Here is a 112,034-nt window from a genome sequence, read left to right on the forward strand (position 1 = left end):
TGCCAAGGCTCTGGGCACCAAAGGCAAGATTTAGCCCCTCCTGGGCCCTTCCACTCTTCACTTTTCAGTCCCCTTAACACTGCTCTCTCCCACCAGCTGTGATTGTATGTTACTGGCAAAAAGGTAAGTGGAAAGCAAATGTCAGAGGCATACATAAAGAGGAAATTTATACTCACAAATGTGACATTTGTTCTTCTAAGTTCACCCAGTCAGGAGCAGAAACCATGTCACGTGAATTATCTGACCACTCAGCCACAACGAGCAACTTTGGAAAACCCATTGCTTAGCAGTGAATACATTCAAAGAAGCTGTTATATGCTCTTGAGTAATCTACCTGAAGCCACGTTCATGAATAAAATACTGCTTTGGAATTAGTCACTGGGTCTCCTGGAGGCTGACATATATTTATATGTGATGCTGACAGAGGTGTTCGCTTCTTGCCCTCTGGAAGATGGGCATCCTTGAGCCCCTCCCAGACCCTTTTATACTGGGGTCTTCCTTCCCTCCTGGGGGCAATGTGCTCTCCCATGAGAGCCCAGGAGGGGGTGGGGAGGGTCGGCAGATTCTGAAGTTGCTATTCTGAGTCTGTAAAGAGCTGTGACAAAGTGCTGGAGATGCTGTGCTGTTTTTGTAGTCAGTCGGAAGAGGCCATGGAGGATTGTGTTCATGGCCACTTGCTCTCCTACACTATTAAATCATTCATTTTCACTCCTCTCTTGTTGTGTGCTGCAAGATTCACACACTGACCTCTCTTTTTATCCTGTAGCCACTGCTGACTCTAAGTCACACTGTGAAAGTGCTGTGCAAAAAGCCTCTACAGATCACGGCTTACAGTCTTCAACCAAAAGACAGTGCATGTTCCTTTTTATTTTCTTCTTTTTCTCCTTTTAAAATTTTTTTTCTGCACTGTGTCCAACAGTTGAGCACTTACTGGATATTCTTCTGTGTGCTATCTCCATCTTTGGGTTCACAGCACTGGAGAGAGGATCAGTGGTGTCTTGAAAGGTTTGCATGAGTGAAGCATTGCGGCAGTGATTTAGCAATAACAGGGAAAGAGAGGGAGGCTGATATTTTCCAACACTCCAACATGCTTTAGACCTCTTCTCCAAGCATGCAAATATATTCAGCAAATGGATTCTGGGTAGATATTTCAGTAGAAAGTATCCAACCTTAGGAAATACCACCCATAATTAGAATGAGCACTAGGGAGCATCGAAAATACAACTCCACCAGTACCACTTAGTTGTGTCAAAAAATCTTCCTGGACTCCTCTTCCTGCTGGCAGAATGGCTGGCTCTTCTGTCAAGGCACAATTCCCAGCAGAAGATGGTTGCTCCTCTATAGCTGAAAAGGGACCAGAGGAGAAAAAAGAAAGCAAAATTAACCAGACACTAAACCAGAAGTGCAAATGTAATAGAAACTCTGCAGGAAGGGAGAAAAGATTCAGCCTCAGAGCTGACATTCCTGTGTGCAAGGTGGAAAACACCTTTAAAATAAATTAAAAACTCATGAGGTAGAAACAGAAAAGATCAAAGACAAGGGAAGCTTTCCCACCTGGTGTGACACACAGCCTCTCTCTCCTGCTGCAGTTGTATCCAGGACTGAACCCCCCTTTCTAATTGCTGCTCGAGGTTCCAGCAGGAGAGCTCTACCCTGAAGCTGTCCTGCAGAACAAATTTTCCATCAGCAATTACAGGGCCACCTAATTCCTCTCAGGCATTGGCAAGAGATGACTACAAGTCACCAACCTTGTGTACTGATGGAGCAGGCAGCCAATAGTAACTGCTTGAACAGCTGACACTGTCATTTCAGCATCTCTGTGTCCTCTAACTCATAAATCACTCTTAATGTATGAGCCCAGCAGACCCTCTGCTTGGACACCATATGCTAGATATATATATTCCTGAAAAAAAAAAAAATCCCAAAGGCATACTCTGTATAGAGGGTTCCCCATCTTTGCCTAGGTAAAGCTTCTTCATCACTTTGCAAGATACTGCAGACTTCTCCTGAGTAAGATGAATTGTTGACCATTTTTAGGAACCATGAAGGGCTGAACTGGTGAGCAGAGTTTTGCATGCAGTTGTGTATCTCCTTTGTGTTCGAATCTGTTTAATTAAAGGATGGAAAATATAGATGGAAGTGAGAAAAGATTGTCCATGGAGATCTGTTCCTGAACCGGTTCCCATTTGAGGAGCCTTGATTCTCTTTGTGAAGCCCCAGGTGACTTTTTTTCTGAAAGGTTTGCAAAGTGTCAAAGGCTCTTGCCTTTTGCCTACTATATTAAAATGTCCTACTGATGAGGTGTACTGTTTTAACAGATTCTTTTTGTAGTTGTTTATCTTTGCCTATCTATTGATGTCTGCTTTATCTATGTTTGTTCTTGTGCCAGACTTGCCTTCCAGCAGAAGTAGTCCTCTGTCCCTAGAGGAATTTCTGTCAAATTTATATAAAGCCATTGTATTTCCTATTAGTTTTGCTCTATGAAGTTAAGTTATTCTATGGTCCTTTTGATTGACAGGTTCTTCAATTTTTAAACACCTACATAGCCTGCTGCCATACCTTTTTGTTTATATCTGTATTCCTTTTTATGTTAACGAAACCAGAACTGTCCATAATGCTTTTCATTTAATCTCTCCAGTGCCTGTATTATTTCTTTTCTGTCTGCTAGGATTTGATTTTTCCTGGGTTCTGCCACACTCTTGGTTCATTAACCTGTGATTAATTGATAAACCTGATTTTGTATCTGTGTAATAATTTACCTATCACCTATACCAAACCTGATTTTAGAGCAGAAATTCCTCTTCTGAAACCTGGGTGCCAGAATGATGATCCTATTCTCTCTTCCTGTTCCTGACTTGAATCTTTTGTGAATATGGAGTGCCTTGATAATGTTGCTATATGAGCACCATATGGGAACCAAATATGCTCATGACAGGTTTTCTGCATATTTGTGACTCTCTCATATTTGTGATCTTTCTATGATTTGTATGATTCCACTCAGATTGAGGTGCCCCTCTGGACTTTCAGCTCAGAGCAGAGCTGAAAGAGAGATTATAAAACAGCATTCAAAGTTTCCAAGATTGAATGCAGAAGAGACAACTCTGCTCTTTTTTTCACCATAAATTCCTCTTTCTACTCTTCAGGTGGGAAACTAAGGCAGCTTAATCACCTGCCTACAATGCACAGTTCCAGTTCCACTGCCTCCTTTTTAATTATTAGTCTTTTCTTTGCATATTTTGAAATGCAGGAATCTGTATGATGACATTTGATTTTAAAAGGAAATAAGAAAAGACAGTAAGAAAGAAATGGTTTCCCTGAGATGATGGCTTAAATTGAGAGCCAGGAGGCTGTCTGTCCAGGGGAAGTTCTGTGAGAGACCAGGAACCCAGGAAACTGCAGGCAAATGCAGTGGACTTGTGCAGTCAGAAAGGCAAAGGTTAGGGGTTTTTTTGAGTCTTTCAGTCACTGGGATATTTCAGCTCATTGATGATTTCATGGAGGTTTTTAATATGTAGTTCTGATTCAGGATGAAAATTTAACACTTCTGGTGATCAGATACACAAAATACTTCAGTAAGGTGCCATATCTGTGTACTGGAGAAAGCTCTGATTTTGTTCTGGGCTACAGAGTCTGGAAATTGTTATTTATGAGGGGAGTGCAAAACTGGGTGGAAATTCTCCGGTGGTGCCAGGTGGCACCAATCCCAATGATTGTTCCCTCCAAAGAGATACACAACAAGTTGCCTTGCTTGAGGGAAGGAACTGTGTCCCAGTGCCTGTAGAGCATTCAGCACAGCTCTGTAGGCAGGGTCATGGACACTACAACAGCACAAAGTCCTGCACTATAGCACTGCCAGCCTCTGGTTTTCCAGTGTCACACCATGCCAGGATGATGCTCTGCTCAGACACTTCTCTGGAGCAGACCAGGAATTATATCATAGGATCATAGAATAGGCTGGGTTGGAAGGGACCTCAGAGATCATCAAGTCCAACCCTTGAACCACCGTTGTGGTTCCCAGCCCATGGCACTGAGTGCCACATCCAGTCTCTTTTTAAATATCTCCAGGGATGGAGAATCCACTACTTCCCTGGGCAGCCCGTTCCAATGCTTGATCACTCTCTCCATAAAGAAATTCTTTCTAATATCCAACCTAAACTTCCCCTGGCACAACTTGAGACCCTGCCCTCTTGTCTTGTTGAAAGTTGTCTGGGAAAAGAGCCCAACCCCCCCCTGGCTCCAACCTCCTTTCAGGGAGCTGTAGAGAGTGATGAGGTCTCCCCTGAGCCTCCTCTTCTCCAGGCTAAACACCCCCAGCCCCCTCAGCCTCTCCTCATAGGGCCTGTGCTCGAGTCCCTTCCCCAGGCCAGTTGCCTCCTTTGGACCCGCTCCAGGACCTCAATCTCCTTCCTGAGCTGAGGGGCCCAGAACTGGACACAGGACTCGAGATGTGGCCTCACCAGCACTGAGTACAGGGGCAAAGAGGTGCAAAGAGGGGCAAAGAGATGCTGGATCAAGAGGCCCCCAGTGGTATTGGAAGTGCCCCATTGCCAGTTGGGAGGTCTCTGACTTCCCTGAGTTTGTGTCTCTTAATTTTAACTGGACACCTGAGCCAACTAACAGGCGTGTTTCTGTGATGGAGACACAGACTGTGTTAATTTTTCAGTGTGGAAATGAAGGAGGGCATCTCTGGACAGTGCTTTCTGAAGACACATGCTGCTCTGGGAAAAGTGGCATTCTTCTAGGACTCCTCCTGCCTGGGATGAGTTATTGTGCTCCTTGTTAACTCAGCATTTTATGTGAGAAAATATTGATGTATGTTTTCCTCATGGTGTTTAACCACTTCACAAGGTGCTTTGGCTGACAGCTCTAAAAGAGGTGGATAAGAGCTGAATGACTTTCATGACTTGAAGTGGTGATAATTGTGCCAAAATTTGCTTTCAGGAATGTTATATGGCTGTCATGAAATGCAAGTTGTACATTACAGGATGGTAGACAGTGAGACGTGTCTTGGTCCTGAAACAGGTCTGGCAGCCCATCAGTCTGCTGACAGCAAGCTCAGGTCATGCTTCAGCCTCTGAAGTCGTTTTAGTGTTCACTCTGTAGATGTGAAACCAAGACTCCTATGTCTGTGTGCAGAGTATCAACTTAAAGCCTGCAGCCTGACTGTCCTGTGCAGAAAGAAGGTGAGGTACCTGTTTAACAAATCCCTGTGGGAGACAACAACCATGGCAGTGTTTCCTACAACTTTCCAGAGTCTGGCTTCCAGCCTCCTGTAGGGCTATGCCTGGAGGAAGCCATGGCCTTCTAGCAAAACTCAGTGTGGGACTCCCCAGGTGCAAAACTGGCAGATGGGAAGGTAAAGGAAGGAGTTGTGTGATAAGAGAGAAAACAGGCAAGATGGGCTCTGTGTTGCCTCTTCCACTGATAAGAGGCTGCCTTTATCTGAAACAATTTAACAGAAAAAACATCACTGGTCCTGAAGGATGTCAGAAGTGTTACTGGACTGCAGAGTGTGAGGTAGATGTGAAATATGAGCAAGATCTACAGAGGGTACAAGGAAACCATGGCTGGTCCTAGCAGGAGTTATAGATGTCTCTTCTCCACCTTCACCACAACACTCTATCCCAGCTTTCCAGCTTCAGGCAGAGCAGCACCAGAAGCCAGCACTGACTGCTGGAGACTCCTCATCATCTCAGACCTGCCAGTCCCCATGTCTATGAAGTCCCTCTTTGGAGGAACAGGAGGAAAATCTCCTGTACATACACTTTTTTTGGAGCTTGAAAGTGAAATACATGTGATGCTGTGTTGCCTGGCAACAGGCTGGGAGTAGTGGAGCACAGAGCAAGTCTTCTCCAAGGTTGTGCTTGAAGGGAGCATACGTGTTCAGCTCTGAAGCTCCTCTCCTATAAAGCATCTTTCCCATGAAGACAGTTGGGGTTGTTCATCCTGGAGAAGAGAAGGTTTGGAGAGATGTTATTGCATCCTTCAGTGCTTAAAGGAGGCTTCTAAGAAAGATGGAGAGAAATTTGTTATTCTGGCTTATAGAAATAGAACAGGGGATAATGGTTTTAAACCAAAGAGAGAAGATTCTGACTAGATATAAGAAAAATTTTTTACAATTACAGTAGTGAGACATGGGCACAGCTTGCCCAAGGAATCTGAATATGCCCCTTCCCTGGAAGTGTTCATGGCCAGATTGGATGGGGCTTGGAGCAACCTAGTGGAAGGGGTCCCTGCCCGTGACAGGGGGGTTGGAACTAGATAATCTTTAACTTCCCTTTCAACCCAAACTATTCAATGATTCTGTGATAATCAGCTGCTGTGTCTGGGCCTGTGTGCATGCAGCAGAGAGTACTGTGCTCCAGCAGAGAGGGTCTTGTCTTGGAGCAAAGGTACAGACACAGAAACATGAGAACCAAGAAGTAGATCAAAGTCTAATTGATGGTAGGGGAAAAGAAAGAACTAAGAGATGAAGAGATGGAGTAGGAGCCCAGGGAAAAATCTGGGCACCCATTGATCTGCAAGGTCACTTGGCTCTCACTTCCAACAAACAGCTTCCGTCTCTCTTCAGATGTGACCTAACTTTGACCCTAATAACTGCAGGAAAATGCAGTTTTCCTGACTATCCATAGTGTTTCTTCACCTCCAAGGGCTTTACATCCCACTGCTCACACAGCTCCAAGAAACTTCAGACAAGTTTCAAAGTTTTTTGTACCAATTTGTGGTAAAGGACTTTTTTTCTGAGCAAAGAGCATCCACATGAGGCTTCACTGGGAATAAAACCACCTTCCACACAAATCCCCAACCTCCAGTGCAGCTGTTCCAGAGAGACCATCATTTGGTCTGAGAGGCAGGAAGGAAGGAATTTATTTTCATTCATAATAAATGCATTTGGCCTGTTTAATCCATCTCAAAGCCACAGATCTTCCTGCACCTCTGTCCTCCCATGTGAATCCATAACAACTTTTGGGGACATTCAGACTGGATAGGACTCTCTGCCTGGAGCTGATTTATGGCTCAAGGAGGGGGTACAGCCAGCCCCCAGGGATGATCCACGGGGAAGGCCACTGTAACAAATGAAGTTACACACAGTCTTTTCTCACCAGGAAATCCCATCTTGTTGGTAGGTCACTCATTCACCTCTGCTGATCCCTCCCCATGGAATGTCTCTAATCCCCTTTACCTTGAGTATGGTACCATGAGTCTTGGCTGCAGACCTCCAATCCAGACATCCCAAGTTTTTGACCTTCGTTTGCAAACCAAAAGGCTGTAGGAGGTGACCTGAGGCTCAGCTGAAAACGAGGTATGGAATAGTTGCCCATTTGACTGGTGGTGATTTCCTAAAGCCAGCAGCTAGCCCTCCTGGGTTTGCAGATATCAATCAGTGATGCATTTTGTTTTGTTTCTTTAACTGAATAAAAGAAAATCCTTCTGCTGCCATCCCTGAGGACCCCAGAGAGAGTGTAAGTGTACTGACAAGTCTAAATAACCCACAGCTCAAGCTAAATGCAGACCTTCACATCTTCTTGCATCCTCTTCAAAGGAGGACACAGCACAACACTGCTCATGAAATGAGGTGACCTGTATTTCTGCTATCCCTTTCCTCCAGTCTCTGTTACCAAGATCAGGGGCTGCTTTTCTTCCACAGCTGAAGTGGAAAAAGCACTTTGTAGACATAATCATAAGCAATAGCCTCCAGTGGCAAGCTCGAAACAGAGATGGATGCATGTGTCCCCAGGGAAGCTGCACTTAGGATGCTTCAGCCAGCAACTTCCCAGGAGAAGTAGCAGCTTCCCAGGCCACTGTCCCAGCTACTGGCTGTGAAGTTGTTTTCCAGATAACCAACATAACAATTCTTTCTGAATTGTCTCCCTGGTTCTGCAAAGAAAACTGAACAAACAACTTGGTGATGCCCAGAGATTTGATCATAGAAACACCAGTTACAAGAGAGGCTTTGGAGATCATTTGGTCCAACCTCCCGTCCCACTGTAAGCCATTCACACCCTGTAACCAGCAGGACAAACAGGAGAAACTCCTGATCCAAGAGGATTCTTGTTTTTCTGGTCTCAGATAAGTGCTTGTTGGCATGCCATTGCTTTCTTTTCCAGTGCAAGCCCTGTACCCCTTCCCTACATTGCCATGCTGACACTTTTTTCCCTACCAGGGACAGAAAGGGGTATGGCCAGGTGTGATCTTGGTGGCATAAAGAAGCAGAGCTCATCAAAATTTCTCTGCTTTGTTTCCTGACTACCCCTACAGGACATCTCCCTGGTATGCTGCTGCTTCTTTAAACATGGTCTAAAAGAAACTATGCTGGCAGTGGGTTGAGAAGCCTTCCTGCATGGTGCCTCTGCTCCCCATTCCTGTGGAGGAGGAGTGGAAAGCACAGATAAAAGCAGACCCTGACCTGATCCTCTAAAGCCCTGCACAATCCTCTGCAGTGGCAGGAGGGCAGCAAGGCATTGTGTGGAGTGGAAGAGCTGTTTGCTGTATTATTTCTAATTTGCAGTGAAAGCACAGGGGTCAGGAGAAGGCTGGTTTTCCTGCCAAGGTGTCCTGATTAAGTCAAGCACTGATAATGACATCTTAAAGGAGCTGATGAGAGGTAAATAATCTCCTAGTACTGGAAGGTTGGGGAAAAAACATTACCAAAACATACCCTGGTGAGGGGTCATCATCAGCCAGCCACATGCATTTCTCTCCATCACCAGCCTGCTGCCCCCAGGAAAGCTGAACATTCCCTCACGACATGGAATGACCGCTTCTGTTGGCATGGCAACGCAGGATGCTGTGGCAGAGATGGCCAGGCAGGAGTTTGCAATCGGCAGAACAGGGAAATGTTTGATAGATTAAAAAAAAACCAACCGCATGCACTCCTTCTCACTCACTCCACCTTGTGCTGCCGAGTTGAATAACAATGTTATTGTGGTGGGAGAAAAACTGCAGCATCAGTTCCCTGGCTGTCAGAAGAGGAGCAAGAGAAGGTTTAACCACTTTTCCTCTTGATGTCCCCTCATTTTCTACCCAACATATCTTCCTGAGGAGGCAAAGATGAGTGGTCAAACTGGGGTGCAAGAAGGAGACCCAGGATCTGATTCTCTCTCTTTTGTTCACCCTGGCCATGACAACTGATAAATCTCATTACCACTCTGGATTGCTTTACCTTCCTCATTACTGGATAGAGAGGGCAACTCTGAATCACATTTTTTTTAAAATGTTTGAAGATTCTGGTTCACTAGTAGAAGTCATGCAAAGTGTTCCTTAAGGAACAGAGAGGAGTGAAGAGGTAGAGGGGTTCAAAAAGTAGCTGTGTCTGCATTGCCTAAACCTTCACTGCTTCCACACAGGATCTCTGAGATGCTGAAGAAGACACCAAGCAAATGGCAGCTGCAGCAGTGCCTGTTACCACTCAGGAGGTGACCTCCCAAGCCAAAGGGCTTTGTCCATGCACTCACAGCAGACAGGCACGTGTTACCCACACTTGGAGACAGTGCAACACACCATAGTGTCACACAGTTTTAGATAATATCAGGCTAAATATTCTGCTTGGTTTTGTCTGGGTATGTCAAGGGGATATTTCAGTCTTCAATCAAAGTTCTGGGATCTCTCTGGCCAGGACTGAAAATTAGTTCAGGTTGCACTTCAGATCTCTTGCACGGGTTCACTGAGATTTTCTTCCAGCCTCTGAGCAGCACACAGGTCTGTAACAGCTCTCAGAGTACTTTGTGTGCTGCTCCTTGTCAAACCACAAACATCATAAAGCAAGATGTGATGGGAAGAAAAGTCACCTGTGACACCTAAAAATGCCCAACTATCAGGTCACCCACCACTAGAGGAATTTCCCTTATGAGGTTTGCAGTGTGCCCAGGTAGCCAAGAAGACCAGCAACATCCTTGACTCAGAAACAGCACAGAAAGCAGGAACAGGGATAAGATTCTTCCCCTGTACTTGGCACTGGTGAGGCCACACCACAAATACTGTGTTCAGTTTGGGGCCACTCACTACAAGGAAGACATTGAGGTGCTGGAGCAAGTCCAAAGAAGAGCCAAAAAGCTGGTGAAGGGCCAAGAGGGTAAGTCTTATGAGAAGGGGCCAAAAGAGGTGGTGGTGTTAAGTCCAGAGAAAAGGACACTCAGGGGATTCTGTATCACTCTCTACAACTGCTGGCAAGAAGGTTGTAGCAAGGTGGCTGTCAGTCTCTTCTTCCAAGAAACAAGCAATAGGACAAAAAGGAGCATCAAGTCCTGCCAGGGAAGGTTTAGGTTGGATATTAGGAAAAATTTTTCACTGAAATAGCTGTTAGACACTGGAACAGGCAGCCCAGGAAAGTGGTTGAGTCACCATCCCTGTAGGTACTTTAAGAGACATGTAGGTGTGGCACTTCAAGATGTAGTTTAGGGATGGAATGAAAGCATTAGCTTTAAAGTTGGACTTGAGGATCTATCTTGAAGGTCTTTTCCAACCTAAACAATTTTTATGATTCTATGATGTTACACCTGTGTCACAGCCTTGAGTGCCTCAGGCCCCAATTGCCACAGTCTTTGGAAGTCCACCAACAGCCTCCCATCCATTGGGCTACAATTCCATTTAAGCTCAGGCCCATGGAGTTACTCCTTGCTTGGGCCATGGTGCAGCTGCCTCTAGATATGTCTCTTAGGGAACCCTCATACATATTTTGCAGCTGGCTCCTGGTTTGCTACTCCCTTTGGAGCAGCCCTGTTCTTTCTGTTTTCCCAGCAGTCAGTGGGATCAACGCTCTGAGGATTCTTCTGTAGCTCATCTCTAATAAGAAAGGCAGAAAGCAGATCTCATCCTTTACCAGTTGAGTCCTCTACACTGCAATACTTCCCAGCTGGGCAAAAACCTTCCAAGGGACTGTGCAAAGAAGGAGTAAGTTCCTGCTCTTAAGTAGTTCTCAAGTGAAGATCTTTCCTTTGGCAAGAAGGGGGGCAAGAAAAGAGTGTTCCAAGGTCATCCAGCAGGTCTGTGTTGAAGATCAGTGTTTTGTCACTAAAATACAACTTGAACTTAAGGTAGCATTTTAGGCTGTATTATTTTGCACTCAGAGGTGGATGGACATGACCCTGAATAAGTGAGCAGACATTTTTCACAGCTGGGAAAAGGCAGAAGGCTTGTCCAGAGGGAAGCATGCAGCCCAGGTCCCACATCTTCAGATCTGTTTTGCTTGTACCTTCTGCACATGCAGGAGCACAATAGCTTTGCAAGACTAGCTGATGTCTGTGTTTGCTTCTGTGTGGACAGACAGGACCCCAGCATGGCTGTGGGGTGGAGGATGTCTCAATGCTAGCAGCAGATAGAGATGTGTTGGCTGTCATCATGGACCGAGCCTTTGAATCCTTTCCCAGTGATCTGCTGGCACAGCAGCCTCTGCATCTTATGGACAGGATGAGCTCAAACCCCAGCTGATTTTCCTTGAAGACCAGTTGTGAGGTTTTGTGCAAGTGCTAAGCCCTGTAGCAGAGCATCCAGCAATTGCAGAGAAAGGAATACCACTTCTCTGAACAGGAGAGGAGTGGTATGTGGCTGCTCTTTTCCTATAGCTCTATCACATACATGGGGAAGACAAATCCACTCCAGCAGCTCATCACTGCTCCAGAACCAATAGCAAGAAGCAGAGAGAATCCCTGTGCAGGGGAAACCATTGCTGAGCCCAGCCAGCTACTGGCAGGGGTCTTGTATAGAGCTCCAGGGAGCAGCACCCTACCCAACCCCCCCCTCTCTCTCAACAGAGGACCCTTTTGCATCCTCACTCTCTTTTGTCTCCCCCAGCACAGCTACCTCCATATCTTGCCTTTCTTCTGCCTTACTCCACGCTGCTCTGCAGCTTTCTCTGCTCAAAATACATTCTGCTTAGGGAATTTTTTTCTCTCCCTCTCCACTCTCCTGCAATATTTCTCCCTGGCCTTTGCCCTAAGAGATGAAGTTGAGCATTAGCCCAAACATCATCTCTCACTGATGAGCTGTAGCAGACTAGATTAACTTAAAGTCCTCCTGTAAAAACATCTGGTTACAAAAACAGGACATTAGAGAGGACAACTTTGCTCTCCAGGTGGATTATTTGACAAATTATTCTAAGCACTGATTATTTAGCAAAATGCTGAATTCACTCAGAACACTCCCAGCCCAAGCAGGAACAAAGTCATGCCCCTGGTAGCAGCAGCCTTGGCATTGCTGCCACCCACCCTCTCTCCAGCCACAGGGAGGTGCCAGGCTCCACCAACAAACCCTGCCCTCCTGGGAGGCTTTCAGTAGCCACTATATCTACCCTACAAACAGCAGTAAAATCATCTGCAATTAAGCACCTGCTGATCACAATTAGTATATATGTTGATTGAGAGGTGCTGTGTTTCTGTAGGAGGTTTCACAAGGTAGGCTGGGTTCATTCTCACAGCAGAGCTCTCAAGAGTTTGGTGAGGGCTCCAATATCAACAGAGCAACCAGTTGCCCTCAGAGGTAGGTGCCTAAAGCACTGCAGAGCCTGGATAGTTTTGTTTGTTTGTTTTCAATCTCTGCTCTAAATGGATGCTATTTCTTGTGTCTTCCTTTTATTTTAGTCTTCTTGTGCAATGAGTTGCTGAGTCTGGTGATTCCTCTGTGAAGGAGACCTGAGCCCCCCTCCCCCCCCCCCCCCCACACACACACACTCTTTTTAGGGAACCTGAGAAATTACAGTGCCATAGCAAATGTGTGTTGCCTATTGCCCTGTACCTAATCCTTCATGACCCCTAAAGGCAGAATGGTTGCCAGGGTGCTGTGTGTGCTGTACTGTGTGTGTATGTGCTATGGCTGCTGACCAGAAGTTTGGTGAGATAAGAGAAGAAAGCCACATGTGTAATGTCTCTTAAAATACTGTAACAGCCTAACACAAGTTGGTGATGGGGCTATGGCACCTTGTTTTAGCAAGAGGCTTCACATGAGTTGAAACTTCCCCCTTTGCTGCCTGTGTCTTCAAAGCACCTCTTTCAGCCTGAAGAAGAAAAGCTAATAAGCATGTTTTCTGGTAGTGAGTCTGCAGTCTCTTAGATGCCACTGCAAATTTGGGCACCATGTTCCAGCTGCAGCCTGCACTGCTCTGTGTCCCAATGCTAAATAGTAAAATGAAGTGATACAAAATGATCAGGGATGTTAGAAAGTTAACAGTAGTGTTGGTCTGTCCTTGAGAATGGCGTGGGTTGTATAGGTAGGCACTCTTCAGGGTTTCTATGAAGAATGGCTTGGACTAGTTTAATATATAGGAAAGGAAGTTGGTGCTAAAGTTGTAGCCACCATGATGATGCTGAGCTGTGGCAGGGGAGATAGAAGGGTGATAGCCTTGTGCCTTTGGTTGTGATATGGCAAGGATAATGCAAAGAGGGGTATGTGGGTTCCTTCCAGCTAGCTAATGCTCCTAACTGAGGAGGAATACTGGGCAGGAAAAGGACCATGAGCTTAAACAGCTTGAGTAATACTGAGCATTATTTTTTCTTTAAAAGATACTTCCCTCTAGGTGACTGGCAGAGTGCTCTCCCTAGGGAGAGCAGGCTTGTCTAACTCGGTTTTATACCACGCACTTAATGCAACAAACCTCCTCACTTTTCTTGCAGATCTTCACTTACAACAAGATCCCTTGGCACCCTTTTTTTTTTTAAAAAAAAAAAAAGCTATGCCAACGTGTCTTCATTGGGCTGCTCTTAAACCTGGCACAAATCAACAGCACAGATAAGAGCTGTTCTGCAGTTTGCATTCAGTTAGTAAATATTAATGCTGACCTTTTTAAGGTGAGTGGTATGTTCCTATGTGGCTGTCAGCTAGCTGGTCTGGTATAAGAAATGGCTTCTAGTGTCTCAACTTTTGCTAGGGTTTCAAGAAGTTTTGAGCTCTTGCAGCTTGAGGGCAGAAGGGGTAATTTGATGCATTTTTTTTATCTAGAGTGTCCTACAGTTTCAGCTGATAATCCACCTGTAGCTGAATAAAGGCCGTTGGTGTTTGGCAAGGCCAACTTGTTACGCTTCTAGTTTGATTTGCAGACCTCTTGTAAACAGAAGCTTCTCTGCAACCAGGTAAGAATGCAGTTGCAGAGAATGAAATGTTTAAGATACTCTTTCCATTTAACCTGTTGGGTTTGTGACTTCTTTTCTTTGCTAATTTCACTACCTGAAGCTCACTCTTTCAGATAAAACTGAGACAAGCAGTTTCTCACCCTCTTCCCACCTGCCCTTGGCTAGACTAAATCATCTTTGTGCTGAATTTAGTGTTTTGTTTTTAATGATGGTGAGCAACTGTGGGCTCCTAGCATGTGTACAAGGTGTGGGAGTTTCTTAGCTGGCAGAACAGGTCTGTAGCTTATGGGAGTGTTTATTTGACATTTAAGCTCTCCTTATTGGTGGCTGATATGTATGTCCTGTGTTGGACTCAAGCCCAAGGGATTATAAATGATCCTGTGGAAGACTTAGGATGAATGCCAAGTAGTCTGTACTGTCAGTCTGATGGGATATTACAAATGCAGCTTATCCTCACTCTAAGACACTGTCTGAATCACAGAATCATCCAGGTTGGAAAGGACCTCTGAGATCATCAAGTCCAACCCTTGATCCACTACCACTGTGGTTCCCAGACCATGGCACTGAGTGCCACATTCAGTCTCTTCTTAAAAAACTCCAGGAATGGAGAATCCACCACTTCCCTGGGCAGCCCATTCCACTGTCTAGCAAAGACACTGTAGCAACTATGTGTTAAGGGCTGTATAAAAGGGATGGGGAGGACAAGAAGAAAGCCTTCAGAAGCCAGGACTGTGTCCATCTAACTAGAGAGCCCAGATTTTGCTGGAGTCCAGGCAGTGTTTCTTGAGTCAGTCAGAAACCAGGTACTGGTGTTGCACCAAAATTCCCAGGGAGCTTCCTGCCTGCTGTTTGATCACTTATCTGCAGGAATAAATAGGCATAAATAAAACAGGCTGTATCTCTCTCCACCCAGTTCACTGCTGCTTCTGCTCTATGTTGCTCATCTAGCACTCTGGTATCACCAGTGGAAGTGCAGAGGCTTGTGTCTCACAGGTGTTTTGGTATGAAAACTGGATGAGTGTTTTGTGGCCTGGCTGAGGTACGGTTCTCTGTGAGCTCTGGCACTCACCCAGTGGATGAGGAGGGCAGAGCTCTCCCTCCCTGCCGGATTCTGCTTTGAGAGTCTGTTCTTATTTAACAGGGGCCCATCGCAGCCCCAGTGCCTGTATCCCGAAGGACCCTCTCCCTTCCCTGCCCGGCCGCGGCACCCGCGCTTCCCCGCCGTGGATGCCAGAGGGCAGCAGAAGCCGCCGAACCAACAGCGGAGCCCGGATCGGACAAGGGAGGGGAGGTGGAACGATGCCCCCCGAGTTCTGACCCAGCTCGGGGCTGCACCGGGGACACCGCTTTTCGGCAAGGGTGTGGGGACTGATGAGAGCTGTGGAGATGGGAACGTCTGTTGCGATTATTCCGAGCTGTTCGATGACAGATTGAAGCGCTGGGCCGAGGCCAGCTCATTGTACGAGGCTCAACAAGTGCCCGCATTTGGGCGCAAAAACCCTGGTAATGCCACGGGATTGGGGAAGAGCGGCCAGAAAAGTGCCCGATGGAAGAGGACCTGATTGGGGATGTTGCTCTTCAGCCGGCTGAATGTGAGCCAGCAGCGTGCCCAGGTGGCCAGGAAGGCCAACAGCATCCTGGCTTGTATCAGAAATAGTGTGACCAACAGGACCGGCGCAGTGACTGTACCCCTGTACCCATCACTGGTGAGGCCACACCTCGAATTCTGTGTAAAGTTCTGGGCCCCTCACTACAGAAAGGACATGGAGTTGCTGGATCACGTCCGAAGAAGAGCAACAAAGCTGGTGTAGGATCTGGAGCACAAGTCTCATGAGGAGCAACTGGGAAGAAGAAGAGGAGGCTGAGGTGAGACCTCAGTGCTCTCTACAGCTTCCTGAAAGGAGGTTGCAGCAAGGGGGTGGTCAGTCTCTTCTCACTAGTAGCCAGCAATATGACAGGGTGAAATGGCTTGAAGTTACAGGAGGGAAGGTTTAGGTTGGATGTAAGGAAAAACATCTGTACATAAAGGGTTATTAAGACCGGGAATGGACTACCCAGGGAAGAGGTTGAATCGCCATCCCTGAATGTGTTTAAAACCATATAGATATGGTGCTTAGACATGGTTTAGCAGTGGGCTAGTAGAGCTAGGTTAGTAGAGTGAGGTTAAAGGTTGGACTAGATGATCTTACAGGTCTTTTCCAACCTGGAAAACTGCTGTGGTTCTATGAGGCCCCCCAGTGGCTTCAGGCTCCCTTCAGGCTCCTTCTTTGGGTAAGCCTGCAGGCTGATGCTGTTGTTGCCAGCAATACCTCTTGCCCTGATATCTGTGCCTGCTGAGATTGTCTGTGCTATCTGCAATGGGCTTTCTGCAGGAATTTAGGCACAGAAAGCAGTAGGATCTCAGATGGAGCAAACGCCAGTACAAAAAAAACCCCAAAAAAACCCAGTGTAATTCCCTAGTAGAGCTCTGGCCTGGCTGGCCCTTCAAGTGTGTTTGTTACTGCCATGGTTCTGTATACAGCTGCAATTTAGAAAGCTTTCCTTGCAATAAAAGTAATTTTCCCTTCCAGCCTTGTCAGGGAACTGGGAGGGAAATAGATGATTTTAACTAAACAAATTTCCAAGATCCTGGTCAGTCTGCACAACGGTGCCCAGGAGCTCTGCTGCAAGGGCAGGCAGCATGGTAGCTTGCTGGGCTAAGGCTGTTCTGGGACCAAGGCACAGTCCTGCCCCAGGCATAGGAATGGGAGTGTGACCAGCAAGGGCTGTGAGCAGAGCCTGAGACAATAAAGAGGAAATGCAGAAGGGAGGTAAGCAGGAGGAAAAAATCTCGGTGCTCTTGGAAACATGGTGCAACCCCCCGGGATCCCCTTGGTGTGCCATTCCCTCACCACAAGCTAGGCAGGGGGGCTGGGATATTGCCTCTTACTGCCAGGGCAGCACAAAGAAGCTAGCCTGGGCTTGGCTCTGGATGGAGATTTCTCTCTCCAGAGTAGTTGGTTACAGCCTCACATTGATTTGCATTTGAGTCAGACACTTCTCAAAAATCACAGAGGGATCTTGCACAGCATCTGTATCTGCAGTTTCCAGAGCATCTTGCCAAGTATCTTGGTGTGTCAATAGTTGAGGGAATCCCTCAGTAGCTTCCTTTGTGTGGATGCTTTTTTCTAGGTCTCCTGAAGCAGGGTAATCTTATGCTAATCATTGGTCAAAGGACAACAGTCTCTTTTGGAAAGAGATATTCACAGTGCCACCCCAGATGTGGCTTTCCCTCCCTCAGTGTTCTAGAAAGTGTGCAACTGTTCTCATGAATGAGACAATATCCCAAAATCTGAATAACTTTCATGGGTGTTTACTCCCAGTGTAAAACACCATTGGGTGTAAACACAACAGACTGGGGTAGTGTTCCTTGGCCCTGTCCTAACGGTCAGGACCAGGTCTGAGCCTCTTCCTTACTGTGCAGCAACTGGTGCACCTTTCTGTGACATCACAGGGTTATTTTTTGCAAACTAGTTGATATTATCAGGCTAGGTTAACAGCAAGAACTAAATTGGTTGGTTGGTTAGTTTGTTGGTTTTTTTTTAGAACAAAATATTAAGTTTGCTCAAATGGCTGGTTTCTTGGTATGAAAGGGCTTGCTCTTTCTTTGAATTTTCTTGTCCATTTTCACCTAACAAAGCTTTTTTGTTCTGGTTTAATTATTTTCTAATATGAAGACTTATCAGGCCTTCCCACCTTCCTCCAACTGATGGAAACCCCTCATTGCTTTTCTAGTTGGTAAAATAGGAGTGAAGAAAGAGACTAGGGCAGTAGCCACTCACTCAAATATTCTAACTTTTTTGTAGCTCAGGTGAAGGATAATAAGGAGAAAGAAATGGAAGAGCTTGTTCTGTTTCCTCTGAAAAATTCATCTTTCCTACTGCTGTTCTGGTTGGTAGAGACCTTAAAGTGGAAATGTAAGGCCTCAAAGAAAAACACAGTTTGTCAAAAGCTTTCTTTTACATTTTTAAAGTTGTTTAAAAAAAAAAATCAAAATCCAGCAGAGACTACTTTAAAATGAAAAAGCTACCAGCATCACATCCTTGCAACTGTGGATCTTACAAGAAGGGCAGTGCTGAAGCCTGGTGCAGCTGATGTGGAGGTCTGTGTGGTTCTTGGCAGCAGCTTCTCTACTCCATGGCATCTTTACACCATGTCCTTTCTTCCTAACTCCCCTTTATCTCCTCTCAAGAGATTCAGAGCATCCTCACCTGCTGGCCTTCTCTCTACGTGCCAAAAGCAACAGAAGAGCTGACCATCTTCTTCAGTGCCATGACCTGGAGTGATTCTTTGGAGGTGGAGTCAGGACAAAATGAAAATCAGCCCAGAAAATCATCTGAGCTTTGGTGTGGAGACATTGTGGGAGGGTTGGGAAAATAGGTTAACTGTACCTCCCTTCATCAGGCAGGAAAGAGGCCTCAGATAATCTTGTTTCTAAATGTGTTAACCAGCATCCTGAGTGCAAGCTTGAGTTCCATCATGCTAATGGATAGCAGGTGAGACTGCAGCAAAGAGCTTTTGCCAGGGACAGCTGTAGGTTGTACTACCATTTTATAAATGTGAATGAGGATCAGGCTGCTATCAGTTTCCATAGAATGAACTTTGTATAGGACACCCAACACTGGAAAAGAAAGTGGAGTCATGGGCAAGATCCTCTGAAGGTGGGACATAAACTCAAAGAGCTGAAGTTTGCATCAAATCAAACCAGCTGACAAATGATTGTGATGGAAAGCAGTCTGAGTTTACCTGCAGAAGTCTCAGGTGGGAAAGGTGAAATTCACTGAAGAAACCAAGAGCTGCAAGTGGACCAGCACAGTGTGCTGCAGTTGGTCAGAGACTCCCAGGCACAGGAGTGCAATGCCCAGAACAGAGTCCAAGTAGCTGCCAGACCACAAGTGTGCACACTTGTCCTACATTTCCAATCCAAAACATCATATGGAAGGCAGTAAAGTCAAACCACATGATTAATCCTTTCTTAGCAAACAGCAATTTACCATCCCCATCCCAGGTGTGTTGGCTGTTGGCTGAGAACAGCTGTCTGGGGCTCCAGACACAGCAGCAAAACGCAAGTTGGGTGAAGTCATCAGACAACTGAAAATGACTCCCCAGAGTCTGTGGTGAGACTTTCTGGGTGCTGCAATCAGAGGAGGTGTTAGCAGTGCTTGCTCTGTGCTTTGCATCACTTTTGGGATGCCTGAAGTCACCCTGCTAGCCCTGCATTCATGTGTGTGAAAGAGATCCACCAAGACGTGCAAGCCTTTGCACTTGCCCACCTTCCTCTTACCCTGACATCTACACTCCATATATCTTTTATAGCTATGTTTTTTAGAGTAAAAGAAGTACTGGTTCTTAGAACAGCTTTTTCAAGATGTCATGCTTTCTTGCAAGTAGCCACACTTTTTTTGTGAACCTGGAATTCTTTACCTTGATTTTATTAGTCTTTTTGGCACAACCTTTTCTCTTCTGGGGGGGTTTGCTTATTCGTTTTTTCTTTTTTACTGACTTCATTTTTAACCTCATGTGCTTCACCAAGCTTCTCTGCATTATGTATGCTGATGTTACTGAAATGTTCAGTCAGTGAAGCCTGATGTTTAGGATCTGGGGGATGAAAATTGAAACTGCTTCTTTTACCTTACACTACTGCATGCCCTGCATGTCCATCAAAGCAGCCCAATTACTTGATTCACGTGGATCTTCTCTGAAGCACCTCTGCAAGCACAGGATACCCAGTGCTTGTATTCAATGTGGCTCTTAGCCTTTTTCTTTTGCCTATTGTAGGATCTGCTTCTTTGCTGCACAGTAGTACTCATCACTATTGTATCAGACTGCTTCACACATGGTAATGAATTTAATTTCACACTGCCACTACTGGAAGCCAGGCTATTTTTATCCTCTTTAACTTTGTGAGAATTGACAAGCAGAGTTTAAAGCAGAAAAGCAGTGAATGCTTTTGGCTGTCAAGCTGAAGATACCTAGGCATCATGATTTTGGGATTCTTAACCCCAGAGGCATCTCTGCAATGCAACTCCTCCTGGGTAACATAAGTGGGTGCCTGGCACATCTATAAGGCAGACCTGGGAGATCTCATAAACCTCTGGGAACAAAAGCAAGTGTCTCCCTATGGAAGCTTAGGTTTGAATGATTCTGTTGGTACTCTGTAAGAGCCAGAGGCAGTGCCTGCTCCCCCAGTATGCCTTGATAAGTACCCTCTGTCTTCCTGCATCTTTATAGCTACCTTCTATTTGTTCCCTATGCATCTGCAATGAATTGTAGTTTCCTATAAACAGGAATGGTGCTACTTCATTGTAGCACCTGGCTGAGAAGGTTGAAGTTCCTGTAATGAAGTAATTGGGTTATATAGTTATATAATAACTATAACAACTATATATCATAGATGTAATTATAATAATTCTATAATCAGGATCATAATTTGATGCTCTTATATCTGTATGTAAGGGCATTAGGGCTGCTCTGAATTCTGGCAGTCCTGATATGAGTGTCTGACTCTCCAACCTTACAGGTATTGCTTCCAGAGAAGCTTCACAGACTATAGCAGCAGACATTTGAGGCCATACCAGTGCTTATGGATTTTGGTTCTCTCTCCACATCCTTTGGCTGTTGTTTATAATTCAGGGTCTCCTATGTCTTCAGCCCAGCGTTTGACCAGCAGTGCCTTGTTTCAGTTGTTCCTACCTCTCCAGTCTCAACATCCCTGACCTGACAGGTAGATCTGGCAGCCACTGAACTCCCTCTTGTCCCTTTTAAGCTGGAATTCCTACTGTGCATGTTCAGGATGTGCTTACACCCTTGCTATTTTAAGGACATTTAGAAATGTTGCTTGGAGTCTGAGCAGAGTCCAACTCTCTGCAGCAACATGGGATATATATGGAGTTTGCATTTCTGTTTAAGGTAATACTGATGGTGGCCAACACTATCAGGGATGATGATGAGCAAGACAAGTATGTTAAGCAATGCAGTGTGATCATTTTCCCTGTGAATGCTTGGGTTGGCTCAGGAACACAGCTACAGATCACCTCTGTGGGCAAGAAATGGAAAAAGAACACAAGAGAAAAGGAATGTGACTAATTAATTGCTGTGCTTTGAATTTAGGGGTTTTGAAAAATGCCCAGGACAGTGACTGTTTCATTAGTGATGTCGTTCTGTTAGCAACTCCAGGAAAAGCCAGCTGAAATATCACCTCTGGATGTAGATACACTCTTCAATAAAGTAATGTGCAGTAAAGATGTCTATAATGTGTATCAATTATAAGATCAGCCATAGCAAAGCTGGAAATGCCACTGTCAGGCTTTTTTTATTTTTTTTTTCCAACTTTTATTTGCAACTTAAGAGAGTGGATGGGGGGATTGGGGATTGCCTCTGAGAGGCAATCACTTGGACTTTCTGAGCATATGTCTGTCCTGGAGAGGTTGGAACTTCATTCAGTTATTCTGCAGTTACCCAGTTATAAAGCTTTACTGCAGCATGCCATTCCCTGACTTGTTTGGTATCTGAAGACTGCTTTACTGAAAGGAAGGGGTGAATTTTTGCAAGTATCTTGTGTTGAGCTTTGTGCAGAACTCTGATGCTGTACTTCATTGCCATGCCCTGCAGCAAGAGTCTTGAATTTGGCTGAATCTTTGCAAGTTCCCAAAATGGGCCTTTGCTAAAAGTGGGCAAAAGTTTCACATCTTCTCTGGAGACAGAGCTTCTATCATTCTCTCCTCAGTGCACTGAAGTCAAAAACTGTGAGGACTGGTGTCCATTCCTGTAATGGTTTGCCAAAGCCCTTTCTGCCTGGGGGCTGCTTTGGCAGGTAGAGATGAGCAAGGAACTTCTGGGGCTATTGGCATGAGATAGGGTTGAACCTCCTCCTCTCCCTCCTGCTTCTCTCTAGGTTCTCTAGGGTTTTTTTGGCTTTTTTTTGCTGATGGATTCTACCTTCTTCTCATCTGATTTCCCCCCCTGTTCTTTATATGCTTTTTTATTTATTGGCAGTTCCTCTGTTTTAGATCATCTTCAAGCTTTAATGTGCTGCTTGTTCCCTCTTCCATATTAATAATTATTATATTTAATAAGACCAGATCTAGTCCTGATCTATTCATTACCTCCTGCTCTCTCAACACTTTTCAGTTTGCCATGATTTTACAGCATACAGTAGTGCAGTAGCACACCAGCCCATGGGAAAAGGTCCCTACCAATCTGATCAGGGAGACTTTATTTAAAAGTTAAGAAAAAAAAATATAGCAGACCTAGGAAAAGAGACCTCTGTGCTGTTAAACAGAAAGTGGGAAAAGAAGCTGCTAGAGTGGTACTTTTCTTGTAGCAGTTCAAGGTCCCTTGGATGGCTCTAGATCTGCAGCCCACAGCAAGGTCCACTCTACTGCTCCTGGAAAAAAAGCATTACCCTCCTTCTTCTGTGAAAGCTGAATGAGGGCTCTTGGAATCAAGCAAAGCTCCTTACTTTCTTTCTGCCTTCTTAATTATTATCCGAACCTGCAAACTGCCAAGTTTTCATCAAGATCTTGGGGGCTTGTGTTTGGAAAAATTTCCATTTACGAAGAAGAAAATTTTCCTATTGAAAACCTCTGGCTGGGGACCTTTCAGATTTGCTCCAGGACATGTGGCCTACAAAACACCACCCCCACAACCTCCCCTCAGCCAAGGGAAGCTACCTGGTGGTTGCATAGCTAATGCCTAATGCTTTCCACTGATCACTTACCCTTTTATATAAGAAATGTAACAAAGTAGCCTGATTAACTGGGATTGAAGGAATTAAGCCTGTGTTTGTGGAGATAATGATCAGTGAGGTCTCTTTTAACACACTTGTTATTCTGGGTTTCCTTTGATTGGCATATCAGCAGCATCATAAATTACCTTGATGGATTCCCCTGTGCATCTGAATTTAAAATAGATGAGGCAGAGGGTTATTTTAGTTAACATTCCAGTGTGTGATTTGCCTGGTGCTGTGCAGAGCTCCTGTCTCAGCTTGTAAACTCTCTGCTTTCATTTCTAAAGTCCTGTTCATGGAAAGAGCACTGCAGCTGTCCTTGAACCTGCTTCCAGACTTTCTGTACCTCCCATATTCCTTCACCCAAGAGTCCTTTCTGCCTGGACCACTGGAGTTTATGCTCACCATGCCTTGAGGGGGGAGCAAGTGCTGTGAGACTGAGGCAGTTTAATTACTGACACAACCTCTTGGCAAGAACTTGCAGGTTCTCCCAGGTGAGCAGCTGGGTCTGTTGGCATGGATCCTAGAGAGAATTATCTGAAGTATTTCTGGATGCATGTGGGTCCAGAGCATAAATTTTGGTACTCCCCACTGCAGTCCACTGGCAATGAAGTGAAAGGCTTCCTCGGATTAGAAAGCACTTGAGGAATGTCATTTCCATGGGCAGATTTCCCAGCTGACTGAGCATTCTTATTCCACTAATTAAAAATCAAGAGGGTAGTGTGTGCAGTGGTGCAATGGCTTCCAGACAGAAGGAGCTCTCATCCCTAATGGTGGGGCTTGCTAGACTGGGAAAGGTGGAGAGGATCCTGCCAGTAATCATCAGTTGGAATAAAGTAAAGCTTGCTCTGGTAAATCCTGCAAAGTTTGATGCTCAGATGCTGCAGCTGGTGCTCTTTAATGGCTGGGGCCCAAGTCTAACCCTGCAGAAGTGTATGGATCATCACTGGGTGTAATTCAGAGCCAGGATCCTGGCTCAGCCTGTCTGCTGCTTTGGAGTAGCCTGAACAGCCCACAGTCTGGGACCAGGGAGGCATATCAAATAAATAATTAATCTGAGCCTTTGGTAGGTGTTTGACCAAGCCATTGTAAGACTGTCCTGTTCTGACTGTTTTTAGCTGGTGTGAGAGGGAGAAGAATCGGGAAATTTGCTGTTTCAGATTTCCCCCTATTGATGTCTTGTGTGCTTTGGGATATGAGGCTCGGTGGAAGCAGTCCATCCAGCCAAGGCTGCAAAGTTGTTCTGGGTCACACAACATGGCCTGACACAAGTATTGCTGGCTTGGGATCAGTTACAGCATCTCTTTTTTCTCATCTTGAGTGTTCTTTGATTACCTAGGTCTGTCTTTTCCTATATGGCTGATGCTGGCTGCATTTCCAAGAGGTTCCATGTCCCATTGCTACCTGCTGATAGCAGCATCAGAACATCTGCCTGGCTCTGTGCCCTGGGGCTCTTCCTCCTGTGAATAGCTGCTTTGCACTGCTGTGTACCTTCCTATCATCAAATGCACAACTCCTCTTGTTTGTCTCTGATCCATTTACTCTGAAAACCTTCCTGAAACAGACAGGCCCTGGGAGAGCATCGACTACCAGTGATACATCTGTAGTCACTTGAGCTGGATTTGTCAAAGCTCTGTGGCAGAAATGAGTCCCAGCTGCCTGCCCTGGGACCTGTAGCTTAATGTCTCTCTGCCTCAGCGTTGGCCCAATTCTGGGTGGCAACTGGTCATTTTCAATTCACTTGTATGAAGGTGTTTCTAAGAGTGGGGGTCACCATCAATCCTAATTAAGTTAGAGATGGAGGGGACCTGGACTGATAGATAAATCAGCCCTCCAGCATCCTTCCTCTCCTGGTATTCACTGTGCAACTGGCATGAGAAGGCATGAGAAGCTACGTGAGTGACAGGGAGACAGCTCTTGGGATTTGAACTGCCCCCTTTGTTGTGCTGCACCACATGCAAGGATGAGGCTAACACATAAACCACTTGTGATCAGTCCCTCCTTCCTTTAACCACTGAGCCTCAGCTTTCCAAGTGAGTGCCTCCAGGAGCCAGCAGCTGGAATGTCCTTCCTCCCACTGCCATTGCCCACCTTAACAGCATACAGAGATCTTCTTACCCATGCCTCTGCTGTTCTCCTTCACCTGATTAGAGTTGAGAAGATCTACTCAGTCTTAGACAGTTGCCTGACCCTCAGTTTGTCCCTATAAAGTTTATGACAAGATATTAATCCTTTTAGGGACCATATCACACAGGTGATGTGGTGGTGTTTAGGGCTCTTGTCTGAGTAGCAGGTTCAGCTGTAGTCTTTAGAAAACTTCTGCTGTCCTGCTGATTGCCTCTATCTACAACCATCTGGTGTGGCTAATTATCTTGCTTGGTGGTGAGGACCCTGAAATAGCTGTTTTGATCAAAGTACAGGCAGTGTCCAGATGTGATAGGTTCCTGAGTTCCTACTTCCTTTGGGATTTAGTCTAACAGCCTTTGCAGCTGGAGCTTTGCATCATCTTTGTACCACGAGGCTGTTTGGTGTGTAACTGTAAACTGAACTCAGTTTATCAAGCTACTTGAGACCAGTGTCTCCTCTGAATTGATAAAGAAAGGTATTTGGAGAGAAGGGAAGACCTGGAAGAACATATTCCACTTCATTTGAACATAGGACATTTTCCAAACAAGTGTTACCAACTTCTTCAATTTTTAGTGTGAAGCTCTTTCTATCTGGTCCTGTTTCGTGTTCATGCCACTCTCAATTTCTTTTTGAAACAAAGCATGAGCTCATAGCTTTGTGGTTGAAGAGACAAACCCAGAAGAACCCAGGATCAGAAAAGCAACCAAGCAGGACTATTAAAGCCAGCCTGCCTAAGCACTGAATTTAGATGAGCATTAGGTACCTAAATTACTTAAGCATATTTGGACTTGACAGGCATACACAATGTTAGAAATAGAAATGCTGAGGCATCCAAAACTGTATGGCTCCACAGGGGGATTTTTGAACTGATGCTGCTATTGTAACTGTAGAAGAGGAAAAAAAAATAAAATAAATTTTAAAAAAAGAGTATGTGAACAGGTCTTTCTCTCCAGGTTTATTTTTGTCCTTGTCAAGGAACTGCAGGACAAATGCAGTCTCTTTCAGGCCCATTAGCTTTTATGAATTTGTTCCAGTGCCAGCATGTAGTTTTTGAAATTCAAGGCAGCTATCCCTGCTAAAATAGATCTGGTACTTCTCCATGTAGTTGGACCTGGCTTCTCGAGATTGGGATGGACATGTTTTGTCTTAGAAACAACACTCCAGGTCTTTGCTTTGCCAGGATCTGCTGAGACACAGACCTCAAGCTCTGAAGTATCCTGCAAGAAGAGCTTTTTAGTTATTTTCTGTGGTTATATGTTCTGTTGTGTGGTTATATGTGCTGAGTATCTATGTAAAATGAAGATACACAGCTATCCCATTGCCTACTTTGGGATTTCCTTGCATACATCTAAGCTATGGGTAAAACTCCAGATATAATGGACCCCTTATCTAAAGCAGCAAGGATGATGTGAATTTGTATAGTAAAACTGTGTTGTGCTTCAAGCATCCCTTGGGATTATATGTGTAGATTGGTACCTCTTGAGGAATGTGGAAAGCTGAGGAATAATTATCACCATTTCCACTCGTGCACATTAGACCTGGCTGTTTTGTCATGGATTGTGTCTGTGGTCTGTGTCCTAAAGTGAGCCATTTGAAGGCTCTGCCTTAGCCCATTCTTTTCTTCCCACCAGCACAGACCTGCAATGCCCCAACAGCTTCCAAAGATGATATTTCTTTTCTCATTTATTTTACCAGGTTTCTGTGTGCTAATCTTCTGGTAGAGGGAGCCAACTTTTCATTTGTGTTGCCAAAATTTAGCCCCAGTGTTATCAGGTGCTTAAAATGTATGCATGAAGCGACAAACTGCATAACATGTGGGACACAAAAACCTCTCTCCATATCCTAAGTCTAAGGTTGGAGAGCTTCAGCAGCAAAAACACATTTTTGCTGTATGTTTGAGAGGGAAATAAGAGCAGCATATCCTACAGCCCTTCCAAGTCCCACAGGGAAAAAGTGTATGAGAAAGTGTAGTGAAATGAGGCAACCAGGTGCCACTAATTGCCAGGTAGTGGGAGTGAGCCTGTGTTAAGCCCACCTGTGCCTGATTAGGGCGGGCCCCCACTGCGTATGAGCAGGACCAGGGGGCCAATAAATGCCCTAATCAGGCACAGGTGGGCTTAATACAAGCTCATGCCCACTACCTGGCAATTAGTGGCACCTGGTTGCCTCATTTCACTACAAGAAAGTCTACCCTTCTGGGTACCAGCAGATTCTTAGCAGTCACCTACTTTTAACTTGCCAGTACATGAGGTAACAGCCAGTGGGTTTACTGGTAAGGTGGTGCCCAAAGGACAGTCCTGATGAGAGAACACTTGGAAGGGCAGCATTGCCTTAGAACTGTGTTAGGGGAAGGTTGTTCTTGAGCTATTTCTGGATACCAGGGAGAACACAGCACATCATTGCAGGTGCTCTTTGTTCTGTCCTGCTTTGAGGGCTTCCCCATGGACAAGGAAGGGAGGCAGCTGCCTCACCATGAGGGAAGGAGCTGCTGCCTTTCTGCCTCAATCCAATGTTGTATTTGTTGTCTATGGGCTGACCCAGGACTCTGCTCCCTGCCCAAAGGAGGAGGAGCACTAGCTCAGTACTGCTTTGTATGTGTGCCTTCAGTTCACCAGCAAACTGGGAAAACCAACAGCTTTTTCATACTATTAGACTGTGCTCAAGGGGGGCAAACATGGTGCCACAGATGGCAAAGCACAGCTCTTCCCTGACTGCTGCCTGCATGGGACAGCCCCAGCAGGGAGGCTGGGACAGCAGCAGGGACTCCCAGCAGCATGCAGGGTGAGCAGTGACCCTCATTTCCTTACATGCAGGAGAGTGGCTGATTTATGGCAAAGGCGAGCTCGGGGTGTGTCTGAGGGAAGCTGTAACCGAGTTGCCATGGAGATGGGATAATAAAGCACCAGGCAGCAGCCGGCTCTGCTGCTGCTACTGTTGCAAGGAATGGGCAGGTGGGGAGAAGTGGTACCTGGCCTGGTAGGGATGGAGAGTGAGAACAGGGGAATCAGGAGAGCAGGGCAGGAGCTGGGTCTGTAGGGCTTTTGAGATTGCCCAGGGTGCTTTGAGGAAGGGTTGATGGAAGGAAAGAGCCTCCTTCTCGCAGCACTTTGGGAGAGGGTATCAGCACAGTGCATCTTAGTGACAAGTGGGACTGGCAGCTTTCAGGGAAATGGTTGGACCCCCATGCAACCAGTGTATCTTTTGTTCTGGTCTCAGAGTGCAGTGAGATATATTACTCCTGGGGAAGTTTGTATGACTGTTGCTCATGGATGAACAGGCCTCAAGGAAAACATGGTTTCCATTGCCTGGCACAGTTGTTAGTACTGCTTAAATCTGTATCTATTGAATGTTCTTCATTGTGAGCCATTTACAATCCTGATGCATTTCTGTCTCTGGATATGCTTCTCTTGCTGATTCTGTTTCATGCCTGTTCTCATATCCAAGGAAGTTCATGCCAGCAACCGAGTCAGTATGGAAAGAAGGAAGAAAGGAGGAAGAAGTATTAGAGCCTCTTCTGCTCTCAGCCTCTCTTGAGTGAGACAGATGTCATGTCTGGTTCCACCTCTGGGAATGGTCATCCTGGTGACATTATCCAACAGTGTCCAGTGGGAAGACAGTGGAACAAATCCTTGGGGCTTTTAGCCAAGTGAATGGCTGTGCCTTGGGAGTCCCTCTGAGCTCTTTCCTATTCCCTTGCCAACGATGATATGTTCACAAGCATATAAATCAGGAACTGAAGATGTGCCTTGGATCAAACTTAGCTGTAAGCAGAAATTCAGTGTTAATAAGTATGGCTCAGGGTTCTCTTCCTTAGCTGACATCCTGTGGGTAGAAGGTTGGACTAGATTATGTCCTGAAATCTGTTCCAAGGTGAATTTTCCTGTGATCTTCTGAGTTACCTCAGTTGCAGAGACCATCAAAAAAGCTCCTCTACTGGCATGCACACACAACTCTCTTCTTAAGTGATGCTTTATACTATGACAGGAAGAATTCAATGCAGAAATAGAGTTTTGAAAATGGAAACAGCCCCACACAATGTAATGGTTGCAGTCATTCAGGTATGAGCAGTCTAAGGACAATTACATGAGATATCAAAACTAAGGTACCTTCAGTTCAGCCAAAATATCTTTCAGAGATCAGAAAATAATTTGAATGCCTGGTTACTGAAGCTTCAAAATTGTCCTGTGGGTATTTAATCTCCATCAGCTAGGTTGGATGTCTTGTTGAGGGCTAGAGGAATTTACCTTGATTACATATGGTTTGTTATAGCCTCAAAGTTCTGTAACACAGCCAAGTGTTGCAGTAACACTAAGGACTCTTCCTCCTCTGAGATACCAGATTTGATTGTGAGGACTCTGTATTGTAATAAGCTTGATTTTTGCTCAAGATTTCAGTCTTCAGATGTTGTGAGGCTCATCAGGTCTTTTCCTATGGCCAGTCCAGCAGAGGAAAGCAGAACTCTACTGGCATTTGAGCTGCTGCTAACAGACATAAGCCTGGATATCTGGATTAGTAAAGACCATGCTTAAATCATGCTTTGACAGTGAGCCCATGTTCTCTTCCTGCCATCCAGACACAAGTGACAATGAATGATCCTATCTCACCAAACTCAGGGGGGTTGTGATCTGTAGGGATGAGGTAGAACAGTGGTTGGACCTAACTTTCTCCTGGGTCATTTTCTGCAGACCTTGAATCTAGTTAATCTGGATTTAATCACTCGAGTTTTGAGGACCCTTGCCCTGAAGCATGTTTGTATTTTATTTTAAGTACTCAAACCCGAGAGTATTTCAGAGGCATTTTGGGGTGGTCAGTAATGCCTGCAGTTATGAACCTTCATCTTATCCCCACATCCTCACAGCTGCGGCTGAGGCTTGCAGTGTGTGTTTAACAAGGAGAGCTCTGCAGGGACAATATATTTTGAGTGTGCCTTACTGTCAGCTTCTGCCTTCCCAGTTTCAGTATCGTGTTGCTCTGCAAAGCCTACAAGGCCCAGCCAGCTCTGCCCAGCACATCTCGCATTGCCCCTCCTCTGGGATCCCTGCACCACCACACTAAATCTGTCCTTGTTTTCACTTCCATACCCCTTGGTGCATTTAACCTTTCTTCCTTCCCTCCTCTTCTCTACATTTGCGTTCCTCTGCGTGCCGTTTTATTCCAAGTTGCAGCCCGAACTTCCCTGCCCCGCCGACATAGCAGCGAGGAGGCAAAACCGACAGGGAGGAGCTGGGGTGCAGCGCACACCTTAGGGTGCTGGCTACCTCCTTGCAAAGCACCAGCGTCTGGAGGAGCTCCCACCTTCAACAGGTAGACGTCGGGAGCAGCCAGCCTTGCTCTTCTCATCCTCCTGCGCGGAAAGGATGGCGGGGGCTGGTGCGGTGCTGTGAGGCCGGCGTTTGGCTGAGGGCCCCGGGGCATCTCTTGCCGTGGTGGCCCCAGCCCGAGGCGGGACGGGCGGCAGCGCCCCGTCCCCACCGCCCGCGCTGCGGGGAGGACAGCTCCGCACAAAGCGGGTGGGTAAACCCTCCTCCGGGGAGCGGGGAGGAGGGAGGAGGAAGGCGGGGGGATGCTCTTCCCTCCTACCCTCTCTCCCTCCCTCGCCGCGGCCGAAGGAGCGCGCAGGCGGCGGCTGGCAGCCCCGGCAGGTTCGGTGGAGCGCAGCTCGGTGGAGCGTTGCGGAGCGGGCTCCGGCCTCGGCCCCCGCCCCCCGCCGGGGCAGCCGGTGCAGCGGTGAGTGCGTGCGGGGCGCAGCGGCGGTTGCGTGTCCCGGCTCCCCCCGGTCTCGTCTCCTTGCTCCGCGCCTCCCTGGCGGCTGCACCGGGCGGAGAATGACCGCTCCTCCGGGGGCTGGGGGAGGGGGGCTTGCGGACCCCCCGGTCGGGGACGGGGCTCCCGGGTGCCGCGCCGTCCCCCCAGCTATTGTCTACGGGCCGGCCTGGTGAACAATAGGGGGAGTGGAGGGGGGAGGGGGGTCTGCCCTGCTCGCATCGCTCCGGTAGTGGGCTCGGGAGAGCGGCTGCGAGGTCGGAGCATCTCCGTACCAGCAGCAACTCTGGAGCGTGTTGCTCCGGAGCACAGCGGCCGCCCGAGCCCTGCCGGGGTCTCACCCGCTGGGGACCCCCGGGGCTTCAGCCCGCCTGCCTGGCACTGCCGATTGGAGAACAGGGAGACACGTAAAAAGCTGCAATGGAAAATGTCTGGATGAGGATAATACTGAGCCCTGTTCCTAGAGCCGGATGGTGAATGCAAAGAAACGGGTGAGCGGGGAGAATGATGTAGTAAAGCGAAATCAAATTTCCCCCTGAATCCTGCAGCAAGGCCTAATGGGCACTGATGTTTTTGTTAGGATGGGGAGGGAAGAGAGGGGGGGGGGAGAGATTTTGGGGGGCTGCAGTCTCTGATGCTGGTATGGGGTGGAAAGGGAAAAGAGCTCCAGTTCTTTCCTCCTCCCTCCAGAGTTACCAGGACGGGGATATGGATAATTAAAAAGGAGTAGTGTAATGCAATTAAACCTTAGACAGCCCCTACTGCAATGCTTATCCATTGTTCCTTGCTCTGCCTTCTGTCAGAATGATTCTTGTCTGGACAAGAGAAGTGTAATTGAACAAATACTTCATTTCCCTGGCCAGTTGCATTGGTAGTCTCTCCCCTGAATCTGCTGCTGGCTGGCTGCAAACACAGCAACATCCTTGGATAGAAACAGGGAAGCAGGACCCTCTGGTGAGACTCCCACTGTTGAGGGCTAGGTGGCAAGAGGAGCTCTGCGCAGCTGCTCACCTGAGCTGTTCTGACAGCAGCAGCAGAACCACCTCTTGGTCCTCTTAGCTTCCTTGTGAGTAGTGTGAAGAAGAAAAATAACAGGTGGTGAGTCAAATCAAATATTCTTTGTGTTTCAGGCAAGTCCTTTCTGTAGTGTGCCTCTTAATTTTATCCTTACCCTGGAAGATACAGAATTTCAGGCCGTTTTGAGGTGATGCCGTTTTGGTAGAGTTTGAAGGGCAGGCTGGCAGACTTTACCTGTGATGGTTGGGTGCCCTACAGCATGTGCACCCACACACACACAGAGACAGGAGCACACGGGAGCCTGACACTCCTGTTCTTTTCTGAGAGAGCTCTGAGCAGCTGGAGGGGTTGCAGCTGCACCTGGACCCCATGGCACATGCTTGGCTGGAAGATTCATCCTTTCCTCTGGAATGTCCTCCTGGTTTGCAGTACATAGCCAGGGCATGTACAAATGCACTCTCTGCACTGCTGCAAGACGTGCTCAGCACTGGGAGGTTGCTGGTTTTCCTTGCTTTTGGAACTTATCTCAAGTATGCATCATGCAGCTTTCCTCCTTTATCTTTTCCTCTTTCTTCCTTTTCTTTAGACTGCTGCCTGTCCCAATTCACTCTTAGTTTCTCCTTCACCTCTTCGTGCTTATTGCATTCTTTCAACTCATTTTCTTTTTTTCTAAATAGACGTTGCTGTCTTCAGCCTGCTGATCTCAACACTGGAGAAGCAGCCCAGCCTCTCCTGTCAGGAGGTGTATTCCTGCCAACTGTTTACAAAAAGTAGCACAATACCCAGGCTGAACACTTGACATAATTACACACCCAGCCACAAAGTGTAGTAAATAATCTTGTCTTTCACACTTCTGCCCAGTGCTGAGTCTTTTGCCATCTCCTTTGCCTATGGGCTAAATGTATTATACTTGCTTGCACTTACTTATATTCTGGGAACACTAAGTCAGTGCAGTCAGAGGTGTCAGAGTGGATGTATGTTGATGTTTTGCACCATGGACACTTACTGTGCCTCTATGGCTCATGTTTCTGAATATGTCTCATGCAGCTCTGCTGGGTTCAAGCTGTGGTAGTCCTGTGTGAGGGTTCATCAGGGAAGGAACAATTGCTGAAGTGTGGATATCACTCCATTGGTAAAGGAAAGATGGCTGTGGAGTGAAAGTCAAGAGTGCTAGAAAGAAGCACAGGGCTCTCATTGTTTGCACTGCTTAAGGTGCTGGCTAGTTTTTCAAGGATTTGTGTTTACATGACTGGAGTCTGAGGCTGTTGTCAGCACAGCTGTATTTCCAGTTGTGCTTGTGAACCTGAATCTGTATGCAGTTGCTTTGATTGTGAGTCGGTCTTGTCTGCAGTTGCAGTAGCTGTGAATCAGTGTCTGTCTGTAATTGTATGGGTGAATCAGTGTTGGCTTGTTGCACTTTGAGTGCAAACAATTTCCTGTAGCGGTTGTGGGTATGAATCACTCCACAATCCCTCTGGATGTGTTTTTGAGTGGAGGGATGCAATACTGGAATTAATTTTGCTTTGATGAGGAAAAACTATCAAGTAGCTTCTTGTTTTGAAAAATTAAAGCTGGGCTGGGAGTTGGGTACAGAGTTGGGTTTCTCTCTTCTGCCAAAGAGATCCATTTTAAGGCTTGTTCCCAAGATTTCCATGTTGATCTGAACCTTTAATATCTTTGCCTGGTGCCCCTCGTTCTAAGCATCCTCTTCTGCTGGCAGCTGTTGCAGATCCGCAGGCAATGCATTCAGTAACCACCACGTGTGCCTTGTACCTTATGTGTGCAGCAGATACAGGGAAAAGTTGTTTATGGCTTGTGCAGTGTATGTGTTTGTGGGTACAAGCCAATGTGTGTCTTTCAGGTAGGTAAGCACAAACATCTTCATGCTTGCAAGTTGAGAAAGTGTGGTTCCTCTGCCATGTGCCTCTTGCTGTGAGCCAGTCCTTTTTCTGTAAGTAGGTGATAAACAGCAAGTTTCAAGTAGGTGGAGGTACTTCTGCCTGTTTCTTGTTCTCCAGTTCCTATAGAACACTGTAGTAGCTTCTGTCCTTCAGCAGCATCTGTACAGCACAAAGCAGTGCTAAACGGAGAGGGAAGTTGGAGAAATTCGGGCTATCTCAGGTGATGGAAGCAGAGCACTCCCCTCAGTCCTGGCTAACAAACTGAGCCTTCCCCTGCACTGGCTGGTGCAAGTAGAGTGCAATGCTGGCAGAGCTGGACTGCTTCCAGTATGCGCTGGCTTTGGTGTCTCTCCCTGCATTGTGCAGTGTATGTGTACATCCCAGTTAGCTCATCTCAGAACAAAGGGATGCAAACAACCAGTGGGACAAGGATCTTGTTAAAAACAACGTTGTCTTATTCCATCATTTCCATGCTCCCAGAACCATGATGAACCATGTCTCTTCATTGCTGCACCTGCCCTCAAATAAAAAGATAGTTTTATTCCAAGGGACTCTCATTTTTAGCTGATACGATTGAGAACTGAAGCAAAACCTCCCCAGCAGGGACACAGGGCAGCATGTGCATTGCCTGTATTTATTGCTGCTGCTGCTGCACTAAGCACTTGCTGGCTGCCCATCTCTGCAGAGAGAGCTTGGAACTTTACCTGAAGAATAGCTGAAGAGTACAAGGCTGATGTGCTCACAGACTGTTGGAAACGGGTAGGCAGACCACAGCCCGTGCAGTTTGGACAATTTTGAAAGCCATGAGAGGTGTCTAAAGACCTGATGCCTGGAACCTGTTTTGAAGAGGCTCCAGTGCAATGAAGAAGAGCTTTAAGGATCTTCCTGTGCTGCACAAGTGCATCTGACTTTGAGGGTAAATATGTAGGTGTTGTGAGGTCACCTGTAGTGTTGTGCTTGGCTGTGCTATGTTGCTGGTGGGTGGATGTGCTTGGCAACCATTGGGTCTAGATCTCCCTCTTCTCCCTTCATTGAAGTGCTTGTGTCTGGTCTTTTGGACTGAGGCTGTCTCTGTTTCCCAGTTTGTTTTCCATCTTTCTTCCCAGCATTAACTCCTCATTGCACATCCCTCCCTGAGATACCTGATTTAGCAAAGACGTGTAGCAGCTGCAGATCCTGGGGACTGTAAGCTGAGTGAGAACTGTAAATGTTCATCTCTCTTTCAGATGATGCCAGTAGTGCAGGTGCACAGCACGTGGGGGTGCTGACCCTAATGACACTGCAGGCACACAGAATCTCTGGGTGCAGGTTTGGGGCATATATATGCTTTGGGCTGCTTCATATATACTGCCTGAACGACAAGACTACTGCTAAGTGAATCAGGTTGTTCCCTTGGCTGTGCATGTTCCAAGGAGGAAATACTTTCGGAGAAATACTGATGTGAGTCTCACAAATGTACCCAGGTGGGTTTATGGGCTTCTTCTGTCTTCATTCCTTTTCTGATGCACGCAGTCTACCCCATTTCTGGGCTGTTCTCTCAGATTTCTTTGCAAGCTTTGCCTTTCAGTTTCCACCTTCAGAGCTCTATCTGTCTTTCCCCTGTCAGCAGTAAGCCTGTGCTAATCAGTCTTTCATAGGAAGGCATTTCAGAATAAATAATAATTTCTGGAACAAGCGTTTCTGGAAAGATCCAGCTCAGGAGATATCCAATGTTAACATAGCTATCACTGGAAGGTACCAGCACTTTTTTTGGTTCCTGAACCTACCTCAGTAGGAACAGGAGGTGGACTATGTTGCTGTCTTGGGAAGAAGGAAGTTTTTTCCAGTTCCTCATTCCAAAACTGTACATCCAACAGGAAGGCTGTATTTCTTAGGAGTGGTGTTATGCCATCATGCTCTGGAGAAGGAAAGACTGAATGTGTTGAAGAGGAGCAGGTATGTTTATGATACCTTTAGGTATGTGGTTATAAAGGGACCTGCCAACATTCAGAGTGCTCAGAGTTGTAAACTTCAATAGCCAGATTCCAGCTGCAAAGTGTTAGTAGGGGTCCTTAGAAAAATCTGCATTTGATTCAGCTGTGGAGGTTACCAGCAACTGCAGAATTAGTGATGAATAATACATTTGCTAACTGTGCCATTAAGAAATGAGCAATGGACAGGTGGAAGAAGAAAGTGCAGAGCTGCTTTGAACATGTATGTGCCATCCCTATAGCCTGTGTCTTGCATAAGTACAGACAAGAACCAGAAGCTACAGGGTGGTGTTCTTCCACTCATGTGACAAAAGGGTCAGTGTAAGAAGTTGTACCACTCTTTCCTGAGCTTAGAAATCTTTGCATTCTGCTTTTTTTCTTCACAGAGGTTTCCTTTCAGTGAGACTTAGTATGAGATTTGAGGGATTTGGGTTTTGTGGGGGGGGGTTGTGGTTTTTGATTTGTTTGTTGTTTTGGTTTGGTTTTGGTGGGGTTTTTTTGAGACTTACTATTCAATTAACATTCCTAAACCTTCACTCAATTACACACAGTTAAATGCATGTTGCCTGCATTCTCTGTCCTGTTCCCAGAGGATCAAGGATCCCTGCAGGTATTCAGATCATGAGGCTTGCTGTTGAAGAGCCTTCCTGAGTGGGAGGTGACAGCTGAATAGCATTTTGTTTAAACCTTCTGCAAGGACAGCACCAGTTCAAGCCCAGTGCTACTTTTCCCCAGGCACACCCGTGGGTGTTTCCATTCCTTTCTCCTATTCTTGAGACGCTGATTGATCACCAAGTGACCCCTTTCTGCCTGCTCTGCTACTGCTGCTATGGGGCAGCCACTCATCTCCAAGAGCAGCTCTTTTGTACTAAAATCTGAAGAGGTCAGTTACCAGGCTGCTGAAACTAGGGCTGGTTTTACAAACCTGCCAGGTCAGAAACCTTAGAGAGGCTGTGTGGCCAGTAGCTATTTGGCTTATAAAGCACTTACATGGGCTGAGATTTTGTGTGTCCCTTTGGTTGGTGCTGGGCCTGGACTAGCAAAAGCCCCAGGAAGGGGGAGAGGTAATGTTGAGAGCTGCTGCATCAGGGGCATCACATCAGTTTCTGGCTATGGGGAGCTTTGGAAGATCCCTTAAACTGTGTGAAGGGTGAAACCTCCTGCTCTGCAGAAACCTCCAGAGTCATGTTTCCTGGTGAAGTGATGAGCACCAGAGATTGTTTCTTCTTCTGGTCCTCCAACAGTGCCTTGCCAGCCCTAGTTCAATGCCATAAGGCTGCTAGGGTTCACACCAACAATTATAGCCCCTGTGCTAATTGGGAATGTTAACCACAATTGTCAGGACCAGGGAGGGAAGCCAGCAATGTTTTTTTTTTTGGGTTTTCTGTTGATTTTGCCTAGTGTTTGAAACTGCCCTAGGAAAAAAAATCAATTAAAACCTATTGTGTAATGTGCAAGTTTGAGTGAAACAAAAGGGTAAAGTTGAAAGAAAATCTGTTGAGAGGCTGCTAATTGAAGGAGTTTTGAATATGCCTTGTAAGCAACATCAACATTTCAGCTGTCCTTGTGATTGGGAACAAGTCTTTCCTACCTGTTGGGATTTCCCACAGAACAGATGTTCAGCCTCTTAATTTGTGCTTCATCCGCAAATACTTGACTTTCCAAGACTTCATGTCCCTTTTCAGCTGGATGGTGAGAGGAGCTGTCCTGAATCCAGGCTTGTCTCACCAGAGATGTGGGTGTTCCCAGGCCAGGAGACTCGTGCAGCCTCCAGTAAGCACGTGCTCCCTTGGTGTGAAGGCTGTGTACTTCCCTAGGCAGCACAAATGCTCACATGCACAAAATAAATCCATGCACTGATACCTGCAGGGATTTTAAGGAAGTGATGGGGAGGAAGATAAAGGTAACAAATGTCTGAAATACACTCTATGAAAGGCAATGCTGGGGCCCAATGGTATTTTTTTTTTCCTGTGCCTGCCATTAATGAATATCCTGCCAGAACAAAAGCTGAGGTGGGTGGATAAGTACTTGTAGTGTCTGGCTCTTCTGCCTGCATGGCAGCTCATGTCCTCTTAGAGCTGTACTGAGCTAAACAGCAAGGTTCATGCACATCAGCCAGGAAGATGGTAGGGCCAAAGTCCCTGGGGATAGCAGGGGAAGCTCAGTGCAGAGTTGCACATAACACCTGAGCCAGCCTGACCTTGTGTGCCTTCTCCTCAAGGGATCTGTGGCAGGGTTAGCCAGATACATGTTGCTGTGCATGCATGATATACATGATATCCAGGTGTTTCCATCCTGCTGGGCTGAGCTCCCTGCTCTCTCTAGGAATTCTGCTGGGGGTCCCCATCCCCAGTGTCAGCTCCCTGATGGAATTTGCATAGCTCACCTGCCCCCTCATCCTGGGGCACCCTCCACTATCTGAATGCATCATCTCTTTCATTGCTGGAAGCAGCTGCCTGAGACTGTGCAATGTTAGTGCCTATTGAGTGGGGAAATGTGGAGGGCATGTTTGGTTGGCAACAGCATCTTGCCCTGTTTTCTGCAGTCTGCCATTAAAGTGAACCTTCATTTACAGCTTTGGGAGCTCCTACTGGCCAGATTTGCCCGGCTGCCATTGCATTGAGCCTCTTCTAGGCAAATCCTGTGTCTGCTAGGCATGACACGGTGTGCTGGGGAGGCATCATGACAAGCTATATTAATACAGGCTGTTGCTTGGCAGTGCTGTTCCAAGGTGCATCAACATAATGATATACATAAAAGGGGGAAGGCAGTTAAATGTGCAATAACATCACAATAAAAGTAAAACTGAGCATTAATGAAAAATCTGAGCTCGCTAAGTGCAGTACAGTTGAGCACTCCCACCACCTTGGGCCTCAGTGCCCAAACTTAACAATTTCTGTCAGTGTCATTATGAGAATTAAATTAGGGCCTAACTGTTCAGCAAATGATGTTTGGAAAAAATGGGTCTTGAGACTTTGCAAGTGGTTCTGCTGTATGGGTGTCTCCAAGGCAGCACAGGCAGGGGGGGAGCTGGGAGCTGCTGCCAGGGAAGGCAGTGACTGAGAGTATGGGGTAAAGAGGAGAAAAAAGATGGGTGAGAAAAGAACCAGTGCAGTAATTTTGGAAGCAGAGCTACGCACTTGCTTGAAAGGTGCTGGAGCACCTGGGGGACTGCTTCATGTGCTGTGATGAGGGCTTGTATGTGGATGTACATGGCTGGCACTGACATCCTCTGCTGCCTTTGGTCCCTAGAGAGGTCTCTGGGACTTCAAACACAGGACAACAGAAATACAGACCGATAGCCAACATGTATGAACTGCCAGGAAATACTGAGCTAAGTGCATTGCTTTCCCCCTAGTAAATAAAATCTCTTTTCTTTCCTTCCCCTCTGTGCCTACCCTGGCAGGTTTTGGAGGCTTGCTTGCTGGTCACCACATGCTGAGGCCATGGCACTGAGGCTCCAGGGAACCGGGTCGCCCTCTCTTGTTAGCGTTGGAGTCCTAGTCCTGGTTTTGGCTCTCCCTGCTGATGCTGGGTAAGGTGGTAAGCACTGAAGCTGTTGGCCAAGGTTGCCATCCTCTTGCTGTTCTTAAATATCCTGGGGCCAGTACTTGTGTGGAGTAGTCCAAGGCAAAACACTAAAAAGTGTCTCTTGCTGTGTTTGACCCTGCCCTTGCACCCCTTCTCCTGACCTTCACCCAGGAACTATTCAGTCCCTTGTGGCTAAGCTGACTGACTGCACTGCTCTTGTTAAGGCCAGCTGTCAGCATTTTTTTGTAAGAAACTGATTTTTGGATTTGGCCTCTTCACAATTCACTATGGGCAAGGACTTGGCCTGAAGGAGTTTTCACTTGGAATTCTGAGATTCCCCTCCCCTTTAATTTTTTAATACTCTTTTCAAGGAAAGAAAATTAAACTGTTTCAGTTTTTTGGCTGCTTATGGTAGAACAACCCACGAGCAGCACACCTGATCTGATGTAGAAGGGGGAACCAGCCATGGCTGGCATGCTGCTAACCCCCTGGCTGGATTTGGTGTTTCCAGGAGGGCTGTCTTGGCAAAAAACACTGCCACCAGCCTTGCTGTCCCAGCCTCTGGAAGCTGTTGGAACAAAATGAGAGCCTGATAGTCGGTGACAGGCTCTGCAGCCCTCCTCTGTATCCCAGTGGAGTCTCTGCTAAGGTTTGGTGAGCTGGGAGGGATGGGCAGGATGGAGTTCTGTGCAGAGGGAGAGGAATGCAAATAATACATGACCTCTATAAAAAATTTAGAAAAACCTTTAGAGTGCCAGGTACGGACACAGAAATGCTGTCTGCCAAGTTACAAGTCCAACAGTGATCAAGGATTTTCATGCATGAAAAAATCTCAGTGCTGCCACTCCTGCTTTACCCACCCGTTCCTTTGGGTGCAGCTCTTCATCCAGCTGCACACCCCTACACTGTCCTTCCTACACCACTTCACCTGCTTGGATCTAATTTGACATCAGGAAATGCACCCTGAGCACCCACAAGTAGATGCTCACCTTCGTATTGATGGCTGCCTGCCCCTTCCTGGTCCTGCCTGCCCCTTCCTGGTCCTGCCTGCCCCTTCCTGGTCCTGCCTGCTCCTTCCTGTGCATTTCTGCCCCTTCCTGTGCATTTCTGCCCCTTCCTGCCCATTCCTGGTCCTGCCTGCCCCATTCCTGCAGAAAGCATCCCCAGGCACTGTCCCTCGCCCTCCTCCCCAGTGCCTAGGGCAGGGTTCCCATCCCAGCGCTGGCTCCCGGGGGCTGTCAGCATTCCCTGTACTCCAGTCTCTGCTTTCCCCAGCCCTGCCTCTGCTTTTCCCACCGCTGCCCTTTCCCTTCCCCTCACACACCCACGGCCACGCGGATCTGGGTCTGGGCCGTGGGAGGAGTTGTTTCCCAAATCGCAGCTGTAGTTACGTGGCAGCCGGGTCTCCAGGGAGCAAGTGCACCGGGAGGCTTGGCGAGGTAATGACGTTTCCTCAAGCCCATCCTAATTAAATTTGCTGTAAACCTCTGCCTTCCCTGCCTAAAGGCTTTTAATTATTTTAAAACCATGATCCCCATACCTCTTTGCAGTTACTTAGAGTTCTTCCCCGGGGCTTTGAGAGAGATAAATGAGACCTGTTTTTACACAGTCCTAAAGGGCAGATTTCTCTTTTTTTAAGGCTACTTAGCTGGCCCAGAGCACAGCTGGACTGGGAATTAGCCCAGATCAGGTGCCAGGGAGAGGTGCTACTGGCTCTGTCCTGCCTGCACATTTCCCTATCCCTGCCTTCATTTCTTTTTTTCCCTGGTGGCTCCTGAGTGAATCCTACACTGCTCACAAACCTCAAATGTCAGGCTAAGTAAAATGGCTTTGAAATTTGTAAACTCGTTTTTCCCATCCCCGCTGAGCCTCTGCTAGGAGTTCCTTCACAAAAATCTGTCCTCTTGCTCTTTGTGTTACAGGTAATTTTTAAAGATAGCTTATAAAACATTAATGAATGAGCTTTCATGAACATGCCAGCTATTCATAAGTTATAGGTGGTTATATACCCATCAGCAGCCACTGGTACAGATTGCTTTTAACCATCTCTTGAAAGCTGGTACAAATGAAACCTCACTAATTACAGGGTGCATTTGTAAAATTCCTCAACATTGCAGGGAGTTCAGCTATTTCAAATATTTCCTAAGTCCAGATGAAACGCCACAGCCAGTGTTTTGATTTGAATGGGAAGTCTTGAAGGTTGTGATGCAGCTTTTAATATCTGTGGTGTTTTGATGCTTTGGATCTGACAGCTTGCATTAGGACTGGGATAGGTGTTTTCCCAACCATACCCTATGGGAACTGCAGTTTTATCACTTTATTACCCTCATTGTACTCTTCAAGGCTGAGCTCTCTAGCTTGACCACTTCTCCCATGATAAGCAAGTATTGGTTTGCTAAAAACCAGAGGCCAAGTGGCCTTGAGAGAAACAGGATGTGGTCCCTGGAGAAGCAAACCTCAAACACTTGAAATGTGATTTCCTGGAGTGTTTGGTCATTGATGCCAATGCAAATTCATGTCAGAATTGCCCACATTGAATATTTCAGTAGCACTGAATAGAAGTGATTCAGCCTGGCTCTAGAAATACCTACATGCTGCTCTTAATCTTTCCTCTTTTGCTAGAAAATAATTTTTGCTCTTCTTTTATCCTACAGAAGCCAGGGCTTTTGTTGAGAGAACATTCTGGTAGAAATCTCCAAACCAACTCTGTTACTTGTCATCCTACTGACCTTTCAGAGAGTATTTACAAATGGACCAGTAGTGTGAGAGGTAGTTAGTCTAACTAGATGGGATGCAGTAGGATTAAGCTTTGAACATCCTAAATGATATTCCTCTTTGTGTTTGTGGTTTTTTTGTTTTTCTTCCCCTATTATTTCTTGATGCATTCTTAAGCCAGTGGCTTAAGTGTACAGCAGTGTACACATCAATTGGAACAAGAGAAAATGAGACTAAGGAGAAGAAAGAAAGGGACAGAATTGTTAGAAAGCAGCAATTTAGGGACTTCTCTTTCCCCAGCTATGGGGAGTGGGACCTGCTTTAGAGAGCCATAGGTGCCTTCCCTGGTAATGGCACACATCTTGCACCACCACTGCCTCTCTAGGTTGCTGCATTCATGATCTTCATCTGACCAGTGCATCCCAGTCACTTTTCTCTCCAGTTACTGGCAGGGAGCTCAATTACCAGTCGGGGCTGCCCCATTCCTGAGGACCTCCTGTTGCCACTGCTGAGGAACCCTTCACTTTAGCAGCCTTTTTTTCCACCTGCCTGGATGGGCTTTCTTGGCCATCACGCTGACTTTCTGTGCCTCTTAATAATTTCTGGCCCCACTGGTGTCTCTTTTATTTCCTCTTCCATCTTCCTGGAAATCTCTGCATCTCTATATATTTTGTTAGTTTTGTTTTCTATTACTTGATCTTCTGCCTTTCCATTTGTTTTTGTACTAACAGCTATTTCTGCTGGGAAAAGCTTGGAGCTACAGCACTGGTGCTCTGATATCTCTTTTAGAGACAGGCAGTTTCAAAAGGATTCACAGGCTCCTTTTCTGTTGATTGAAAAGAAGGCTAAAAATGCAAACGTATTATTTGAGCCCTTTGGGCTTACAAAACTGCACTGAAGATTTTGTTTGGTGAGATGAGCTTTGTTTGAGTAATTTACTACTTATTTTATTTCACCTCTGGCAGAAAATGCCCCAACAAAATAATCTCGTTTGGGGGCTTCCAGATGAGCAGGGACAGAAATGTGAAAACTTACTTGGTTTTATAAACAGGGAAAGTTGAACAAACTGCAGAAATGGTTCATGAAGAGTTTAATGATGGACTTTAGCTTCAAGTGTGCTGTACTGAACTCCTACTTTTCTGCTTCCCTCCCCTCTTCCCAGGAGAAGAAAACCTTGAAGTAGCTTGATATGGTAAATAACTGGCATAATTTCTTCCATGCTGCCTATAGGAGATATTAGCACTTGAGTTCCTGAAGTTCTCACTACCTCTCTTCATAAAATGTTCTTTCTTAGGGGCTGGTGAGGGATGCTGGGGCAGGGGAAGCCTCCCTGAAAACAACAAGGCTCCTAAACAGCTACCTATGGTGGTGCTGGCCCTGGGCATGGAAAAGTGGGGAGAGGGTAGTGTCAGCTTCCATGGTAAGGGCTGTGGTGGCACGAGCAAGAGGGGAATTGATTCAAAATGCCTTCTGGGGAGTCCTGCAATCACATCCCCCTATCAGCAGCCATGCCCCATCCTGCAGTTCAGGGCCCACTGCAGAAAATCTGGAGCATAATCCAACATCCCTTCATTTCTAGTAGCAGTTCAGAGCATGTAAAGGGTGGGTTTCTCTTCTGATTAAGTTTTTTTTTCCTTTTTTTTTTCCTCCATGTGCCAGGCTTTCTCAGAAGCATGTTTCAGATGTCGTTGATGACAGCAAAGACAACATCACTATTTTCACCCGCATCCTGGATAGGCTGCTGGATGGATACGACAACCGCCTCAGACCTGGACTTGGAGGTCAGTTGGTTGCAGAAATGTTTTCCCCAGCAGTGTAGCTTTAGCAGTAAGAGGCTGCACAAATGGTTTTTTAACGAGTCTCATGCTGTTGGGAGGAGAGGCTGGTTCAGTGCTAGAGTCAGTCTGTTGGTTTCCCCATTTTGAGTCTGTGCTATCTTCTTGTTTGATATTCTGTCAGATGAGAGGTCCAAGTCTCTGACTGCTGTGGTGTTCTACATTACATTGATAGGCCTGTAGATGGAGCAAACATGATTAAACTTATTTCTGCTACAGTTAGACATTACCATTACAGAAATGATGATACTACCCGTTTGCAGGAGCTTCAGTTTATGTTGATGTTGCTTTTTAGACAGTGAGCTTTGCTGCAGAGCCTCTATCTTGACATCTTCTTGGTTATTTCCTATGTAGCTGTCACCTGCAAGCTTCTCTCTGTGTGCCAGTCTGGGCATGGGGCAGTAAGCCCAGCTCTGCTGACTCCTGAGCTGCTTTTAACACCACTACCCTTATAGCTACTACTGCTGAATTTCTCTCCAAGCACCTACAGATGTTTAAGGTACTTTAGAAGGCAAAACCATGCCTTCCCTCCCAATGCTTATGGCTTACATTTTGTGTGAAGGAGGCAAAAGCAATAGGGAGATGTCTGGGGAAGACAGACATGAGATGGAGACATGGGCCTGTCTGGTTTCATGGTGGAGGTTGCTGTAGCAGAGAAGGTGACCCCTCTCAGGTGTGCCACAGGGATCACTGAGGTGATGTCCCTGCACTGCTCTGAGGTCTCCTGCTCAGCTGCCAAGGGGTACTGCTGGACCACGATTCCCACCCAAAGCTGGAGTCACCATGTGGTCCCCTGTTTCCTGAAGGTCCTGCTGCCAAGGGAGGTTGAAAATTATCTTCCCTGACCTCTTGCATGCTGATGGAAGGCTCTGATGATATACTGCTAGCCTGGAATTCCTCAGAGCAGCCTCATTGTCACTTCCCAGCCCCATGTCCACCTCTGTACCGTGGCCCTCTGCCCTCCACCTGTCCAGGAGTACTTTAATCCCAAGCAGAGACCATGCAAAAGCTGGGGAAGAAGGGTTTCTCCAGTGAGCATCTTTATCTCTGGTGGGTTGCCATACTGAAGGACATGGACATGAAAGGGTTGCTGTGTCTGCATAAGTCATCCATCAGTTTTATTGCTTTGTTGCTTGTTTCTTTCCTCCAGAATTAACTTCAGTCCCATTAATAGCTTTACTTCCTCAAGTCTCCCTGATGGCTGTATTGATTTAACTGAAGCGAGTTCTGAAAGGGGAGTGAGGGGGCATTTGTGTTCATCATAGGCTTGGTTGCAAAAAACCCCATGTAAAGTATTAGCAAGATGACTCCCAGGAGCCTGCTGCTGGAGAAGTTAAAATCTTTGTTGGAACATGTCTCCTCTGTTGCTTTAGATCCTTTGATACTGTGCTTAATAAATTGCCTTTGCCTGAACCAGACATGGCATGTTTAAAGACTCCTTCCACCTCCAGTTTCCCTTCATGCAGCACTCTAATGGACCCAGATCGGAGGTTTTGACAAGGGTTGTAGGTATTTGAGGCTCCTTTCTTGTGATGAGGCAGACAAGGGGGAGACAGGGGTGCAGCCAGGCTCTCCCCCCTTTTCCCTGGACCTGTTCTGGGCTTTTATTCCTTGGAGATCTGACAGGTCTGCTATTAGTGAAATCATTAGAGGGAAAGAGCTTTCCCACTGCCACTGGTGTCCGGAGAAGCAGAAATGGACCTGCTGTGGTCTCAAGACATAAGAGTTAATGAAATAGCCTGGGGTGATGGACAGTAAGTGTGGTGCTTCTTTGGTCTTCTCCTATTCTATATATGTGAAAGGGATTGCTTGGCTTCAAACAAGCAGCTGTGCTGCTGGGTGATCCAGTGACTTACAGGGTACAGAGTTTTCTTTTAAGACAGCATTGGGTGTTCTCTGTAGAGACAGCACTGGCTCTCCTGATTTCCCTTGGGAATGTCTTTCACTTTTCTAAAGGTATCAAGTGAGAGTGTCCATTACCACCACGCAGTCCTGCTTTGCCCTCTATGAGGAGGGCAGATGGGGTGGTATTGTGCCCATGCACAGCTTAATAGAAAAATGGACAGACTTAAATTGTGGGTAACTGAGAAATAGAAGAGACGGGCTCCCTTCTTGGCCTTGGTTTCCCTACTGTATGAGGGTGTGCTTTCCCCCTGAAAGCACTGAGCTGGGATGTGAAAGGATGAGAGGGATGCAGGGCTGCAGCCCCTCTCAGAGCTGTGTGGTGCTGTGTGTGCCTGGGTGTCTGTTCCCCACTTCCAGCAGAGCAGTTTCTCACCATGCTGGGAACTGAGCAATGTTTGCTTAGGCTTTTGGAATAGAGACTGTAAGCAACAGAGTGTTGTTGTGGTGACTTTTCCCCTCATGATAGCCTCTTTTGTATTTATTTTCTTATCCCCTCTGTGTTCACCATCTGCTGCCACCCACTCTAATAGCTCCCATGCCAGAGCTCCTCTTCCTACCAGGATGCTGCAGACAGAGACTGAATCAAACCCATGCTAAGGCTTCCCAGAGTGCCTGGTGCTGCAGAGGCAGCCTCCAGGTGAGGGTGGTTTTGTGTCTTGCTGCTCTTGCCCCCTGGATTTGGCTCAGGACATCCTCTCAAGTGCTGGCCACACTTTTTTTGATGCATCCCAGGATGTGATTGGCCTTCTGGGCTGCAAGCACACACTGTTGGGTCATGTACAGCTTTTTGTCCATCAGTACCCCCAAGCCCTTTTTCTGCAGGGCTGCTCTCTAGAACTTCATCCCCAAGCCTGTACTGATAGTGTGGATTGTTCCAGCCCAGGTGCAGGACCCTGCACTTGGTCTTGTTGAACCTCATGTGGTTCACCCGGGCCTGCCTCTCCAGTTTGTCCAGGTCCTTCTGGATGACATTCCATCCCTCTGGCTTATTAACAGCACCACTCAGCTTGGTGTCATCTGCAAACTTGCTGATGATGGACTAGGTGTTGTTGATAAAAATATTTAACAGTGCAGGTCCCAGCATGGACCCAACAGACACCATTTGGCACTGGACTCCATCTGGATTTCAGGGTTGTCAGCACGTGGGTCCCAACTGGGCAGAGAGGAAGCTCCAGTTTGTACTATCATAGTTTTGTAGCCACCTGTTAATTATTTATCCTGCTGATGACTTTATTCTTTTTGTAAGTGAAAACTGCTTGGTTGGAGTTCTCCTTGTTTCCTCTTTCGGTGGTGCAGTGCCTCATTGCTTGTTCAATGACAATGTGGTTTAGCAGGATGGCTTCTGTGCCTGCAAGAAAGATGTGTATTCCACATCTTGCCACCTGTATTCCATTGATTCACATGCTGATGGTCAAGAGATTTTGGACTTAGAGAGTAGCTCCCTTTAGAATGAGGCATTCCCATGAGATGCTTGGTGTCTTATACCTCAGTGCATTCGTGATTTGTTCCTGACCACCTGTAAGTAAGGGCTTGTCTGTGAGCTAATGTTAAGGCAGAGGAGCTGAAATAGAATAATTATAGAACTGCCTTTTCTTGAAAGTACAGTGCTCTTCAAGCTGAAACAGTGACATCTTAGCTGCCTGGCAAGATCCAAGTAGAAATCTGTTTGCAGTGAGAGTAACCTATAATAGTAAAAATTTTTCAGTTGTCTAGGCTGAAGTTCAGAGAACTTTCATTTCATAGAACTTGGATGAAATTTTGAAACTGTCCTTTTCTTCAGCAGACAGGTTGCAAAGCCCTGATGAAAGGACCCTTGCAAGCTGTTTGGGTACCTGCAAAGTCACTGCATGAAGCAGCACAGCTTTTGGGTGCTCAGTGGTAGGCAGAGGGTTGGAGTCAGAGCTGATTCTCGTTCTTTGGCAGAAGCATCAGACACCACTTGTCACTGTAGGGACACCTGAGTGGTGGTGGCAGAGTCCTGCTGCAGTGTGTCCCACATCCCATAGCAGCAAAGCTTCTCAGGTGTCCAGGGAGCCTGGATCTGGTCTGGCCTTGAGCTCTTCTGCAGATTATTTACCTGTGTTTGAACCTGTCTGAAGTTTGTGATAGACATTATCTAGATCTACTGTTTATGCAAGAGAAATATTAGATGACAAACCAAAGGGTTCTTTGTGGTTTGGTATTATTTCCAGGGTTTCAGGATTGCATTTAATCTGTTTTTCTGTCTTAGTTTCACCTCTCCCAACTTGTCATCTCTCTGCTCTGACTTTATGCCTTGTAGTGATTACACCAGGGAGGAATATTATCCTTTCTTAGAAAAAAAATGTATGTCTTCTCTCATATTTTATTTTTTTGTCTAAGATTCCTCGATGGCTTTTAATTTTAAGCTGGAGCATTGCCTGAACACTGTTTTCTTCTATTTACCTTTTTGGGCAATGGGGACCCTGCTTTGTCTCATCGAACTTCTGAAGTTAAGTTCTATGAAAAAATAAAAAAAGGTTGTTTTCCCCTTGGGTGCAGCTCTCCAAAGGCAGCTTTGCCAGCTCTGATGCTCACCTCTCCCATGCAGAAATCTTGGTTGTGCTGCTGTTTAAACCCAGGGTGTAGAGGGAGAGGGAGCTCTGTGTGAAAAGGCATGTGCACATCAGAAGGCAAACGAGGAGGACGGGCTTGACAGTTGTGCCTAAGGGCAAAAGGCTTCTCTTAAATAAGTTATTAATTTGCTTAGGGCAACAAACCTGTATCAAAGCTTCAGGGATATCACAAAGACTCCGGAGGGGTCAGAAACCCATTGTGAAAGAGATTCATAGCTTTTGGTGTGAAGCAGCACCCAGGTTTTATGTCACCACTGGGTGCTTTGTCTGCATCTTGCAGCTGCCTGTGCCCCTGCAGTGCCCTTGGAGGGAGGGGACCACCATGACAAGTCCCTGCCCAGCCACACTGTCCATGGGGCACTCATGTGGCCAAAGTTGATCACCAGTGACAAGGCTGTCCTTGGTTGGTGTGCTCCTGGGCTCTCCAGAGGAGACACAAGCAAGCCCCAGGGCTTCTGGGCTTGTGGAGGAGAAGGTGTTTCTCATGCTACTTTGGATGTCTTTTTTTGCAGATGATGCCTTCATGTGTGCTGTGTGTGGTTCAAATGAGGCATCTACCTAAAGCTGCTAGACCCTCCATAAATCTGTGCATGTAGGCAAGTAGCAAGTTTTTTTCCCAAAGGATGAGGAAAATCTATTTGGAGGAATTTTTACCTCAGTAATTTGTACTGGAGGAACATCTCATAGCTTCAATGCTCGATCAGACAGCTGCAGTGAAGCAGTGTGAATGTCAGGCAGCTGATCACTGCCTGAGGGGAAGCTGATGGGTGCATGTTGGAGATGTTTATAATCACTTTGGAAGGGGGGAGATGATGCTGAAGCATGTTGAACATGTGTTAGATGGTTTTAAGAACATTAGTAGATGTTATAGATAGCTATCAACTGTTTGCATGAATGTCTTTACTGGTCTGTTGAACTACAGGAGCTACTCACTAGCATTTCCATTTGGTTAGTCCTACATACAGGATTAATAATATGTGTGTCTTTGATATGGATTGTGAAAGAAGGCTTTTTATTTATTAGGTATTACAGAGTTTTAAAACAACTTTAATTGGGTTATTCTGGGAAGCTAGTGGTGAAACAACTGGTCAAATATTGAGGAAACAGCAGTTTAGTCATTGAGCTGGAGGATAAAAAGTTTGCAGCAGTTCATGTAGCTCTACAGAGACACTAATTATGTCTGATGAGGCAAAGGCATTGATCATGTTGATGGTGAATTTCAGCCCAGTTCCATCTGAAAGAAGCAATCAAATCTCATCTACTTGGTTCCCTTGAAGGGAGGGAGGATGGATTGGGGGAGGGAGCATCATGTAGTCTGATGGGGCACAAATTTGGGGTAATGATTTCTTTGTCTCTATGTACTAACTAGTAACTTACTTTAAAAATCTGCCTCTGAAGGAGATAGAGCTAATGTTTATTGGGAAAAAAAAAAAAAAGTCTTGGAGCATTGGTCAATTGTAAGCCCAGAGCATAGCCTAGAGTGTGTTTTAATCTACAATTTGCATTGTGAGAAAGGGACATAATGTTCACTTTACCTTCTGGAAGAAAATATTTTAAACCAAAGTGATGAGAACAACAGGCATGAAAAAGGCATATGGTTGTTATTTGGTTTTTGGGTTTTTTTCCCAAACGTGCTGGAAAATCCTATTGATGACAAAGTTCAGACTGAATCAGTGGATCAAATGTTTCATGACTTGAGAGAAATAAATTGTGCCTCAAAATTCAAGACACTATTTCAGCCTTACAAAAATATTTTTAGATTTTTTTTTTAAAGGATTAATTCTAATCCTTTGTCAGGGACAGGATCTGATGACCATAAAAGAAACACACACACACCACCACCACCCCAAAAAAATAAAAATCAAACAACCAAATCCATAGCAATTTGCAAAGGGGAGGGTGGCAGAGGGTCTGCACAAGTCTTTCTGTACCCCTCTAAATTCTTACCAAGGAAGTTGTTTTGATCAGGTCAGAGCAAGGTTTTGCAGTCCTGCATTCTTCCTGTTCAACAGTTAAGACATTTCTCCTGGAGAGCTGCAAATGTCATTTTAGCCAGTTAAGGCCACTGTCTTGCAAAAATAGGAAGGTACAGGAAGGTACAAACTCTTCTTGCCACAAATTGTGTTTTCTTTAGAGGGTCTGTGCACATGTAGGAGTTGAATTACAGACTTTTGTGCTTGATAGATTAGAGCTTTCCCTTTGGAGAGATGCATCTGGTCTCCTCTGAGAATTTGAAAAAAACCCTTTTCCTAGAAAAGAGCCCTGTCTGCTTCCATAAGGAAGGGTTAAAGAACAAAGCATGAAATCTCCTTTCTTCCTTCCTGATCAATCTAGGCATCACTGTGAGAGAAGCAGTCTGGTAGCTTCTCTTTGTCATGTAACATTAATACCATTAAGTCTACTTTGGCAAGGAAAGGGACAGATAATTAATTTGCAAATCAGGAAAGTGGATGTGATTTTTATACAAAAGTGAAGGTCTTTAACTGCAGAGGGTATTGTGTGGGCATGGCATGGTGCAACTGGGATCTGCCCTGGGCAGGATTCTTACTGGAGGTCCCAGCCTAGCCAGTTCCCTGTGTGCCCCTCTCTGTGCAGACACCTTCAGTGGGTACCAGTTTGCTGCTAGCAAGAAAAAAGACAGAATCTAACAAATAACAGATGAACCAGGTGGGGTAGGGATGAGGTTAGGGGTAGGGGAGCACCTCTGAATAGCTGAGGAACAAGTTGGTTGAGCCAGGCAGAAGTATCTTTAAGCCTCTTTCTCCACTGTTCTCTTTTTTAGACCCTTATCTCTATTAGAATTATTTTGATGCAGAATGCCTTAAAAAGGGAAAGGTAAAAAAACCCAAACCCCATCTGACTGGTTTGTTACCAGAAAGATGTTTAATTTGGTATTTAAAATTGAAAGGGGCTAAATATAGCTGTATTAATATTTATGGGCCTTAAGTTGGAGTCAATACAAGAGCTGCTGTTCAAGGCAATTAAGTTTTACCTTTTAACATCTAGGACATCAGTGTTTGGATATGACATTAGTTGTGTGACTTGTATTAAGGAGACCCAACTAAAAACATGCCATTATCTGTTAAATGTGATACGCTCTTTGCTGACAGGCAGTTTGTATCCTGTTCTCAGGAGCAGGGCTTCTGTCTTAGTAGGGGGGGAATGGAGAAATTATTAGGCTCAGAGGTTTGGAGGAGAGCTGTCCCTGCAGACTATGCTGTTGTTTGGGAGGAACTGGGTGACTAGGCTGTCTCATGGCATCAGAAAGAGGGCATTGCCCACCTCTGCTGCATAGGTAGCTGCTGGGGATGAGGGGGAAATTATGGTGGCACTTGATGGGCTCCATTTCTCTTCATACCACTTCCACCCCAGAGCTACAGCATGGGAAATGAAACCCTCAGTGTGGTGAAGTATCTGGGAGGGTGGTTTGTGCCTTATTCCTGGGTTTAGGCTCTCTGTGCATGTCTTCAGGGCTAGTCACAACATTCATGTCATTAAAGCACAGGGGAAGTAAATCCTGTCAAGGGATCTGAGCTGCTGTAGGGAGTGTGTGCATGGGGAATTAGGTCGAGGCTATAACGAAGAAAACAAGTCAGTTTGTGTTAATAACCAAGGCAAAATGATGATGCATTTGATTTCTAAAGCACTACCTTTCAAGAGAAGGGTATCACTAGGATAACATGACGAGAGTCCCGGCAGTGGTTGAACTGCCCTGCATTGCTGCTTGTTGGAAGCTGCAGCTCTGCACTGCCCAGTTAACAAAAAAGCTCTTGGGTACTGTAAAACCTCTCACTGGTAAGGACTATCTGAATCCTGCCTTTCTTCTAGATTTGATCAATCTGTCAGGTTTTTCCTTTCCTCTGTCTGGAGTCTTACAGTAATTGCCTTTGAGAAGGGCTGCAGGAGGAGGGCTGCAAGGACCCTTGGTTAGGGTCTGCTCTGCAGCATCCTCAGGGCACAGCAATGTGCCTGCCCTCTCCAGGGCAGATGCTCAGAGCCAGAGCTGCAGGGGGAGGCTGAGTCAGTAAGGATGAGCTTGGTGCTCCTCCCTTCTAGAGCCCACATGCCTCATGAATTTGGAAGCTTTGTGTGTTTCAGTTCTTTCACTGGTAGGTTGGATATTTTGGCAGCTGAAAGCTTTTTCACCCTCTTCAATAAGCATCAAGGGAATGCATTTCAGGTGGCTTTCATTAGCTTCTGCTGTTGTAGCACAACAGCTGTTTGAACATGGAGGGAAAAGCAGAATTCCCTTTGAGAGCAGCTCTGAGGAAAAGGACTTGGGGATGCTGGGGAAGGTCAACATGAGCTGCCAGTGTACACTTCCCAGAAAGCCAACCAGATCCTTGGCTGCATCAAAAGAAATGTGGCCAGCAGGTCGAGGGAAGTGATTCTCCCCCTCTACTCTGCTCCTGTGAGACCCCACCTGGAGTATTGCATCCAGTTCTGGAGGTCCTATTACAAGAAAGACATGGATGTGCTGTAGAGTGTCCAGAGAAGGGCCACGAGGATGATCAGAGGGCTGAAGCACCTCTCCTAAGAAGACAGACTGAAAGAGTTTGGGTTATTCAGTCTGGAGAGGAGAAGGCTCCAAGGAGACCTTATTGCAGCCTTCAGTATCTGAAGGGGGCTACAAGAAAGCTGGGGAGGGACTTCTTAGGATGTCAGGATGCTTAATTCTCTTCATTCCCCCCTAGGACTAGGGGGAATGGGTACAAACTAGAGGAGGATAGAGGTAGATTGGAAGTTAGGAAGAAGTTCTTCACCATGATTGGGGTGAGACACTGGCACAGGTTGCCCAGGGAGGTGGTGGAAGCCCCATCCCTGGAAGCTTTTAAGGCCAGGCTGGATGGGGCTCTGATCAACCTGATGTAGTGAGAGGTGTCCTTGCCAATGGCAGGGGGTTGTAACTAAATGATCTTAAAAGTCCCTTCCAACCCTGAAAATTCTATGATTCTATAAATGGCACACCCACAGGGGCAGAAAGGTTGACCATGGTATTAGTGATTGGAAATGAGTTTTTAACTCCAAATGGCTCATCTGAATTCAGCCTAGGCTCTGGGGATTTGCACCAAGTGACACTTAACCCAGCAGACCCTTGTTTCCAATTACATGTGAGATTATCATCGCCAGAAAATATTGGCTTGTTAGCAAAGGTTTGTTCCTTGGTGTGCCTGAGAACGAGCCAGAACAGGGCTGAGTCCCACCTCATCTCTGTTCCTGAACAAGGGCAAGCCAAGCTATATATTAAGGAAGACAGGAATTGCACCAGGTAAATTAAAAAAAAAAAAAATTAAAGCAGCACAACCCCCTGTGAATATTTATCTGCTGTTACGGAAGCATGTGGACTCTCATCTAGTTTATTAAATTGATGTTCAATAAAAATGCCAGTGGAAGACATATGATTAATGGCTGGTGGAACCATACAATTAATGTGAAGCTTGGAGTCAGCAAGAAGTGTACCCTGAGCCTGTGTGTCCCTGCTGGAGACTGGGCTAAGAAAATAATAATAAACTTTTCTGAGGGACAAAAAAATGTTTATCCATGTGGTTTCCATGATGAAGTGACCAGGAACTGCTGTTTTGCTGGTGTTCGGCTGGTGCATAGTTTTGCTGAGAGCTGATGGTCCTGACCTTGAAGCCAGCATGTGGTTTTTGCTCCCAGTGCTCTGCTTTTTCCTCTGCTTTTCACACTGCCCCGAGCAGGATGGACCGGAGAATTAAGCACAACAATGAGCTTCAAAGATCCTCTCAGGCTTGAGTGAGGTTCTCTGGGCCTTTGCATTTAAATATGCCTTGGATTAGTTAGCTCCATGAACCTCCACATCCTCTCATCTCCTACCAATTTACCTGCTTGGATTTGTCTCCTGAGGGAAGGCAACTGGAGGCTGTAATGTTACAGCTCTATCAAAGGGCTCAAGCACTGTTTCCTACCAGGAAATCTACCATTTGGGTGGAAGATGCTGAGTGTGGTGCAAGGGTGGCTGGGAACCAGGGCGCTGGGGAGCCTGGAAATCCCTGCAGGGTGAGGGAATGCTGGGGGCTGTCAGCAGCCTGAGATGCAAACCCTCCCTGGGGTCTTGCTTAAAATCTGAAGAAGCTGCATGGGTAAAGTCTTGCATCTCACCTCTCTGCAGGGGGGTTCTGAGCCAGAAGCATGGGTTATTCAGGTGTGCTGGGCAGGTGAGGACTGCACAGAGGTGGGTGCCTTGGTGTGTCAGGGAAGGCAGCATGGGAGGCTGGGAGGCAGGTCCCCCTCAGCCACCCCATGGAACCCAGAGAAATATCACAACACTGGGAACCACAGCAACCAGGGTGCCCAAGAGGTCAGGTTTCTGAGACACTGGGCATGAATTCTTCTACCAGCCAGAGTGGGAGCCCTGTGCACAGGCTCCTGCACTGGGGAGCAGAATCAGTGGTCTGATGTGCTCAGCCCTTCCCACAGGGCACATGGTGTTCAGCAGCCAGATTGCACAGGGAGAGCAGCTGAGGGCAGAGGCAGCATAGATGCTTCTGGTCCTGCCCTCTGAGGCTGAGAGGTTCTTGTAGTAGCCTCTCTATTTTGCAGTATTTTGGGGTTTTCTCTGCATGCAGCCATTTAATGAGGCCCATTGTGGCTGCCTGCCTACAGGAGAAGTTGGGTTACCTGGGCAGCACCCATGCCAGCAGGTGGTGAACAGGTCTATACTTTCAGAAGGTATTCAATGATTGTGCTTGCATTACCAGGGAGCAAGGCTGACACTAGGCATGGGGGGGAGTGATGGAAAAAGGGAGAAATAAAGAAAAGGAAGCAGGTACTGCCTGATATGTATGTGCCAGAAAGAGAGTTGATTGGAAACAGAAACTTGGAAAAGACAGATTGGCAGCCAGCATATTTCTGGAGGCAGCTTTCTCCTCAGTAGGCTGTGAGTTGCCTAAGAAATGTGTCAATAAAACACACTCACAGGCACTGTCTCTAATAAATATATGCTTGAGAGGCATTTCTTGAAAATTTCTTCTAAGAGATGTCTAATCCTGAAGGGGTGGCATGAAATGGCATCTCCAGTAGAAGCAGAGTTGCCATGAGAACTGGAATGCTTTGAATGTGCATTGCTAAAACAAGAAAACATTATCCCCAGCAAAGGAAATTAAAAATTACATCTGGAGGCATCTACCCTCTGCTTGTCTCTGATAGGAGTATCAGTATTATGCAGCATCTTGTAATTCACTTGCTGGGCAGAACTGAAGAATTGGTATGTGTTGCCAGATTTTTGTGAGTAACTGTGATAAAAAAGACTTCTTGTCTGCAGAACAGGCTATGCTGGTGTCTCAAGAGTGCTGAGGAAGGTAAGATTTAAAAGTGTAATGGAATTTCCTCTAGAAGGGTTTTGTTCACTTGGTGATAAAACAACAGCTGGAGAGCACGAATAAGCCTCTCCCTGTCTTGCCTTATGTGGATCACCCTGCTGCTCCCAGATTTTTCAGGGCCCATTTGCTGGCCAAAGACTTTCCTGGGAGGCATGAGGAAGCCAGGAGAGAGTGAACAGGATGGATGGGCACAGTGTGTGTCGAGGAATTTATCTTGCACTTTGGAGGCTCTGTGGAACAAGCAAACGCAGGAGGAATTATTTCCACATGGCAGAGGAGGACTCCCAGTCCATGCTGCCCAATTCATGTCTTGGTGTGTTGGCAGCTGCATGCACAGAGGTAATGGGGGAGTTACATGAGTCCAGGCACTGTGGAGAGCTTGCTGTGCTGTGTGACTGAACACCAGCATCCCAGGAAATGCTACACTGAGCAGTGCAAGGCAGTGTGAATTAAACAGATTTATTTGTACCATGTATTGGCATTGCTGCTAACTAAATGAGCAGTGACCTACAGCCCAGTGACCCGTGCATGACAGGGGAGTGACAGCTCAGTAGGGATCTTGGCTCTGCAGACAGCTCAGCCATTGCACAGGCAAAGAAAACGTTGGGATGCAGAGGGAAGGGAAAGCATTTGTCTGTGTGGCCCCGGGAATTGTGGTGAAGGATGCCAGAAGCATCACCAGAGGCACAGCCTGACAGAAGCTGATTGAGTTCTCCAGCTGAAGGAAATGCCAGTCAGGAGCTAATGGAGAAGTTAAGGGAACCACAGTGCAAATTACTTTGTTGCTCCCTCCTATGGTTTTCTGGTGTCTTCTTAGTACCTGGCACTGGCCTCAGGGGACAGGCTGGAGATTTAAATGTGCTCATCCTCTCAGCAATACAGTAAGCCACAGGCACCGCATTCGTTTTCTTTTTTTCCTTTTTTTTTTTCTCTTTTTCTTATTTTTTTCTTTTTTTCTTTTTCTCTTTCTTTTACTTTTTTCCTTTTTTTCCTTTTTTTTCCTTTTTTCCTTTTTTTCCTTTTTTTCCTTTTTTCCTTTTTTTCCTTTTTTTCCTTTTTTTCCTTTTTTTCCTTTTTTTCCTTTTTTCTTTTTTTCCTTTTTTTCCTTTTTTCCTTTTTTCCTTTTTCCTTTTTTCCTTTTTTCCCTTTTTCCCTTTTTTCCCTTTTTTCCCTTTTTTCCCTTTTTTCCCTTTTTTTCCCTTTTTCCCTTTTCCCTTTTTTCCCTTTTTTCCCTTTTTTCCCTTTTTTCCCTTTTTTTCCTTTTTTTCCTTTTTTTCCTTTTTTTCCTTTTTTTCCTTTTTTTTCCTTTTTTTCCTTTTTTCCTTTTTTCCTTTTTCCTTTTTTCCTTTTTTCCTTTTTTTCCTTTTTTCCTTTTTTCCTTTTTTCCTTTTTTCCTTTTTTCCTTTTTTCCTTTTTTCCTTTTTTCCTTTTTTCCTTTTTTCCTTTTTTCCTTTTTTCCTTTTTTTCCCCTTTTTTCCTTTTTTCCTTTTTTCCTTTTTTCCTTTTTTCCTTTTTTCCTTTTTTCCTTTTTTCCTTTTTTCCTTTTTTCCTTTTTTCCTTTTTTCCTTTTTTCCTTTTTTCCTTTTTTCCTTTTTTCCTTTTTTTCCTTTTTTTCCCCTTTTCCCCTTTTTTTCCTGGGCAGGGATTCTCCTTCCTGAGCATCACTGGCTTAGCCATCAAGGACAGACTTTAATACTGAGTATATTAAATTATGTATAGCTTATTTGTATTCACACACTTCTCATTGTATTTATAGTATATAGCAAACTTGTTTATGTAGCATCTCTCTTCCATTATCACAGGGTCTCAAAGCACTCTAGAACTTCTAAAAGCATGCTCATACATCCATATTAACCATTGCACTTGACTTAAAGGTCTTTTCCAACCAAAATAATTCTATGATTCTATATTCCTCCTTGTTGTTCATAGCATCTGAGGGTATCCTAAGTCCTTAAAATAGTAAGTACAGTAGCTTTGTTCATTCTGTCTTTTCTGTCTGTTACAAAAATAACTAATTTGTGATCTCTGTTTTTAGTCTGTATGTGTGAGAATGAGGGGGGGGTGTAAAGCCTCCATGACTGCACATTCTCTAGCAGTGGTTGCTTTTGACTTTATCATATATATGACTTTCTCTTCTGTTTCACCTGGACTCTGTGTTTCAAGAATTTGCACCACATTCTGATTCTAACCTCTAGACGTGTATTTTATGTCACTTAATGCAGTATTGAGAACACATCCATGGGTATGGCTGCACAGGGCAATGAGGAAAAGCTAAATTAAACTCCATGACCCAAATGCATAGTTCTGTTGAGTCTTGCATTAGTTTTTGCCCGGGCTTTTAATGGAGTAAGGCTTGTCACATCTTCCTTTCTGCCTTTTGTCTTCTAAAAGCTTTTGAGCCTGTTGGCTGATCTGAGCAAAACCTGACAGAAAGGTAGATATCTCGGAGATTTCAAGCCCCTGTAAGATCAGTAGAATTATGTAGCTGAGTGGAAAAAGACCCAAGTAGAGAGAAGTAACTGATGGGGATCAACTGGTGTTAGGCATCAGAAAAACAGGCAGGAAAAGCTGATCTGTGGGAAAGCAGGATTTGTTGATTCTGCTACTGGAAGAGCAGCACCTCTGCTAGGCTGTTCTGTTGGATAAAGCCCTAACCTGCATCCCCCCACCCTTTGTTAATGTGAGAAAACATCTTTCTCCAATATGGTAGGGTGAGAAATCCCTCTAGTAACTTCTACAGAAGCACAATAACTTACCCATGGTGCCAGGTGTGCCCAAAGGCCACTTACCCATGCGTTGAGACAAAGGGGCCACATAGCATGCCCTGTGCAGGGAGTTCAAATCAGAAAACTGAAGTACCCTATGCTGCTATTCACGTGGAAGTGCTAGGGAGGGAATGCAGTTTCTCACCCAAAAGGCACAAGCAGATGCTCTGTGTACCTCTCAGTGCTGTGCTGCCTCTGAGAAGGAGGAATGAGGTGTTCCTGACTCCTCTACTTTCATCTGTAGCTATGCCTTAACCCAGCCTCTGTAGGCAATGTGTTACATTGGCACAGAGAGAGCTCAGACCTGGGTCAGAGCTATGAGTGTATGTACAGTGCATTCAGAGACTGCTTAGGAATTCCTTTCCAAGAACTGAGCTGATCCTACGTAGCCCAAGGAGTTTGTGCCCCACATGGGTTGTGCCCCAGGAACCACGTGGGAATTTCCCATCTAGGGATTTTGATGTGACATAAATCCTAGACAAGCCGTGCTTAAGTGGGAACTGGGTCAATTCATGGTCCTGCATCTTGTCCATGCAGAGCACACTGGATGCAGCTCTGTTAGAAGGCTGTGCATGTAGCATGCTCTGATAGATAGGGAATAAATGTCTTCATTGCATCAGCTCTTCACTGGTCCTGCTAGGAGAGAGAGCCAGAGCAGCAGGCTGTTTCTTTGAGGGATTTAACAGGCATCTTCCCACTTCATGAGGAGAAAAATTAAGCACATGTAATTGCAGCCCATGCTGGTCTCTCTCATCATATGCAAGTAGTTTCAATGTTAGCTGTCTCTTGAGAGAGCCCCTGAAATTCTTTTGAACTTCTTGGTCTCCCCTGTGCTGAAATATCCAAGCTGGGGGAAGAAAGGAGAGAGAGCACAGCTGGAAGTGATGCCACATGCGTATCTGTGTTTACAGATTTGATGACACCTCTCTAGTCTGACTGGAGGACATGCAATTTTAGACACTGTTGTGCCATCACACCGGAGCGAAGGTAGTGATTAATCACCATGGCTCACAAAGCAGCTCCTTGGGAACTGGCTGCACAGTAAACGCTGGAAGTCCTGGGAAATTTGAGCACCAGCAGTGGGTTGGAAGCAGCCTTTGTGAAAAGATGCCTCAGAAGCCCAGGATGGGAGGGACAGGCTTGATGCTTTCATGGAGAGCAGCAGATAGCTTGGATAAATGTGATGCCTTTTTGATCATTACTGCAGAAGTCACTGGGAGTGTAACTGAGGGGGTCAAATCTGCTACACAGATTTTACAAGTGGGACAGGGTGACCACTTCTTTAAGCAAGAAAATAGCTGAGCAAAACTGCATTAGACAAATAGTTCATGACACACAGAGCAGAGCTAGATATGGATCTGATCCAGAGGTCTCTTTGGCAACCCCTTGCAGGCTTTTACTTATCCCTGCTTTTGCTGAGATAAGACATTTGTTTCAGACATTTATATTGTTTCTTTCCTTGCTGTGTGGTTTGTTCTGCAGAGAGAAATTTGCCAGTGCTCAGTCCTTGCCTGACCCTTCTTTGCAGTGGGTGAGTGTCCCATCATCTTAAATCATGCTGTTCCAAGTAGGAGCATGATGCTTCCACCACCCTTCATCCATGGGATCCTGCTCATCCTCATCTCTATGTTCACTAGAGCAAGGCAGATGAGGGTGTCAAGTCTGGGTGGGCTGACCTACTTCTGAGATTACCCTCCCACCCCCGGACAAAATGGGCTCAAAATGGGGCCTCTCTTCTGTCTTGATGTTTCTGCCCATGTGAATTTTCCTAGAGATATGTTGCTATTTTAGGTATTTTTGAGAAATAAACCTAACAACACTGTTAGCTTTGTCTGATCTGTGAAAGTTTGGCACAGCTGCCAGCTCTCCTGGTGACATTTGTGGTTGTGATCACTGCTGTTTGGCATTGCCTACTGTAAGCTCTCTGGTGTGCTACCTTTGCTTCTTACTGATTTCTACTATTTCAGTTCTGTATAATTCTAAAAACAGAGGTGGTTACAATTTATTCCTCTGTAAGGAAGGCAGCTGACAGGACCAAGACATCCAATGTATGTTCTGGGTCATTCTTCTAGGACGAATATGTACACAGTGCTCTTCACTTTTGGGAAAGATGCCCAGGCTGAACTTGTCAAATCTAGGTGAAAGTCTGTGATGTGAGACTTTGCTTTTGCTTCTGAACAAGTAATTTCATATTCAAGGATGCTGAGGCATTAGAACAGCCAAGGAACAGCTGAAAATATGTATTTTTACTTTGGGACTGGAAGTTTGAAGACGTTGACTGTGATGTCTCTATGTATTGTCCGAGATCTCCAAGTCAAAACCAGGTCCACAGAGAGAACAGGCAGCGCTCAGAATTGCCCAAATTTTTCTGTGCTCCAGCTCTGCTGTCCCTTTTGCAGGTACTGGAGGAGATGCCAATAACTTCTTGGGTTTTGCTGTCTCTATTCCCCAGCCTTCCTCTGCTGACCCTTCTGCTACTAGGATACTTTGTGTGAAAGTAGCCCAAGTGTAGTAAGAATGTTTATGGTTCTGATGTTAGCAATACCCCATACTGCTTTGTGGCCTTTGGGTGGCAGGCACTCTATCATTCTGTGTCCTTGGAGTCAACTTTATCCTCTGGCTGGGCTGGACAAGCCTAGGAGGCTTTAATGGCACTCCAGTGATGTTCACAGAAATGTTTCCTTCTGTGCTTCTAGCTGAGCTCCCTAGCAAAAAAAAATGCAAGAAAAGCAACTCTAATATATGTGAGAGAGTTTTGATGGCCCTGCAGCAGGAGTGCAGCAGCTAAGACTACATCAGGGGTTTATTTGTGTGTGGTTGATGATGTAGAAAATGTCATGTTTCCATTTCTGTAGCTCTTGCAAGGGAGGCTGTGGGGAGAAGCAAAGTGCCCTTTCCTCTTGGGCACCTACTCCTCCCAGTAGTGCCTCCCAAAGGCAAAGTCACAGAGAGGGTGACCTGTGCCATCCAGAGATGTGCACTTCCTTCTTCATTGCCTCTGGAGACACAGCTCCACTCCTAATTCCCCAGACAAGGCAGTACCAGAGGTTAAAAGACAACCTGAAAAACCAAGGTGGGAACTGGCAAAGGCTGCAGCCCTGGTGTGAATGGGACTGAAGCTATCAGAGAGGAGGAACCCGAGGCTGGAGTTTCTGCCTGGGGGCTGCAGTGTGCTGCCTCTGAACACAAGTCCTGCACCAGACTGTGATGTGGTTTGGCTCACAGAGCTTGTAGCAAAGGTCATAGAAGCCTCTTTTGTTCCCGAGGCTAAAATTGGCAGGAAAATTGTATCCGCTCTATGACAGACTGAGAAAATTAAGAATGAAACATCTAATAAGCTTCTGTGTGCAGCCACAAAAACTACCTTCTGATCCTTTTTAATTAGCATGGTAAAGATTTTGGAGAAGACATGAGGTAGAAGTTGGTAATATAAACCAGCTTCTTATGTTTCCTTTCCCAAAGAGAAGAGCTATCTGTGAAGAATCATCCTGTCCAGTATGTTCACATGATGTGGGAAATAGCAATGCAGCATCACTTCTGTCTTCATGCTGTCACTGCCCTCACCACAGGCTGATGGAAGTTATTCCCAAATGATTTTGTTTATTTGAGGCAACACTGGACAGGTCCTAGGAAGAGCATCACTAGCAACAGGATCTCATCAAGCTGAGGCTAAATGTGGTTGCAGCCTAGGATTGCATTAGGGGGCATTATCTGCTTGTTATGACACTTTTTTGGTTGTGACCACAATTGGAGATAGAATATTGAGCTGGCTGGAGTCCAGAGCAGTTCATAGGGAGCCTAGTAGAGGAATACCTACCTCAAGGAGCTGGCCTGGAGCAGACTGAGGGTTTGTACCCGTAGGTGCAGCAGAGCCTGGACATCGCTGTCCTCCTTTCTAGCCTCAGCCATGCCATCAAGCAAAGAAACACCAGTACCAATGGCTTGTCACCCCCGAGCTTCTTAGGTTCCACAGAACCACAGAATAGCTTCAGTTGGAAAAGACCTTTGAGATCAAGTCCAACTGTTAATCCAGCATTGCCAAGTCTCCACTCAACCATGTCCCTAAGCACCACATCTACACTGCTTTTAAATATCTCCAGGGATGGTGACTCCACCACTGCCCCAGGCAGCCTGTTCCAGGGTCTGAGGAGCCTTTCAGTGAAGAAATTGTTCTTAATTTCATACCAATTAAATAATAACCCTGGCACCTCACAGCTGGCAGGCCAGGAGTCCCACAAGCTTATCCAGAGGGATGGAGCTGAACACAACACACATCAGGAGGAGAAGGGGGAGGGGGGGGGGGATGATAGTGAGATAGCTTGATGTTGATAAAACTTCCAGTTCTGACCCCAGAACCATGTGTCATGACCCAGGAGGACAAGAGAGGCCCACCTGGTGTCAGGTCCTCCAAGGGACCACAATCCTGCAGCAGCTCAGCCAGGAAGCCAGCACAGCCTGTTGTTCAAGACAGGAGTTCTGTGCCATGTTCCCAAGCCATTTGCTCTAGGCTGATTCCCTTGCTTGGAGGCTCAGCTCACTCCCCAGTCTCAACACAATCGTGCTTCTAAAACCATCTGCATCAAGTGCTGGAGCACAGCCTGCTGGAGGAGGTCTCCATCCCTTTGTTCATCCAGTTTATCTACGAGATGAGGCTGTGCAGCCTCCCTGACGTCAGCGCAGCTGCCAGGGATCCCCCGCACAGATCCGCAGTGGCTTTGCCCCCGTTTCAATGGAACAAATCCTGCAGGAGCCTCCGGCGCTCGGCTGCGGACACGTGAGAGCTGCGGGCTTGCGGCACAGCCCCTGGGAACCCCTGCCTGGGAAACAGCGCGGTGTTCCCGCACATCTGCAAACCTCCGGAGCCGCAACGCGAGTCGATCGTATCACGGCTGAGATCCTTAAATAAAGAGCGTTTAATGAATGGAACGGGATGTTTAAGAAGAGCCTCCTCAGCCCCCCCGTGCCCCCCATGTCTCCGAGTCAATCAGTTGTTGAAGCAGCCCCTCCAATCGACAGCCCGGCAGAGGAGAGAAGAGGCAGCGAGGCAGAGTAATTTGTATTCCAGCTCTGTAGCTGCTCCTAGTGCTTCCGAGAAGGAAGTAAAAATAGCACTCCCGTCATTTTGTAAATAATAGCTATCTCCCTCCTCACAGGCCCGGGGAGTCACGAGCACTTAAAAGGGAGATTGCGGGAAGGGGAGGATGTTTGCTTGGAGCCAGAAGCAGGAAAATGGGACATGGGGAATGGGGGTTGGGGTGTGGGGGGGCTGTGTGTGATGACAGGGGAGGTTGAAATGGAAACCCTGAATCACCTCAGCAGCAGCCGCTGCTGCTTGACATCTTCTGCATATGCAAGGGAAGCAATCAACCCTGCAACCCTGCTGGCGTGGGACTCGGGGAGGCAGGATCTGCCCTACACAAAGACCTAACAGGAATGTTTGTAATGTTTATAGTCTGCACGAGCGGCTAGATTTGGCTTAGCAAATTCTTGGAGGAGAGGGGTAGCTTTTAAAGAGCAGGCAGGTGTAGGGAGTGCCATGGTAACACTGCGGGAAGGGATGTTAGGGCTTTTGTTTTATATTTGCATTGCAGATCTGCCCGGCAGTGGGGGATTTCTGCAGGCAGTATTGCAGGGTTGGGGCTTTGCATTGCGTGGGAGATGGGGGCAGCTCTGATCGACCTACAGCGCCTTGTTCCTGCTCACGGACTTGCTGCAGATGATTTTAGAAGCACGATTGTGCAGAGACTGGGGAGTAAGCTGAGCCTCCAAGTGTGAGAGGCAAGGGAATCAGCCTAGAGCAAATGGCTTGGGAACATGGCACAGAACTCCTGTCTTGAACAACAGGTTCAAATGTTGAACCTCAAAAGCTTTTATATTCATGTCTCATGACTTTCAGGATATTTTTTTCACTTTCTTGGTCCCCATGGTGAGGCTCAACAGCATGGATGGAGGATGCCCCTAGGCCTCTTCTGGGCCCCACTGCACCAGCCCTTGTCATTCCCTTTGGCAGCTGGAGCTGGGCTCTGGGTCCTGCTCCACTGCAGCTTCCTACCCAAATTAAATCTCTCCTTTTTTGTTTCTACAACTATGAAACAGCACTGGTGGCACCAATTTGCCATTCCAGTAAGCTTGAAGGCTCAGCACAGCTGTGCACGTAAAAAACCTGATTCACAGGGCGGGATGATGCTTGGAAAGAAAAAACATTTAATGTTCTGCAACAGGTCTAGGGAAAGTGTCTTACCCCCTACAGCACAGTCTTTAATTATTAAATCTTTGGTGATAACTGGGCAAGACAGCCAAGCTGCAGCGTGAGTACATCTTGAGACAGAGATAAGGACTTCAGTGGCATATTATCTTAGCAGAATGAGATGCTCCTCTCTCAGCTTTCTCTTGCTGCAAAAGTCAGTGCAGTTTCATGTTCAAGCTCAGGGTGGGTAAGTGTGAGGGTAAGGAGGACAGATGCTGACTAACTCCTGATTTCTCTAGAGGAGGTCTTCCTGTCACAGAGACGATGAGCTCAGGAAGGGCTGCAAGCAGTATGGATGTTCTTGAGCTGCAGGATCACAAAAGAAGTGAATCTCTGAGACTGGAGCTCATTCTGTTCTGCTGGTATTTTGCTTAGCTCTGTATTTCCCAGATCTGCTGAAAAAAAACCCTGCTCATGTAGCAATGATTTAATTTCAGAAATCCCTTAATATCTCAGCCAAATCCTGCCCTTAGGAGCTCATATTATCAGGGAAAGTTCAGTCTGGGTTTTGGCGTGAAAGGTGCAGGGAGTCCTTACTGTAAGTGCAGGAGGATATCAATAAGCCAGTAACTGAGCCAGCCCCACAGCTGAGTTCTGCACCAAGTGCTGCCTTGCAGGCACAAAGGGGTCCCGCTGAGTTTGGTGGCTTCTCATGGGCTGGCTTGGGGGTATGTCTGCAGTCTGAAAAGGTGATCCTCTTCATACCTGGCTGCAATTAATAATCAATATTAATAAATTAATGAAATCTATTAATTCTGTCATCTTTGATTGGATTTGCCAATAGATTGAAGAGGTGGGAAAGGGTCTCTGGAGCTCTGTAACAAACAAGTTAGAGCATGATAAGGACATAAAGACTTATATAAAAATAAGGAGGATTCTAACAAAAGGTGTCCAAAACTAGTTCTGCCTTTTTTGCCTCCTCATCACTTTCTGATTCCACTTCCTCACAAGGACTGACTTCACTGGCCATAGGTAGCCATGGATCCTGATCTGTTAAACCTGTCTGGGAATTATTTATCTTGGGTAAACGGAATGCTAAGAAGGAAGGAGAAGAGGAGAGGAGGAGGAAGGGGGGGAAGGGGAGAAAGAATTTGTGTTTCCTTCAGAACATAATTAGCTTTCTCTCACTCTGTGTGTTAACAGAATGAGCCTTGCTTCACTAAATGTTCTCCTCTGCTACATGTCTCATTTGGGGACTTGTTTGGAGGCAGAAAGAGAGAATATCCCGAGTACTTAAGTCTTACAGAAGAAGTAACTCATTTTGTTCAGGATGATGTCTTATTGGCTTCTGGGTGTTTCGGAAAGTCTACTGCATGCATATTTCTCTTTAACCTTCTTTTTATCTCATCAAGATGAGATCAAGGGTTACTTATATAGCACAATGATATCAGCCACAGGCTGCGTCAGAAGCTTTCCAGCCATAATAGCTAAAGACATGTATCCGTGTATTTTAGCCATTAAGGAGAAAACCCTGCCAGGATGCATTATCTTATTTTTGGATACAAAACTTTGAAGCACAAAAATAAGCTTCATAGTACTGAAAAATAACTGTCAGGGGACAGAAAATTTCCATAACTGAGCTGAGCAATGAGCCATCCAGGCTACTTGCAAAGTTGCTGCAGTGGCCAAAATGGGGTATTGTGTATGAAACATGAACTCTTTTTTTTTTTTTTTTTTTTTTTTTGGTGTTCTGAATTGTTGTTTTTTTTTCATTGAGAAAGCATCTCTGAGGCAGCTAATGCCATACAAAAGGAACACAATGGCATGATCTATCACTAAAGTAATGAGGGTGTTTGGTAATGTAGTTTTAAACTATGCCTCATCCGTGATTTTTTCAGTACAACTCAGTGGGCAGCAGGACCATGAATCCAGTAAATCAGGGTGCCTCGATTTCTCTGTAAAATGGGACAGCAGAAGATACTTACTTCAATTAGGAAGCACTCTGAAATCATAATGAAGTCAGGAATGAGAGTGGTATGTGATGCTTGGCATGAGTAATAGCTGCTGGTAGCTGTGTTCTGCAAAGCACTTCAGATTATCTTTACCTGTAGGCATGTGATTAAAATTGCCCCTGGGTTTTAGTCCTTGGGGCTCTGTGGTTTTGCTGAGGCAGTGAGGCTGCTGTTCAGCACCTATTAGCGTGGCACAACCTGGGATGCAGGGGAGCAGCAGCTTTGCAAGAACAGCCACTCACCAGGAGCAAGGCATTTAAGAGAACAGGAAACAAAATCGCAGTAAAAGGCAATCAGAATATTGATTCTTCTTTACATACAAATAAGCCTGAAGCTGTAATGAACCCAGGGTTTCCTAAAACTGCTAGGCTGTTCGTCAGGCTGGGAGACACAAAGGATTTCAGATAAACAGGAGTTTCAAAGCATATGGGTTTACCTCTGAATTGAAAATGTGGTTCTGTACCATGTTATGTATCGTGTAGCCACATACGTTTTGTTAATATGCCGTTGTCTGGCTGTGTGGGGCATATTCATTGTTGGTGTAAGGATAGAAAACAGCAGAGCTACAACAGAGATCAATTTGCCCAATTACAAGTGATAAAAGCAGCCATTGTTCAGGGCACAGCAGAGAGCACAACGCCGGCTTGCCAGGGAGGCACCTGGCAGGAAAACCACCACACAGCAAAACCCAAACCATTCTTGGCACAAGCAAATTCGTTCTTCTAATTGTTTTTCCCCCTTTTTTTTTTTTTTTCTTTGTCCCAGACAGCGTAACTGAAGTCAAGACAGACATTTACGTGACGAGTTTCGGCCCTGTCTCGGACACAGATATGGTAGGTTCCACCAGCTGGGTGCCTCCTGGGGAGCAGTGACTTCTCCTGCAGCCACAGCAAATGTATCCCCCCCTCTTAGAATCACAGAATCATAGAATTGGCTGGGTTGGAAGGGACCTCAGAGATCATAAAGTCCAACCCTTGATCCATTCCCCCCGCGGTTCCCAGCCCATGGCACTCAGTGCCACATCCAGTCTCTTTTTAAATATCTCCAGGGATGGAGAATCCACTACTTCCCTGGGCAGCCCATTCCAATGCCTGATCACCCTCTCTGTAAAGAAATTCTTTCTAATCTCCAACCTAAACCTCCCCTGGCACAACTTGAGACCCTGCCCTCTTGTCTTGCTGAGAGTTGCCTGGGAAAAGAGCCCAATCCCCCCCTGGCTCCAACCTCCTTTCAGGGAGTTGTAGAGAGTGATGAGGTCTCCCCTGAGCCTCCTCTTCTCCAGGCTGAACACCCCCAGCTCCCTCAGCCTCTCCTCATTGGGTCTGTGCTCGAGTCCCTTCCCCAGCCCAGTTGCCTCCTTTGGACCTGCTCCAGCACCTCAATCTCCTTCCTGAGCTGAGGGGCCCAGAACTGGACACAGGACTCAAGCTGTGGCCTCACCAGGGCTGAGCACAGGGACAGAATCCCTTCCCTGGACCTGCTGGCCACGCTGTTCCTGATCCAGGCCAGGATGCCATTGGCCTTCTTGGCTACCTGTCTTCCCCAGACAACCTAGACAAAAGGGGGCTTTTCCTAAATGACAAGAACATAAACAAACAGCTGCCTGCCCCAGCTGTCCCAGCTGCCTGCCTGGGCACCGTGCACTTCATCATCTTCTCACAGGCTGGGGGAGCTCAGTGCAGGGGGCAAACAGGGATTATTTTTCAGGTGCACTTGAGCTTTTAGAAACTAATTGCAGCCTTGGAGGGCCAATGCCTTTGCACTGCTGAAGCCCACTGCAGGCTTTAGGGTCTTTTTCTTTCATGCTAGTGCAACCCAGTGAAATGAGGTCTGCCCACAGACCCAAGACCTGTACATACCGTGCTTCACACATTATGTGCTTTGACAAACACCTTCACAGCAGCCTTCTTTCCTTGACCTGTTTGTGACTGGAGGAAGGAGGGTGTTCCCTGGGAAGGGGGGAGGAGACCAGAGTCTGCCTGGTTTTGTGGCAGTGCCAGAGGGAACATTTTGCCATCAAACTGCCTCTAGTGCTTGAACCAGAAGGGAGGTGAAAGAGAAAAAAGAAAAGGAGTGAACTGATAGCCATATTTTGACATGTTCAGGGAAGATTATTAATGAAAAGGCCTGAGGTTTGAATTTAGGCTTGTATTCCCTCAACAGCTTGTCTTCTAATTAAAACAAGACTGTGGAGCATAATTAATAGTGAGCTTTCTCAACAGTGTTTCTTGCAGCTCATATCCCACACATACCCAAGCACACAGATAAGAGTTGACTGTTGGTGGTTGCTGGGTATTCCAAGGGTGCCACATGAGGACAGTCACACACTCAGGACTGGGACACATCCAGTGCCAAAAGTGATCCGGTGCTGGCATATCCCAAGCCAGCTTTGAGCTCTCCTCACCTTGGAGGTAGTCCAGGCATTGCTTTTCCCAGCTGGGTCAGGCAGGACCAATGTTCTGATGCTCCCATAGCCCCTCTGGAGCTGGGAGGGCTGACATGGCCATGAGCATCTCCTCATTTGCCCCACAGTCCTGTGCTAGCAAGCAGAGGTATTGGGAGAACAAAATCTCTGCTTCATTGAGGTGCTAGCCCCATCACTCAGCCCTACATTGCTTTGGAAAGACCACTCCCTTCAGGGTTAGAATTTAAGCTGATGTCAGCATAGCTAAGAGTATTAATCTCATCCGACTTCCCTCTGTCTCACTTGCTTTCCTACTGCAGCAGAGACCCCTAATATTTTCAGGAATAGTAGCCCTTGGGAAGTATGTGATAATTACTTCCAAGGTGGAGCATATTTTATTAAGGGAGTGTGTATAATGAACTGGGAAGGAATATGAGGTTTTGAAAAGAGGAAGGTATCCTCTGCTGTGACAAAATTAATTTTAAATTAGGAAGGCAGTTAAGGTATAACAAATTAATTCCCCTTCACGTGCTTTATTTCCCTTTATTTTCCAAATGCATAGCAAATGTTTGTCAGTGTGCTGTTCTGGTGCTAAATGCACTCAGAAGCATGAGAGAGAGAAACCCCATCTCCTCAGAAGTGTGGTGAGAGCCTGCTCTTCTTCAGTGCTTACTTTAATCTTGGCAGTGGGGAAGTCCCTCCTTCCCTGCTCACATCTGCCTGCTGATCTTGCTCCCTTCCTACCACAGCCATTACTCATTGCTTTTCAAAGCTGCTCCTGTGCATCTTGATGCATATAGAGACTGTAATTATGATGATGGAGGAGAGGCAGTAAAGCTGCTGTAGAGAGCAGAGGAGAGCAGCTGGTTACAAAGTATGGGAGAGGATGTGTAGACCTTTTCCCTGATGTACTCTGAGGGACTTTCTAATCTCTCTCTCAATTTGGTTTAGAAAGTAGAGCCTGATGGGACCTGACATACATTGAAGTAGTAAGGTCTGGTTCAAGGGGGTTTTATGCTTTGGTCAATGGGCTCTGGAAAAAGGCCCAGTCTTGATGTTTTGGTCACATGTACAAAGCAGAGATGACCATAACATAGAATGAGGTGTGCTCCTAGGAAGAGGTGACTTTGGAATGATGATTTCACAGAAAGAATTATAAAAAAAGGGGAAGAATATTAAAATAATTTCTCTTTGGGAATGATTCTATACCATAAAAGAAGAAAAACAGGTCCTGGAAAATTGTTATGAAAGTTTTGCTTCTTTGGGGCTTTTTGTTTGGTTGGTTTTTGTTTGTTTCTTGGGGGGTGGGGTGGGGTTTTTTGTGGGTTTTTGTTTGTTTGTTTTGGTTTTTGTTTGTTTTTAATAGGAGCAAAGAGTTCTGAATAAGATAGATCTTCATAAGGGGTTTTCCCAAACCTACCTCCTGGAACTGCACAAAGACTCATTCCTTTTGCTTTCCTCTCTTTACTGAGCTTAAAACTACAAAGTTCAGCTCCAGGAAGAGACAGAGTATCTTGTCCAGGGGCAGAGCCCATGGGAACATAGCATCTTCTCTTTCCTTCCCACAGCCAAGCTCCAGAAACTTCACCTTTCAGCAGGAGCAGCTCTGTGACTGGAGAGCAGGGATGAATTTCTTTACCAAGATACTTTCATTCAGTTGCTGTCCGCTGCAAAACCTGCAGGAATTTCTGTAACATATAGGAAACTGACGTGAAGCCGCTTTTAAATGCTGCTGAGAAGAGCTGCAGGAAAGAAACCACTCACAATTATAAGTTTAGTTAGTCCATCAGCCCCCCCAGGACCCAGTGAATAAAGACTATGAATCTGCTATGGCAGAGGAAGAACAGCTGGGACATACAGATTTTCCAAAGCCCCCATCTCTCTCTGAATTTAATTTTGTCACAGGGTGGCCATGGAGCTATTAGCACTTTGCTATTTGGTCAAGTGTTTTCTAGGTTGCAAACACCCAGCAAGGAGCTGGCCCTGGCTGCAGTGAGGAGAGATGACTTCTAAGTGCCTCTAACTAGAACTTGGCCTAGGAAAGGGATTTCTACATCAGTGGGGAAAAAAAAAAAAAAAAAAAAAAAAAAAAAAAAAAAAAAAAAGGAAAGGAAAGGAAAGGAAAGGAAAGGAAAGGAAAGGAAAGGAAAGGAAAGAAAAGAAAAGAAAAGAAAAGAAAAGAAAAGAAAAGAAAAGAAAAGAAAGTCACAATATCTTGTAATGCATGTTTGTGAGGTCCTTCATTTAACCCTCTTCTAGAGGCGTGGTCTGGGGAAGAAAATAACTTTGAGACAAAGTCATGAATTTTTATTTTTTTTTTAATTATCATGGTTATAATTCCTAGTATCTTCACCAAATTCCATCTCCAAGAATTTTATTTTTGCCTTTTTAAGTTTCAAATCTATCTGCACACAATATTTCCTTGCCCTGAAACATTTGGATAAAGGTGGTGGTGCATCAGGGCTACTGGCCACTGTAGGCTGTATTGCAGCTTCTCTGCAATGGTCAGAAACACTGAAATGCAAATTTGGGTGTCATATGTAAGTCATTATACAAAATGTGGCATTCCTCCACTGCTGTTAATACCTGCTTCCTATTACATCCCACTTCACTTCATCCAAGGGGTGCCAAAGCCCACTCTGCTCAGTGAACAAAGATATTTACCATTTCTTGACGCGGTTTGTTTGCAATGAAGAGCTGAATAAAACAGGACTCACTGTTCTCTCCTTTCTCCACAAAGGAATACACTATTGATGTCTTTTTCCGGCAATCTTGGAGAGATGAAAGGCTGAAGTTTGATGGTCCCATGAAAATACTTCCCCTGAACAACCTGCTGGCCAGCAAGATCTGGACTCCTGATACCTTTTTCCACAATGGGAAGAAATCTGTTGCCCACAACATGACAACACCCAACAAGCTGCTGCGTCTGGTGGACAATGGCACCCTCCTGTACACCATGAGGTAATGTTGTGTCTCCTGGGACAGGGTTTTCCAGGTCCCTGTACACAAGGATGGGACCTCAGGGTACAATTGTAGGAATTCTGTGCAGATTTCCCTGGCTCCCTTAGCACATTTGAGTCTGCTACTTGCCCTGCTGCCCTTGTTTCCCATCTATGTAGTATCACCGATCCTTATCTTAAGCACATTTTTATAGGTAGTTTTTTTCTTGTTATTCATGTTGATAGTTACTTTTATGTGATGAGGCATAAGTGCTGGGACCTGAAGTTTGTGGATTTCTTGCATCACCTGACTTGGTTTTGTTACTGACCTCCAGTGGGAGATGAAGTGAGGTTTCCAGTATTAGGGGAACATTAGGATAGAAGAATCTGTTATTCTTCAGTAGCAACAGATCTAAATTTGTTCTGCATGTTACACTGGAGTGGTCTGAAACCTCTAATGAACCCAGGCTTGGTTGTGAGAACAACGTGGGTTTTTTTATCCTACTTCATGGAATCAAAAATTCAAATCATCAAACATCATTATGGGAAACAGTCCTCAGCTTATTGAAAACTGTGCTTGGCAGGTGCCAGTTTTGGAGAGGCTATTGGAAGTTCTCAGTTTAACCCAGCCCTGGTTGTCCCCAGCTGAGCTCTCAATGAGGCCCTGAATGTGAGGTGACTCTGCAGATACAGCCCAGGCACTGATACAGCCCAGGCAACCCCAGCGTGAGCTCCAGCAACTGGGACCTTCCTTCTACAACATGACTGCTGCTGGGGAACCATGCATGGGCACCCATCTTCTCTGGACTTCTCCAAAACAGCCCTGGTATATACATTTATCATGAAGCTGCAACACATGGATAGCACAAAGAGAAATGTCTTTGGGTTATTTGTATATTCCTTCTGGAACTAGTCAGATATTCGTGTGTGCTTGTAAACTATTCACCCATGTAAATAATGTTTGCCACCTGAGGCTGAGGTACTAATTTGCCTTCTGAGGGAAATGAGCTTATAAATGAAAGAACAAGCTGTTTACAGATGAACAAGAAAGGTGTGGACTCGGCTTTGGAAAGGTGTAAATCTTTGTTTTATAAAATTGTTTTCTCTGCCTCCACTTTCAAGCCAATCCTAACTAATAACAGGCTTCATTGTGGATTCTCTGTGCTGAGTTGTTGCATTTTCACCTCCTTTTTTTTGAGGACCAGACAGAATCTCATCTTCTCGTAGTTAGGCCGGCTGTTAATCTACATAGAGTGAGCAAATTTTACAACCTACATGGATCAACAATGCTCTGCTTTTGTGCAGCCATTCTCAAATACAAGATAATCCTCCCAGTGCCCTGAGGGTTTAGGTCTCCATGCATCATTGATCTCATGTTACTGAGGCAGATGGAGTAAATGAACAGAGAAGCCCAACTTGACTTAAGGGCTTGGTTCTGCTCCTGGCTCTCTACCTGCATGTGGATGACTAACACTCCTTGTTTGTATCATTATCTGACAGAAAAAAAAAGAACTCAGTTTCAAGGCATTTTCTATCATTTCACTACTTCTTTCTTCAGCGAAGAGCCATTAGCTTCAGCAAATTTTGTGTGACTAGGAAAGTTTGATTTACTTTTCCATTTAGGGCTGAGCAGGTGCCAGGATAGTAGCATCATGAAGCTCTTGGGATTGAGCTTCTTGAAGAAAATGAAGCCATGGGATTTTTTTAATAAATTCAACACATCCTTCAGTTTAGCTGTTGCCCAAAGAATGCTGGGATAAAGGAAAGTATGGATCTGCTTTTGCGTGCTCTCCTGCCCCCCCTAAATGTACCTCTAAGGCTTTGTGAGGGATGAAGAGCCCACTCAGATACTCGAAGATTGAGGGTTGAGGCCTTTTGTCACAAGTTGTATTGCACAGTACCAGGAGCTGTAGTGCATGGTTATCCTTTGTTTACCCAGCAGAGATTGCTGCTGTGCAGATGTGTGTGAGCTATCCTAGTGGGGCTCCAGGCATCATTGGACCAACCTGATGCTGGTGATGTGTTTATTGCTGGCCCTTTGGAAAGCACTGTCCCCTGCAGAGGGCAGTGTGTCAGGAGTGAAGCAGGTTTCCTCTGGGCTTGCTGTTTAACACATCCAGAATGGGATATCTGTCCTTGTGCAGCTGATGATCATCTTTTTCCCTACTGCTGAAGAAAAAGCTTGCTCAGGGATACACAAGGGCTTTTGAGTGAGAGCTAGGAAAGGAAGGAAGATGCAGGACCACAGACTGCATAGTCCAAGGCTTTGCATGAGGCTGAGACCAAGTGTTACCTGGCTCTGACACTCATAGGCACTCACACCTCAGTTCACCTGTAAAATGATGATGATAGTATCACTCTTCCTTGTTTAGTGCTTTGAAAAGTCATCCCAGAAAAGGGCTAGAAGGATAGTAATGTTTTATATCCAAGTGGCACATTTGCTATTCTCACCTAAGCCCAGGGACATGCACGTGTCCTTCTCAAAGGAAGGAGCAAGTCTATGAAGCCAATCTCAGCCCCACACAACTGACAAGCAAAGTGCAATCCCAAAGGGGCAGGTTCTGTTCTGCTGACAAGGCATTGGTCTGGACATCCACCAGATTTCCCCTGCACTGGCAAGACTGCCAAGGTGATGCCTTGCTGCAGGCTCAGTCTAGACAGGCACATTACCATGCAGTTTGACACCTCAAACATATCCTACTCCTCTACCTTGTACCCGCCAATATCCTTAGGGGATCAGCTCTGCTGATGTGCAATTAGAGGTTTGTCTCTTGCTGTTTACCCTGTCGTGAAAGCCAACTCCTCTTACTCAGTGTTTACATTTATAGATGAAGCTGCTCTGGTGGAAGAGCAACTCTGACACGTTGTCACGGTTGCATCCAGCAAAGTTACCCCTGTGTGACAATATTTATAGCTCCTGGATGGAGTCTTTGTCACTGACCTGAGCTTCACAGAGTCCCACACCAGCTGTTGCTGAGAATCCAGACGTTTCCTTTAGTCACGGCTCAGCCTCCTCATGCAGTATCTTGGTTCAAACATTTGATCAGTAGCTCAGGCTTTGGCACCTGGGTGACAATATGGCCTTTCCACTCTCAGCATAAAATTGTATTTCTCTATTCCATTCCTTCTGGCTGCTGAGGAAGAGACAGGATTACTGATCCCTCTGCTGTTTTCCTGCTGTTTCAGCTGCCTTAGAGGGCATGGGGAACACGGGTTTATTATGTAGCCTGCTTCTTCAGTCTTGTTTGTGGAGCTCCTACAAGATCCAAGTAGTTCCCAGAAGCCCAGCTAGGGTCTCAAAGCTCTGGTACCAGATGTGAATACAACAAACTGGGAATTGTTCATGGATTTACGTAAGGTGTAGAGACTTAGCTGCTGCAGCAAACTCTGCATGCACTCTCTGGCTTGAGTTGTGTGAGGAACATGGAAAATGTTCTGGTTCTTCCTGGCCTTGAAGTACATGAACACAGCAAAAGATTAATGCTGTGCTGATGGGATTCAGCTTTGTGAATCCAGGCTTTAAAGAGCTCTCCTGCTCTTCACAGGAACTGTCAGAGTGGGATGTTGAGGCTTTGCAGTAATTGTTAGGGTGGATCCCAGACAATATGGGCTCAAGTTAGGCACTCAGAGGATATTTTCTGTAACTTGTAGGTCAATGCACTCAGCTGCATGCCCAACTGCTTCAAGAAGCTAAAGACACCATGAAGTACTTCTTGTGATCAGTGCACAAGCACTCTGGAAGGAGGGTCAGAGAGCCCCTGGGTGAAGCAGAAGCAGAGCAGGAGGAAAAGCTGCCTACAGAGGCTACCTGGATGTGTGCAACTGGGATGTTGAACCCAGTACCTCCTGTGGCATGCTCAGAGTTTTGAGCTTCCCAGGCTGCTTTTTGAAACCACAGTTTCACAGTATCTCTTCCAGCAGAGCCTGGTTTTTCTTTACTGCCTGTTTTTGGTTTGGTTTGGTTTTTTTTTCTTTAACTTCTGAGAACCTTAGGCTGGAGCTTGCAGAACTCTTCCACACAATGGAGGTGCAGCCATCATTCTCCTTTCTGTAAGAGCAGCAGCTGGGAGGTTCCAGCACCAGTTCCTCTGTGTAGTATGGATTGGCAGCTAGTTGGCTGAATTCCACTTCAGAGCTGATCTGAGGTGGCAGAGTAAATGGACCTGAGCAGACCAAAGTTAGATTGCTAAACACACAAGGAAAACAGATGAGATGATATTTGTGCAACCTGCTTTCCTCAGCTTTACAGATTCCAGAGTGGATCCAAAGGCAGAAATTATCTGTTTTCCATGCTTGGTTTTGTGCAGGAAGGCTTTTGAAAGGAAACTGTCTCAGGATGGGGAAATCTTCAGAAATCACCTTCTCTAGCTGTGTTTCTGTCATCATGGACTGAAATCTCCAGGGGTTGGGGGAAGATGCATTGTGAATTCAATGATTTCATATCCAGCTCAAGGATCCTAGAAGCTATTAAGTTTTCAAGCTTAAACTCCAGCAATAAAACATAACCTAAATTCTCACACAGCCTAAACCATAAACATTATTCAGCCTGACTGTGGTTATTAGTGACTATCCTAGAGGAGAAATCAGGACAAAACTCAAGCAATATCCCTGGCATAAACAAAGTCTATTCTGCTGTATAGGGTGCTGTCATATTTTTGTACCACACATGTACCAAGGGATTATTACATTTGCATCCCAGAAATTGTACTGAGACTCTCACTTATCCTGCAGCATGATGCAGGTGAGGACAGGAGCTCTAATGAGACATCAAAGGCTTTGCTAAGCTCCTGGTAACCATGAGAACGAAGCTGAAATGGTTTTGTTGTACCATCAGCCCTTGGAGAGGTATGTTTAGCTTGATTCAGAAGCTTGCCATTGTATTGAGCAGTTCAAAAGACTTCCCATGACTTTAAAGAGAAAAACATAGCCTGTTTCCTGGATGTTCCATTTTTGGTGCCATTGTGACAGCAAAATGGGGAAAAAACATGAGAAGTTTGGGGGTTGATTTCAAGACAGTTCTGCATAAATTATTGCTAGTGCCTGGGACAGATGTGCCAAAGGATACAACAGCTGATTGCTGGCAGCCTGGCTATTTTTCACATGCTGTTTAGGCTTCAGTATGACATTTCAGGGCTCAGATGTCTGGACTTGAACTGAACATTAGAGCAATGAAGCAAATCTCTGTTGCTAGGTGGCCACAAGTTTCCTTCCACAGGTTAAGGGGCACAGAATTTCTGCAATGGGCTTTTTTGCCCAAGTACTTCAGAGGCATCAGTAGGTGTTTGGGAAGTGAAATGCATTCCTCTTAGTTGGACATTTTTACGTTTCATTAGGCAAAGCATATGGTGCTGAGGAGTCCTTCACTAGCAACAGGAGGTGGAGGAGGAAAATGAAAGTGGAATGTGGACACTCCTGAACAGTGACTGATTCCACAGCTCACGTAAATACCTCTGCTAATGAGTGCTCTGAAAGATGAGTGTGTGCAAGAGAGGCTGCATGAGGGGGCTGAGAGATGGGCAAGGGATGCAGAGGGTTGAGCAGGAAGGAGCTGCACAGCCTTGCACTCCAGTTGTGGGGAGAGCACCTTAGGGACCAGCCCACCCCAGGATGCACAGAGGCCAAAAGAAGAGGTTTCAGGCAAGGGATAACACCTGGGAGAGGGAACACATCTATTGCTTCCCCATTTGGCAGAAAAGCTGACTCCTTTTCTGTGTTATCCATGAATGTGCTGACTTCTGGCTGGCTGAAGTTGCTGAACCAGACTCTCTGGAATGATATGGCTTTTTTTTTTTTTTTTTTTTTTTATTTGGGGAGTTTTAAAAGCTTCGGTTGCAGGTGAAGAAGTAGGAGATTATGTTGCTTTTTCAGTGGTTTGTTCATGGATTTATTGTGTTGTTGTTTACTAGCTCAGCTAATAAATCACATTTTAAATTTAAAATGTGATTGCTGCATTCCCACATAACTGCAGTCATCCAGCATCCATATAAAGTTGTCCCCTTCCCTTCCTTCCCATGGCCTGGAGAGGGCAGGAGAGCCCAGCCCCTCTAAGGCTCTTTCTGGCTGCTTTAAATGGCACCCAGTCACCAGCCCAGCAATCTGCAGCCCTTTGAATCGTTCAGCCCTATTTGTAGTGGCTCTTGCTCACAAAAGCAAAAAGAACAGTGGATGAAAAAGGCCTTCCTGGTTTTTTGAGGAGGGGTTCAGGATACATCAGAAGGAAAGCACTGGTCAGAGCAGAGGTCCTTTGGAAAAGCTGACTTAGGGAACACCTAGCTCTGAGCTTTTGAAATAATGAAGTAATTAGTGAAAATAAGAGTGAAATAGGAGGGCAAAAAGGAAAAAGACTTAGGTTACCTGCTGAGGAGGACAGGGGAAATGCATCAACCAGTGTCAGTGACAAATATTAGAAGCAAAAAGTCCATTGCAGTTGGAAAGGACACAGAAGGAATTGCATGTGAAGATCCATGAGGACATGTTTGACATGCTTCCCAACCATGAAGGTCCCCAAGTGAATTTGAGCTGACAGAGGAAAGCATCACAACAGAAACAGAATGCGAGGAGCAAGGCTGTCAAGTCCATGCCTTGCTGACAGGTTTTTATACAGGATTCTTGAAATCCTAATTTCCATTCAGATTATGAAAGAGATACATCACAATTAATGAACAATTTGTTTGTGGTGGCCTTTGAGTCTCCAGAAGAAAATCAGTCCAATGATGTGCTTGTAGGCTTAACAAAATCAATGTCAGTCTTCAGTGAGTGTTGGTTGAAGTCCTAAAGACCAGGTCCAAAGGTGAAAAAGAGATCAGCAAGTCATAAAGAGTGATTTGTTTCCAGGAAGTTTCTTCAGCCACACAGTGGTTCTTGAATTGGCTGAGGAAGCTGCTGGGGGGTGACAACAAAGTGTGGTTTGCTCTGAATTCACCCAGGTTTCCTAATTACTCTTTGCCTCATGTGCTGGAGATGTGGTCAGCCTGTGCAGACCAAATAAACCCCGAGTGATTAACCAGGCCAGAGTTGGACTGTGAGCCCTTGGAACCTATCAAGCAAGCAGTCCCCATGGGGTGTACAGGGACCACGTCCTGCTCATGCTGAATAGCTAAGAGCTGCTAATTGGGACTGAACCTGTCCTGATTGTGGAAGTTGCTTTTATAGGGTTTTTTCCCCGCTGCGGGCAGCTCCTGGGGCACAAAGGGGAGATGTGGAGACAGCACAGTGCTAACTGGCACTGAAAAATAACAGAAATGAATATGTGCTGCTGTTGCCCTAGGGAGCAATGAGGTACCTACCAGTGAAATGCTCAGTACCAGTGGGGAGCTCAGACTGTGCAGGAATCTCACCTCTTCCCTCTGCTCATACAAGAATAAGGCACAGACTTTCCCATGGTGTGATCTGCTCTGTGGCACTGTGACCCTAGTGACCACATGCCTCAGCTCTCAGACATCCCATAAAGGATTTAAACCTCTGTGGTTTAAATTCCCAAACCCCTGTGTGGGCTCCAGGGCTTTTGGCCACTCGGTCCATCTCAGTTCCCGCAGCTTTCAGCATTGCTTGCACCTCTTCTTGATTTAATGCCTCTGCCTGTCTGTCGTGAGGATGTCAGTTTTCCTAGAGCATCTGAAAGAAGCAGATGTGGCTGAATGTGGGTCTGGGAGGTTCCTTTCCTCACCTGGCAAAGCAAAATTCATAGTCACCGGCAAGGTTCCAGCACAGCCATGGCTGCATTCACAGCCAGCACAGGAGCAGCTGTGCAGGCATTTGCTGCTGCTCTGTTCCTAGCTTGTGGCTGGTGGCTGCCTGTCACAGCACCATCTGCCACTGCAGCCATCACTGCTGCAGCCACAGAGATCCCCTGCCACCTCCAAGCCTCACTGATTCTGCTTTGTTTCCCCCACAGAGGTTTTTAGAGTGATTCGTGATTGGTTTTGTCCACCAAACTTTTTATGTCAGGTTTAAAAAACAGTCCTTTTTTTGCTTTCTTTTTGTGGAACTATTTAAGGTATGTCCACCTGAAAGACATAATCTTTTTAAATTCTGGTTTGATTTTAGCAAATGAAATCCTAACTTTTTCCTTTTTTTCAGGGTTTTTTTCCATTTTACTAAGTCTCAATATGTTCTTTGAAGAGTAAATTACCTGAACATTTTTCCAGCTGCAGGAAAATACCTCAATTGGTGCTTTCTACTGTTTTTCTTCACTTAAGTTTTTCACAAGTCACCTTCATCCATAGGTCTGTGGACTTGCCCTTTGCATCCACCTGTTCCTCCTGTCATGGTTTGTCTGTTATTTTGCTAAGCTGTCAAAAGTGGAAACTTTTATCTACAAATGATTCCTTCAGAGATTTTATTCAATGCCTCCTTGGAAGCTATCTGTCCCAGCTTCCTCTCTTAGGTTGCTGGCTTTGCAGTAAGGAACACAAGCTTTGACCTTTTTTAGAGTTTTTATAATGGATCTTCTTACGCCTGGCCCAGTGTTCTGCAGCACACTGCTTTTATGGCTGTGCTTCTCACACAGAACTTCCTCCTGACAAGGTATCCTGCTAGTATTTGGATGATGTGTAAAGCACACAAGTTGTCCTACACCATCCCAAATAGCTCCTGGACGTGCTGATCTGCATCTGCCCACAGCATCCTCTGCAGTGCCACCAGTGAGGGAACAGCTGAGGAGAGAGCACCACCTGTGACTTCGTGGCTCTAACTGACTTGTTCAGCAAGCCCAATAATGCTGTGATTTCCTGACTGAGTAATCTGCTGGCACTCAGTTCCTTATGGACCGTAGGAAGAACAGGTCATGTTCTCTGGAAGCCCCTTCCCTCTGCTTTCCAGCATGGTTAATGAAATGTCCCCCTGGCCCCAGGCATTAATGAGCTCTCTGTGCAGAGTGCATAAGCAAACTGAAGTTCTGGGTTTTGGCAGATTTTCTGATCCCACTGGGTGGATAAAGATGGATTTAGTCAATTGAGTTGAGTTTATACAATGGGAAAGGTGGCCATATCTGTGTGATGGCTGTTCTCCCCACAGCTGATGGCCTTCTGCCCAGAGACCCAGAGGGTAGTAATCACAGCGTGGCCTTTGTTGCCTTTGATGGATGCAGAGCAAAGATGCTGTGGCAGCAGGGCCAGGAGGGAGCCTCCAGAGCCCTGTGTTTGTAACCATGCCCCACGTTTTGTCTTGTAGGCTAACGATCCATGCAGAGTGCCCCATGCACCTGGAGGATTTCCCAATGGATGTGCATGCTTGCCCGCTGAAATTTGGGAGCTGTAAGTAACTTGATCAGCCTCTACAGGGAAGTAGAGATAAAGAGCAGTTCTTTGTGTGACTAGTGTTTTCTAGTACTTTAGTAACAGTGTTATTAATTACCGCTAACGATAATGTGACCTAAAACTGGTTGCTCGTGTGTCATGTGTACAATTCCTAGCATTGTCAGAAGTGGGCAGCAAAGCTGTGGTCAATTCAGGCTCACAGAATGGGTTAGATATGGTTTTGCTATAAATGTATTAGAGAAGTAGGAAGAGCAGCTTATTGTTGCCCTCCCAGTTTTCAAGTGGGCAGCAGGATGACCTTGGTGGAAAACGCAGAGCTGCTTTTCCCTCATTCCAAGGTCTAGGGAAGATCTGCAGGCTGCTGGTCAGCTGAAGGCTGCTCCCAGCCTCAGGTTTGCAGTTGCTTATCTGCCTGGTCTTCCCATCCCCTGCCTTGGAAGAAGTTCCCTCTTGTCTCCCATGTGCAAATTCTTTTGGTTTTGTTCCTAAAATGAGTGAGAATCAAATTCCAAGTCACTGGTTCACAAAAACGTGAATAAAAATTTTCTAATTCTGCTCGGCCTGGGGTGTCCTCCAGGTCCAATGATCTGAGCAACATTCTCAATCAATGCTTATATTAGATGGAAGATTTTCTCACTTCCAACTAAAGAATGAGCTCCCACCAGTAATCTACTTTTTTAATACTAAGAAAACAGAGAAATCACAACTTTTCCAAACTGATCCTTCCTTCCTGTATCCATTTTGGAGTTAAGTAAGAAGAAAGTTGAAAAGGTTGATTGACACCAGAAGAAATCATATTTATCATGTGCATCTGCTCCTCTGCCTCATGACAAAATGCATCCATGAAACCGAATGATTCAAAACTACTAAAATAAAGTTATTTCTTAGGCAGCACCTCATTAAATGCAGAATTTATCGCCACAAGACATCACTAAGGCCAGTAAGTACAGAGAGGACGAATTATTAATGTTACTTGACTGTGTGGAGAGGGATATAAAATCTCATACCTCAGGCCTAAATTCTGGGATTATTACAAGTCTTGCAGGAAGGCAGATTACACCAGATATAATGCTTATAATGTTTCTTGGTGACAAAAATGGATTAATGTGCATCTTTCTGCTGGAACACCCTTTGGGATTTTTCTGGGTGTTTTTACTGATTTGGCCTCTGAATTCTGAGAGTTTTGACACAAGCAGCTCAGTGACCTGCCCCTATTTAACCTTAGTATGGCTCTTTCTAACACACCCATCCACGTAGCGTCTGAGCTCACCTCTCCTTTGTTGGAGTGGGATCAAAAAAGTGTTTGTGCCAAAAAGCTGTTGACAGCTGGAAGCTGCTCATTTGCAAGAAGCTTAGACTGGGTCAGATGTGTAAGTAAAGAACTATGCGAGGACAGACATGTCTATGCTATTAAGAAGACAGACAAATTTGTCTCCAGACCACTTTCCAGTGATCCCCACAACCTGAATAGCTCATCAGTAGCCTTCTGTCCCTGTGCCATGATGGGAAGGCAGAGAGCTTGCAGGAGAAATAAGGGCATCAGGCATTCCAGGTAGCTTCAGCTTCCCACCTGCATCATTCTTTGAATCAAGTGCTGTGAAGTTGATGGCTTCATCTGTCACCATCCTCCCTAGAAGATGAATGTACATAGCAGAGAACAACAATTTCTAAGCCAATCATAGGACATTTGTACAGTAGCTGTCTGAGAGTAGGCTAGCAGAAGATGTTGCTGAAGTTGTCAGGTCTGCTGTATGTCAGAGCTGTCCTTGTTTGGATTGGACTGGACTGCATTGCAAGCAAGGTATTAAGCAGAACCAAACCATCTTCATGGCATTAAATATGTTACAAGCATCCATGCCAGTCCTCCATGACACCAGATATTCCTCTGTCCCAGACTACTGGGTATGTAGACAACTGTATTTTCAGGGATGATGGCAACGAAACTGTGGAAAGTTTCCTTTGTAGACTGAGAGTGACAGTGGGTGAACCATGACTGCTAGAGCAGAAGGTGCTGCCCATCAAGGTGGGAAAGCATTGGCAGAACTGTACAAAACTGAGCTTGGTGGAGAATAAGGGTTTCCAGAAGCATGTTGTGACCTGGGAGGAGGGGCTGGAAGAGCAGTGTATTGCACATTGGATGAGAAGTGGCAGCCAGGATCAGAAGTGCTTAAGCAGCACACTGCCATGGTGAGAAACATTGTCTGATTATCAGAACCACTCCTTCCATTTTGCACAGCACCTGCTTAAAATTTAACAGATTTGCCAAAACCTTGAGTGCAGAGATAGCAGTAGTTTATTTGGAAAGATCAGAGAAATCTGGTTGTTTCAGGACACAATCTTCCACAAAGCAGGAGCTGAGATGTTTTTGTAGTTGACCTGACCTGTTGCTTGACCTGACCCCAGTGAAAGAATCCCCAAATGTCTTAGCAGAAGAAATTGGTGGTAAATGTGAATTAAAAACATGGTTTTCGTCAATTTTGGTTTTGCTTAAAAAAAAAATGGTGCAGAGTGGATATGAACCTTAGATATTATGGGGAATTCAACCCCACTTGTGTTTGGTCTTTCTTGCCAGCTGCTGCACGACTCTCCCAATCCCTGGCAGGGTAGGACTGTGGCTGTCCTGCTGCCCCAACAACCTGCTGATCCATATGCCTTCCTATGCCTATATGCCATATGCTCAGCCTATCCTGCCTCTGCTCAGAGCCAGCCCTTGCAGAAACAGCACATCTAGGGGACAATGTGGGTGTCAACAGCAGTGCTCAGCCCCTTCTTCCAGCTCCCATCTGAAATCTCCAGCTCCCATTTTGCTGCTTTGATTGAACGGGTTTGGAGCTGCCTTGGACTCTGGCCATGCTTGGCTGTGCTCAGCCATGTGGCTCTGAGGAATGCACAGCAGGGATTCATTTGGCTCCAGGCCAGTTTGGGTCTATTTTAGGTCAGGCAGAAGCACCAACTTCATTCGTCTTTCTCTTCCTCAGATGCCTACACAAAGACAGAAGTGGTCTACACCTGGACACTGGGGAAGGATAAATCAGTGGAAGTAGCAAAGGGTGGATCTCGTCTGAACCAGTATGACCTCCTGGGCCATGTTGTTGGGACAGAGATGGTTCGATCCAGCACAGGTACTTGTGGGACCACAGTGCAATGCCTGGGATGAGCACACTGTCAGATAAGAGGGACCTACATGCCATGACAGTTTGACATAATTATAGAGGCAGGATCTGTGGGCAGTGAGCACCACAAGCCTCATGCTAGTGGAGAAAATGGCTGGACACATCTGAAACAGTCACAAAGATGCAGCAAAGGGCTGAGCTTTTAGTGGTTTCCACTGAAAGAGCTTTATCACTCATACACTCCAGAAAACTGATTTTAGAAACCTACAAATTATCTGCTGTCTGGAAAAATTGTCCTGTCTTGCCCATCAGATACTGTAGGTTCATTAGTCTTGGAATCTTTTCCAGTCCCTCGGGAGAGCATTGCGGGTAGAGGAGGCAAATGCAACTTAATGTTCAGTGTGATTTTCACTGCATCTGCTTACACAACTATTGTCATAGATAATAGAAGATTATCCCAAACAAATGTTGCTTCTGATTAATGACCAATATTAATCAACTTTCTCTCCCATCTGCTGGTCCTCCCTTCCCCGCTGAATCCAGGTACCAATAGCTTATGTTTTCTCGTGTGTGTCTCTCATATTTCTTTTTCTTTTTCTTTTTTTTCTTCTATATGCACCAATAGTTCTCTCATTTGAGGATATTTCCTCTCTGGTGCACTTGATTTTAATAGTGTCTGTCTGTAACAACTCATATCACCTCCCTTGGGGAAATGTAGGGAGTCCAGGGAACTAAATGTCATAATATCTGGCCCATCTCTCTACTTAAGTTGTAGTAAAATATACAGATGAATAACCTGAAGTGGCAACAGAGCTGCTAAAGGCTCCCGTGTGTAGTGTTTTAGCAGAGCCATGTTCACAACAAAAAGACACAATAATCCAATAAAATATCCAAAGCTTTGAGTGGAGGAATTGGGCATTGAGGGAAAACAGGGACAGCTGCTCCTTTGATTTATAGCCCAGACCTTTAACAACAGAACTTGACCTGATTTTTGAGATAGTTACAGTGAGGAAAGGTGGGATATTTTCCTAATTGCCCAAGAAAATCCTGTCCTGAAATCCTACCAGAGCACTGCCAGGACCTCTCTAGGCTTAGGAGATCTCGCCCACAACAAGACTCCCTGTGCTGGTGCAGAAAACAGAGGAGAGCTGGGCTGGGAGAGATGCACAGAGGCATCTTGTGCCAGGAGTGCAACAGGGAAAGCCTGTTACCCAGTTGTTTATTGGCACTGATTTGCCTTTATCCCACGGCTGTTTTGTAAGGAAATTAAGAAGTTTCCAGAGGAATGTTTTGAAAGGAAAAATTCTGGCTGTGACCAATGCCAGGCATGGCACAGCAGCTGTGTGTGCATGTGCAGAATTAGTGCCAGCAGCATGCTGCACCATACATAAATCCTCTGCAAGGCTGATGGGGTGGCCTGCAGTGCTGTGAGATACCAGGGCATGCCAACCAGTAACAAAGATGCACATGCTGCAGTTTCATCCAAGAACTTGAAAGTTTGTTCAGGACAGATCTTTAGTGGTTTAGAGAAGTTTGGGTGGTTGGCTGGCCCCCTCCTGGAAAGAACTGGCTGCTCAGCATCTCTGCCTGTTTCTGCAGGGGAGTACGTCGTCATGACCACACACTTTCACCTCAAGAGGAAGATTGGGTACTTTGTGATCCAGACCTACCTACCCTGCATTATGACAGTCATCCTCTCCCAGGTCTCCTTCTGGCTTAACAGGGAGTCTGTTCCTGCCCGGACGGTTTTTGGTGAGTCTGGGAACATGGGGTCATCCTGTCAAGTCAGGGAAGAAAGGCACCACAAATTATGGGAAATAGACTGAGCATCAGAGCTGGTGATCTACAGGCCTTGACTGGCATTAGTGAAGCTTCTGGCCAAATCCCAAAATATCTTTCAGTGCCCCTGCTCACACTGGATCGCTGCAAAAATACTGCTGTTCACGTTTGTGCTACAAACCAAGACATAAATATTAAAAATAAGCAAAATATTGATATTCTAATTATATGCATTTGGCTGTGTCTGCTTATCTATATTGGCTTTGGAACTGAGGAGAGAATAGGTACATGGGGAGACATTGAAAGCTCAATATTTCAAATTGCTAATGTGCAGAGCTCCATATAACATGCTCCTAGGCTGAGGCAGTATAACTGCATGGTAATTATATTGTTATTCATTTCTTCAGCTTGTTTGAGGTGCTGTCTCCGAGGAAAAGTGTCAGGCTGGCATTGCACATATATTAAGAGCTTTTATAAACATTTAGTAACAGAATTACTTTGTGCTTTCCTGCCAAGACCTTTAATTCAGGATCTACGCACCAGCTCTCCCAGAGCAGGTGAGATGCTGCACTATGGAAATAACAGATACACCCAGCAGATGCCACTTAAGAGAAAGTATAGTGTACAAAAGTCACCTAGCAGAGAGGTGACACACAGTACCACCTGCTTGTGTTCTTGAGTAAGACATTAAGTGGTGTGGTTTCAAAGATCAGGAAGCGTTTCCTCTATAGCAAGAGTCATGGTTAGAAAAACTCCCACAAAGCCAGCAAGGCTGATGTTCTACATCATCTACATCAAGGCTGAGGATCTGAATGCAGGTGTCTACCTGTGAACTAGGACTCTTTTATAGTGAGTAGAGCTATAGCTGATGGAATTGGGGGAAGATTAATGTCATCCTTATGCATATGTTTGCTATTGGTTATATGAACTGGAGATATTAAAAACTGAACCAGAGAAGGTCCCGAGCAACATAACTCAGCCCTGATTTGGGACAACCTAACTTCCCTTCCCACCCAGATTGTTTCATTCTTCAATTAATTACACCCCAAACTTCTGCTGGGTGAGACACTCTCGATTACAGGGGGAGCGTGGGCCACGTGGCTCCTAAATGTACATCATGGAAATACCAACTGTGTGCTTTGATCGATAACTGGGCGGGTACAAGAGTATGGTCTCACACCATCCCTGTCTCCTGCTGTGTTTCCACAGGTGTCACCACCGTTCTCACCATGACCACACTAAGCATCAGCGCAAGAAACTCATTACCTAAGGTGGCGTACGCGACGGCCATGGACTGGTTCATAGCCGTCTGTTACGCCTTTGTGTTTTCTGCGCTGATCGAATTTGCCACCGTCAACTACTTCACCAAGCGCAGCTGGGCTTGGGATGGCAAGAAAGTACTGGAGACCCAAGAAATGAAGGTCAGCCCTGTGGCCAAGGCCAGGGACAGAGGGTGGTTAAGAAACACTGCAGGAGAGATCTGTGCGGGCGCCGGGAGTGGGTAATGTGCAGCCTCCCGGCACTCTGGGAGGCTGCATGTTACTTACTGGGATCCCCAGCTCAGATCTCAACTGGAGTGGTTCTTAAAAGCTGAGGGAGGAAGGGCTTGGAGGGCTGGTCACTGTGCTTGGCTGAAGAAAAACACCCAGACATGACTGCTCGGTTTTGACTCCGTTCTTCTGCATGAGCATTCACCGGTGGAAACACGAATGTGTGCATGTTTTGGTCTTGCTCTGCCATTAGTCTCCTCCTCCTCCTTCTCTCTTCTCTCCTGTCCAATCCGTAGCTGCCCTGCTCCGTGTTCCTGGCATGCTGCACACACCCAGATATTCCACAGGATGCAAGCCTTGCCAATGGAGACAGCCCCACTTTGCTGTGTCCCCCCCAGCTGGTATCCCTGACTGCAGATCTTCCCTGGCATGTGCAAGCATGGTGCAGTGATGGGGAGGTCTAATGCTCGTGCTGTTGCCCACAGCTGCTGGCAGCTGCTGCTTTGTGAGCTTGGGCAAAGAGTGTGAGTGGGAAGCAAGCAATCAGAAACAGCAACTGGCAGTGAGTTAAGTGCCTGGCATCACCCACGTTTTCCCTTCTTGCTTGGGATGAGTCTCTCTGACTGCTTCCTTCCTGATAGCCACTGCTACCCCTGCTTGTGCCCCCTTCCTCCTCTGATTTACTCTCTGCTGTGCAGAAAAATCGCTTACTGTAGCACACTGCTCCTTTTTTATACTTACTGAATCAAATTGAAAATCAGCTTTGTCCTTGTTCTTGGTTCTAGAGCCTGTTTTAGTCCTCTGCATTTTGATGTGTTGTTTAAAATTGCCGTGGGGCTCTATGCAAATACGGGGCAGAATTGCAGTAACTTTTGGGAAGACAACAATCCATCATCTCTCTGGTACGGAGGTCAAAGCAAGAGAACAGGTGCCTTACCAAGAGCTGCAGTCATCTCTGGCTGTTGGATATCCCTCTCTTGTCCTTCTTGGACTCTTATCTATCTGTTTGCTTTTGCAGCTGTGGTCTGAGCAACAGACTCATGGCAAAAAGGCTCCAGAGGAGGCCAATTGATGTTCTTCTACTTCCATCATGAACAATAATGCTAATCTGGCCTCTAGAGATGCAAGAAGCCTTTCCTGGGTCATTGGTAGGGAAGAATCAGAACAGGTCCTCAAAGCAACTATGTCCCTTTCAAGGATGGGTGAGTCAGCACAAAGTCAGGATTCACATAGCCTTGGGCAGTTATGTGAGCTGGGCACAACTGAACATGCAGCAAAGGCTCAGAACCTTCAGTTTGTCATAGAAGCAGCATGCTCCTTAATTTATTCACTAGCCCAGTACAGCAAGACTTAACAGTGCTGAAACATTAGAGTAGAAGCATGCAGAATGTTTGTGCACCTGGTAAGCAAACAAGAAAAAAAAAGCAGGACCAGGATTGTTTCAGAAGGATTTTGCTGCAATTGATATCTGTCTGGAGAATTTAGAACTCCAAATCTGTGGATGCTTTTTCAATACAATCCTGTTCTTTATCTTAGCAGGCTAATTCACTTCCAGCTCAGAGGGCTCCTTGAAGAGTGATGGGCTTTCAGGGAGCTTGGTAATATTGCGTGTCACCATATCTGCTTTTCATCTTGATTCCATTTAATATTTCCAAGCAGTGAATTTGCTATGCAATGAAGGTGACTCATTGGCTCAGCTTCAGCCTTTAATTAGGTCTTCTTGAAACAACAGACAAGGCATGTGGTTGAAACCACAACAGAAAGTGGAGGAGTTTTAAGATGTTTGTACCAGGAGTAAAACCACCACTGACAAGCCTTGGCTGAGAGACTTCCCTCCAGCCAAAAAGAATGCTCATTATTGATGTGATAGCAAGGATCCTCACTCCAGGTTTAATTCATCTCCTTGCATGAATGTGAAAAAAAAAAAACCACCAATGAGCATCAGACCTTTCCCTCATCTCAAATATAGGCAGAAATGCTCCCTAAACCATTTGTAAGAAATCACTACCTTGCAAAAGCTGTTACTGACAGGCACTACCTGCATGTTCACTCTCTTAGGGTTCACTCCATTCTTTCTTTCTCCCCTCTTGCCAACCCCTCAGTTTAGATGGAACCAGAGCATTTTTTCAGGTAGGATCTAAAATGATGGGCTGATCTTGGTGGATCACTGATGTCTGCATCATAAATGATCATGCTAATGTTCTGCCTATAGCCACAGCTGTGTTCTCTACAGTTCTCCTTTAATGAAAGGCAGGAAGATATTACTATAGATGTTACCAAAAATTCCCTTTAGTGCACACTCTGAAAAGATTTGACTAATGCTTCTTGGACCCAAATATTTTCCAAGCCTTCCGCTCCTGCCACCAATAATTGCTAACTGTGGATGAAGGATTTCCTCTCTTTTTGTATGGAAGAGTGACTGCAACCAATTTAAAAGTGTAGACCAAATTGGAGAGACATATCTGAATGCAATATGGAAAACTTGTTGGTAATTTTTAAAAATTTTTAAATTTAAAATTTAAATTTAAAATTTAAATTTAAAAATTTTAAAAATTGTTGGTGATTTTTAAAAAAGACATCATCAGGAAGAAGGTGGGAGATGGCAGTAAGTGGGGAGTTGGAGGCCCAAACAGCCTGAAAGATGAGTGATTTCAGTGGCCTGCAAAGCTCCCTATCTCCAGCATCCTCAAAATATCTTATTAAAAGGATCCACTTCAGATCCTTTTAGAAGGTCTGCAGAAGGTCTGTGTCTGAACAAAGTGAGAGCCATTTCATTCAATCTATCCCAACCATAGGGATGGCCATCTCTGGAGCCAGCAAGGTCACTCCCTGAGCAGCTGTTGCAGTGAGGATCCAGAGAGACAATGATTAATGCCAACTTCCCTGAGAAACTCATGAGGTCCACAAGGATGCCTTTTACCAGGAAGTTCCCCATAATAGAAGTATTATCTCTTCCTAAGCATGGAAGATGGTCTGGATCTTTGGAAGATGCTTACTTAAACCCTCTTCAACCTGCAACACAGCATCTATGCATAAAATCTGATTTAGCTCTGCTTCTATGCTTGTACAACATTGCCCTGAAATCCTGAGTGGCCAGAAGCAACAAAAACAATAGGAGTAGCCACAGTCAGACACGTGAAAGTGAGGAACAAACACACTTTGGTTCAAGGAATAGTCCTGGATCTTTAGCCTTCTCATCCTTAAGACAGTTGTCCATTACTTTGTGGTAAGAAGTAGGCTTCTAAAGCTTTCCAGGCTTTTAGAGTACTTTTCACATGTCTTTTCATGAAGAAAAAGTCACCAGAAAGCATACTCTCTGTCACTAAGATCATCAGGTATTTCTTTCTCATATTTTGGAAGTTGCAGGCACCTGTTTGTACTGGGTGCCTTTTCCACTGACTCTGTACTGACCAGCTTTTTGTCCAATTTACTCATCAACAGTTCTGAAGTTTTCCCCTTGATCCAGGTCACTTGGGAATTTTTCTTATTTCGCCTTTGTTTCTTTTCATTTGTGGCATCTTTGTTTCATTCCCCTCCTTGCCATCAGTGAGGAGCTAGAGCCTTGACAGGCTGCTATTTTCCACCAGTTTGAAGTCTTATGGACTCACAGTGGGTTCACACACATCTCTTTTTTTCTGCCTCACTATAGTAAAATGTGTTTTTTCTGGGACTTTGTTGACCATGCTCTGCAGCCCACATCCTACTGTACTTGCAATCACTTGTGGCTTTTCATAGCACTGCAAGTGATTTATGTTCTCAGCATCTTGATGAGTAGCATTCTTTGACAACACTGCTGCTTCTGCTTTCTCTCAACACTACCTTTGTTGTGTGTTGGCCTGAATATTGATTCCATCCAGCTTCTGAGTAGTTGTCTGGTGATCCAAGGAGTGTAAAATCACTGGGCTTGGTCCCACATAATCTGAATGAAGTAATGGAAGAGAGGACTGATGCCAAAGGTTACACCAGCACCTGATAGTAATGTGGCAGTGCATAGCCTGCTTGTAAATAGACCACATTGTTCAGACCTTCAGCTCTGCTCTGAGTAGAGGCATCTGAGTGTAAAACACTTTGCTGCTATTTTATGATAGGATCAAGTCTTTGGCACACTGCAGAGGGAAGCTTGGCTGGCATGGAGAAGGAGTGGAATGTTTGCTGGAAGAGCAACTGCAGTTGCTGGGCTTTTGAATTATAGGATGCAAGTATGTCAGGAATTAGAGCTGCTTGGATGCCAATCAAGTGATTTTTCTCAGATACCTTCTATTTCTCAACTACTGTAAATATTAATGGTGCTGACCTTCAGAATGGCCTGTCAGAGGGGTGGTTCTTCCAACCCAAATTTTAAGCAGGTGCAGAGAACTAAATCTCCAGCAGATCATAGGCAGAAACAGTAGTTCCCAGTATTTAGAGGTGTAGCCATTAGCTCCTCAACGGAGAGGCTTGAACGTGAGAATAATTAACAAAAATTCTATTATTTTCCAGTATGTGTGTTCTGGAAGAACTTGTCAGACTGCAATATCTAGGGAATGTATTTATCTCTAGACCAGCTTTCACAACTTTTCCTTCAGGAAAGCAACACAGGGACAGCTTTGTGCAGTCGTTCAGTCTCCCTGTGCCAAACTGGGGCATAAACTCAGGAATTGCTTTGCAACATAGATGTTTTGAATTGGATAAGTTTTCAAAGAAAATGTGGGGTTTCATCCTGTTTTTCCACTCTATTTCAGAAGGACATGAGACCCCTCACAGGTAAAGATGGCAGGAGGAAGTCTGGGGTCTACTTTGCAGCTGACAACAAAAATCACGTTTGGTTTTGTTTGACTGTCAAAATCTTGTCTGAAACACCTACTTACAAATCACAGCCCAGTAAACTTCAAGCTGAAACATTTCTTCTGACACCTCAGGAGCACAGCACATCTAGAACACACCCATGTACTTTGGTGTAGTCAATGTGTGGTCTGGATGCTTCCCAAAGGCTACCAAGGCTCATATGAATGCCCAGGGCAGAAGACTATATAGGCAAGTGGAAAAAGGCCCTGTCTGTAGTCTCCTAAGCCTCTGCACTACTTGAACAACATGATGTGAAGTCCAGAGGAATCCAAGTTGATGTTTGGGAGCTGTAGGTCACACAAATAGGAGCAGTAGCTCCAGTCTAAACAACCCAATTTCCTTCAGCTGCTCCTCATAGTACTTATGCTGTAGACACTCCACCAGCTTGGTTGCCCTTTTTTGGACTCACTCCAACACCTCAATGTCTTTTTCGAAGTGAAGGGCCCAAAACTGAGCACAGAATTTAAGTTACAGCTTCGCCTATGCCAAGTACAGGGGCACAATCACCTTCCATAGTCTTGATGGCCACACTATTCCTGATACAAGCCAGGATGCTGTTGGCCTTCTTGGCTACCTGGGCACACTGTTGGTTTATGTTAAGCCAGCTATAAACCAGCACCCCCAGGTCCTTTCCAGCCACTCCTCCCCAAACCTGTAGCATTGCCTGGGGTTGTTGTGACCCAAGTACAGGACCCAGCACTTCCTCTTGTAGAACCTCCTACAACTGCCCTCAGCCCATCAATCCACCCTATCCAGATCCCTCTGTAGAGCTTTCCTGCCCTTAAGCAGCTCAACATTCTTCCTCAGCTTGGTGTTTTCTGCAAAACAACAGAGGTTACTGAGGGTACACTCAATCCTCTCATCCAGATCATTGAGAAAGATATTAAGATGTCTTTGGCCAGGCAAGATGGATCCACTTTCAAGCTCTCTGGGGCAGAAAAGCTAGCTAGTTAGAAAGTGTCATGACACTTGTAGTCAGCTTATTCCTGTAACTAATAACATGGCTGATTAATACTAAAATAATCACACTGCACTTCAAATTGTGCTCTGTGAGCAGTGATCTGTTTTTCATTTCATTACTGATTATTAATTATTTTATTACCTCCTGTAGTTGTGTTAATAAGGAATGGTACTCAAGCATATTTAAATGTTTTATAAGGTGAAACATCTTTCGTTCTTTATCTGCTTCCTGTCAGTTCCTTAGCAGGAAAAGTTCACCTCCAGTGCAGTGGGTACAAGTTACCATGGCTCTAATGGTGACAGAAATTGGTCACTCAGTTAAAGATCATAACATCTCACATGAAAGAATATGGCTATGATCCAATCAGTGGTTTAGTCTGATCTTGGGTCAGAAGACATTTAGACCTCCTTCTAAGCAAGTTAATGTCTGTAATTGCTGGGATTTTTACAAGACTGCAGGTCAGCTATGATGTTATTCAAGATGGGTTTAAAAGTTGCACAGAGTTTGATTTTAGTGTCCCTCTGAAGATCACTGTGGAAAATTAATTTCCTGAGGTAACCAGGAATATCCATGCTGGTTGTGGACACATTTAAAATGGAACTACAGCATGAAAACTAAAGCCCCTAGAGTATCTTTGCAAAGCAGATGGGGCAAATCTGGCTTTTGCAGCTCCCTTTGCTACTCAACAATGCCACCTGCTACCAGTACCCAGGCTAAAGGTGGGAAAATGAACAGGTCCTGCTGGCTGCACCATCTCTCCTTCTCTTGACAGTCCCTTTGTATGTGGTTCCCTCACACGTACATGTAAGGCCATGCCTAGCACCCCCAGGAGATGCTTCTGAATAGAAAATTAGATCCAAAGTCACACCTTGTTCTCAGTTTAGGTATTAGATTCCCACTGTGAGGCATTGCTGTGTCTAACACTGGCTCTTGGTGTAATTGCAGTGGACACTGCATGGAGAATGTGAGCCCTGGGTTGTGTAGGGTGTCTGCATATGGGTACATTTCATTCCACTGGCTTCTCCTGGTAGAAATCCAGGCGTAGTGCAAATGCCTTTTGTCTGTTCTGTATCCTACCTGGGTAGATCATGAGGTGCTCTAAAAGATCCCAGAGGCATTTTGGACATCGTGATCTTAAATTATGAGGCATTTGTGAGGTATTCAGGGCACCGAGCCAACATATGGTATATCCTTGTAATATGGTGCAAAAATATTGTGATGCTGTCACCCACTTTCTTAAAGCCACTGACATTCTGCTGCAAAGAAAAAATATGAAAGAGAACTATAATCTTCTATGATGTATCCTCCTCTCACCTGACACAGGAAACAGGCCAGCAAAGCAAAAAATCAAGTTCTTCCCCCAGGACAACCACACAAGCTTCCCATCTTTTCTAAAGTCTACATCATCTCTTCACATCCAGACCTTATGTGCAACATATTAACACTGCCCAGCTGAGAGAGAAAACAAAGAGCTGTATAGTTTGAGCCTGGATTCACTTACACTGCCCTAACAACTGCATAGACCTGGCAGGAGCTGGGCAGTTGAGGAGTCACCTGCCTGGAGCAGCCTGAGTGCAACCACACACATCTTTTTACTGCACCACTCTGATCTAAGGGGCTGCAAGTAGCTACAAACTCAGCTCTGTGGCTTCAATTATTTGACTTGCAGCAGACCTTAGCCACCTTGCCAAGACCTCTTTGTGCTACATGCTTCATGCCAGGTTTACATGAGGTAGCAGATCCACTCTAGTCCAGCAGATTCTAGTCTAGTCCTTATGATCCAGCAGCAATCTAGTGGCAGATGGCCATAGGCTCTGGCCATCTTCTCACCACATCTTCCTTCCCCTTCACGATACCTTCTTCTTGCTCTCTTTCTCCTCACACCCTTTTCCATCTTCTCATCAGGGAAAACAGGTAAACTCAAAGGACAAAATGTTCACCGTGCTATTCTACAGTCACTTCATCTCTATCGTGTTTTTTTCTTCCACCTTCCTTAGAAAAAAGAGCCAGTGGCACTAGCGAAGAAAGCCAACAACACCTACAACATTGTTGGCACGACATATGCCCTCAATATTGCCAAGGACCCTGGCTTGCCCACAATCTCCAAGAGTGCTGCTGCCACTGCTACTGCCACCAACGTAGCCCCCAAGATGCCCCGCATAGAGGAGAAGTTCCCAGAGAGTAAGAAGACATACAACAGCGTCAGCAAGGTAGACAAGATGTCCCGCATTGTCTTTCCAGTCCTCTTTGCTATTTTCAACTTAGTCTACTGGGCCACCTATGTAAACCGGGAGTCAGCTATCAAGGGAATGATCCCCAAACAATAAAACCAGTCACACAAACCTTCCATCAGTGAGCACCATCCAAGCAGGAATTCTCCAGGGCTTTCTTCTTTCTGTTTTGTTTAATTATTATTGATTGTTTGATATTATTATTACTATTAGACTATTCTTTTATAATGTAAACAAAACTGTGATTTTACTTTAATCCCATATACTTTAGGTTTGATTTACTTTGTCTCTGATTATGAAAGAGGAAAAAAAAAAAGGATCATAACAAATTGTGCCTCTGATATCATGAATCTGATGTCCTCCATCTGTCCAAGTCACCCTGTGCTTATATCTCTCCTCCTCTATTTCCTCCTCACTGTCTGCATGTCACTGCCATTCCACGCTCTGCTGTGGTCCACTCACCTCCTTGTCTTCTACAATAGACTGCCCTAGTATGGCAGATGCTCCTGGTGACCCGGGTTCAAGGATGTAGAGGCCCCAAGAGTAAGAGAATTTGTTCTTCAGTGCACTACCACTTTGTGGTAGATGGTACTGTGGATGCAGGTGAGCTGGTCCACTGGGGGAGCAGTAAGGCATAGGCCAGCTTGTAGTACAATGGTTGCTGAGTATGAACCCACCATTGCTGTCATCAGTAGAGTCATTGCAGGCATAGAAAAGGTTGGCAGCACCTCCTTACCAAGCCCAGCTGCTAGTTTGCTCCATGTCTCCTCCCCAGACAAGAACAGGTGAGAAAGATCTGGTCTGTTGCACTTTTGGGGCAATTCATGTTGGAAGGGTAAGTCAGAAAGTCAAGACAGGATCTTTATAATGCCTCAGAGGATTTAATATCTGTGAGGCCACATGCATTCATCATCAGGACTGGAAGTCACAGAGCTCATCTTCAGATGGGTGTTATACCACTTGCTCTTGGCCTCATCTACTTATCCTTCTTGGCATTTCCCTTCTGTCCCATCCCCTTCTTCCAGCTCCCCATCTTCCTTTGGCTACTCAGAAGTGCTCAGTAGTATCTCACTGCTTAGGAGTGGATTTAGGCAGAGAAGCCCCTACCTCTCAGGTAAGCCCCATTGACAGGGAGGAATATAACCTAGGGGTCTCCAGATCGTGGTGCATCCCTGCTCTGGTACACCAGAGCAGCAGTGATGTTGGTTCAGAACAGCTCAGGTGCAGGCTGTTTTTTGTGGAACACACTAGGGGCCACTGCCAAATGTGAGGGTGACTCAGGAGACAGTTGGTACCCAAGTACCTGTCCCTTGTGAACAGATGCTGCTGAGCATCCTTAGCAGCATGCTGTTTTGCAGAAGGGGGTCTTTGAAACAGCAGGGTGATGCTGCTGTCCTGGAGAGCCATGTGAGCCAGCTGCCATCCCACCAAGTCATTGAGATAAGACCCAACTGTAACACCTGCACACTCTTCCAAGGAAAGGTCTCCAGTGTCTTGAAGAGAGGCTTTTTCTCCCTTCCTGACCACCACAGTCAGGGACCCAAAGAGTGGTTGTGCCCTTCTCAGCAGCAGAACATGATGGTGATACTGAAGCCATCTATGAACACTCTCTGGTGCCCAGACCCATAGACACACTGTCCTACTGCAAGGAAGGACATCCTGTGCCCGGTGAGTTCTCATCCTCATCCCATGGGCATTCCTGCCTTCAGAGAGGGATGCTTCCCCTCTTTCCTGGACCTCCCTCCAGCTGCTCCTGATGAGCTGCCCCATGATGTTTTGGGTGCATGCAGCCAATCCAAGGCCTCAGCACCCCCAAGGTGATGCTTTCAGCATTGCTTTGAGCCACTGTGCTCAGTTTCCCCCTGCCCCTACAGGAGTGGGGCTGAGCACAAGGCACAGGATTTATTCCACCTGGAATATCCATGCAGAAAGCAGGATAGAGCCAGGGAGACTGTCCTGCAGCGTAGGTGGCATTGCTGCATGTCCTGCATGTCCCTTACCCATCTTGCTGGCTCAACAGCAATGCAGTCACTGACCCTTCCTACAGCTGCAGTGAGGAGCTCAAAGAGGAGCTCAGAGATACTTAGCTTAGCCCCAGAGCTTTCAGCCTATGAGCACATCCACACCAGCAGGCATCATCAGGAAAGAGGTGGAAGTCCACCTACAGTCTGATGCTAAGGAAACCAGCTCTCTTCCATGCTGCCCAAACTGCCCATGACATTTCTACAGTGCCTTTCATCCCCAAGGGCTCCCCACTGGGTGGCACAGAGGGGAAAGCCCAGAACCTCTCCCTCTTTGCAAACATCATTGAGCTAGAAGAGGGAAAGGGAGGGTGCACTATCTCCAGCCCTTCTGACGGGCAGGGTGGACATCCTAGATGGTTTTGTACCTGGCCCCTGGTTCTGCCGGGCTCTGGCTGACTGCTGCTGCCACAACCATCCCCCTCCAACACCTCTGCTGACCCAGCACTGCACCATTGCAATCCTGTACCCCTCACCACCGAGGCCCCCTGTGCTTCCTCCATGCCAGCACCATCCCCTCCAGCAGCCATTGCTGCTGCCCTTCTGCTCCCTTGGCTTCCCAATGAGAAGTGCTTTGCTAACTTGCCAGGGGGCTGTTTTGAAAGCTACTTGGGTTTTGTTTTCTTAAGTTAGCTAGATGAAGTGTATCTCATAAAACATTCATGTCACTATAATACTCAGGCCTAGGTGAATGGAATAGAAACCCTATAAAAGCAAAACAAACACAATAAAATGCTTACTAATGATATTACATCGAAGGCAATCTTAAATATCAGATCCAGTGACTTGGCTGCCTTGAACAGGTTCTGGCACAGAGGTGGTCTCTTCTGCTAGCCTGGGTATTCCCCAGAATCCACTCTGCTGCTAGGGCCACATCCTACCATACATCACCTCCTTAGTAGAGCCATTGTCAAGTCTTATCATCAGCTCAGCAGCCCAAGCACCCACAGGCTCTGCCTTTGCTGCCCATCCTGGGCCGTGCAGGCTCAGTGCTGCAGGGTGATACCCAAGGTGCCAGATCTCTTTTTGGTGCTAGGCACAGCATTGGGGCAGCAACTGAGCCTCCTCTTCCTGTGGATGATCTGAGCTGTGTGTGAATCTATGTGAATCTCTTGCCTGTCTCTTCCCTCAGTCCTTCTCTCCCTTCAATGCCAAGACTCCTATCCCACACCAGGACACAGCCCCCTGATCTGGCTTGCTGGTGACACCTGTCTGCTGGCTCATCTTTGCTCTTCCTGACTCCAAAAATTTTGTGCTGTGCATGATAAAAGATTAGATTGCCTTCCTGGGTCTGTGTGAGCAAGCCTTGAAAGCCAAGTCTATTCCCACCAAAGCCTGGCACTGGCTCCAAGGCCCTTTGCCAGCTGGAAGCAGAAATGCCAGCATCCTTTGGTTAAAGACAACAAACCATACAGGATTTGTAGCTTGGCTTCCAAGCAGGGAAGCATTTTGGGAAGACAGTTATAAATAAGTGCTTTCCCATCTCCTGCCAGCAGACATTACAAAGAAGATAATGTTCTTTTTAAAAAATAAAAATCTGTCAGCAGCTCAAATTGGGATGTTTCCTTCCCAGCTAATATGAGGCTGCTGATTAGGGGCTTCTTCTCAGGGCACGCTGGGCCAGAGTTAATCTAGCATCAGTTACTGGGGTTTACTGCTTGCTGAGATAATATCTAAGGGCTTCATTTTTGTAATTGATGCCGTATAGAAATAGATCTGTACATGACCATTGATAGTCTAATCCACAGCTGTGTAGAGAGTGGGTTCTTCATGTCACTGTGAACTTCAATACTCCAATAATTCTTCTCTTCTGGCAAGGACCAAAACCTTTCTGACTTGCCTAGAGTCTCCCAGACAGGAATTAGAATTCATTCACAATAATACAAATTATCTGTTCAGTCTGCACTCCTGTTTTGTGGCTTTCACCACCTGGGACACACACAGTGCAGTCCCAAGTCTGCAGTCTCTGAAAATGTCAGAGGGACATTTTGGCACTGGCAGCTTGCCTCTTCTCTGAATCCACATGTGGGCAAAAGCAGTGGGGATTTTGAGATCACTGTGCCCCAGGGTGGCAGGTAACAGTTCAGCTGAGGTCCTTCAAGCTGGCAGGGGAGGCAGCACATGGTAGCTGAAAATTCTGTGTCAGTGCTGTGACATTTCTGCAGGGTGACATGAGAGGGATGATGGAGAAGTGGTCCTTCAGTGCCATCTGTTCTTCTTAAAGGGCTGATGAAATTACCCCCATGTAACATCTCAAAACTTCGCTCAGCAGGACTGTGACACCCTAGACAGGCTTTGCCTCTCCCTGAGTTTTACAGACAAGGGCTGTGGCCAACATAACTCACCTCCATCCTGAGCCCCTGCAGCTTGGTGGCAGCAGTTCTAGTTAGTTTGCTGTAAGACATCCCCTGTGCAAGTGGTCCCCTTGCTTGCAGTTGCCATACACAAACCATGCATGCAAACAAGATCATGACCATCCTGTTTCTGCAAGCCTGTTTTATGTACACAAGGTGCATCCATTGCTAATCTGCTGCCTTGATTTCTTCTGTCCATATCTTGGATTCCTTTCAGTCATCCTTGGGGAAGGATTGTAGGGCTGCAACTCATGCCAGGAAGGGACTTCTCTTTCTCAAGATCATCTCACGTGGGGAGACCTTTTGTTCTGCTAAGAACCAATCTGAGACCCTCAGAAACCTGGAGCTGTTTCCTCTCTTGGAGGGTGCTGTCAAAACAGCCTCTTTGCAGTGCTCTTTGCAGCTGCTGAAGGAACAGAGCAGCACACTCCTGTTCTGGATCATGCTGGAAGGATCATGGTCAAAGGCAAGGACAGATACCATGATCTCCCAGCTTGCCAGGGCATGCCAGAAGCAGGAGAGGACCAGGCAGCTCCCTATGGGCTATGTGGGGGAACAATTTGGTTGGGAAGTGCTGGTGCATCCCAGGGGACCATGCTTGGTCCTGGGGGTGGTGAAGAGCCAGTATGGAGTCCTGGGACTGTGCTGTCACAGTATGCAGAATCAGGCCAGACCATGATTCAAGCCTTCTTCCCCAGATTTTATGCAATTTTAGGCCTCTACTTTAACCTAATCAGATATCCTAATCAGATATCTATGTGGATTTTGCAGACTGGAGAGAAGCAACATCTCCCTGACTCCTTGGTGGTTGTTGGGGTGGTGAGGGCTCAGCCAAGATGAGGGTTGCATTAATGAAAACATAAATGCTCTATTAATGTCAAAATATGGAGAAAAAAACCCCAAACAATTCACCAATCCTGTCTCCAAATCAAGATAAACCACTCCTGAAAGCATTTTTGGCAAGAGGCCAGAGCACAGATGAGATTGATGGCTTTGAGGTATAAATATTTACTGTTTGACCTTGTTCAGTCAAGCAAAGGTTTTTACATATATATATATATATGCATGCATGCATTTGTGTGTGTATATTAATACTCATGAACTCTTTCTATCTAAAAGTCAAACCTCTTTCTCTTTGAAAGGGAAAATGGTTACTTTCCATTTTTTTACTTCACTCTTATTCTCTTTGTTAAATATTCTGAAGGATATGCATCCCCCTCTGCTGGTCCTCAGATGGCTTTGGTAGGCACAGGGAGCAAAGAGAGCAAGGAAAGAGCCTCTCTCCATGCTGGGGTCTTGGTGCAGGCCTGCTGCCTGGTCCCAGGTCACTGCTGGCAGTCCTGCCCAGCTCCTTTCCAGAAAACTTGGTCCCACATGACACAACTTCTCCAGCACAGCCCTTGTCCTTCCTGCCCAGGACATTAGAATATTCCCAGGAAGGCAGTGTGGCTTTTTAATAGCTGAATGTCAACCAGAGAATGTGTAGCTGAGCATTGCAAAGGGTGTGAGGTCTTTACTCAGAGCCTGTTTCAAGAGGGATCACAGAGCCTGGTAGGATCCATTTCATCTGTCCCTGGCCAGAGTAACACCACAGGCAGGGGCTGTGCTTCAACTTGGGCTCTTCTACAAAGCAAAGTGAAGTGCTGGCCACTGCTTGCTGCTCATCCAGATGGCATGTGCTGACACATGACTATGTACTAACTAGGGGATGGATCAGGAAAAGCATTGGCCTTTTCTTCTGCTGTGTCCTAAACCCACACCTGGTCTCATCTCAGTGCAGTCTGGACCAAAGGCAGCTGCTGGGCAAACCACAGTAAGTGAGCAGTGTGTGGCCCCTAGCAATGGTACCCAGCATTAGCTCCCTTAGTGTCACCTCCATGTCTCCCCCTGTCTTAGGAGAAACATTTAAGCAGTGATTCTACGATTGCTCTTGCAGCTCCTATATTCCCTCCTCTGCTGCTGGATAAAGGCTCTTGTAATCGCCACCTGTGCCTTGTGGTGTCCCAAACATGAAAAAGAAAGATGTCACCACCAATAGGCAAAAAAGCCAGTTGTCTTTCTGGATCAGTGCCTGCCAACATGAGAAGCTGAGCTGTTTTAAACAGTAGAGAGACTTCGGCTTGGACTAGTCCTGACATTTGGCCTTTCATCCTTCACCACAAGTGGGGCTACACTGGTTTTTGCTTTTGAAGCTCTAGGACAACATACAATGTTCTAGCTACTCTTTACAATTCCCTGTGGCCCTGGTGCCCACAAGTGCATATCTGTTCTGTACAAAGCTTTAATGATCCCATCTTCCTAGAGATGCAAGTCTGGTACCAGGTTTGTTACATGAGCAAGGATGCTCCCACAGTCTTGGCTCTTGGCACTTCCCTTCACTGCTGCTTGGAGGCCCTGTCAACTCGATAAGTCCATTGGCTCATGTTACACTGCTAGAAGCACTGCTTCCCCTGAAAAGTCTGTTGATTCCTCCTCTTTTTGTGGAGCACTCAGATGGTGAAACAGCAGCCACATATTGAATTATCTGATTTTTGCTATCACAAAAACAGGAGGGGCAGAGCTGGGAAACGTGGGTCATTGCACATTGCTTTTGCCAGGCAGTATTTAGACTTGAAGGGCTCCTCTCAGTTGTCATGAGGGGAGTTTCTCAACCCACAAAACCTAGGCAGATGGCCACAAGTATCCCTTCATCAACAGATTTTCAGTGTCAATGGACAAGGGGATAGCTGCAGGCAAATGTCCTATCTGAAGGTGAGGGCACCTGCTGCTGCTTTAGCTGAAGCTCTGGGGCCTGGGGTTGAGAAAGGTACATAAGCATCACTCTAGGGCAGCCCATGGTGGTAAAGAGCACACAACAACTAATCACCAGAGAATACACTCATTTTCATTGCCTCAGGCTCAGTCTGTGTCCTGGTCTGTCTTCTCCTTTGTTTTCCATCTTGTGAGATTCTTTTTGCTGCACTATGAGAAAGAATCTAGCTGGCAGCAGTTTAATGCATGACAATCCCTTTACAACCAGAAAATAATTACTTTTTAAATTTTTTTTTATTTTATTTTATTTTCTCTGTTGAGTAGCTGGTAGCCACTTTCTTAAGGGATTTCTCATGGAAACTGTGACCTTTCTTCTGTTTCTCTCTTTCTTTCTGAGATTTGTGTTTTGAATGCTCTTTGGTGCAAAGTTCGATGCCTGTTTGTATTTTTGAATCGTATTTTTCAACCTTTCCTGGAAAAAAAGTTTGCTCATTCCAATTGGCGGGATTTTGAGTCCTGCAATTTTTTCAGCTTTTAGCTTTTTCAGTAAGTTAAAGCAACAGAAAAAATGTCTAAAAAAATAAAAGTGGCGTTCTGAAGAGAGATTAGGAAATGTCAGAAGCAAGAATTACATTAATAAGATCAGAAAGCTGACTGAAGGAATAGGACTCTTCTGACCACCCACTAACCTCCTGATATAACATACAAGGTGGGACTAGACCTCTTCACTGAATCAAATCACTCTGCTTTCCACTTTACCCACTCTCTTGAACTCTGATCAAAACAAATAAAAATTCCTATTTGAAAAAAATCTGTGTCACTGTTTTTCCTATAGTCGTTTTCTCAAAGACAAATGATGTTGACATGCAAAGGGATGGGTAGCCCAGGAAGATGGTCCTCTGGGCTTCAGGTTACCTGCACACCTGAGGAGGTTCTCCCAAGGATAGGCAGACAAGCCACCCATGGAAAAAAAAACCAAAAACAAAAAACAAAAAAAACCCCACAACATTCTGTGGAGATATAAAAGAGCTTGAAATATTTATATTTATAGTTCCTAATGTTTAATGTTTGAAATGCTTTCCCTTCCATTGGCAGGGCAGTAGAGAGCACCAGATAGGTTCAAGGCAGATTGGCTGGGAAGTTTGGAAACAAAGTCAGGGTTGTGGTGATGTGATGAGTGGGCAAGAAGGAGGCCCTGAGCTGTGCTCTTTCCCTGCAGTGTGTGTCCCATGGTCAGACTTTGCTTTTCCAGCTGTGTTCTTTGGCATTTCTCTGTGTACAACAAAAATCAAGATTGCTGCTGCTCTAAGGGAACCAGAAGCTGTCTTGGTTTATCCAGCACACCACATAGACTTCAGAGAATGATACAGAATCACAAAATGATTCTGGTTGGAAAAGACCTTTAAGATCATAGAGTCCAACCACTAACCGAACTCTGTCAAGCCCAGTGCTAAACCATATTCCTAATCATCACATCTACACATCTTTTAAACACCTCCATGGATGGTGATTCAACCACCACCCCGGGCAGCATGTTGCAATGTTTGATAAACTTTTTTCAATGAAGAAGTTTCTTCTATAGCTGAATCCTTCCTTCAAGAGACCCTGGTGGGGAGAAGGACATGGAGGTCCTTGGACTAAATGTCTTTGACCATGTGGAAAAATAAATGGTTTTTATGTTATGGACAGCTCAATCCACCCTGCTGTGCTGTTCAGCTGTTAAAACAATCTCCACTGTCACTTTGGTCCACCTAAACAACTTCCAGGAATGACTTGGATCTATGGTGGTGTAGAGACATTTGCTGCAGGGATTGTGGCTACTCTGGATTTAGAGATTTAATAGCACATAGCTGGCCATGTCACATCACTTGAACAGTGTGGCATGCCAGGTGACTGTGTGGTCTTGCTGGAAAGGAAGCTGAAGGTGTATGGGATTCATTTGGACACATGAGAAGTTATATTTAGCTACTGATAGGAGGGTTTTTCTCACTGGGTAGGAAGATAGGAAAACTATTCAAATGCAAAAGCAAAAATAAAATCATCTGCAAGAAATGCTGAATTTTTTTGCACTGCACTGAGTTTGAAATATGTTCCCCTGTTATTTTTATTTTCTGCATTTTTTGGTACATTTTAGTTTAAAATACTGATGAATTACCCAAATCTCACATGTTCAATGAGGACTTCCAACCTCCCACCCCCTAACTGCCATTGGGAAATAGCAGGAGAAGCCAATAACTCCAGTGATATCATCAGTTATTTTCCATGTCTGAAGAAGGAACAAAATGCCCTTCCCCCTTTTCTAGATTCCCTGAGCACCATCTGGATGCTGAACCATAGACTTGCTGGCAGGGCAGTATCTCCAAATATATTGCAACCTTGAACAAAAAAGTTATGCATTTGAATTTGTCTCATTCAGCTGAATCCTCCTTCTCACTCAGAGATTCAGATGACAGAAGAGGCTTGGGAGCAGCAGGGCTCCCAGCTGCTGTGGCAGATGGATGGTAACCAGGGGCCTTAGCAGTACAGGCTGCATACTTGTGTCTCCCTGAGGAAGGAACATAGTTGAGACCTCAGCACGAGCAGGCAAGGAAGAAGCCCACCAGTGTTTTCAATCATAAAAGCTGAAATCTGAAGCTTTCACCCCTTTTTCTGCAATTCCCCCATCCGATTCCTTTCTCAATCAAAACTGCACAGCATTGGTCCCAGCCTGAAAAGATCTTCCTGACTCAGAAGATAAAAATAAACAGTGATGTGAAAAGCTTCCTTGCATTATCACTTTTCTATTTGAACCTGGAACAAGGGCCCTGAAGAGGAACAGAGTGTAATTGCAGTGCCCACAGAAAAGAAACACTAATGAAAACAGGCAGAGACAGGAGAATGGGTGAAGAGGCACAGCTGAGCAAGCAGCACTTGGGGGGTGGGAAGGGAACAATTGATTCGCGTCTCCTGAGGTGCCAGGTGTTAGGGAGCAAATAAATGTGTCCCCTCTGCCAAGCTGTAATGTGGACAGTATGGATTGCTCAGCCCTACAGCCCTATGAAGGAAAGGGTCCCCTGGGATGCAGCAGTCATCTTCTGCATTTGAAGGGAAGCTGTTCCAAAAACTTCCTCTGCAAACCACTTCCTTAGTAGGTGGAGTGAGTGCCTCAAAGCCAGCCCTAAAGTAGACTTCGTGCATTTCCATGGTATGATCAGAGACCTCAGCATCAAGGTACGATTTCTTCTGTGAATTTTCTCTGGTTTCTTCATGCTGTAAGAAAAGTAAGTGCAGTATTGCATGACTCCCTTTTGTGGGGCTCTTCCCAGAACCACTGGTGTGCTGGCTGCCTTGTAAGTAAGTAGTGCTTTCTTCAAAGCAGTTCCTCCTGACTGCATCCATCCATCAGCAGCTTGTCAGCAGGAACATGCTTTGAGACTGTGGTTGCCCCATTCTGCAGAGAACACCCCCATTTGGCAACTTCCTAGCTTGCTGGGATTCATTCACCCTTACACTTCCATGTGTTGACAGGCTGCAGGGGCCTCACAGAGGACCCCAGGCAACATTTTCTGCTTTTGGAGGTGGGAAAAAGTGGCTGAAATTTTGCTCATTCTCCCATCACCTTCCCTTTTCACATTTGATGGACAGGTGAGGGTCTGACAGAGGGGGATCTCTTTCTGGCATGGATGTATGCAATTCGTTCTGCAGATCCTCAGTATCCTTCATGTAGATGAAGATGTCCCCTTCTCTTCCACCCATAAGCAGGCAGCAATCAATGAGCTGTGGAGGGGACTGGGTGATAGGCCGGGAGCAGTGGGTGTGGATGTCAACCACAGCAGAGCTCCCTCACCCCACAGTAGCAGGGAATGAAACACTGAGCCGCCTGGCCAGAGGAAGCAGAAGAAGGAGGTTACTCCAGCCCTGCTCTGATCCCAGGAAAAGGGAGGCATCTCCATGTTGGGAACTACAGGTCATACTTCAGGACAACCCTGCAGTGTTAGCAACAAAGCAGGTGTCTACCCCACAAAATGCCATGGTCTGTGCCATCTCCACATGTGGAAATCAATTTCAACTTGTAACAGGGCAGACTTGGTCCACTTCAGTAGCCCTGCAGGAGTCCTGGGAGAAGGCCAGCCTCTTTAGTGAAATGAGGCAACCAGGTGCCACTAATTGCCAGGGAGTGGGCATGAGCTTGTGTCAAGCCCACCTGTGCCTGATTAGGGTGGGCCCCCACTGCACATGAGCAGGACCAGGGGGCCTGTTATTAGGCACAGGTGGGCTTGACACAAGCTCATGCTCACTCCCTGGCAATTAGTGGCACCTGGTTGCCTCATTTCACTACAAGCCTCTTTGGTAATTTTTTTAAGAGTGATTGCTGAGCAGTTGGGTGACATTTTCCTTTCTTTGCTAAGTTTAGTGTGTGATTGTTACACTGCTTGTTTGTGCACCTTGCAGTCGTGCTGTCACAAGTGATCTCACTTGTGTAATTTGTTGGGACCTGGCTAATAATGATACCACATAAAAACAATTCATTCTTCTGGACCAACAGTGGACTTTGTTGTCATGGTAACCTTTCATTCAGAGACTTGCAGGAAGGAGACAGGTAAGTGCTTGAAATTGTCATATTTCAGCATGGTTTCAAATGCCTCACAAACCTGAGGCCCATTTCCCATGAAGTAGATTTCAATTCTTGTTAAAGTATTTTGTAAACAAAATTGAATTATTGCTTTAAGAAAATACTTACAGAAAAAGTACAGTTTCAAGAAGCAGTCTACAAAGTAAAAGGTGTTAATTAGGGTGTCCTAATACTTTGTTTCCCAAAACTCAGCCTTGAAGAAATCTTTCCCCTGAAAGGGGAGATATTTCAATGGCCTCTGACCTGGCCCCATAAGGAGACCTATGTGCTGGAGGGTATGAAGAGGGACAGGAGCAGGTCTGATGGGAGCAATCTTTAATTTCAAATGTGTCCCCTGCCAGTGTGATTTATCCAGTCTGAATGAATGACTCTCTCCAGAAATTTGGGTCAATGAGGATTAGATTAGTCAAAATACTCTGGAAGCCAAAATACTTAGAGCTAGATATCTACATGTTTTTCAGAGATCTGCTTGTTAATACTTGAACCTTCTCTGAAAATCAAACTTAGATTATGTTAGTCCCTCTGAGAATGAGTCAGTCTGAACTAGGGTTGTAGAGACATCTCCTGCTGTGAAGCTCTGTTCCTCTGAAGAGAGATTCCCAGGCTGGAGACACTGTAAAATCAAAAAAAGCCTTATAGTGCTAACTTTTCAAAGTGAAAATCAGCCATGAAGAGCAAAAGTCAACAGTTTAGTTAGGGGTCTTTTATTCTGTGGCCCCCCTCAATATTCTCCAAGGGGACATCCAATAATCTATGAGTAAAGTTCTTTGGCCAGACCATAGTGTGAAGGGAGAACCTGGTGCATTATTGCTGTTACCAGGGTCTGTGTTGCACCATTTATCCAAGACTCCTTGGGCATAACATACACCCTGCTGAAATGCTGTCTCTTACTTTGCCTGGAATAAGGTGGCCATTTGGGGAAGCTTTCCTTCAAAGGCAAAAGAATCCCTTGGTACTTTGACTCTTGCATAAGAAATGTCATTTTCTTCAAGTCCAGTGGGAAAGGAAGCAGCTCAGCTCAGCTGCAGCTGGGGGGTTGGGGGTGGAAGGAGATAATGAGGTGAAACCCAGATGGGGTTGTAGAAACTAAGGGGTTTGGGGAGTGTTTTTTATGATGTTTCCTCCAGCAGAGGCCCCAGATTACTGTGCTTATGTGTCAAGATCTCCCTGTAGCCAGTAGGATATGCAGCAGCACACCAGAGGATGGTTTCTGGGACAGAATTTTAAAAAATGTGTTTGCATCAATCAGGGAAACTCCAGAACATGCCAGGCCTTCTCACATGGCATGAAGGCTTGGTCCCCTTGCTACATTGCCTTGTCACTACCTGAAATGGCTGCATTCACACTGCTTTTGCAAAGTGGCTTTGCAGCCACATTTCCAGCAGCAGGAGCTGACTCTAGGTCCCCCTCTGGGGAGTGAGTGGTCACATCTCAGAATCACAACCTGTTGCACTTGAGTGCTCCTCACCTCCTGGAGAAGCAAAGCCTGTTTTGCAAAGTGCTGTGATTTTCAGGAGCCAATTGCATGAGTGTTGTCACGCTGCAGTTCACTCTGCTGTCAGCAGCACTTGAGGTAATGATGCTTACACAAATGGGGACCAGAGGAGAGCGAGGTGGAGGCAGCAGCAGTGCATGAAGATGTAGACTCCGAGTCTTCCTCTGCAGCCTCCTGACCCTACCCCAGCTTCCTGGCTATTATGTCTAAGGCTGCTAATAAAATAATACTGTCAGAGTTCTGACAAGGCACCTCCCTGCCCATTTGCATCCCCACACTATTCTGACCCTTTCTTCACCCTTTTTCTGCTCAGCGGGGGCACTTCAAGCTCAGGCTGAAGGTCTTCTGTGATGCTAAGAGACTTCTAGAGTTTTGCTCCCAGCTGCTTACTGCCAGTCATGTCCAACAATAGCAGGGAGATTTAGTAGTGTAGATAAATATTTCTTGAGAGCATGGAGATGTTTTTATTAGTGATCTAGACAGCTTTTCAGGGACAAAGCGTGGATTTAGAGTTGAATCCCTGGCTTCTGCTGTGTTTCAGGCACTCTCTGAAACCTTCGTGGATACCAAGGGCGTTTGTAGTTTCACAATGAAATACTGCCTCTCTCCCCCTCCTTGTAAAAACCAGAAGGAATGGAGAATCAAAGCCTCAGTTCTGAATATATTCTGATTTTCAGGTGTCTCCTTGCCTCGAACCTGCTTGCATGGCATGACTCCAAATCTTCCTAGTTTATTTCCTGTGCTTGGGGATAGAGCTGGTCAGAGAAGTTTAAAACAATTGTAATATATAATATCCCTGATGCAGAGATATGGGGCAAACAAAAGGAGCAGTGGATTTTAGAATAAATATTAGGGGTTTTGAAATATTTAATGTATTTGCATGTGTGATTGTTCTGATGAAAATATAGAATCATAGAAAGATAGGAATTGGAAGGAACCTCAAAAGATCATTGAGTCCAACCCCCTCCTGCCAGAGCAGGGTGACCTATAGCAGGAACACATTCAGGTGGGCTTTGAATGTCTCCAGAGAAGGAGACTCCACAACCTCCTGGGCAGCCTGTGCCACTGGCCTGTCACCCTCTCAGTGAAAAAATTCTTCCTAATATTTATACAGAACCACCTATGATCCAGTTTATAACAATTGCCCCTTGTCCTATTGTTAGTCACTCCTGAGAAAAGCTTGACTCTGTCCTCCTGGCACTTGCCCCTTACATATTTATAAACATTAATGAGGTCACCCCTCATTTTCTTCTTCTCCAAGCTGAAGAGCCCCAGCTCCCTCAGCCTTTCCTCATCAGGGAGATGTTGCACTCCATCATCTTGGTTACTCTGCATTGGACTCTTTCAAGCACTTCCCTGTCCTTCTGGAACTGAGGGGCCCAGAACTGGACACAATATTCCAGATGCAGCCTCACTGGGTTAGAGTAGAGGGGGAGGAGAACCTCTCTCAACCTACCAACTTCTAATGCACCCCAGGATGCCATTGGCTTTCTTGGCCACAAGGGCACATTGCTGGCTCATGGTCATTCTTCCATCCACCAGCACCCACAGGTCCCTTTCTCCTGTGATGCTCTCCAACAGCTCAGTCCCCAGCCTTTACTGGTCCCTGGGGTTGTTCTTTCCCAGTTGTAAGACTTTACACTTGCCCTTGTTGTAATACATTCTATTTCTCCCAGCCCAACTCTCCAATCTGTCTAAATATCATCCCATCCAACCAAAGCTGGGATAGGACCAGCTGGGGCTTTGCTGACTGACCCTGAGGCATCAAAATCACGCTGCAGACAGATGAACCTCGTGGTTAATCTGGGCCTGACAGCCTGAAAATGGCTTATCAAATGTATGAGGCTGAGAGTTAAAAATTTGCAAGGCCAATTTCAGCTGATTTAGTCACACTCTGGTGCAAAGATAATGTTCCCTTCAGAAGCTGGGGTCTAGATCAGCTTTGAATTACATTTTCCTGGGCACCTCTAAACCTCTGAAAATATCCTCCCAATGGAGTAATAAGATGCTTGGGAAGAGAAAAGGGAAACACAAAATGTAACCTATTTATCCTGTAAGGAAAAATTGTCAGTGGACAAAAGGCTCTGCTTTGCCAGTAGTCAAACCATTCAGCCAGCCACAATAGCATCCTCCCTTCCCATTCTTTGCATCCCAGAACTGTACATTTGTGGTTATTATCTTGCCTAGACAAGATCGGTGTTGACAAACAAAAACCTAGGTAGCTCTGCTTTTCCTTGTGTGCACAGTCAAAGGGAAGGAGTCACCTGCCCCTTGCTGTCTGATTTTTATTGTCCTCAGTCTGCTTTATTTCTTTCACACCATGACATAGAACAAAGCTTGAATTATGGCAGAAGATGAATGAAGTCTTTGAAGAATTATTAAAACAATTAGGCACTGAGTCATGGGGAGGGGAAGAGCAAAGGGGTCACCACTTCAAGAGCTTGAGTGTTTTGAGTTTGGGGAAGGTTTGGGCTGGCTGTAGATCTGGTCCTCTAGAGGAGAAGAAGAAGGCAAGAAATGCAGAGAAAAGCCAGGAGTGCAGGCAGCTGCTGCCATCAGCTGTCCTGTGACTGGCTACCTAGATAATGTAGTCAGGCAAAAGTCTTTTTTAACTCCACTTCTCTATCCTGAGTTGGTGTGGGAAGCAATTCCCATCCCTGCCAAATGAGAAGGGGGATTGAGAGACTGAGAAGGTAAGGAGACAACAGGACAATGGCAACCCATGAGAGATGAGTTGCTGAAACATGGAGGATTCCTCCTGGAAAGGGAGGGCATGGTCTCAAGTTGTGCCAGGGGAGGTTTAGGTTGGAGATTAGAAAGAATTTCTTTACGGAGAGGGTGATCAGGCATTGGAATGGGCTGCCCAGGGAAGTAGTGGATTCTCCATGTCTGGAGATATTTAAAAAGAGCCTGGATGTGGCACTCAGTGCCATGGGCTGGGAACTGCAGTGGGAGTGGATCAAGGGTTGGACTTGATGATCTCTGAGGTCCCTTCCAACCCAGCCAATTCTATGATTCTATGATAGGGGGAACTGTCTGTATACCTGCCCCTTAATATTTCCTCTAGACAGCCACTGGGAGATTGGATAAGAGGCAGAGTGAGGACTTGGCTTTACCTACTGGGGAATGTGACAGTACTCTGCAGATTTCCTTCATATGTAATTGGAAAGAAAGTTTCTAACAAGTACAGTGGTCTATGATAGCAGCACAGCATTCCTCACTGCTAATGGCACAGACTAAAGATAAAAATTATTTCTGCTATTATACAGCTGGGGAGCTGAGCACTGAGAAATCCCCTGCGGACTCTAAGT

The 112,034-nt window shown here is 45.8% G+C and overlaps 1 protein-coding gene across 1 annotated transcript; it reads left to right on the forward strand.

The window, feature by feature from the left end:
* Positions 1 to 30,528: 30,528 nt before the first annotated feature.
* Positions 30,529 to 95,586, forward strand: LOC103535633 (gamma-aminobutyric acid receptor subunit alpha-3). Its single transcript, XM_030449025.1, has 10 exons — positions 30,529 to 30,681; positions 39,012 to 39,140; positions 43,511 to 43,632; positions 67,258 to 67,325; positions 71,637 to 71,857; positions 81,007 to 81,089; positions 84,071 to 84,214; positions 85,805 to 85,957; positions 87,194 to 87,405; positions 95,257 to 95,586. The coding sequence occupies exons 2-10, from the start codon at positions 39,052 to 39,054 to the stop codon at positions 95,584 to 95,586; spliced, it is 1,422 nt and encodes a 473-aa protein (XP_030304885.1). The 5' UTR covers positions 30,529 to 30,681; positions 39,012 to 39,051.
* Positions 95,587 to 112,034: the final 16,448 nt, after the last annotated feature.

Source organism: Calypte anna, chromosome 4 (genome assembly GCF_003957555.1).
Source record: "Calypte anna isolate BGI_N300 chromosome 4, bCalAnn1_v1.p, whole genome shotgun sequence".
Taxonomy (NCBI): domain Eukaryota; kingdom Metazoa; phylum Chordata; class Aves; order Apodiformes; family Trochilidae; genus Calypte; species Calypte anna.

Bases quoted from the DNA above. Each gene is read 5' to 3' on its own strand.
- LOC103535633 (XM_030449025.1), top strand. From the start codon at position 39,052: ATGGCACTGAGGCTCCAGGGAACCGGGTCGCCCTCTCTTGTTAGCGTT. The intron at 71,858-81,006 runs GTAATGTTGTGT...TTTGTCTTGTAG, and splicing joins ACCCTCCTGTACACCATGAG to GCTAACGATCCATGCAGAGT. The intron at 87,406-95,256 runs GTCAGCCCTGTG...CACCTTCCTTAG, and splicing joins TGGAGACCCAAGAAATGAAG to AAAAAAGAGCCAGTGGCACT.